Genomic DNA, 144,179 nt, shown 5'->3' with positions numbered 1-144,179 from the left:
ACAAAGAGAGAGAGGAGGACAGAGAGGCACAGAGGGGGAGCAAAGAGAGAGAGGAGGACAGCGAGGCACAGAGGGTGCACAAAGAGAGAGAGGAGGACAGAGAGGCACAGAGAGGGAACAGAGAGAGAGGAGGACAGAGAGGCACAGAGGGGGAACAAAGAGTGAGAGGAGGACAGAGAGGCACAGAGGGTGCACAAAGAGAGAGAGGAGGACAGAGAGGCACAGAGTGGGAACAAAGAGAGAGAGGAGGACAGAGAGGCACAGAGGGGGAACAAAGAGAGAGAGGAGGACAGAGAGGCACAGAGGGGGAACAAAGAGAGAGAGGAGGACAGAGAGGCACAGAGGGGGAACAAAGAGAGAGAGGAGGACAGAGAGGCACAGAGGGGGAACAAAGAGAGAGAGGAGGACAGAGAGGCACAGAGGGGGAACAAAGAGAGAGAGGAGGACAGAGAGGCACAGAGGGGGAGCAAAGAGAGAGAGGAGGACAGCGAGGCACAGAGGGGGAACAAAGAGAGAGAGGAGGACAGAGAGGCACAGAGGGGGAACAAAGAGAGAGAGGAGGACAGAGAGGCACAGAGGGGGAGCAAAGAGAGAGAGGAGGACAGCGAGGCACAGAGGGTGCACAAAGAGAGAGAGGAGGACAGAGAGGCACAGAGGGTGCACAAAGAGAGAGAGGAGGACAGAGAGGCGCAGAGGGGGAACAAAGAGAGAGAGGAGGACAGAGAGGCACAGAGGGTGCACAAAGAGAGAGAGGAGGACAGAGAGGCACAGAGGGGGAACAAAGAGAGAGAGGAGGACAGAGAGGCACAGAGGGGGAACAAAGAGAGAGAGGCACAGAGGGGGAACAAAGAGTGAGAGGAGGACAGAGAGGCACAGAGGGGGAACAAAGAGTGAGAGGAGGACAGAGAGGCACAGGGGGGGAACAAAGAGAGAGAGAGGAGGACAGAGAGGCACAGAGGGGGAACAAAGACAGAGAGGAGGACAGAGAGGCACAGAGGGGGAACAAAGAGAGAGAGAGGAGTACAGAGAGGCACAGATGGGGAACAAAGAGAGAGAGGAGGACAGAGAGGCACAGAGGGGGAACAAAGAGTGAGAGGAGGACAAAAAGGCACAGAGGGGGAACAAAGAGAGAGAGGAGGACAGAGAGGCACAGAGGGGGAACAAAGAGAGAGAGGAGGACAGAGAGGCACAGAGGGGGAACAAAGAGAGAGAGGAGGACAGAGAGGCACAGAGGGGGAACAAAGAGTGAGAGGAGGACAGAGAGGCACAGAGGGTGCACAGAGAGAGAGAGGAGGACATAGAGGCACAGAGAGGGAACAAAGAGTGAGAGGAGGACAGAGAGGCACAGAGGGGGAACAAAGAGTGAGAGGAGGACAGAGAGGCACAAAGGGGGAGCAAAGAGTGAGAGGAGGACAGAGAGGCACAGAGGGGGAACAAAGAGTGAGAGGAGGACAGAGAGGCACAGAGGGTGCACAAAGAGAGAGAGGAGGACAGAGAGGCACAGAGGGGTGTACAAAGAGTGAGAGGAGGACAGAGAGGCACAGAGGGGGAACAAAGAGTGAGAAGAGGACAGAGAGGCACAGAGGGGGAACAAAGAGTGAGAGGAGGACAGAGAGGCACAAAGGGGGAACAAAGAGAGAGAGGAGGACAGAGAGGCACAGAGGGGGAGCAAAGAGAGAGAGGAGGACAGAGAGGCACAGAGGGGGAGCGAAGAGAGAGAGGAGGACAGAGAGGCACAGAGGGGGAGCAAAGAGAGAGAGGAGGACAGCGAGGCACAGAGGGGGAACAGAGAGAGAGGAGGACAGAGAGGCACAGAGGGGGAACAGAGAGAGAGGAGGACAGAGAGGCACAGAGGGGGAACAAAGAGAGAGAGGAGGACAGAGAGGCACAGAGGGTGCACAAAGAGAGAGAGGAGGACTGAGAGGCACAGAGGGGGAACAAAGAGTGAGAGGAGGACAGAGAGGCACAGAGGGGGAACAAAGAGTGAGAGGAGGACAGAGAGGCACAGAGGGTGCACAAAGAGAGAGAGGAGGACAGAGAGGCACAGAGGGGGAACAAAGAGTGAGAGGAGGACAGAGAGGCACAGAGGGGGAACAAAGAGAGAGAGGAGGACATAGAGGCACAGAGGGGGAGCAAAGAGAGAGAGGAGGACAGAGAGGCACAGAGGGGGAACAAAGAGAGAGAGGAGGACAGAGAGGCACAGAGGGGGAACAAAGAATGAGAGGAGGACAGCGAGGCACAGAGGGGGAACAGAGAGAGAGGAGGACAGAGAGGCACAGAGGGGGAACAAAGAGTGAGAGGAGGACAGTGAGGCACAGAGGGGGAACAAAGAATGAGAGGAGGACAGCGAGGCACAGAGGGGGAACAGAGAGAGAGGAGGACAGAGAGGCACAGAGGGGGAACAGAGAGAGAGGAGGACAGAGAGGCACAGAGGGGGAACAAAAAGTGAGAGGAGGACAGAGAGGCACAGAGGGGGAACAAAGAGAGAGAGAGGAAGACAGAGAGGCACAGAGGGGGAACAAAGAGAGAGAGAGAAGGACAGAGAGGCACAGAGGGGGAACAAAGAGAGAGAGAGGAGGACAGAGAGGCACAGAGGGGGAACAAAGAGAGAGAGAGGAGGACAGAGAGGCACAGAGGGGGAACAAAGAGTGAGAGGAGGACAGAGAGGCACAGAGGGGGAACAAAGAGAGAGAGGAGGACAGAGAGGCACAGAGGGGGAACAAAGAATGAGAGGAGGACAGCGAGGCACAGAGGGGGAACAGAGAGAGAGGAGGACAGAGAGGCACAGAGGGGGAACAAAGAGTGAGAGGAGGACAGTGAGGCACAGAGGGGGAACAAAGAATGAGAGGAGGACAGCGAGGCACAGAGGGGGAACAGAGAGAGAGGAGGACAGAGAGGCACAGAGGGGGAACAGAGAGAGAGGAGGACAGAGAGGCACAGAGGGGGAACAAAAAGTGAGAGGAGGACAGAGAGGCACAGAGGGGGAACAAAGAGAGAGAGAGGAAGACAGAGAGGCACAGAGGGGGAACAAAGAGAGAGAGAGAAGGACAGAGAGGCACAGAGGGGGAACAAAGAGAGAGAGAGGAGGACAGAGAGGCACAGAGGGGGAACAAAGAGAGAGAGAGGAGGACAGAGAGGCACAGAGGGGGAACAAAGAGTGAGAGGAGGACAGAGAGGCACAGAGGGGGAACAAAGAGAGAGAGGAGGACAGAGAGGCACAGAGGGGGAACAAAGAGAGAGAGGAGGACGGAGAGGCACAGAGGGGGAACAAAGAGAGAGAGGAGGACAGAGAGGCACAAAGGGGGAACAAAGAGTGAGAGGAGGACAGAGAGGCACAGAGGGGGAACAAAGAGAGAGAGGAGGACAGAGAGGCACAAAGGGGGAACAAAGAGAGAGAGGAGGACAGAGAGGCACAGGGGGGGAACAAAGAGAGAGAGGAGGACGGAGAGGCACAGAGGGGGAACAAAGAGAGAGAGGAGGACAGAGAGGCACAAAGGGGGAACAAAGAGAGAGAGGAGGACAGAGAGGCACAGAGGGTGCACAAAGAGAGAGAGGAGGACAGAGAGGCACAGAGGGGGAACAAAGAGAGAGAGGAGGACAGAGAGGCACAGAGGGGGAACAAAGAGTGAGAAGAGGACAGAGAGGGAACAAAGAGAGAGAGGAGGACAGAGAGACACAAAGGGGGAACAAAGAGAGAGAGGAGGACAGAGAGGCACAAAGGGGGAACAAAGAGAGAGAGGAGGACAGAGAGGCACAGGGGGGGAACAAAGAGAGAGAAGAGGACAGAGAGGCACAGAGGGGGAACAAAGAGAGAGAGGAGGACAGAGAAGCACAGAGGGGGAACAGAGAGAGAGGAGGACAGAGAGGCACAGAGGGGGAACAAAGAGAGAGAGGAGGACAGAGAGGCACAGGGGGGGGAACAAAGAGAGAGAGGAGGACAGAGAGGCACAGAGGGGGAACAAAGAGAGAGAGGAGGACAGAGAGGCACAGAGGGGGAACAAAGCTTGATTTGATGGAAATCGTTAATCGAATCGAAATTGTGATTTCGGACACAAATCGCTCAATTCAGTTTTTTCCCCAAAATCGTTCAGGCCTACTAAGAGATGTACTCACTATTGTTGCCAGCGGGTTAGACATTAATGACTGTGTGTTATTTTGATAGTGTGCCTTATCAGAGTTAACACGCCTTATCAGAGTTAGGGCAAGGCAGGACGAGTGGAGCTCTCGTCATTGCCAATCAGCAGGCATAAGTTCATAGCGCTCGCTATGCTACTCTGATAAGGCGCGTTAACCCTGATAAGACATGTTAACTCCAATAAGGCATGTTAACTCTGATAAGGCACGCCATTTGTCTTAGTGAATCATCCCCCTGCATGAGAGATATGTACTGTATGCCCCGCGCCCGTATAGAATGGACTCTCTCTCCCTCCCCCCATTAGACTGGCTGAGCTGGGAGTTGCAGAGTATTGATGCAGTTGTGGTGCACCATCCGTTGCTGTGGATTATAAGGTATTATGTGTTTCTGGAGGCCGCGTATCGCGTCGCACTACAAGGTACAGCAGTGCTGAGAATGCCCTCAGTCGTGCAGATCTCCTGGCGGGTTAAATTGTGGTAATCACCAGCCCTGCTGAACGCTGATTCCGGCCATAATTCAGGGCACCAGTAAGAAGTCGCTCATTGCGCGCTACTCATCCACCTCGTCTATAAACTGCGAGTATGTCCGCTAATGAGGCCACTTCTCCGACATAATGATCGGCCATCCAATATGCATCTATTCATGACATCAACACAAGGCCTAAATTAAGCTGATGATTCTCTGCCTGTGTTCAAAGGTCAAGTTCCATCCAACGCCTGCTTAATTGGCTTTCTGCCGCCAGATTAAACCGCCTGATTTCCTGTGTGTGGTGATAACGCAGTGTGTATGTAAAGCAGGCCATACCCGCGTTAGATTAGCAGCAGATAGATCATCAGATAGATCTCTGATCTATCTGAAGTGTTTAGGGAAATTTTTTACTAGGAACAGATTTCCAATAGATTTCAGTATGAAATCTATTAAAAAACTGAGCTGATGGCATTTTTTGCCATCAGATTTCCATTAGGTCCAATGCAAAATGATAAGCAATCTCAACAGATCCACCCAGATTTTCCATCATGTCAGATCGATTGAAATCGATCGAAATCGGCCGCAAATCGATCGATTGGGCAATAGATTTGCGATCGATCAATTTCGATGGATCGATCGGCCAATAATCGGCTGAGTGTACGGGCCTCTTTACAGTGACATCCTGTGTGTGGTGACAAAGCGGTGTGTGTATAACAGTGACTTCCTGTGTGTGGTGACAAAGCGGTGTGTGTATAACAGTGACTTCCTGTGTGTGGTGACAAAGCGGTGTGTGTATAACAGTGACTTCCTGTGTGTGGTGACAAAGCGGTGTGTGTATAACAGTGACTTCCTGTGTGTGGTGACAAAGCGGTGTGTGTATAACAGTGACTTCCTGTGTGTGGTGACAAAGCGGTGTGTGTATAACAGTGACTTCCTGTGTGTGGTGACAAAGCGGTGTGTGTATAACAGTGACTTCCTGTGTGTGGTGACAAAGCGGTGTGTGTATAACAGTGACTTCCTGTGTGTGGTGACAAAGCGGTGTGTGTATAACAGTGACTTCCTGTGTGTGGTGACAAAGCGGTGTGTGTATAACAGTGACTTCCTGTGTGTGGTGACAAAGCGGTGTGTGTATAACAGTGACTTCCTGTGTGTGGTGACAAAGCGGTGTGTGTATAACAGTGACTTCCTGTGTGTGGTGACAAAGCGGTGTGTGTATAACAGTGACTTCCTGTGTGTGGTGACAAAGCGGTGTGTGTATAACAGTGACTTCCTGTGTGTGGTGACAAAGCGGTGTGTGTATAACAGTGACTTCCTGTGTGTGGTGACAAAGCGGTGTGTGTATAACAGTGACTTCCTGTGTGTGGTGACAAAGCGGTGTGTGTATAACAGTGACTTCCTGTGTGTGGTGACAAAGTGGTGAGTGTATAACAGTGACTTCCTGTGTGTGGTGACAAAGTGGTGTGCGTGTAACAGTGAGGGCGCGATTCCACTAGAGAGGCGCGCGTCTGCGAGACACGCGCCGGCTCTTCCAGGTCTGCGGGGAAAGCAGACGAATCCCATCAGCCGTGCCATGCACGGCTATGGGATCCTCAGCCTCCCGTGCCGATTCGGATGGAAAAGCCGGCCAAATCGCTAGCGGTAGCAATTCGGCCGGCGTTACCATTGCACCCTATGGCAGAGTTTCCCCGCACTATTCGCCTGCGGGGAAACTCTGCGGGTTCGCGGCGGTTTCCGCTCAAGTGGAAACGCGCCCTGATATACTTCCCCGCTCCTAACAATCGACTCTTCCCCAGTGATTAATATGTTGCGTTTTTCTCCCTCTTGCAGTTAATTTGATTTTTCTCTTTCTCGTCCCTGGAAGAAATGCGTCTGGTTTTTTAAGCAATACAAATAAAAAGTGTGAGAAATAATGAAGATGTGGAGAGGAATAATCCGCCGCAGTGACCTTTCGCGAGCGAATTAATGAAAACAAAAATCTATGCCGCCCTTCAGAAGCTGGAGAACCGGCGAGTCCAGGAAACGGGGGGAGATCCCGCCTCTTCGGGGGAAACTAAAGTCTCTAGATACAGAACTTTATACAGAACAACCGAGAGTCCCGCCAGACAGCTGCATGTATATTATGGAGGAGAGACTGAGCAGTATGGGGAGTCAGGCATACAGGCAGGTATGGTTCATCTACAGGGCACCCTAGGCAGGGGCAAACCCAGGATTTTCAAGGGGGAAATTCCTGAATAGAGATGGGCCGAACGAACTTCGGTGGTTCGCGGTCGCAAACTTTTTCGAACTTTTGCGGAAGTTCGGTTCGCCCCATAATGCACCCTGAGGTGTCAACTTTGACCCTCTACATCACAGTCAGCAGGCCCAGTGTAGCCAATTAGGCTACACTAGCCCCTGGAGCCACTCCCCCCCCTAATAAAAGGCAGACAGTGGCCATTACGCTCACTCGTGTGCCTGCGTTAGTGAGAGTAGGGCGAGCTGCTGCAGACTGTCTCTCATAGGGAAAGATTAGTTAGGCTTAGCTTGTTCCTGGCTGCATACCTGTTCTGTGAACCCACCACTGCGTACCTGTTCTGTGAACCCACCACTGCATACCTGTTCTGTTCAGTGAACCCGCCACTGCATACCTGTTCTGTGAACCCGCCACTGCGTACCTGTTCTGTGAACCCGCCACTGCATACCTGTTCTGTTCAGTGAACCCGCCACTGCATACCTGTTCTGTGAACCCGCCACTGCATACCTGTTCTGTGAACCCGCCACTGCATACCTGTTCTGTTCAGTGAACCCGCCACTGCATACCTGTTCTGTGAACCCACCACTGCGTACCTGTTCTGTGAACCCACCACTGCGTACCTGTTCTGTGAACCCACCACTGCATACCTGTTCTGTTCAGTGAACCCGCCACTGCATACCTGTTCTGTGAACCCGCCACTGCATACCTGTTCTGTTCAGTGAACCCGCCACTGCATACCTGTTCTGTGAACCCACCACTGCGTACCTGTTCTGTGAACCCACCACTGCATACCTGTTCTGTGAACCCACCACTGCATACCTGTACTGTTCAGTGAACCCGCCACTGCATACCTGTTCTGTTCAGTGAACCATATGGGCTGTAAAGCCACCAAAACCTGCACTCTCGCCATGGTGCGCGCACCAGTCCAGCACGGCCGTCACTACACAAACAGCTGTTTGCGGTGCGTTACACGGTGAGTTTGGTGTGTCAGTGTGAAGCAGTACCTTAATTACACTACCTGATTGATGTATACACATGCAAGATGTTTTAAAGCACTTTAGGCCTGTCATTTGGCATTCAATGTGATTTCTGCCCTTAAAACGCTGCTTTGCGTCAAATCCAGATTTTTTCCCGGGACTTTTGGCATGTATCCCACTCCGCCATGCCCCCCTCCAGGTGTTAGACCCCTTGAAACATCTTTTCCATCAGTTTTGTGGCCAGCATAATTTTTTTTTTTTCAAAGTTCGCATCCCCATTGAAGTCTATTGCGGTTCGCGAACTTTACCGCAAACCGAACCTTCCGCGAAAGTTTGCGAACCCGGTTCGCGAACCTAAAATCGGAGGTTCGGCCCAACTCTATTCCTGAAAGGTCTCCCTCAGCTACACACAATACAGTAAAATAATATGGTAGGACATCATGCTGGTAGGACATAATGCAATTTCCTGTCTGTCCGACCAACCGACATCAGGATTATCAGGAGCAGTTTGGATACAGATAATAATGAGGACAGCCAACATTGGTAATGAAAGGGAAAGTGAAGCATTCACACAACAGGGCTGTGCTCATACCTGGCTCTTTTAAGTTCCCCAGAGCTGCTCCATGCTCTGTACACACGCTGCTGCTCCATGCTCTGTACACACGCTGCTGCTCCATGCTCTGTACACACACTGCTGCTCCATGCTCTGTACACACGCTGCTGCTCCATGCTCTGTACACACGCTGCTGCTTTGTCCAAAGTCAATTATAGCAGGGAAAAAAGGGGGTGGGGCTGTAAGCTGCAGGATGCCTGCAGATATTCTAGAGTCTCAACTTGTGCCTTCCCCAGACAAAGCAACCCCAAGTCTGAGGGGGGATTCTGGGCAGCTGTAATCCCCCCCTGCGTTTGCCTATGCTAGGTACTGTATTTCAGTTGGTTTAAATGGCTCACTTGGACCACTACAGCAAAAAAAGTAGGCAGTTAAAATCTGACAGAACTGACAGATTTTGGACTAGTCCATCTCCTTATGGGAGATTCTCAGGGTTTTCTTTGTTTTCAACAGCATTTGCTAAATGGCAGTTGCTAAGTCTAACTGACAAAATAGTAAGATATAGAGATACGCCTTCAGATTGCACTGAATTGAAATCTCTGCATTTCCGATATGAATTAATTGGAATTTGGAAATCGGAAATGGAAATCAGAATTCAGCGGAAATCCATTTTCCCACAACTCGAGCATAGATCTGCAGGAAGGGGAGGAGCCTGGCTGGAAGGGGAGGAGCCGGGAGTTTAGCGGCTTATCACTCACATTTCAGAACTCAACAAGCGCAAAGAGCAGGAGAAATCTGCAACACTTAACAGCTTTGCCATAAGGTGGCCACACACGATACAATACATTTTTTTTTATCGATCTGGAATTCTGGAAATCTTTCTTCAATTTTTCTAAAGATTGTATGGTGTGTGTTAGATTGTCAATTTATTAATATACTCACCCAAGCAATTTTCTCAGAGTTTCCAATCATTTTTATCATAATTGGGGAAAAATTGAACATAGGTGTGTGGTACATTGGTCAGATTTCTGAAATGTTACAATCAGTCAGAAAAATTGATTGCAATTCTTAAATTGAACAGATATTTAAAAAATTGAATGGTGTGTGGCCACCTTAATGGTGCCCATACATGGTGCAATTTTTTCATATTTTTCGATTAGATTTTGTTCGATTATTCCATTAAATATTTTTCCAACACGTCCGATCAGATTTTTATTGAAAAAAACGGGATATTCAATTCCTTTTTCTTGATCGAAAAAAAAGATTCTTTTAAACTTTCATTTGATTTGATAGTTTTAGTCGAATAAATGGGAAAATCGAACGTTTTTTTTTGTACCGTGTATGGGCACCTTAAGAGAGAGGGTATCTGGGCATCATTGGGAGTTTTCTCTGCACTGCATGTTGTGTTATTTAAATCAGAGACCCACTTGAATGTTTGTGTTTTTGCAACCTGGAGATGTCAGTAGAGTCACCGTGTGGCGTTATCAATGCCAGTCATCTGATCAGTGACAATACGGCGCACGAGACGGACACACAATCATATTTCACCAGCAGTATCAGATCATTTCCCTGTCCCTGCTATCACTATCAGTACAGACAGATGTGTGGCTGGACCGTATAAGCCTCATCCTCATCATCTGTAATCGATGGCAAAGATGTAGGATCAGTCAGTAATAATGTGCACTTTCTATTATAAAATCCCTCTCACCCCATCAGCAGTACCTCTGATACGCCCAGAACATGTACAGTAACCAAATATCCAATACCAGCCAACGTAAATATCCAATACCAGCCAACGTAAATATCCAATACCAGCCAACACAAATATCCAATACCAGCCAACACAAATATCCAATACCAGCCAACACAAATATCCAATACCAGCCAACGTAAATATCCAATACCAGCCAACACAAATATCCAATACCAGCCAATGCCAATATCCAATACCAGCCAACGCCAATATCCAATACCAGCCAACGCCAATATCCGCTGCCAGCCAACGCCAATATCCACTGCCAGCCAACGCAAATATCCAATACCAGCCAACGCCAATATCCAATATCAGCCAACGCCAATATCCAATACCAGCCAATGCCAATATCCAATACCAGCCAATGCCAATATCCAATACCAGCCAACGCCAATATCCACTGCCAGCCAACGCCAATATCCACTGCCAGCCAACGCCAATATCCACTGCCAGCCAATGCAAATATCCAATACCAGCCAACGCAAATATCCAATACCAGCCAACGCCAATATCCACTGCCAGCCAACGCAAATATCCACTGCCAGCCAACGCAATATCCAATGTCATCCAACGCAAATATCCAATGCCAGCCAACGCCAACATCCAATACCAGCCAACGCCAATATCCACTGCCAGCCAATGCCAATATCCACTGCCAGCCAACGCCAATATCCAATACCAGCCAACGCCAATATCCACTGCCAGCCAACGCAAATATCCAATGTCATCCAACGCAAATATCCAATGTCATCCAACGCAAATACCCAATGTCATCCAACGCAAATATCCAATGCCAGCCAACACAAATACCCAATGTCATCCAACGCAAATATCCAATGTCATCCAACGTAAATATCCAATACCAGCCAACGTAAATATCCAATACCAGCCAATGCAAATATCCAATACCAGCCAACGCCAATATCCAATACCAGCCAACACAAATATCAGATACCAGCCAACACAAATATCAGATACCAGCCAACGCAAATACCCAATGTCATCCAACGCAAATATCCAATGTCATCCAACGTAAATATCCAATACCAGCCAACGTAAATATCCAATACCAGCCAATGCAAATATCCAATGCCAGCCAATGCAAATATCCAATACCAGCCAATGCAAATATCCAATACTAGCCAACACAAATATCAGATACCAGCCAACGCAAATACCCAATGTCATCCAACGCAAATATCCAATGGCAGCCAACACAAATATTCAATTCCAGCCAATGCAAATATCCAGTGCAATCCAACGCAAATACCCAATGTCATCCAACGCAAATATCCAATGGCAGCCAACGCAAATACCCAATGCCAGCCAACGCAAATATCCAATGCCAGCCAATGCAAATATCCAATGCCAGCCAATGCAAATACCAGCCAACGCAAATACCCAATGCCAGCCAACGCAAATATCCAATGCCAGCCAATGCAAATATCCAATACCAGCCAACGCAAATACCCAATGTCATCCAATACAAATATCCAATGGCAGCCAACGCAAATATCCAATACCAGCCAACGCAAATATCCAATGCCAGCCAATGCAAATATCCAATGCCAGCCAACGCAAATATCCAATTCCAGCCAATGCAAATATCCAGTGCCATCCAACGCAAATACCCAGTGTCATCCAACGCAAATACCCAATGTCATCCAATGCAAATATCCAATGGCAGCCAACGCAAATATCCAATTCCAGCCAATGCAAATATCCAGTGCCATCCAACGCAAATACCCAATGTCATCCAACGCAAATATCTAATGGCAGCCAACGCAAATATCCAATACCAGCCAATGCAAATATCCAATACCAGCCAACGCAAATACCCAATGCCGGCCAATGCAAATATTCAATACCAGCCAACGCAAATATCCAATACCAGCCAATGCCAGCCAACGCAAATAGCCAATGTCATCCAACGCAAATATCCAATACCAGCCAACGCAAATATCCAATACCAGCCAACGCAAATATCCAATGCCAGCCAATGCAAATATCCAATACCAGCCAATGCCAGCCAACGCAAATACCCAATGTCATCCAACGCAAATATCCAATACCAGCCAACGCAAATATCCAATACCAGCCAATGCAAATATCCAATACCAGCCAATGCCAATATCCAATACCCGCCAACGCAAATATCCAATACTAGCGATTGCAAATATCCAATGTCAGCCAACGCAAATATCCAATGCCAGCCAACGCAAATATCCAATAATAGCCAACAAACGGCTTCTAGGTATCCGATATAACCTACAAATACTACTGCGCTAATCTCACCACCTCTGATATACCCAGATGATGTACAGAATTACAATCGTAATGGACAAATCATAATCTTAAAAAATTTTACAAAATTATGACCATACACACATTTTTGTAATTAAGATACATTTCATAGTTACGAGTTTGTTTCAGAATTTTGTGTAATTTTAGTGTTTTACAAGAAATTATGAGTAACACGAAATTAATCACAAAATTATGATTTAACGCAAAATTATGAATCAAAATTACGAATTATGAATTTTCTGATAATTACGAATTACAATTTTGTGTAGTAGTTGCAAATTTTGTGTCAGTTTTACGAAAAGAAAAATATCAGCTCATCGCTGATTTCCTGTGAGAAAACTCCGGAGGAAAGTGAATAGAATTATTGATAAATGCGCCCCCAGCGTTCAGGCAGCGGAGGCTTTGGATCTCGCCGTGGTCGTGCACAATATTGATGATTCCTCGCTGTTTGGGCCGTTTCCCGGTGTGTGTGATCGGATTGTGGACAGAGCGATACCGGCACGATTGATAGCTGCTATGGAAGCCGCAGTGAGAAGGGTCCATTATTAAACGTTACACCGCAGTCATTGCCTTACCGTTATTTATCATTCTCATCAGGCCAGCAGAAATTACATGCTTATAAACACGCGTGGAATAGGAGGCAGAACGTATGGTAATGTGACCCAGATTGTAACACACAGAATACATACATACTAATCCTGCCGTCAATTAACCGAGGGGGACTTTCAAGTAAAGGCGGAGAATAGTCAAGCAGGCGTCACACATCATGAACAAAGACATGAAGGTGGACAACATGGCCGCATGCCAAGCCCACCTCCACATCTCAGGGGGGTGTGTCAGATCCTTCTCTGCACATATCTCATGTGGATCAAATCTGATCTGAGAGGATCTATTACTGCTACACACTGGGCGTCACTTCATACAGAGCAAAAACAGCTAACCCTTCGCACACTCGCATGCAAATGTTACAAGCCGGGGTCTTAGTTACAAAAGAATGCATTCTTATGCTTAGTCACCTACACTGCGCAGAGGTACCCAGGTAAACATAGGTGTCCTATATGCCCCGGGAGAGGGCTTCAGGATGTGTGCTCCTAATCTTTAGATTTAGGTGTGATGCAATAAATGTTTGCATGCAATGTCTGCAGTATGCATGTTACAGGGCCAGAGTTAGGACACCTATGTTTACCTGGGTCCTTCTGCCCAGGTATTTAACTTAGCTGTAGGGATAACAGTGGTGCCTGGATGAGTAAATCTGTGAATGCATTTGTTTGAACATTTGCATGTGAGTGTGCAATGGGTTAACAGTTTTTTTTTTGCTATTTTCTGGCCACACCCCCTTTAGCACCTCCCTAATAACTTTTAGAAATGTCCTAACTATAGACGATGTGCCTGGATATATGTATCTACTTCATACGGAGCAACTCTATGGTTGGAATCGAGCTACCGCTACTCCTGACCTGCTGTCACAGATGTGCAGACAGATTGTTGGAGGTCTGCAGAGAGACCAGAAGATAGCCACAGTAATGTACAGCAAAATAATAAATGTTTATTTAAAGGACAACTGAAGCTGGAGGGATTAGGAGGGAGGCTGCCATATTTATTTCCTGTTAAAGGAAACCTGAGATGAACAGGATCCTTTAAAATAAACATACCCCCTAAAAGTGTATGCCAAATACAGGCTATTCCTGTCATTTTTGTTGCTCTCCTGTGCTCACTTCATATTTCATTTTTCATTTTTATCCTGTCTAAAACCCAAGATGGCCGCCGGGGTCAGTGTCACTGTGTGTAACGTTCTCCATCAAATAATGTATGCAGGGACAGTTACTGGTGATCACTAGTCGGTATTCGTGATTAAAAACCCACCGACTTTAGCGTTAATAGCAAGGCCCCATTAAAAGCTAGAAACACCAAAGTTAAGTTACATTAACTGTCATTTACCGCATTTAAATGTCTACTTTTTTGCTTTGAGACTTTAACCACTTAAAGGGAACCAGAGACGAAGCACCCTTGTGTATTTTACCATATATATCAGTAAGAACATTAGAGAAAACACCTACCCTGCCCTCTGTTTCATCCTCACTGCTAAAAGTGTCTGTTATCTAGCTGAGATAAGTATCCCGGACTGAGCATTGAGTCTGGCTTTGCTACAATGACTCAGCTGTAATGATTCCTGAGCACAGCCAGCAGGGGGCAGGCTTGGACTTGAAAAGACACCAATGAACACAGTCTCAGCTATAATTTTTCTGTAGCAAAGCCAGGCCGACTGCTCAGTCGGTGATTCTTATCAGAGGTGATAACAGGCAAATTACACAGAGAACAATGAAACAAAGAGCAGATTAGGTGTTTACTGTCATGTTCCCACTGATTTATAAGGTAAAATACAAGAGGGTGCTTCATCTCTGGTTCTCTTTAAGGACCAGGGGATTGTTGTTTGATCTGTGCTGCGTGGGCTCTCCAGCCCGCAGCACAGATCGTGATTTAGCCAGGGCGATCAGACTTCCCCCCTTTTGGGGGGATGTCCTGCTGGGGAGGTCTGATCACCACCGCTCAGTGTGGCCAAGCGGGGGGCTCCTCAAAGCCCCCCTCCGCAGCGATTTTCCTCCTTCCCTCTCCCTCCCTACCTCTTGCGCTGGCGCTGGGCGGCACAGGACGGAGATCCGTCCTGTACCGCCTCTAATAGGCTTTAGCCTATCAGACGGCGGCGATCAGATGCCGGGGATCGCCGATCTCCTTTATGGCGCTGCTGCGCAGTAGCGCCGTATGGATGTAAACACAGGGGATTTCTTCCCCGCGTGTTTACATTTAGCCTGCGAGCTGCGATCGGAGGCTCGCAGGCTGTTCACGGAGACTTTCCATGGAAACACCACTTCGACCTGCCGACGCCTATCAGCGTTAGGCGGTCGTTAATTGATTTTCTCAAAAACTATAAGGTCTTTTTGAAAAAAAAAATCCTCTTGTTCCCACAGTTTTTCTTAACATATCTGGCAAATTTGGTGTTTCTAGCTTTTATGGGGGATTTGGTATTAACCGCTAAAATCGGCGGGTTTTTAATCACGAATACCGACTAGTGATCACGAGTCAGGTAACGAGCGCGATCACGAGTGCATTCCTGACCGGCATTCGTGATGGAGAGCCACTCATTAGTGCCGATTACGACCTCATGATTAAAAAAAAAACGCTTGTGAACACGAGTTACTCGTGATCACGACCTCATGATGAGCATCCCTGATACCAGTTGCCTGGCAGCCATGCTGATCTCTCTGGCTGCAGTAGTGTCTGAATCACAACCCTGAAACAGACATGCAGCTAATCCAGCCAGATTTGACAATAATGTCAGAACCGCCTGATCTGCTGCATGCTTGTTCAGGGGCTATGAGAGAGAGGAAGGGGAGAGGGTAGTGAGAGAAGGGCGGGAGGGGGGAGAAAGGAGGAGGAGGGGGGGGGGGTGCTGGTGACAGACAGGGACACACAGGCGGTAACAGCAGATCTGAAGCTACTTGTGATTAATGTGACCTCGATGTCACTGGTAGTTTTAATAAAACCAAGATTAAAGTCGAGCTAATTTCAGCTGAAAGTTTTAGAAGGATGGAATTTCTATCAAACTCCTGAATGAAAAGGCCAGTAAGCCAGCGGAGCTGCAGAGCACCTCTCCATTTCCTGGGGGTATGAGTGGCCTACACCCACGCAGCACTCCTGGAGAGATGCCAGCGGAGCTGCAGAGCACCTGTCTCTCTCCATTTCCTGGGGGTATGAGTGGCCTACACACACGCAGCACCCCTGAACAGATGCCAGCGGAGCTGCAGAGCCCCTCTCCATTTCCTGGGGGTACGGGCAGCCTACACGCAGCACCCCTGAACAGATGCAAAGGATCCAAATCACCTGCAAAGGGTTCCTATTTCATAGTGTGTTTCGCCTTGAGGCTAGCTTTACATATAGCATAGCTTTTTCTCTGACCTTTTCCGCAGGTGCGTTTGCGTTAGCGTAATGTGTTTTTACTGCATTTGTGGTGCGTTTGCATTTAGCGTTTTTTTTAACGCAGATGCGTTTTTCATGCGTTTTGCATGCGTTAGTACACATTTGCGGTTTGCTAATAGAAAACACATATGTGTCTTCTATGCATTTTTTTAGTTACATGTATGCAAATCATTAGGAAGCCAACAGGAAGTGGAAATACGTCAGAGATCGTTACTTTTTAATTAAAAACGCATTGAAAACGCAATGCATAGACGTTTCCATAGACTTTCATTATTTGTGTTTGGCAGCCAGCCTGCATATTATGCAACACTGCCAGAATCTGCAGAACTCTTACTGTACATCGCAAGTGTAACGCTGGTCCTTCTGAGTCCCATAGACTAACATTGCTGCATAAAACGCAACGTTTCCCGCTCCGCAAGCGTTTCTGCCATGTGTGCCCCCGGCCTTTTAGTTGAATTCCTGAAAATAAATGCACTTTTGCACCATAGTCAAATTTTTCGAGCTTAACCTGCGCTGACGTTTGTTAGATATTGTACATTTACATTGTATTTATATAGGTGAGAAGGTTTTTCTGTATTTTCCGATGCGCTGGATGTATAGCGAGGTGTGTTTAGCGTATCTTGTTTCAGCGTAAGAATAATCCTCCCCCCCCCCCCGCGCCTTCTGCTCACTCATCCGCACTCCCCATTACCTCCAGATTCCTCTAAATAAGCTCCAGATTTTAATATTCTCCTTTAAATTATCCATGATGAAATCTGCACATTAAACCTGCGCTGCCCTCCCCCCTGTGCTCTCTGCAGATATATATATTAGAGGTAAGTCGCTGAGCTTTGGCGTAATTATCGCGGTACGGGGAGATCACTGCCGCTCGCCAGTATTTTAAGGCGGAGGTCGTTTATTCCGCACATTTATCTATATTTCAGTCATTCGTTCACACGCTGAATTTCTATTAATATGTAAAAGCGGAGCGTTTCTCCTGCAGCGATTTCTGTATACGGTGACCTTTTTTTTTTAAAATTCTATAAGTCATAAATATATGTATAAATTAAAGGAAGAGCGCCGGCAATGCTTTACGTCTGCCGCCTCAGATTATACCGTTCCTTCAAGAAAAATAAAATGATTGCGAGGAAATGAGAGAACGACCTGCGCTGAGGGGAAGACGGGCAGCCATGTTCTTCACTTTTTTAAAGTGAAACTCTGCCTCTATGGGAAATACCTGCAAACACATGTCACTGCCCCCAATCCGTACAGTAGTCAGAGCCGGGACAAAGTCCTCCAGCAACCAAGGCTGAGATAGCAAAGTAAGTGCGCCCCTCCATCCCTCCCACCCCAGCCGTCACACACTGATTGCTATTACACTAAAAGGCTCCCCAGGGCCCCCAACACCTTAATATCTAGTTATCTGGCTTGCAGTCATTGCCATGTATCCCCTTTTCTTATTTCTCACTGCTTCAAACACAATAAGATAATGATAGCTGAGTGAGGTGTGTGCCCCCTCCTACACTGCGCCCTGAGGCTGGAGCCTCTCTCGCCTCTGCCTGGCCCTGCATCCCTTCCTACACTGCGCCCTGAGGCTGGAGCCTCTCTCCTCTGCACGGCCCTGCATCCCTTCCTACACTGTGCCCTGAGGCTGGAGCCACTCCCACCTCTGCCCGGCCCTGCTCCCCCTCCTACACTGCGCCCTGAGGCTGGAGCCTCTCCCGCCTCTGCCTCAGCCCGGCTCCCGGGGCCCCTCCTACACTGCGTCCTGAGGCTGGGGCCTCTCTCACCTCTGCCCGGCCCTGCACCCCCTCCTACACTGCGCCCTGAGGCTGGAGCCTCTCTTGCCTCTGCCTCGCCCTGACAGTAGTGTCCTTTGTCCATACAGCCATCATACCCCAATCTGTACAGCCATTGTGCCCCATTCCATACAGCCATTGTGCCCTCTTCCGTACAACCATTGTGTCCCCAGTGCGTACAGCCATAATACCTTCATTCTTTACAGCCATTGTTTCCCTGATGTGTACAGCCACAGTGCCCCCATCCGTACACCCTCTGTGCCCCCTTTCATACAGCCATCATACCCCCAATCTGTACAGCTATTGTGTCCCCAGTGTGTACAGCCATTGTGCCCTTGTCCATACAGCCACCGTGCCACTAGTGTGTAGAGCTATCATGCCCTCAGTCCATACAGCCTTTGTGTCTCCAATCTGTATGGCAATTGTGCCCCCAATCTGTAGGGTAATTGTGCCCCCAATCTGTACAGCCATCGTGCCCCCTGTCCATACAGTCATCACGTCCACTGTCCATACAGCTGTCATGCCCCCTTTCCATACAGCCACTATGCCCCCTGTACATACAGCCACTATGCCCCTGGAGCTGGGGGCTAACAGATACGCTCCTGCAGAGAGCTGACTATCACTTAAAGATAAGATAAATGGTGGATTTTGTTTCTATTGCTCAACATCACAGCATCTTTTTCTTCCTGCAAATGATTTTCTGACAAGGGAAGAGTAATGGCGTCAGCAGCATCTGCTTATTGATGAATTGTGTGGTGAATTATGATAAAATGTGGGTAACGTGGCTCATGTATTAGCGATCAGGAAAAGCAGAGCTCATTCAGCCCACGTGAGTCTCTGCTGTGTACCACCATCCCCTCTACACCGCCCACACTTATCAGCAGCCACAGAGCCCATTATCCGGACCTCTGGCCCACGTCTGCCAATGCCACCATTCCCTCTACACCGTCCACATCTATCAGCAGAAACAGAGCCCATTATCCGGACTCCTGGCCCACGTCTGCCAATACCACCATTCCCTCTACACCATCCACACCTATCAGCAGCAACAGAGCTCATTATCCGGACCTCTGGCCCACATCTGCCAATGTCACCATTCCCTCTACACCATCCACACCTATCAGCAGCAACAGAGCCCATTATCTGGACCTCTAGCCCACGTCTGCCAATGCCACCATTCCCTCTACACCATCCACACCTATCAGCAGCAACAGAGCCCATTATCTGGACCTCTGGCCCACGTCTGCCAATGTCACCATTCCCTCTACACCATCCACATCTATCAGCAGAAACAGAGCCCATTATCCGGACCTCTGGCCCACGTCTGCTAATGTCTCCATTCCCTCTACACCGACCACATCTATCAGCAGCAACAGAGCGCATTATCCGGACCTCTGGCCCACGTCTGCCAATGTCACCATTCCCTCTACACCGTCCACATATCTCAGCAGCAACAGAGCCCATTATCCGGACTCCTGGCCCACGTCTGCCAATGTCACCATTCCCTCTACACCATCCACACCTATCAGCAGCAACAGAGCGCATTATCCGGACCTCTGGCCCACGTCTGCCAATGTCACCATTCCTTCTACACCATCCACATCTATCAGCAGCAACAGAGCCCATTATCCGGACCTCTAGCCCACGTCTGCCAATGCCACCATTCCCTCTACACCATCCACACCTATCAGCAGCAACAGAGCCCATTATCTGGACCTCTGGCCCACGTCTGCCAATGTCACCATTCCCTCTACACCATCCACATCTATCAGCAGCAACAGAGCCTGTTATCCGGACCTCTGGCCCACGTCTGCTAATGTCTCCATTCCCTCTACACCGGCCACATCTATCAGCAGCAACAGAGCCCATTATCCGGACCTCTGGCCCACGTCTGCCAATGTCACCATTCCCTCTACACCATCCACATCTATCAGCAGCAACAGAGCCCATTATCCGGACCTCTGACCCAGATCTGCCAATGTCACCATTCCCTCTACACCATCCACATCTATCAGCAGCAACAGAGCCCATTATCCGGACCTCTGGCCCACGTCTGCCAATGTCACCATTCCCTCTACACCATCCACATCTATCAGCAGCAACAGAGCCCATTATCCGGACCTCTGGCCCACGTCTGCCAATGTCACCATTCCCTCTACACCGTCCACATCTATCAGCAGCAACAAAGCCCATTATCTGGACCTCTGGCCCACGTCTGCCAATGCCACCATTCCCTCTACACCATCCACACCTATCAGCAGCAACAGAGCCCATTATCCAGGCCTCTGGACCACGTCTGCCAATGTCACCATTCCCTCTACACTATCCACACCTATCAGCAGCAACAGAGCCCATTATCCGGGCCTCTGGACCACGTCTGCCAATGTCACCATTCCCTCTACACTATCCACACCTATCAGCAGCAACAGAGCCCATTATCCGGGCCTCTGGACCACGTCTGCCAATGTCACCATTCCCTCTACACCATCCACATCTATCAGCAGCAACAGAGTCCATTATCCGGACCTCTGGCCCACGTCTGCCAATGCCACCATTCCTTCTACACCATCCACATCTATCAGCAGTAACAGAGCGCATTATCCGGACCTCTGGCCCACGTCTGCCAATGTCACCATTCCCTCTACGCCGACCACACCTATCAGCAGCAACAGAGCCCATTATCCGGACCTCTGGCCCACGTCTGCCAATGTCACCATTCCCTCTACACCGCCCACATCTATCAGCAGCAACAGAGCCCATTATCCGGACCTCTGGCCCACGTCTGCCAATGTCACCATTCCCTCTACACCGTCCACATCTATCAGCAGCAACAGAGCCTGTTATCCGGACCTCTGGCCCACGTCTGCCAATGTCACCATTCCCTCTACACCATCCACATCTATCAGCAGCAACAGAGCCTATTATCCGGACCTCTGGCCCATGTCTGCTAATGTCTCCATTCCCTCTACATCATCCACATCTATCAGCAGCAACAGAGCCCATTATCTGGATCTCTGGCCCACGCCTGTCAATGCCATCATTCACTCTGCACCGTCCACATCTATCAAATAACCTCTTTTTTCTCTGATTTGAGCTCCGCCTTTCCCCAGCGCCCAAAGAAGTCACTGAGCGCAGCTAGAGCAATAATTCTCATTATGCCCTATGGTGGTGCCCAAATTATTGACACAGCGCTCTGCTGAAATTAGCCGATTTATTTCTGAGGGCCTAAGTAAGGCCCGTGTTTCCATGCCTGAAATAAGCTGGTATAGCTGAAGAGCTGCCAGTAGGACAGGGTGCATGCTCGATCCATACAAGAAAGTTTCAAACATAGAGGAAGAAGGAAGTAGTTAATCTCTGACAAGAACAGGGGAGGGGTCTTAGAGAGACCCCAACTGACCGTTTTGTCAGACGGTCCCATTTCATGGGTTTGAGCAGATTGTGGACAACTCGCAACAAGTGAGAGTGAAGGGAGTAAAGCTATCTCAGAAACCTTATTGTCCTACTCCTTAGTGCCAGCCAACGCTTACTGGCCTCAGGGTCCTCCCCCATGATTGCCCCGTGTGCTGGACATAATCACATGGCATGTGTGAGGACCGAGTGTTGGGGACTTCCAGGAACGGGGTGGGTTGGAAGCATGGTTGATCACATATGTGGAGATGTTGGGCAATCATTGATGAATACTTTTGTAGCAGCAGGCATAAGAACACAAAGACGTCATTAAGAATATTAGGATAGTATACATCTTAAATACTCCACCCCAACCACTAGATCACACCCCTCATTATGGATCTACACGCATAACATAAACTATAGACATACTGCGGAGATAATGAGAATTTTTGAACACCTTCCCCAGTTCCTCTGTGAGATTCTGGAAATTGTGCGTTGTGGTCCTCACAGACCTCCTCTCACCTCAGAAAATTCCGGCAGTCCATGGGGTGACATTCCAGGACTTCTAGAGACTGATAACACTCCCCGCGTTCCCGCGGTCCGACACCTCCGGTCCCTATCAGCAGGGAAACACATCCTCGCTTTATTAACTTGAGGCGGGATGTGAAGTCGAAGAAGAAGATGAAGAAGAAGAAGAAGAAGAGGGGCGTCCATGGAAATCTAATAAATAACCATAAAACTAGAAATTCTAATTAAACTCCAAAGAACGGGATGGAAGAGACGCAATTAATCATCACTATATACAGCTTATTTCAGAATGCCGCCGCCACAAATACACATTTACTTTCTGCATAAACGAGGCGAGGATGAAATTCAATAATTTTCATCTTCTCTCCTTTTGACCTTTTTGTTTTTTTCCAGTGAATAACAACGGCTGTTTTATATTAATAAGTGCAAACAAATTACTTAGCCGGCGGTGTTTACCAGAGGAGGGCCGGGAGGCGGGAGGGACAGAGCGAACATACTTAATGCAAGGCTAAAGTCAAATCCTGACGGCAGCCCGGCTTGTAGGAGAGTCGCCGTAATATCAATCTTCCAAGTGGAAATGTAATTACCGAACACACCGCTGCAAAGGGGTCCAGAAACCTCCGCAGCATATATCGTCGCTATACAGTTCACTCTCTAACTGCCTGTCAATAAATATCTCTCAACTCCAGTCCGCAGCCACTAGAACATTCTTTTTTGGCAGGTTCGCTGTTACATTCCAAAGTATGATTGGAGATGGACATTTGAAGACTAGTAGTTGGTTCCTCATCACCCAGAACTCAGCAACTCTACCCACAGACCTATGACTCCACTGATAGGCCACTTTTGTGATCCAAAACATGAAAACCCCACCTTATTCCCAGCCTGAGGCAGATGCAAAGCTACCTCTTGGCTGCACACAACGGGAAAACTGTGAAATCTGCCAAAAGCACACCAATGTACCACCTGCTTGTCAACAAGAGTCCCATCAATAAGACAATAGAGTCAGGCCTGATTAGACTCATCACCAGCACTTATACTAACCAGTTGGAGGAGATAGATCATATTGTACAGAAACACAGATCCCTGTTGAGAATGGATCATGACTAGAGGGGATTTACACCACCAAGACCATTGATCCGACATTTCTAACTTAAAGGACAATCTTGTACATTTTGCATTTGTTGAAGAAAGGGGACTCTGTTTGCAGCTGGTTAAAGAACTCTCTAAGGGGCCTGCACAGGTGTGGCTTCCATGCCCCATGTTCCCTTCCCTTGTCTCCCCTTGGGGCCCTTCATGGCCAGGAGACCCACAAGGGTCGTAAAGCAAGTGTAACCATCAGGATCTTTACACCCGTAACAAGTGTAACCAAAAAACCACCTGATGCGAAGTAGAGTTCTCTGTATCAGAGGAAGGGAAGGTTAGTGGTTGGGCCCCCCACAGCTTTGGGCCCCCCGGAGATCGCAGGTGCTGCTCCCCTCTAGTTATGCCCCTGCCCCCCCACCCCCCTGTTCACATTAAAACACAACCATTTTGTGAAATTTTATGTTGGATAAATGAAATATGGCAGATTCCCAATGGTTTGTTAATAGACCAATGGGGAGCCATGGATTGGGTATTTAAACTTAGTATAGCTAGAGCTGCGCGGGGAGCGGCGATGTGTGGCGGCGGGTGTGCCGAGCTCTTTAGTCACGCTCATAGAGGATATTGGTGTGGGATCATTTCCAAGGACATTGGTGTGGGAACTGGGAACATTAATTAAAGGTTAATATTCATTGTTAGTTAAGAACATTCATTCACTTTATTCAGTTGCGGTTTTATTTACATTTAACTCTTTCTCTACTCATTTCACCTGGGGAGGGGGTGGGCATCTGGTCTTAAATGGACTCCCAGATGCCATCAAGACACCCCCTCCCCCCCAGGGAGTCGTCGCCCCCACCTTCTCCTGGGCTCAGGGGCGGGGAAGAGCCCCTTGTCCATGGATTGAACAAGGGCTCTGGCGACATGGGGAGGCTTGACGGCCCCTCCCCTCCGGAGCCCCCCTTACCATGGACCATGTGGGCTGGTATAGCTCAGGCTGGGATAACCAGAATTTCAGAGCCCTGGTCAGGCCCGGATTTACCCCACAGGAGCCTATAGGCACAGATGTCCTGGCACCTTAGATTTTGTCCTCCCTAAACCTACAAACTCCCCGCCCAACCGCACCACAAGTGTGCTGGCGGGTCCAGCTGACACTTCTCCCTTACTTCCCTTGCCTGTCATAGGTACATACAGGTGTCCCTTAGTGTTAGGTAGCCTGAAGTACCCTCAATATTAAGTAGCTAGAGGTGCCCCCGACTGACGAGAGATCCCATCAGTGGAATACAGAGAGCAGGGTGAGTAACCTCTCATTTACACACTCATCAGGACTCTGCATAGGGAAGGAGGGAGAGAGGCACTCGGGGGGGGGGGGGGGGTAGGGGGGAGTGAACCGCCTTTCCACCATCAGACACCTGTAGGCACGTGCCTACACTGCGTTATGGTAAATCCGGCCCTGGACCGGGATTTTTGGTTGACCATTTAGCCATGGATTTCCCTCCTCCATGCCATGTTTTTTGGACTCTTTTTTTGCACCTTTTTAAAGAAATTGTGCCCACAGAGATTACCTGAAGGTTTCAGAAGTTCGCCTGCCATTAAAGTCAAATGTAGAAAAGGAATGTCCGCTCAATGTCTCCGGAAACAAATGTATTCAGGACGTATCCCAACACAGTGAGAAGAGCATGCGGCTGACATGTTTCCGACTCCACTGAGTCCTTAGCAGTAGCTGCAACATGAGCCGACATTCTTTTCTACATTTGGTTATTTGGCCGGGCTGCCTCAGGTCCAGCTCTGTCTCTCTAGTGGGTTGGAGCGGTACAACGCCTTGTTTCTGCTATTAAAGTCAATGGAGCTCATCACCACAAATGATTATTTCGCACATTTTTGTGGTAACATTTACAAACACAAAATTGTGATGAAATATCTTACAATAGGCATGGGAGGAAAGATTGGCAAACTTTGACTAAGTCATTTCTAAATAAATATTGTACAATAATAAAACAATTTTATTCAGTACTGTTAAGTTAAAATGAGTTCCTCTTTAACTAAATGGCCCTTCATCTCGATCACGGCGTTGCCTCATTCCCTAACCGCCCTCAACTGCTAATCACACAATGACTTTATGCCACGCTCCCTAACCGCCCTCAACTGCTAATCACACAATGACTTTATGCCACGCTCCCTAACTGCCCTCAACTGCTAATTACACAATTACTTTATGCCATCTGCTGCAAAATGCTGAAAAGTTATTTTAAAGGACACCCGAACTGACTTGTGACATGATGAGATAGACATGTGTATGTACAGTGCCTAGCACTCAAATAACTAGGCTTTGTTCCTTTTTTTCTTTCTCTGCCTGAAAGAGTTAAATATCAGGTATGTAAGTGGCTGACTCAGTCCTGACTCAAACAGGAAGTGACTACAGTGTGACCCTCACTGATAAGAAATTCCCCTTTTTATCTCTTACTTGCTCTCAGAAGCCATTTTCTGCTAGGAAAGTGTTTTATAGTTGGAATTTCTTATCAGTGAGGGACACACTGTAGTCACTTCCTGTCTGAGTCAGGAGTGAGTCAGCCACTTACATACCTGATATTTAACTCTTTCAGGCAGAAAAAAGAAAAAAAGGAACACAGCATAGTTATTTGCGTGCTAGGCACTGTACATACACATGTCTATCTCATCATGTCACACGTCACTTCGGGTGTCCTTTAAAGAGAAAATGTATCTCCTATTCTGGAGAAAAAGTGAAATACATAGGAGCCGTCATTGTTTAAGCTTTTTGACTTTTGTATGTTGCGCAATAACAATACTTCATTATAAAATGCTAATTGTTTTATGTTGAATGAGATAGTGTACTGTACCATTGCACTGAACTTATTATCTTATCTGACATATTACAGTATTTGTTCTACCTCATTTTCAATTCAACTTGTACCTTTCTGTTATTTAGTTATTAAAAAACGTGTCTATGAAATTACTAAGCTGAAAAGGGCCTTTAACTATTCAGAAACATGATGTAAAGATGTAATTATGTAAACGATGAAGGGAGACTTGGTGTCCTGAATCTTCTTCATACCCTCCAACCTCCACATCTGCCTTCCCACAGGAAGTGTAGTCACCACAAGTGCCCACACCTGCTAGTGCCCTGCCATAGTCCCCTTCAGGACTTCATATGGCCACCTAACCAATTAGCCACCAAACTGCCAAGAGTTCTGTCCATGTTCTCCTCATCGAAATGTAACACAGATGCACCAAAATCCTCCACTATGCCGGGGTGTAACCCAATCACCCATATTTCCCTTTCCCAGAATCCATACATGGTTCGCTGGAGTGGATCCTGCTCTTGTCCTTTTATCTTTGAGGTTCTTGTCATGCCTGTGTGGGTTTCCTCCAAGTACGTTAATTCCCTCACAAACCCCAACAATATTCTAGTGGTATGTCAACTAGATTTTCCATGGAAAATTTGGCCTTAGACTTTGTTTGAGAGACAGTCATGTTTATTCTTCAGAGTTGTCTGTAAGAGCTGCGTAAGATACGTCAGCAATATATATAATTCATAGTAATACCAATAATAATAATTGGGGCCCATGAAGGTTACCTCAAGACTCTCAAGCGTTACACGGATCCTGCATCTTATTCCCCATCTTATTAACAACTTTCTATCCAATGGTCGGAAGTTTTCTTGCGAATCGTACATTTTTCTTACTTGGATGAAACAAATGTTGCCTAGTTCTTTAACTTTACCACAAAGGCTACATTATCTCCGTCCAGAGCGAGTTAGCAATAAGTAATGTTGTCAATAAGTCTGTCGGGGAATGCAGATGCCGCGCTCTAACGACCTTGAACTGCGCAATGGTTTCCCATCTGCCAGACCTTCCATGTCCTGAGAAGTCCGATAGTCACTAATCACTGTCCCTCCGCATTACTGGCTCATTGTCGGCCCTGGCACCCATCAGCTGCGGTTAAATTAACGCTTCGTCCTTTCGCCTCTTTCCTGATGAAAATTCCGCTCTTTGTCTCTGGCGGTGAAGACGCCAATTAATTTATTTTTACAAGAACAATCCTTATCTCTGATGAGAAAAGAAAAAGCAGCACAGGGGACGATAGATTGTACGTCGAGTTTAAACGCCTGGCTGAATCTGATTAGGCGGCCCAAAGTGTCCTCCTTGAGTTGTGTATTGGCAACTTTTCTCCCCCAGTCAGTGGCGGGAATGGAATCTATAGTTTGTACTGACAGCAGCACAAGGTGAACTATATACACAGTATCTGTCATATATGCTCTAGACGCAGGGATGGCCAGCTCCAGTCCCTGAGGGCCGAGGGTCTCACACATTTTTGGCACAGATGGGACTGAATCAGTAGATGTGCGGTTCACCAAATATTAAACACATTTCTTCATTTCCCTATCCATTCTAAAGACTGGCATGGATGTGGCCCACAAGGACTGGAATTGGACACCTGTGCTGGACTGTCCAGTTTCTCTCCAGCTTGTAGTGCATTTCTCTATTTAGTTGAGGTCTGGCTGGCATCTAATATGGCCACAGAGCGCTAAACCTTCACGGCATGATTCTGATCTGAGGGGCTCACTGGGGAGTAGCAGTGCAATATAACTGAGTAATGCACATGGGGGGCTCAGGAAAGGAAGAAGGAAAGGAAGTATCCTGAGAAACTGATGGCCTTCGCCATGGGAGAGTAACTCGGCCAACATGACTCCACGTCTAGTTCCTCTGTAGCCATGGCTCATACTCTGATAGAGCTTCTAGGAGACTAGAGCCAAGGGATTGTCAGCCCAAGAACAACTAATGTATGGGGAAAAGCCGGGGGGGGGGGGGGACAAGAGGTTGGAGGAAGGAGTGGTAGACTAAGTGAACAGTTGGAGGAGAAGGGAGAAAACTGTACAAAGGAAATTTTAAAGCAGATCCAAGATGAAAAGCTAACTAGAACATGTAACTTGTCTATGTATCGTATCTAAAGTTTACACAGCAAATCTAGCTGCAAACAGCTTCAATAGTATATGATTATTTCTTCCTGTGATACAATGACAGCGGCCATGTTCTGCTTGTCACATTACACACAGGCAAGCTGATCTGTATCTCCAGCTCTCAGCTCACTCCCCTCTCCTCCTCCCTCCTCCCCTCTGCCTCTGAAATCTCTGGCTAGTAACACCTCCCCCTCCTCCTGCCCTGACTGAGCTCCCATAAGCCCTTGCTCCATGGGTCTCAGAGTGCCAAGGCACAAAAGGAGCTGTGGGCGAGACTTGTTTAGTTTATAGGGAATTAGAGTATTAAAACAAAACAAAAAAAAGTATTTGGCTTGTGGAATGCCCTATAAACTATATGAAAGGAGCACAATTACCGTATGCAATTGGTTAAAGTTTGTCTTGGATCCACTTTAAGGAAAAACACATTTTAACCACTTAACCACTAGGTGGTATTCCCTTATAAACCAGAGCAATTTTCACTGTTGAATTTTCCTCTCATTCAATTGCTAATAACTTTATTACATCAAAAGCTACCAGTTATGCTTTCTTTGGGTGGTGGGTTTTGCTAAGAATTATTTTATTCTATATGCATTTTAATGGGAACAAGTAGAAAAAAAAAATGGAAAAATAATGTTATTTCTCATTCTCAGTTTTCGGCCATTTTAGTTTTAAAATGAAATGTGCTACTGTGGTTAAAACACACATTTTATTTGCCCATTTGTCCTGCCAATTACAGCGTTTAAATTGTGTCCCTAGTACAATGTATAGCAGCAATATTTTATTTAAAAATAAAGGTATTTTTTTCAGTTTTCTTCATTTACACTATAACACTAATAACAAGCCCTTGTTAAAATACCAGTAATATACCCTCAGGACATACATATTAAACACGTGGAGTCCCTATGGTAACTATTTGTGTATTTTTATTTAAAAGTCACCTTTCTTTGTAATTACAAGTGATTTATTTCGATAATTATGAGGCTGGGAAACGTTTGTGCGTTTTTAATACGTATTCTGTGCATTCACTTTTTGCGTTTTTCCCACACGTGTGTCTTTCTTGCACTTTGCATATGTTTTAATGCGTTTGCGGTTCGCATATACAAATTGCACATGAGTTTTGTATGTGTTTTACATGCATTTTTTTATGCAAATCACTAGGAAGTCAACAGGAAGCAGAAATACATTATCAAACTTGTTTAAAAAGAAAACACATAGAAAAACGCATGCAAAACTAACTAGAATGCAATACCTCTGCGTCACCATTGACCTTCATTTTGTGCGTTTTTGAGAAATATGCAACAAAATCAGCTTTCTTAAAAAATGGACATTACAGAACGCAAGTATATGCGTTTTTTCCTGTGGCCCATTGACTTGCATTGTGTGCGTTTTCCCTGCGTTTTCCGCATCTCTAGTGTGGAGAGAGGTAAGGGGAGGTAAGGCGTTAATTAACCCCTTTCCGCCTGCCTAACGCCGATAGTCATCCGGAAGGTGAGCAGAGATTAGCGGGGATTGGGCGTGCCGATGCGTGGGCATCCCTGCTTGCGTGTCAGTCTGACAGCGGCGACTAACAGACTAGAGAGAGAAAGAAACACCCATTTCTTTTCTTTGTACAGCACTGCGATCTACTGCAGCCCTGTCACTCAGCTGTCCCCTGGAGGGGAAAAACAAAGGATCGCTCTCATAGGCTGATGCCTATGAGAGACAATCCTGCTGATTGGCTGTCAGGAGGAGGGAGGGTGAAAATAATATTAATAATAAAAAAACGATTTTATATTAAAAAAAAAAAAAAAATTGTGAAAAAAAAATAACACTGCCTGCAGCAGCAATCAGAGCCCACCAACAGAAAGCTCTGTTGGTGGGCAGAAAAGGTGACCATTTGCGTGGTCAGTTATATGGCTCTGCAGTGAGCTATTAAAGCTGCAGAGTGCTGAATTGTAAAAAAAAAAAAAAAAAAAAAAATAGCCTGGTTACTGGGGGTGGGGGGAGCCTGTGGTCCTTAAGTGGTTAATTGGTTATTTTATTTATTTTTATTTAATTTTATGTACGTAGGTGTAATTTAACTGTTTGGCCAGTAGATGTCCCCCCACTTTATATTCCTGTGTACTGAGAACAGTACAGAGGAAATGCTTTGTGTGTGGTGTTACTTTCGTTTTGTCAATGACTGCAGGCATCTCACTGATGAAGGTGATCATTCATCTCAGCAAATACTTCACGGTGGCGCAGTGGTTAGCGCTCTTGCCTTGCAGCACTGGGTCCCCGGTTCGAGTCCCAGCCGGGTCAACATCTGCAAGGAGTTTGTATGTTCTCCCCATGTCTGCGTGGGTTTCCTCCGGGCACTCTGGTTTCCTCCTACATCCCAAAAACATACAGATAAGTTAATTGGCTTCCCTCTAAATTGGCCCTAGACTACGATATATACACTACAGGATACATACATAGACATAGGACTATGGTAGGGATTAGAGTGTGAGCTCCTCTGAGGGACAGTTAGTGACAAGACAATATACTCTGTAAAGTGCTGCAGAAGATGTCGGCGCTATATAAATACTAAATAATAATAATAATGGGTAGGATTGGGCACAATAAGCAGCAAGCACTGGAACTGCCAACAGACCCTAAAATATGCCCTTCCTAAATAGTACTATAGTACCTCAAATATAAAAGATCTTCTCTCTATATGTTTTTTTCAATAGGACTGTGTGTATATCATATGTTTATCGATATTTGGATGACCGCCTGTAACGACTGGCATCCTCATTGAAATATATACGACAACGCTAGAGCGCACTAGTCTGTGGCTGGGCGTGAGACCGTCCTTGTGAATACGTCCATTTGATAGCCATCCCCTCACTTGTTTTGGTGGTGTTGATGTGTATGGCCCGTTATATTCTTTTACATTGACCAATAAAAGTTATATTTTAGGTAGTATAGTACTATTTAGGAAGGGCATGTTTTAAGGTCTGTTGACAGTCCCAGTGCTTGCTGATCATTAATCTCAGGCAACTTTGATCAGTGAATGGGAACATGTGTTCCCATTCACCGATCAGTCTAGTAACGGGCAGCGATGGGAACGTGCGGGAGCGCACGCATTACCGATCCTGGTGGGGTACATATAACTACGCCCCTGGAGCTAAGATGAAATCACCGGGGTGTAGATATACTGTATGAAAACCCAGAAGTGGTTAAAAGCTAGATTTACGAAACAAACCTTTCTGGCCAATTGTTAGCACTGCAGGCGACTGATCCGGAGAGGAATTTAACGTTGTCTTTTTTTCTAACTCAATGAAATCTTCACTTTACGATAAGCAGAAAGTTTCAACAAAGAACGCCGGCGCTATTGATTCCCCGGGGAAATAATTAGCGAGAGACGTGAGCAGGTAACGGTTATTGAACACCTGGAGCTGCAGTCAATACCGCCCTGGATAATTCAATGAAGGGCCGCGTACAAAGCGCTCATAGCGTTGTGTGATATGATTTACACCCGTCTCGCCCTCTGCGTATATTACAGGCGGGGAAACAGCGATTAAATCACGCAATACGGGATCAGAGAGGCGGTGCTCCTGGTAAATGATATATTATTCCACATTATAATATGCAGCATTTACACAAGGGCTGGGTCACACTGGGGTGTCAGCGATCAGCAAAGCGCTGTAACTAATATATCCCTATGGGATCATTCTATCATTATCACTGCTGCGTCTGCAATTTGCATAAATCACAAACGCGCTGCAAGCAGGATCTTTGGGGCGATGTGATTCTCAGTCTATTGAACGGGAACAACCAATGCAAATCGTGGCAAAATCGCGTAACTTTGCAAAGCAAAATTTGTGTTCCAAGTGTGAACTAGCCCTTACAGATTCCTAAATATCTGTTTAAAATACAAGTATAGCAGCATTTTCCCACCACAGAAGATTGCAGTTCTGTGTGCTTTGGGAGTCGCACACCCCTGCCACCCTGCGGTTTGGGCATCATCCTATACAATAAAATGCAAGTGTCCCTGCCTCATCACTCAGCTGAATGGTTGTGTGTCCCTGGCTTTTCTGTACTGAGCATGTGCGCAGCCAGGGCAGTTAGGACACAGGGCCGGATCTGACAGTTTGCTGTGTGTGGTTCACAGAGGTTCTCATTGCATTGTGGGAAATAACTGCTTTTCCCAACTGCCAAGCAAGCAGCTCCCTGTGTGCATATACTGCAGACAGTGGTGGGGGACGAGCAAGCGGGACGCGTATGTGCGCGCATTGCGGGGGGTAGCGGCAGAGGCGTATCTAGAGGGGTACAGGCATGGCTTGTGCCACGGGCGCCACAGCACCATTGGCGCCATGCCTGCCCCTGTGCTGCGCCCCCATACCTGCCCCTGTAACTCAAACCTCAGATCAGATTAATTCTATTATCTGTCTGGAGAACATGGCTACTTATGTATGTAGGGCGCACTTGACTTATGGTGCCCATACACAATACAATAAAAATGTTTGATTTTCCCGTTTATTCGATCTAAATGATCAAATCTAATGAAAGTTGAAAATATTTTTGTTTTCGATCAAGATATTCGAACGATTATCCCGCTTTTTTCAAGAAAAATTTGATCGGACATGCTGGAAAAATCTTTATACTCGATCTAACGGAATAATCGAACTAAATTATTTAAATTGTACCATGTATGGCCTCCTTTAGTGTTAGAAAAGTGGACAGAGAGGGAATAAGTCCTGAGCAAAAGAACACAGGCAACCATAACACATGTACATGAGAGAATGCTGTTTTTAGAGAGAAAGGGGGCTCTGACCGGGGCAGTGGGGCGCAATTTCAGTGTTTGCCATAGGCTCCATCTTACCTAGATACGCCCCTGGGTAGCGGCTGTGACCTAGCGTCCGTTTTTTTACGGGCGGGCCTTTTTACTAGTCCAGGTATAATATAGACAGTGCTGGCTCTCGCTGTGTTTCTTCATCCATGGACTATGCTACACTGAGGCATGCTGGGGGACTGTCCTCCTGGGAATCACTGTGCCCCCCTGAGTGCTCAGTAACATATTTCCAGGCTCCAGCAGTGTACAGTGAGCAGGATATAGGATCTGTAAAGTAAAAACTCTCCAGGTCAGCCTGAGTCTATGTAGTCATTAAGTAAACCAAAAGTCTTATCTATTTGCCATATATACCTCACAATCCTTGCAAGATCCCTTGTAATTAATGTATCTGGATGACACTAATATTTAAAAAAAAAAAATCTCTACCTCCTTTTGATTGTATTTGTATGTTCTAATATCGTCAGTCAACAGGAATACTGTCTGAAGAAGGCTGAAAGCTTACTGTTCTTCTTTTAAATTAGCTAATAACCTAAAGCTTGTATTTTACAGACAGGAAGTTTTGGAGCAGGATTATAACCTTGTCTGTATAATACAAGCTGTAGTCTGCAGCAATGTTTAGCTTCTAAGATAAGGAATCACACTCAGTGTTTTTCTCCCTCCTGCCTCTTCTCCCCCCCCCCCCCCCCCCCCTTGCTTGTAAAGTTGTCAGACACAGGCTGGGGGCTGGAATGATGTGTCTGTGATCTGTCCACACACGAGCAGCTTGCTAGCAAGTAAGGATTAAAGCCTGTCAGCCAACTAGCCAAGTACTGTACATCTGTAGATAACTTTTCTTCCATTATAGCACCATCATTTGGACAATCTGCTCTGCTCAAAAGCCTCTGAGTGCTCTTTGTGATGTTTACATTTGGTTCCGATCACTGTTGGACCTAGTTAGCCTTAATTTTATCATGTTAGGAAAAAAATATCTAAAGCTCTCCATAGAAACATTGATTTTAATCACCTAAATGGGCCCCACCAGCCAGCCATTGTGCACCCTCCCCCCAAATAAAATTTGGAAGCGGGAGCCGCCGTTGGTTTCAGCTGTGAGGCTGGGCTGTCATAAAGCTCTTGTGTCGGGTGGAAGTGTTTTTTGTGTCCGTTCCGGAGTTTCAGATGTCTGGATTTGTGACTTGCTGGAAGTAGGGATCAGTGAGAAGGCCTCTAGCAGTCTCACAAAAATGGTCTCACACTTCGGGTGCTACCCCAAATTTTCATCAAAGATAATTTGCGAAATTCCATTAGTCAATGGGCCGACTTTAGGGCAGTATACATACATAGGGTGTTCTAACTCTGGGCTAATCCATTGGCTGTCAGAGAACCGGAACACTCCCATATTTCTGCATGTCAGCCAGCTGGAGTGAGGTGATCCCTGCATAGTGCTGGACGGAAGGAGATGGAGTGTTCTCAGTCATGGAGGAGTATCCCTTTAAGCACGCAAGCTCTGACTAAATCTATGCATAATTTGCATTTTGTAATGAATTCCTGTGCAGATTAGACAGACGCCCGCAAGCACTCCGAGATAACGGTGAGGTGGTGAAGCGCAGATTGTTTGCCTCGGCACCGCACAGCGCAGAACGGTGTGTTTTACGTTGGAAATGGCACATGCTGTACACAGAGTACAGCGGCTATCAGGCTAAACCCACGTGTGAATCTGCAGAACCCAATACAGCAAGTTAATGCAAATTCAGTGCAAATTTTATGCAGTGATGAATCCAAACAATGGTGGCATTCCAGGCTTGCAGGACTCACCTTGGATCGTGCCATGGTGCCGGCAGTGCTTAGTCAGGGGACACAGGGGCCCCGGGAGATACTACAGGCCACACACTGCTCCCTACACCTCTCTCTGTGTCCAGATCCGGGACAAGGTCCTCCAGCACCCAAGGCTGAGACGCCAAAGTGCGCCCCTCCATCCCTGCCACCCCAGCCGTCTCACACTGATTGCTATCAGACTAAGAGGCGCCCCAGGGCCCCCAACACCTTCATCTCTAGTTATCTGGCTTGCAGTCACTGCCATGTATCCCTTTTTCTTATTTCTTTCTGCTTCAAACACAATAGAGGAATGATAGCTGAGTGAGTTGTGCACCCCCTTCTACACTGCGTCCTGAGTCTAGAGCCTCTCTTGCCTCTGCCTCTGACCCACCCTGCACCCCCTCCTACACTGTGCCCTGACGCTGGAGCCTCTCTCGCCTCTGCCTCGGCCCGGCCCTGTCTGTGTCTATCTGTTCAGTTCCAGGTTTTTATGTTTGCTGAAATTTTAGCAATGATCTCCGCAATTCGTGAGACTGGATGACAAATTGGCGGAGAATGCAGAGATGCCCCGGAATCAGCCTGATCCATGTTTAATCCTACCCCTTAGAAAGGTCAGCGCGCCGTTCTCCTTACATCCTGTTTGGCTTTACATATATTCCTCTTGTACAGACTTATCTCTGCTAGTTATAATTAAATTCCTGTGTATCCCGGGTCTTATCTGCTGGCTGCTCACATCGCTGTAACAATGGCAGCCCCGTGTGTCCTGTCACCCTCTGGAGAAGAGACTCCAGAGGCGCCGCGTATTAGACTGTCAATTATCCGCTTTGCATTGTTTACCATCTCCTGCCGTCAGCTGTGTTTACCAGTCTGGTGTCACATGTTATTCCTGTGCACATACAGTACATCAATGCAGCAATCACCCAGCGTACACATACAGTACATCAATGCAGCAATCACCCAGCGTACACATACAGTACATCAATGCAGCAATCACCCAGCGAACACATACAGTACATCAATGCAGCAATCACCCAGCGTACACATACAGTACATCAATGCAGCAATCACCCAGCGTACACATACAGTACATCAATGCAGCAATCACCCAGCGTACACATACAGTACATCAATGCAGCAATCACCCAGCGAACACATACAGTACATCAATGCAGCAATCACCCAGCGTACACATACAGTACATCAATGCAGCAATCACCCAGCGTACACATACAGTACATCAATGCAGCAATCACCCAGCGCCGTACACATACAGTACATCAATGCAGCAATCACCCAGCGTACACATACAGTACATCAATGCAGCAATCACCCAGAGTACACATACACTACATCAACGCAGCAATCACCCAGTGTACACATACAGTACATCAATGCAGCAATCACCCAGCATACACATACAGTACATCAATGCAGCAATCACCCAGAGTACACATACACTACATCAACGCAACAATCACCCACCGTACACATACAGTACATCAATGCAGCAATCACCCAGCGAACACATACAATACATCAACGCAGCAATCACCCAGCGTACACATACAGCACATCAATGCAGCAATCACCCAGCATACACACACAGTACATCAATGCAGCAATCACCCACCGTACACATACAGTACATCAATGCAGCAATCACCCAGCGTACACATACTGTACATCAGTGCAGCAATCACCCAGCGTACACATACAGTACATCAATGCAGCAATCACCCAGCGTACACATACAGTACATCAATGCAGCAATCACCCAGAGTACACATACAGTACATCAACGCAGCAATCACCCACCGTACACATACAGTACATCAATGCAGCAATCACCCAGCGAACACATACAATACATCAATGCAGCAATCACCCAGAGTACACATACAGTACATCAATGCAGCAATCACCCAGCGTACACATACAGTACATCAATGCAGCAATCACCCAGCGTACACATACAGTACATCAATGCAGCAATCACCCAGTGTACACATACAGTACATCAATGCAGCAATCACCCAGCGTACACATACACTACATCAACGCAGCAATCACCCAGCGTACACATACAATACATCAATGCAGCAATCACCCAGCGAACATATACAGTACATCAACGCAGCAATCACCCAGCGTACACATACAGTACATCAATGCAGCAATCACCCAGCGTACATATACAGTACATCAACGCAGCAATCGCCCAGCGTACATATACAGTACATCAATGCAGCAATCACCCAGCGTATACATACAGTACATCAATGCAGCAGTCACCCAGTGTACACATACAGTACATCAATGCAGCAATCACCCAGCGTATACATACAGTACATCAATGCAGCAATCACCCAGCGTACATATACAGTACATCAATGCAGCAATCACTCAGCGTACACATACAGTATATCAATGCTGCAATCACCCAGCCTACATATACAGTACATCAATGCAGCAATCACCCAGCGTATACATACAGTACATCAATGCAGCAATCACCCAGCGTACATATACAATACATCAATGCAGCAATCACCCAGGGTACATATACAATACATCAATGCAGCAATCACCCAGGGTACATATACAGTACATCAACACAGCAATCACCCAGCGTACACATACAGTACATCAATGCAGCAATCACCCAGCATACACATACAGTACATCAATGCAGCAATCACCCAGCGTACACATACAGTACATCAATGCAGCAATCACCCAGCGTACACATACAGTACATCAATGCAGCAATCACCCAGCGTACATATACAGTACATCAATGCAGCAATCACCCAGCAAACACATACAATACATCAATGCAGCAATCACCCAGCGTACACATACAGTACATCAACGCAGCAATCACCCAGCGTACATATACAGTACATCAATGCAGCAATCACCCAGCGTACATATACAGTACATCAACGCAGCAATCACCCAGCATACACACACAGTACATCAATGCAGCAATCACCCAGCGTACACATACAGTACATCAATGCAGCAATCACCCAGCGTACATATACAGTACATCAATGCAGCAATCACCCAGCGAACACATACAATACATCAATGCAGCAATCACCCAGCGTACACATACAGTACATCAATGCAGCAATCACCCAGCGTACACATACAGTACATCAATGCAGCAATCACCCAGTGTACACATACAGTACATCAATGCAGCAATCATCCAGCGTATACATACAGTACATCAATGCAGCAATCACCCAGCGTACATATACAGTACATCAATGCAGCAATCACCCAGGGTACAAATACAATACATCAATGCAGCAATCACTCAGCGTACACATACAGTATATCAATGCTGCAATCACCCAGCCTACATATACAGTACATCAATGCAGCAATCACCCAGCGTATACATACAGTACATCAATGCAGCAATCACCCAGCGTACATATACAATACATCAATGCAGCAATCACCCAGGGTACATATACAATACATCAATGCAGCAATCACCCAGGGTACATATACAGTACATCAACGCAGCAATCACCCAGCGTACACATACAGTACATCAATGCAGCAATCACCCAGCATACACATACAGTACATCAATGCAGCAATCACCCAGCGTACACATACAGTACATCAATGCAGCAATCACCCAGCGTACACATACAGTACATCAATGCAGCAATCACCCAGCGTACATATACAATACATCAATGCAGCAATCACCCAGCAAACACATACAATACATCAATGCAGCAATCACCCAGCGTACACATACAGTACATCAACGCAGCAATCACCCAGCGTACATATACAGTACATCAATGCAGCAATCACCCAGCGTACATATACAGTACATCAACGCAGCAATCACCCAGCATACACACACAGTACATCAATGCAGCAATCACCCAGCGTACACATACAGTACATCAATGCAGCAATCACCCAGCGTACATATACAGTACATCAATGCAGCAATCACCCAGCGAACACATACAATACATCAATGCAGCAATCACTCAGCCTACACATACAGTACATCAATGCAGCAATCACCCAGCGAACACATACAATACATCAATGCAGCAATCACCCAGCAACTCCATGGGCCTGATTCACAAAGCGGTGATAACTCAGTTATCACGCCTAAAAGACTTTAGGCATGATAACCTTTGCACCACACTGGTGAAAAGCCAGTTTAGGGGCTCGATTCACAAAGCGGTGCTAACCCAGTTAGCATGCCTAAAAGACTTTAGGCATGATAACCATTGCACCATGCTGGTGAAAAGCCAGTTTAGGCATGATAAGTTTAGGTGTGATAAGTTTAGGTGTGATAAGTTTAGGCATGATAAGTTTAGATAAGTTTAGATCGCTTGCAAAGTCCCGCACGCAAAGCAGCGCCATTAAACTTTATACGAAGTGCACCAGACTTTGCTATCGTAAAACTTTTGATCAGCTGTGCACTCCGGTGCTAACGTAGTTGGCGCTCAAACTTATCATGCCTAAACTTATCACACCTAAACTTATCATGCCTAAACTTATCACACCTAAACTTATCACACCTAAACTTATCATGCCTAAACTGAGTTTAGGCATGATAAAGGGCTTTTCACCAGGGTGCTAACTGTTAGCACCGCTTTGTGAATCAGGCCCTAGGTGTGATAAGTTTAGGTGTGATAAGTTTAGGTGTGATAAGTTTAGGCATGCTAAGTTTAGATAAGTGTAGATAGCGTGCAAAGTGCCGCACACAAAGCAGCGCCATTAAACTCTATGCGAAGTGCACCAGACTTTGCTAGCGCAAAACTTTTGATCAGCTGTGCACTGCGGTGCTAACGCAGTTGGTGCTTAAACTTATCATGCCTAAACTTATCACACCTAAACTTATCATGCCTAAACTTATCACACCTAAACTTATCACACCTAAACTTATCACGCCTAAACTTATCATGCCTAAACTTATCATGCCTAAACTTATCACGCCTAAACTTATCACATCTAAACTTATCATGCCTAAACTTATCACACCTAAACTTATCACACCTAGGGCTCGATTCACAAAGCGGTGCAAAGTGTTTGCACCGTGGTGAAAAGGCCCTTATCACGCCTAAAGTCACTTTAGGCATGATAAAGGAGGCCTCGCGCGCAAAGTTTGGGCGTACCGGCGTCCGCGCGAACCACACCTCGCTACGCGCGCAAAGGAGGCGCTCCGCGTGATGCAGCTGTTTCCGCGTGAACATGCCTCCGATCGCGCGTACTGCGTCCACATCACGCGAAGTGAACTTAGAAATAAAATAACAGCTGTTTCAGCGTTGACTTCGCGCGTTCGGCGGTGCGCGTGCGCGCGCCATTGCTGCTACGCGCGATGGGCAGTAGGCGCCGCGCATGCCCAATCAATTAATGATGTTAATGCAATAATGTAGTTAACATCTAACAGGTGTTTTTGGCCTTTATAAGTTTGGCTTATGAGGAGAGGATTGAGTGAGGATTCATTTTGTGATTGAGCAAGTAAGTGCTGTTTGATGTTGTGCCTTCCATGTATTTTCAAGCTGAAATGCTACTTTTGTAACATATTTGTTTGTGTCAATGTGAATGAATGTGTCTTTTTATGATGTTTTGCACTGAGTTGACTATGATGTCCTGAGGGGTCCCTCTGCTCCTGGGCCCCTGCTACTGTGAATGCCTTGAGCATTGGTAGGTGAAAAATGGCCTGTCTGTGCAGTGTTAGTTATTCAAATGTTGTTAGTAATGAGTGAATGAATGTGTCTTTTTATGATGTTTTGCACTGAGTTGACTATGATGTCCTGAGGGGTCCCTCTGCTCCTGGGCCCCTGCTACTGTGAATGCCTTGAGCATTGGTAGGTGAAAAATGGCCTGTCTGTGCAGTGTTAGTTATTCAAATGTTGTTAGTAATGAGTGAATGAATGTGTCTTTTTATGATGTTTTGCACTGAGTTGACTATGATGTCCTGAGGGGTCCCTCTGCTCCTGGGCCCCTGCTACTGTGAATGCCTTGAGCATAGGTGAAAAATGGCCTGTCTGTGCAGTGTTAGTTATTCAAATGTTGTTAGTAATGAGTGAATGAATGTGTCTTTTTATGATGTTTTGCACTGAGTTGACTATGATGTCCTGAGGGGTCCCTCTGCTCCTGGGCCCCTGCTACTGTGAATGCCTTGAGCATTGGTAGGTGAAAAATGGCCTGTCTGTGCAGTGTTAGTTATTCAAATGTTGTTAGTAATGAGTGAATGAATGTGTCTTTTTATGAGGTTTTGCACTGAGTTGACTATGATGTCCTGAGGGGTCCCTCTGCTCCTGGGCCCCTGCTACTGTGAATGCCTTGAGCATTGGTAGGTGAAAAATGGCCTGTCTGTGCAGTGTTAGTTATTCAAGTGTTGTTAGTAATGAGTGAATGAATGTGTCTTTTTATGATGTTTTGCACTGAGTTGACTATGATGTCCTGAGGGGTCCCTCTGCTCATGGGCCCTTGCTACTGTGAATGCCTTGAGCATTGGTAGGTCAAAAATGTCCTGTATGTACAGTGTTACTTAGTACAAATTTGTTATTGTTATTTCCTTTCCAATTTCATTTGCAGATGGAGCCTTATGCTAGTTGGTTGAGCGAGGCTCGGGCTGTTGACCGCATGAGCCGCTATAATCTGCGCAGGAGACGGATTCCACGTCTCATCCCGGAACGCATTGATGTTGCGTTGCTTTCAGACAGAGAACTGCTGAGGCTGACAAGGCTGAACAGGGCAGCCTTTGATGAGCTGTATGCTCGTTTGGAGACCTATCTCAGGCCATTAACATCTCGAAGTCATGCTGTGAGTGGGCAAACTAAGTTGTTTGCCTGCCTGCAGTTCCTGGCCAATGGGAGCTTTCAACGGCTGGGTGGCTTTGCCTGTGGGGTGTCCCAGTCCACCATGAGCAGGATTATATCCCAGTTCCTGATAGGCATGCGGCGGATAAGCAGAGAGTTTATCCACTTTCCTCGGTCCCGTGCCCAATGGGATGCAGTCAAAGTGGCATTTTACCATCTTGCCCAAATGCCCAATGTCATCGGGGCCATTGACTGCACCCATGTTGCACTTGTTCCTCCAAGTGCCGATGAATACATGTATCGGAACCGGAAGCTTGGCCATTCGTTGAATGTCCAAGTAGTGTGTGGCCCTGACATGGAAATATTCTCTGTTGTCGCTAAATTCCCTGGTTCGTGTCATGATGCCCATATTTTACGTGAATCTGGCCTTTTTAATTTTTTTCATGCGTTTTATCGTGAAGGCGGCTGGTTGCTTGGTAAGTGTATCCTTTTTGTTGTGTAATTGTTGGGAGTTTTGCATTTGTCATATATATATTGGTATGTCTAATGTTGCCCTACTAATTTGTTTGCTTTGTATTATATTCAAGGTGATGCAGGATATCCTTGCCTGCCCTGGCTTCTGACACCTCTTGGCCATCCAAGCAATAATGCGGAAGAGGCCTATAACAGAGCACATGTGCGTACCCGTTCTGTTATAGAGCGTTGTTTTGGGCACTTAAAAACGCGTTTCCGCTGCATTGACAACAGTGGAGGTGCGTTGTTATACAAACCACAGAAGGTCATTGACATTATAGTGGCCTGCTGTGTGTTACATAACATTTGCATTCAGCAAAACCTCCCTGGCTACAGGCTTCCACACACACCCTTATCTGTGCAATCCGATGACTTTGATGAGGACGAGGAGCCAGATGAGGAGGAGGAGCCAGATGAGGCTGGCAATGTAGTGCGTGGAAGAGTCATTGTAGATTTTTTTTCGTGATTTTTTTTTTTTTTTTTTTTTGGTGGCTCCCTTTTTTGCAGCATAGAGTAAATATTTGGGCTATCAATAGTACGCTGGGCATAGGCTTGCAATGCTGTTGTCCATGTATATTGTGGCCTACACGTGTATTTGTCAAAAATTAATGCATAATGTATGTAATTTGCACACTGCATGCCATTGCATGTGTCCATTGGGCAGTGTCAGGTAATGTCTACCTGTATTGGAAAGACCGCCACTAGCGTTGCGCTAGCTGCCCGCGCCCCATCCACATACAAATCACGCACGCCGCAATAGACGCCCCCAAAATATTTCCTGTGGCAAAATGGATTGGCAGGTGCCATTTGCACAAACTATTAGCACCTGAATAAATCACAGTGATTGCACAGTTGGACACTGTCCAACTGTGTGATAACTGGGATTAATTCTGCTTGCAATAGTTATTGCAAAAGGCACCTGGCAATGCATTTTGCGCCACAAAAATCGCCGCTGCAGGCTGGACTTTTACTACAACGTGCAGACTTACATGTAATGCAACGTGGCCAGTGTGAACAGGCCACGTGTGACATTGTTGTGCCTTACAGGCTGCCCTAACCTGCGCCTGTAATGTCCCTGGGTGCAAGCAGCCTAAACGGGCCGTAAGTCCCTAATTATTAGCTCTGTATGTTTTCCTTTAATTTGTACTTCAGGCTCTCCTGTGTTGTGTGCAATCTACGCGTATAGCGCAGAGTCCTATGCGCGTATAGCGCAGAGTGGTATGCGCGCACGCCGCGGGCCACCGTGTGCGCGCGGCGTTCAGTGACATGTGCATAGCGCGCTACGTGGTACGCGCGCGTTGGCGCCCTTAGGAAACAGGAAGTGACAGGAAGTGACTCATCTGGTGAGAGGGAAGCAGACTGGGAAGCAGACAGGGCAGCATCATGGTCCAGCACTTCACCAAGCGTGAGCGAGTTTATTTGGCCACCGTAAGTATCTGAGTTTGTGCCTGTGTATTACATGTATCTGTTTTCTTGCCTGTATGTATATATGTCTGTATGTAGTTTTTTTTTTTTTTTTCTTCATTACTGTATATCAGGGTGTGGTTCCAACCTGGCTCGATCACAGACTGTTGTTTTTGAAAATGTTGCCATGTCTCTAGATCTGATTGATGTTATTTACTGTGTACATTCTACATTTTGATCAGTGTCAATTTCAGCCGCATGTTGTTTCTGACAGTATTATAAATGTGTTGGTTTATTAAGTTGTCATGTGCTAATGCTGGTAAATGTCTTGTGCTGTTATGTGGCATTGGGGAAGCAGAAGCTTCTTTTAACAATGTTCTTTGTAGTACTTAAAGGGCCAGTGCACAGTATATTTTGAGGATGCAAAAGTGTTGTATTGAAAGGCTAATTATGTGGCAGTGGTTAATGCTTTGTCCTTTGTGAAATGGTTTGTTCCCATGAGTGATGTTACCCCTTGAGCACCAGAGCATTTTTCACCTTTCTGTGCTACTTCCATTCAATTGTTTTGACCGTTAGCTTTACTTTTCGCAATGAAATGAACTCAATCTTGTTTGTTTCCACACAAAATAGTGTTTTTGGAGGTGTGACATTATGGCAATTGTTGTTTGTTTTTTTTCATATGTTGTAATGGGGAATTCGGCCAAAATGTGTGTCAAAATAGTTTGGGCCTCATTAGGCCAAATATAGTAGTTCAAACAGCCTGGTACTGTATTTAAAGGGACTCCGAGCAGTGCATAACTATGGAAAGATGAATATCATGTAAACCTCTCTTTCTCCTCGTTCAAATTAAATATACACCGCCGCCCTATGCCTTTTCAGTTTTGCTATGTTCAGGATTGTAATTGCTGCAGCACAAATGTGGCTTGCAAATATCGAGACAACTAAAAGGCTTTGAATGACAAATTTGGTGTTGTCTGAAAGCGGAGAATAGCTTTTCAATCATGCCCATCTTGCCATAGTGATCTTGTATTACACAGGGCGACATTTTTGCAAAGTCACCAGCTCCATTCAGCCACAAATGTCGCCGTGTTTAATCCAATTTTAGTATGGAAAGGTGGCTTTCATTGTAAAGTAATTGGTTAACTCTTTCTGCCGACACCTCAATCGACATTCTACGCCTTTTTGTTTTCTCTATGTTGGCAACCAAAATGTGGCCCGCGCACATTACAATAGCTAAACTACTCAACAATAAAAGGTGTAGGGCGTTGGTTTATATATCATTGCAAAGAGGAGAAAGAGAGTTTTCAAATTAGCTGCATCTTTCCATAGGCTATGCCCTGTTCGGAGTCCCTTTAAAGACCCTGAAATTTAGGGGCACATTTGTCCCGGCTAGAAACCAATGATATTTGGGTCTTGATCTCATTTTTTTGTCAAAATATAGCATGTGCTAATTAAGGAGAATGTTTTCCCATTTGGCCTCCATCCATAATTCCAAGTGCCTAGTTTGGAAAGTAACAGTGTTATACCCTCTTGACCGAACATTTTTCAACATTCAATGCCTAAGGTATTTGAGATATTTTATTGTTGGCTTTGGTCATATGAAATCATAACATTTGAGGAACTGTGGCCGGCAATTATGGAATGTTTGTGTGGGCCCAAAAAAAAATTGGTATGTGAAAAATGCTTTAGGGTGTGGTTGGACTATTTGCCCACAAGATGTCCACAGTAACTTTTGGGTGATGCGCCCTGCAAGCGTTAAGTACGCTTGCAGGAAGCAGTACAATGCTGAGGCCAAATTGGTAAGGTCACAATAATTGCACTGCTTCTCATAGAAGCAGCGCATCATTGCAAGGGTTACATCAACGACCGGTAATAGTTTAGCCCGTTCATTTATCTCCAGCTCACCAGGCAGTGTGCATGTGAGCGTTCCCATGAGCGGCTGGGACTGCGGGAAGTAGGGATTTGGCAATCCCTGTTAGTGCAAGGAGCCAAAAATGGGCAGATAAATACCTACACCGGGGAAGGGGGGGGGGGTGGTTAATTAGCTGCTGACCTTGTTGATGCAGGAATGCAATGTAGCTGGGTATTTTGCACACACTGTAAGGCTGTGTCACCAACTTGGTGAAACATTGGTCAATGCCACACACAACACAATTTCCACACCATGGTATGTGGAGTTGCTGAAGGCAAGGGTTTCGAACCCATTACATTAATACTCATGCCCCTGTAGCAACCTTTGGATGAATGTATGTGTGTGTGAGAAGGGCTTGAGGCCACTTAGGCTATTAAGTCACTGAGGGCCCCAACACCACAAACCTATTCTCCCTTGGTGTCCTGTGTTGTTAATGATGTTTGTGACTAGTAGCCTGATCGTAGTAATACTGTGGCGACAGATCACTCTACCCTCCTTGTACTGATGACTTGGGTGGGATTTGTGAAGTGTTATTTAGGCAGTAATAGTTTGTATGTAATGGTTGTGGGCGGTGGTAATGGCACGCTAGCAGCAGCCAACATAACTCCTTATCTCGGTTACTGTATCACTGGCAAGCTGACACTGCGATAAGCTCCTCAATCAAATATGAGGAATTTGTTGTGTGTGGGTAATGTTTGTGTAACTTAACCAAACTTGGACTATTTTGTCAAACAGACGGGGTGACATTTTCGGAAATGTATGTATTAACTTCACCAATTAACATTATTTGCATTAGCCAAACTAAAGATCCCCAAACTCTCAGGTCAAAAATGTGTAATGTACAGTGTGTAGCATACACACAACAATGCTGTGTTTGTTCGCATTATGTGCTAGAAAAATTTGTGGTTTAAGTGGCTCACTCATTTCAGACGCAGACAGCAAGTGCGAGTTGCCTCACTGCAACCAGCAAATTAATATTAACTACTTACTATCCAGATAATGAGTTATAATAAAATACATTCTATTACAGTTATCAACAATCCAATCAGTGTCAGTACACACTCAGGAGTGAGTCACTCACTTAAAATACCACATATGTCACTCTTTCAGACACAGAAAGTGAAAAGCAACACAGCATAGTTGGTTATTTGTGTGCTAACCACTGTACATACACATGTCTATCTCAGCTATTCTTTCATTTGAAATGATAATTTAATCCCAATCTTGTTTCTCTTACAGAAACTACTCCGTACCAACTATGACGGGATGACTGATATGTATCAGAAGAGGCGGGTGATGGAGGAGCTGCAGCGTGAGCTCCGCCAGCATTTCCGGGGCCACCACAGCATTCCCCAGATCCAACGGAGGTGGTCCGACATGAAGCGTCGGGAGCGGAGCTTCGTCCGAGAGGTCCGCCGGGAGCATGTTCCTGGTAAGTAATGTATATGAACGATCAGCATTCTGATGGATGGCCGCTGGTAACATATATGTAATTAGTGTGTGTGCCATGTTTTTTTGTGTGTTTATGTGGGCCAAATTGTGGACCAAAGGAGCCTCAATGCATATTGCATGGGTAGGTTTTATGTGGGCTCATTACCTACAGCACAGGAACGAGCATGCATCTCTTAGCATTAAAGTGATGTGGAAACCTATGTTTGATAGACTGTTGTGTAAGAAATGGTCAATATTCGTTATAGGCCAAGCAGATCCCTTCATGCCTTTGACCTGGGCCGTAGCAATAGGGGGTGCAGCGGGAGCGACCGCATCGGGGCCCTTGGGCCAGAGGGGCACCGAAGGGCCCACCCTCAACTACAGTATTAGCTCTCTATTGGTCCTGTGATCATAATAATCACTTCTATAGATACTTTGAATAGTAGTAATCATTAATGAACTGATCCCCATCCCCTTCTTGCACCTCTGAATCTGTGGTTGCCATTGGCAGGTTTTGGTGCGCCGTATCAATTGTTATGTATAGAGTGCTTGGGGGGCACCATTGTAAAACTTGCATCGGGGCCCACAGCTCCTTAGCGATGCCACTGCCTTGGACACACCATTGCATGTAACCATTAAATAGCACTACAGATATAGCAGCGAGTGTTTGTGTGATTGGCCATACACCAGTACTACAGGTGTGTTCTCTGCAGCATCATTCTCAAACCATAACTTGCTTTGTGGGAAGATACAAATTATTTCACACACAGCCATGTGCATTGATAAAGCAAACTAACAGGGAGAAACGTTATAGGCTAAGTTTGATTGATGGCTGATTATTGTATTTGGCCCCACTGATGATTAAATATTTTTCGGACACTCAAACCAGTTTGAAATAATGTAAGGAAAATGGCTACGTAATTCATTGAATCAAGTTGCCTTCTACGACATAGATTCTGCACAATGTCATAGTACATTTGGTAAGCATTGTGTAATGTTACATCTAGTTACCAATATACTTCTTTACACAATCAAGAGGTCTACAAATTGTGTGGTGTTAAACAGCGCTGATCACCCTTAAGTGGATTAAACACTTAAGTACCAGTTGCCACAGGCCCCTTAATGATCCAAGAACGGACCTACAGGATGATGGAATCCTTAATAATAGCTGTACATATCTGGCACATGTCTGCTTTGAGACCCACTATTAGGGGGGGGGGTAGCATTCTGTATGGCTGTATTGCTGGCTCGTTACTATATAATGGCTGGTAACCCTTAGCCAAGAAACAAAAAAGTTAACACCTTTCATGTTGCATGGCCCTTAAGTAGGTATGTTTTTATTTTGGTCTGTATAGATGCAGAAATGCCACCCCGCCGACACCGCGGGGATCCCAGCGATGCCGACAACTCGGACGAGGCTCCTGACCAGCCACCTCCGGGGGATGTGGGGGAAGAAGGTGGGCCACCCCAAGACCCACCTGAAGTTGGGCCACCAGGTCTGGAGGCCGAAGTCCTGGGAGCCCAACCAGATGTGGCTGTGGCCCCGGAAGGCCCCCCAGCACCAGCTGCAGCTCCACAACCTTCCCGAAGACGCCGCAGTAAGTTTACCCATTCTTATTACTTCCTGCCAGTTGTCATGCATATTGTTTTTAAGCTAACTTTGGTTTTGTGGTTTTTTTTTTTAAGGACGTTTGGAATTGGCAGCCATTGCCAGGCAATTGGCCCAGCTGGCTGCGACGTTGCAGGGGGCCCTGTCCGACTCGGACTGATGTAAATAGTTTGGGTTAAACATTTTGTTAGGTTTATCTGCTGTATATAGTTTCTTATTGTGTGTATCTAGTTTTGTATTGTCTGTGTATATATTTGTATATATTTTGATATTGTGTGTGTATATATTTGTATATTGTGTGTGTGTATATATTTGTATATATTGTGTATATATTTGTATATAGTGTGTATATAGTTATTTATTGTGTGTATATAGTTTTATATTTTTGCCTCTTCGGCTTTTGCTTTTATTTTAATGGTAAATTTTAAAATATATCTTTCGAATTCTACACTTGTGGTCAGCATTGTGTTGTTCTATAGTTGCTACAACTTAGGCTTCCTTCACTACACATGATCAGGAGATTCTGGTTACATTACTGGCCTCATTCTCTTTATCCAAACACCTCATGCTGGATACACACGGTGCGTTTGCGCACTCCATTTTCCTCATTGGCCATGTTTGAAAAAAACCAACTGACGGGAAAATGGAGTGCGCAAACGCACCGTGTGTATCCAGCATAATGCACAGTTCAAACTCCCTCGCCACACGGGCCACCAACAGTGCATGTATTCTCAGGCAACATACATTAAAGTGAGACTGTTTTTAATTTACATACATTTCACTGTTTGTGGGCCTTCAGGCCAATGCTTTCTGCAGTGTGTGGTCAACTTGTTCTACATAACCTATTGGCATGGTCACAGTACCAAGCGCCCAACTACAATGATGGCTGAGAACTTCACACTCAGACAGCATTATAATATTCCAATAGTCAATGTGTAACTAAGGACATAGTGAATGTTCTCGAAAAATTTGGGAAAAAAAAGTCGCCCTACACAATGTCAACTAATCTATTGGTGGCCATACCTCAGTATGAATTGTTTGGTTTGAACAATAAAGTACTCTTCAAAGGACACTAATGTATGAACCTAATAAGATGCATGTTTTTTAAAGATTAACACTTAATAAGGTATACCCCCAAAAGTAAAAAAAAGGAACTGCAATGTGTGGGCCCAAAAATTATTTATTCAAAATTTGGTTCAGCAAATCATTCTGCCGTTCAGCTATTTGATTCTGCCTTTCAATGGCTTCAGCCATTCTGGCTTGAGTGAGGTTTTGACGCTCAAGGCCATCAGCCAGCCGCCCCAATATCTGATTTTGGGTTTCCCCAACCCGAGCCCTCCGGCTCTGAATTAAGTTCTGGCGATCCAGAGCCTCCACCAAACGCAGGTGGATCGCCTCAAGGCCCACTCCGGCATTGGCCAGTCTCTGCACATTTCCCCCCATGTCCGTAGCAGTCCGATTGAAGGTGACAAAGTCCTGGTGGAAGCGGGCCATGTGTTCCTCCATGAGTCCCCGATAGTCCTCTTGGGCTTGAAGAAACTGGCGGGAATGCCACCGGTCGTTATTATAGTCGGCCCGCGTGTAATTTCTGGAATGGGAGGAGGTGCCAGAGCTGGCCTGGTCAGAACTTGGGGACAGAATAGGGATAGTGGTGTTGGATTCGGCAGAGACATGAAGGTTGAGGTTTGTCCCTGGCAATTCACCCATCCCATCCGGACCACTAGCCAGTGACATTTCATCACCTAGGAAGAGAAGAGTAAATGGTTTCTAAGTAGAAGTTTGCAACAACCCAAACAACCTTTCCCAAAAAACAAGACATTACAAATACAAGGAATTAAAAAATAGGGTCAGCATGCACAGGCTCCAACACAATGACAACATCATGATTCGAGTCAGTGTGAGCTATAGTTGACAATGAACAGAAAACAAAGACAAACCATCACTTTTGCATTTACATACTGTCACAATGGCACGCAATGTTTAATACAAAGAAATACGTTTCCGGACCCGAAAGTTCATGTACTGCATTAAATTGCAAAGCGTGTGATGTAGCTTTAAAGGAAAACCAGATTGAGAGGGATATGGACTAATATGGATGCTTCCTTGTAAACAATAACAGTTGCTTAACAGTGCTGATGATGTATTTGCCTGTCTTCATGGTCAAATGAGATGTCTCAAATCCTTGATAACTTTGACCACAGCACATGATCGACATGCTTCTTCAGGGGCAGTTGCACTAAATATTAGGGACACACAAACAGCAAAGTCATGCAACTGTTATTTAGTTCCAAAGGAAATGCTATTGACTTTTGAAGGCCACAAATCACACAACTAGAGTGCCGGTTATATACAGCTGCATCCCTGAGTGTGATGGAATATGCTGTGAAATCAGTGCCCAAACACTGCCTACACCATTGTTGTAGTCAAATCTTTACTTTCTAAAAAACCATGCATACAATTACCAAAATGGACGGGGCCTTTGGGAGTGGCTCTATAGTGGCACTGAAATGGATGACAGTAGCAGCAAAACATTCCCGCCTACTGACAGCACAAGTCACCCTGTGTCCCCCCCCCCCCCCAGCTTTTTGTGCAGCACTTGACTGCAGCTTCATCTAACTTCCTGGCACCGCACAAACGTGACACACTACACCACCCTCTGTTTAAAAGTAAAGCACCAATAAGTGCAGATGGAGGCCAGCGCAGAGAAGAAGCAACAGGGACAGAGGGGGACTACCGCTCAGCAGAGCTGGTAATGTATGAGTGGTGTCTGTGGAAACCACAAGGCATTGGCAGCATCTCCACAGATATTGTTCATTTTCATACTGAAATACAATCACATTCTGTTGCCAGTGAAGCCAGCCATACAATCCCTGTATCATCAAATGTTTGCCCTGAGTGATCTGTTGGTTGGATGTGCTCTCAAAAATACCAGTATATGCCAGCTGTTCCTTTTGCCACCCTTTAATGTAAGGTTTGCAGACTCAGGTACATGGTACTATTATCTTCACAATTGCCTTCATTGGAGACATCGACATACATATATACTGCTTCAATGTAACCACCATGGAGGCTGGCCATGGACTTTACAGTGAGAAGCACATACAGACCAAATACACATATCTAATTTGTATGTGCTTCTCACTGTAAAGTACATGGCCAGCCTCCATGGTGGATGCATTGAACAAGTCTTACCACAACATTAACATGGAGGGGGAACCACCTGTGGTGTATCAAGGCTTTGGATCCTATTGACTGTTTCCCCCCTCCTCCGTCCCATGGTGGTGGACACTATCCTCCTCAACCAACTGCTATTGACCTTGGAACCTAGCACACGCAACCACATGCACAGTACGGGTCCTCTTGACAGAAATTGACTACAATAGGCATTCGCCATGCACCAACTGTAATGCTCAGACACAAGTGGCCAGCATACTACAGTGTGAAGCACGGAAAATGCCTATTCACAACAATCACAATTATAATCGTCACTAAAGTGCCCCCACTGGAGGGGCAAAAGGGTAACATTGGCCAAATAAACAAATGGTCAGCTCTGGGTTCCCTGCCCTGCACCACCAACAACAGAGGAAAAGGTGGGAAGCCTCTGAAGGCTGATGAGGCTTCACACACCCAAGGTCAGTACCAATGCATTGCTGAAACTTAATAGTGAATGTTGTCTGTTTATTTCACCATACCAACAACATATCTTACACAAAATCAAACGCCATGTAGAGGATTAATGTTTGGATTCTGAGATTCCTTCTTTCAATGTGAATGACAACATCTAACCTCCAATGGCAGCATTCCTATTGGTCAAAATTGATAGTCCCTGCAAAATGCCAGGCCATGTAGGTGTGGTTGGACATGGAGCATTGTAGATCATACAAGCAAAAGAATGGAGTCAGGCACTAGCAAATCCTTAACAAAGGCGTATATGCTCATGTGCACTCACTACCTCACCAACCCATGTGTCACTTGCCATTCAAGAGCCATTGAAAGGTCCTTTGTGGCAGATTAGCTGCATGCTTTGAGATGTATTGACTCGGCACATTACCCACACACCTCTCCACTGGCCACATGCTACACTGTCACAGTGTTTTCACAAGGAAGATATGTTAGCCAGCAAATCCCTCTTCGTATCCTTTTGCCTCAAGGACATATGCTAACACATAAAACTCACCACCACTTGCTGCTCCATGGGAAGCCTCCTCATGTTGCCATGAGTCAGACTGCAGGCCCTCATCCACACTCGACCCATAAATCACATGAGCTACACAAAAAGGAGCACACATAGAAAGGTTAGGACACTAGGCAACACAGCCAGCTCCTCGGCTGCCTTGTTCAACAGCAGTTTCTACATACACAGGAAACTCACCAGCACTTAGTCCTGCCGGAGATAAGTCCACAGATTGGAGGGTCAGCAAAACCACTGCAGCATCAGTCCCCGAGGCAGCAGCAGAGCCAACAACAGCTACACCAAAGGAAGAGGATCACAAAGGTTAGGACACTAGGCAACACAGGCTGCTCCTCCACTGCCTTGTTTAACAGCAGTTTCTACAGACACTGGAAACTCACCAGCACTTAGTCCAGAGGGAGATAAGGGCACAGATTGTCCTGGTAGGAAAGACAGTCCAGCATCAGTCCCCGAGGCAGCAGCAGAGCCAACAACAGCTACACCAAAGGAAGAGGAACACAAAGGTTAGGACACTAGGCAACACAGGCTGCTCCTCCACTGCCTTGTTTAACAGCAGTTTCTACAGACACTGGAAACTCACCAGCACTTAGTCCAGAGGGAGATAAGGGCACAGATTGTCCTGGTAGGAAAGACAGTCCAGCATCAGTCCCCGAGGCAGCAGCAGAGCCAACAACAGCTACACCAAAGGAAGAGGAACACAAAGGTTAGGACACTAGGCAACACAGGCTGCTCCTCCACTGCCTTGTTCAACAGCAGTTTCTACATACACTGGAAACTCACCAGCATTTTGGGCAGAACGTGATGGGCCCTCTACTGATTGTGGGATGCTAGGTGCCACTCCAGCATGAGCCTGAAGGCCAGACCCACCTTCACCTACAATTTTGACATAGAGAAAAAAAGCATTATAAATGTCATAAGCATACTCAAACACGTGTTCACTTTCCAAGAAAACAGCATCATGAATTACCCTCATCCGAAGCTGCTGAGGTTGGCACGTCCGCATCGTACCCACCCCGGATGCCATGCAGGGCCTCCGTCATCAAATGCGGCTCGACCACCTGCTCATAATCCAGTAACGTCAGGCCTGCGGGGGGACCACCACCGGTACCAAGCCTATGTTGAACAAACAAAAAACAACAACTAAGAATTAGACCACTACAACTAAACTGTGCGCACTATCCTGATAATCCTGTGTATGTGACTGTGATCCAGTGGCAAACATTCAACATGCACTTCACATGCTAGTATTTAAACCCGACACATACTGCATGCACCTTTGTAATGTGGAATTCACACACTACTGCAGCCTTTAATGTGTGTACACACGTCAGTTCAAAGTGTGAGCCACATGAAAGCTCACAGACCAATATTACCCCCTTCCATGTAGTATGAGAGACATACCTTCAGAGTCTAGACTATGGAGCTGAACTCCACCTCACATACAAAACTTATAAAGAGGATGGACACCAAGATGCTGGACACATGCAACAGATCAGTATGTGGCGAAATTCAGTTGATGCAAAATACATTCAAAGACTATGATATCTGCCGATTTCACACACACGTTGTTTAATGGGCCATCATGTGCAGATCACACAATTGTATGCAGATGTGCATATACAACCTGGTTGTTTAGAACTGCAGATAATTGTCCCTTCAACAAGGTGTATCTGAGATGTGCAGATATCAATTTGAAATGCATTTAGCAGCAACGGATAGCAGGAAGTGATATTTAGATGCTAATTATCTTTTTAATGTGTCCAACATCTTTGTGTGCATCATCTTGCAAACATCTTTAAATGATGGGTAGTTCAGCTACATAGATGAGACCGTGTTGAGTATGGCCCTAATACTACATGGAATGTGTTAAATTGCGAGGAGAAATGTCATTTGAAAAAGACTTTGATCTGACATGTGTAGGCACCTTTACTGTTCTGCAGGAGTCATCATAAAATGGCTGCGCAAAGGACTCCTTGTTACCTGAAAACAAAATGGAGCATAGCATTGCTTGTTATGTTGTGAAAGGGAAAACTGTTGGTGCAACGTTTGGGATACATTCATGTTTGCTACATACCATAAGCAAACAGAGATGTCTGTCCACTTCTACAATACAACTGTAATCAAATTAGAACAACAAACACAATACCAGGGGTTATGTGGCCCCGTGGTTTAGGCCTATGTTTCCCAAACTTACAGTGACTAAAGCATGATATGCAGCCACTTTGTGCTATTGTAATCGCAACACTTGTGGCAGCCTCAATATACCTGTAGCTTCACTGGGTTTGAGGTAATCCAAAACAATGTCAATCACTCAGTGTACAGGGTCACTTTAAAAAAGAAAAGTCATCAACTGAGAGTGATTGTTTGAATGCGATTTGTAAGACCAAGTAAAAACACAAACCACCACACCTGCCCTGCTGATGCATATGTATGAATTAGTTATACTGTTCCAACACACAAACACATAAAGGAAAACCAAATTAGTCACACAAATCCATGCACTCATGCATGCTTGCTCAGGGCCTGTGTCCAAGGACCATAGGCAAATTAGCAACAGCACAAGCAGCCAAGTGGGATTGCATGAAACCTTACACATATGGCCGCCTACACATCTTGAACAATCAATTAGCGGTTTGACACATCCAACATACGGAAGTGCGGATTCAGGAAGAGCTGAGAGTTGTGCCTTGGACCAATTCATACATTACAGACTGGCCTTAGGTACATATGTAACAATCACAACACCAACACCAACAGCCATGCAGACACTAAACACAACTATATGACATATCATCCAAACTGGATGCATGCTGCTGCAGGCAGTCAAACAGCAAACATGTTCACAATACAATTGCACATTCACAATGCAAAATACCATTAACTTCGTTATCCATCTTGACATGTGTGGCTTACAATTGCATGTCGTATAAAAGGGAACTGCTAAAGGGCAGAATCTGAGTGGGGTGGGTCACAACACTAAAGGTGCATACACACATCAGACTATAGTCTTTGGAAACTGAAAGATCACAGACCAATCTTACCACCCTTCATGTAGTATGAGAGCCATACTCTAAACAGTCTTTTCTATGGAGCTGAACTCCCCATCAGAAAAAAATCTTTGCAAGATGCTGCACACACAGATGCTGTACAGACACAAAAGATCAGTATCTGCAAAAGATCTGTTCCTGCCAAAAATCCATTCCTGCAAATTGCAATGATAGTCTATGAGATCTGCAGATCATCATACACACATGATTTAACTGACATTCATCTGCAGATCAAGCAATCATCCGCAGATCTGAAAATCCATCCTGGTGGATCTGATCTGCAGATGAATGTCAGTTAAATCATGTGTGTATGATGATCTGCAGATCTCATAGACTATCATTGCAATTTGCAGGAATGGATTTTTGGCAGGAACAGATCTTTTGCAGATACTGATCTTTTGTGTCTGTACAGCATCTGTGTGTGCAGCATCTTGCAAAGATTTTTTTCTGATGTGGAGTTCAGCTCCATAGAAAAGACTGTGTAGAGTATGGCTCTCATACTACATGAAGGGTGGTAAGATTGGTCTGTGATCTTTCAGTTTCCAAAGACTATAGTCTGATGTGTGTATGAGCCTTTAGGTCCTTTTTCCACTACCCTGCAATTTGCTTGTGATTGCAAATGGCAAGGTACATTAAACTAATGGAAACTGCAGCAGCAATTTGCAAGGGCTGTTTTTCACAATTAAATGCAATAGCGATTGGCTTACAATTGCCAGTATGCGATTGCAAGTGACCTACTCTACTCATTAGAATACAGCTCAATGGCATACCAAATGCGGCAGGCCACCAATTGTGCTTTTACCTACATTGCATGTCAAGCGGATGGCACTTGGGGCCCTTTTCCGCAAGCGCATTTGCGCTAGGTGAAGTGCCAAATGGAAAAGCGCTACTGATTGTACAATCACTAGGGTTTGCAAAATAACATATGAATGGCGGTAGGTTATTTCCACTACCGTGGTTTGCGTTTGCAGCAAACGCAATTGCGCCATGTATCCAAATTTCCCTCCATGTTGCGAGGCACTACAGCATCACATCGGGAACGCAATGGCCTGAACTTTCTATAACATTTGAGATACAGCAATCGCTACCGTTCAGCGTGAACGCTAGCGATTGCTAGTGGAGAATGGCCCTAAGAAATTGCTGCTGCAGTTTCCATTTGCTGCATGTACCTTGCCTTTTCCCAAAAAAATGCACAGTGCAGGCGAGTGGCAAAAGGGCCTTTGTGTGAGCCAATAGCGATGCGATGTTGGTAAACGTGCAATCATCATCCTGCAGCGTTTACTATGCGATAGAGCTGTATGCAATTGCAATGTACTATAATGAGTATAGTAGCTCAAACACAATAGCATACTGTACATTGAAAAGCAATTGCCATTTGGATTTGCAACGCCATTTCATCCTGCAAATCCGCACAAAAAGTATGCTCAGCAAATCTAACACTCAGAAAAATAACCACTTGGGAGCAGGTTGACCCAATTTAGGGATAGAGAAGCTGGGCTCATTCACACTTATAATGGCAAAATGGCGCACATTATCGGTAGCCTTTTGCAGGAGTGGTTTGGCGGCCATTCAGACAAAAACATCACTTAACACGGTTTATGACCAATCGCAATTACCATTCGATCCACACTAATCAACAACGCTACTTGAGGAGCACTCATCGCCACCAAACCACAGCGTTTTCTAAAAAATGCTAATGCAGCAGTGTGACCACTGCCACTCGCTACATTGGGTAGCGGATTGTGTCAAACCACTAGCTTTTTCCCGTGAGTGCAAATTGTGCAACTCATGCTGAGCAGAGATTTGGCCCTTTAAGAATGTTGGAAATCTCAAACAACTAAAGGTGCGTACACACATCAGACTATAGTCTTTGGAAAAAGAAAGATCAGACACCAATCTTAGCACCCTTCATGTAGTATGAGAGCCATACCTTCACAGTCTATTGTATGGAGCTGAAATCCCCATCAGACCAAAATCTTTGCAAGATGCTGCACACACTCAAAAGATCAGTAGCTGGCAAAGATCTGCTCCTGCAAAATATCCATTCCTGCAAATTGCAAAAATAGTCAATGAGATATGGCAAACACCATACACACATGATTTCACTAACATTCATCTGCAGATCAGATCCACCAGGATGGATTTGCAGATCTGCGGAAGATTGCTTGATCTGCAGATGAATAACAGCTAAATCGTGTGTATGATGATCTGCCAATCTCATGGACGATCATTGCAATTTGCAGGAATGCATTTTTGCAAGAACACCTCTTTTGCAGATACTGATGTTTTGGGTGTGTACAGCATCTGTGTGTGCAGCATCTTGCAAAGATTTTTATCTGATGTGTAGTTCTGCTCCATAGAAAAGAGTGTGTAGAGTATGGCTGTCATACTACATGAAGGGTGGTAAGATTGGTCTGTGATCTTTCATTTCACAAACACTATAGTCTGATGTGTGTATGAGCCTTAAGACTCTTTTGAAAAACACTAAACGCTAGGTGAAGCGCTACACAAAACATAACCATAACCTATTAAAGGGAACCAGAGTCCATAGCAAAAGATTGTATACATAACTTCCAGCCCCATACACACGGATCACTCCCACAACGCCGTCCTTTGTTGCTTGGATCCGCCGGTACAAGGGTCCGTCATGTCCGCCAGTCAGCGGCCAGATGCGGCCAATGTACCACATCACACGGGGCGCCCTCCATATCCATACACATGACACAGCTTACTGCGCAGCCGCCTGCGATCGGGTATGGAGGCGCCCTGTGATGCAGACAATTGTCCGCGTTCCACAAAAGTGACTGGAGCCGGTACCGACCATCCAGGAAGTGGAGGATGGCGGCGTGGGAGCCAGTGTTGGCAACTCATCCCTTTAAGTAATGACACATGAATTATGCTTGGTTTGGGGCTAGGTGGATGCAGTTAAGGCACTGATTATGTCCAAATAGCCCCTGAACCGGTATAACTTACATATGACACTAATTAAAGGGCTGAGTTTGCAATACTGGTGATAGCAATCCAGACTTATGGCCCTTTAACACCCCAGATATATGGCAAAGCTTACACTTCACACAATTTTGCACATCTCAGATTCCCTTGAAACATATGCTAGCATTTAGTGGATGTGCTAGCTGGTTCTGCTATGTGACAGGCCGCAAATAATAAAAAATTGTGCTTATGCATTGCATTGGCCATTATACTAATAAACGGTTAAGATTGGTTCAAATTTACTTTAAACATGGATGGCCAACATCAATTACACTACCACATATTTGTGGCTTCCGTTGTGGAAGACAAATAATATACATGCCACCAATTCAATGACCATTATTGTAGTTTAGCACATGGTTAATTAACTAACATTGTTGGAAAAAATACACATGCTTTAAAAACTTACGCGTATTGCCGCAGCTTGGACAACTTCTTGCGCAGCCGCAGCTTGATATCCGCAAACCGCTTGCGGCATTGCTGCTCGGTACGCTGGCGATGGTCAACAGCGCACACTTCTGTGCAAATCGTTCGCCACAGGCGGTTCTTGGTGGCCACATCGGTCCTGCCAGAATTGCGCCCGTACAGATCGTCAAATCGCAGCACTACCTCCTCACACAGTACCAAGTTCTCAGCCTCAGAGAACCGGATCCCCCTTCGCCGGGGCTCTTGGCTGGTGGTCTGGTGAGAGCTCCTCTGAGTGCCGGAGGTGCCAGGATGGGGGCTAGGACTGCGGTGGCGGTAACTGCCACCTCGGGGACTGGTGCGACGGGGACTGGGACTGCTGCGATGGGGACTGTGGCGATGGGGACTGCGGCTGCGGTCAGAGCCAGGCCGATCGGATCGGCCACTACGGCCATGACGAGCAGGGGTGGGCGACTGCACCTGGGAAGAAAGGCGCAAACTTCTCCTCCTATTTGCATCCATGTCAACCCACAAAAAAACAGCCTCCAACTAATCCTTTAATACACACACTAAATAGCTCAATTGAAATCACCAATAGAATTAATTACATGTAATTGCATTTTCGCGCGAAGACGCCGAACGCGCGTACGCGAGCACGCGCCGGCGAGATTTTCAAATGTCCAGGCATCGCGCGAAGAGCAGTACTTCGCGTGAAGAGCACCGGTTCACGCGAAGCACAACGCTCTTCGCGCGTGTGCAATATAGCGCGCGAGCACACATTTTCCGCGCGAGTCCGCACATCGCGAGCCACGGCGTACGCATGTCCGCGCGCAAACGCAAGGGCGCGCGAAAACTGGGTTTGCACCGCTTGGTGAATCGAGGCCCTAAACTTATCATGCCTAAACTGAGTTTAGGCATGATAAAGGGCTTTTCACCAGCGTGCTAACTGTTAGCACCGCTTTGTGAATCAGGCCCCTCATGCCTAAACTGAGTTTAGGCATGATAAAGGGCTTTTCACCAGCGTGCTAACTGTTAGCACCGCTTTGTGAATCAGGCCCCATGTAATGCTAACGCTCTCTATAATGGATACATGGCAGAAAACATGCCACAAAATGTGAGTGCTACACATGTGATCTACACCAGAGTTCCCCAACCCGCTCCTCAAGGCTCACCAACAGTACGATTTGCAGAGAACCACAAACATTCACAGGTGAGGTAATTAGTGTCTCAGGATTTCCACAAAACATGCACTGTAGGTGGGCCTTGAGGACAGGGTTGGGGAACACTGAATTCTACACAACATCAATGCAGCAATCACCCAGTGTACATATACAGTACATCAACGCAGCAATCGCCCAGCGTACATATACAGTACATCAACGCAGCAATCACCCAGCGTACATATACAGTACATCAATGCAGCAATCACCCACTGTACATATACAGTACATCAATGCAGCAATCACCCAGCGTACAAATATGGTACATCAATGCAGCAATCACCCAGCGTACACATACAGTACATCAATGCAGCAATCACCCAGGGTACATATACAATACATCAATGCAGCAATCACCCAGGGTACACATCAATGCAGCAATCACCCAGCGTACACATACAGTACATCAATGCAGCAATCACCCAGCGTACATATACAGTACATCAATGCAGCAATCACCCAGCGTACACACACAGTACATCAATGCAGCAATCACCCAGCGTACACATACAGCACATCAATGCAGCAATCACCCAGCGTACACATACAGTACATCAACGCAGCAATCACCCAGCGTACATATACAGTACATCAATGCAGCAATCACCCAGCGTACATATACAGTACATCAACGCAGCAATCACCCAGCATACACACACAGTACATCAATGCAGCAATCACCCAGCGTACATATACAATACATCAATGCAGCAATCACCCAGGGTACACATAAAGTACATCAATGCAGCAATCACCCAGCGTACACATACAGTACATCAATGCAGCAATCACCCAGCGTACACATACAGCACATCAATGCAGCAATCACCCAGCGTACACACACAGTACATCAATGCAGCAATCACCCAGCGTACACATACAGCACATCAATGCAGCAATCACCCAGCGTACACACACAGTACATCAATGCAGCAATCACCCAGCGTACACATACAGTACATCAATGCAGCAATCACCCAGCGTACACACACAGTACATCAATGCAGCAATCACCCAGCGTACACACACAGTACATCAATGCAGCAATCACCCAGCGTACACATACAGTACATCAATGCAGCAATCATCCAGCGAACACATACAATACATCAATGCAGCAATCACCCAGCAACTCCATGTAATGCTAACGCTCTCTATAATGGATACATGGCAGAAAACATGCCACAAAATGTGAGTGCTACACATGTGATCTACACCAGAGTTCCCCAACCCGCTCCTCAAGGCTCACCAACAGTACGATTTGCAGAGAACCACAAACATTCACAGGTGAGGTAATTAGGGTCTCAGCAGAGTTGATTAACTACCTCTGTGGATCTCCACAAAACATGCACTGTTGGTGGGCTTGAGGACAGGGTTGGGGAACACTGATCTACACAACAAGCCCCATGTCTGTATTGACCTCTCACCGGCGTGTGATCTGACTGCAGAAACAGTCATTAGCTCCATCGTTGGGAAGATGTTCGTTTTCCCCACGTGTCTCAGTATTTTAGGGGCTTTGCTGGGGATTCACACTTTTATGCATTGCTAAGTGGTCTGATGATGAACCCCTTAGACACACACAATAGCCTTGATTCATGAACCACTGATCCAATGCATCTCAGTAGGGGCATTTCTCTCACTCCTGCCGCCTAGTGCCGGCACTTCCTTAGCGTGTGGTTACAGACGCGACTGGTACTAGGGGGAAGGAGAGACAGAGACAAGCCACTGATTGTGCGGGCTCCAGGTGAGTGATCCCCGATTCTGTAGCAGCTTACTTACATTTACACAAGGGGAGTGGGAGAGCGCAGGAGGAGGACATGGAGCGGGACAGCAGCTCGTCGCCGTGGACACCCTTGGGTCAGGTGAGTGATGCCTGTGGCTGCCGCTGCTAATTACCTTATACTGGAGGGGCGGAGCAGGACACGGGGACATTGCCGTGGGTCAGTGGTGCGGATCGGCGGGTGATCGCAAGTCAGGGACTCATTGTATTCAGAATATAAGATGCAGGGACTTTTTCTCCCCACTCCTTTGCATCTTATAGTCTGAAAAATACGGTGCCTTTTATTTTAGTTTCGCCTACAGGTTCACTTTATTATTTAACTTTAGGGTAATAATTGTAGCCAATCAAAGCACTCATTGCTGTCTTAAGAAATCAGATCACCACTTTGTAAATAAGGAAATCTTAAAAGAGGAGACTTTAAAAGCCAAGAACACTAAAGGGTACAATGGGCATCCGACATCCCCGCTCTTTATAAATCGCACGTTTTATTTGAACGTCTAGCAGAAGAGGTGTCACCCCACAAACGTTAAATCTCGCACAATTTGTGTCTTATATCTTTCGTCTTTCTGGCTGGGCTGAGTATTTATCAGATGATCTATAATGAATGGCGTTTGGCCCGGTAATCTGACCCGATTGTCTGCTTCCTGAGGGAGAGTGTGTGTGGAAAGGGAAACTTCATCAATCTCACCGATTGAGGGAAAACCAAACACAGCCAATCACGTTAGCTCTAAAATCTCAAGGTGAAATTTACATCTAAAACTTGTGATAAATGAAGTGTTTTCCGGTTTGGGGTCGCTGCTATATTTGACCTGAATATGGCTGTTCGAATTTGGATTGGGCCTGACTAAAAAAAAAATCACATCATTCGACGGTGCAAATTCGGCGATCCCATAGTGCACAACGACCCCCTCCATGATGCAAAGTGCCCTCCATTCAATGAAGGGATCCAAGGGCCCTGGTGGGGTCACAACCTCTGCATCCCCTACTGCTACAACACTGTATATATACGTAGCTATAATCCACGCCGTCCTTCCGATTTGCGTACTATAAGTATACATACTGAAATCACCTCTGAGGACATCTTGTGGGCAAATTGTAAAATTACATCTACATTTTTTTTTTCAATAAAGGATCCCTTTTTACTTTATTTTTTTATTTTAAATTAACCTCTGACCTCCTACACTCTTCAATAGTTACCAACTATTATTATTTATTTATTTATTTATTTTTTAAAAATAAATTACAAATTAAAAAAAAACATAAATAGTTACCTTAGGGACTGAACTTTTTTTTTTAAATATGTATGTAAAAAGGGTATATTACCATTACTTTATAAATTATGGGTTTGTAATTAGGGATGGATGCAAAACTGAAAAAAAAATGTGCTTTTATTTCCAAATAAAATATTGGCGGCATACATTGTACTAGGGAAAAATTTTAAACGTTGCAATAACCGAGACAAATGAGCAAATAAAATGTGTGGGTTTTAATTATATTAGCATGTATTATTCTAAAACTATAATGGCCGAAAACTGAGAAATAATGATTTTTTTCCATTTTTTTTCCCGTTAAAACACTTTTAGAGAAAAAAATAATTCTTAGCAAAAAGCACCCCCCAAAGAAAGCCTAATTGGTGGTGAAAAAAACCAAGATATAGAATGTTTTGTTGTGATAAGTAGTAATAAAGTTATAGGTGAATGAATGGAAGGAGTGCTGACAGGTGAAAATTGCTCTGTTTTTTTAAGGGGAAAAACCCTTCGGGGTGAAGTGGTTAATGTCTAACCCGCTGGCAGCGATGGGCTTCCGAGTAGGAAGCCATTCGAATTCGGAATTAAAATGAGGCTTACAGACCCGGATTTACATCACAGGGGCCTATAGGCACAGATGTTGTGGCATCCTAGACTTAACCAACCATGAACCTACAAACACCCGCCAAACGGCAAAGCAAGTGTGCTGGCTGTTCCAGCTGTCACTTCTCCTTTACTTCCCCTGCCCAGTGTACGTAGTTACAGGTGCCCCCAAGTATTAGGTAGCCAGAGGTGCTCTCAGTATTAAGTAGCTAGAAGTTCCCCCAAGTATTAGGTAGCCAGAGGTGCCCCTGGCTGAAGGTAGATCTCGTCAGTGTAATGCTGAGAGCTCTTATTTTCCCTTTGCCTGGGACTCTACATAGTTAAGGAGTCACTAGGGGAAGGGAGTGAACCACCTTTCCATCATCAGGCGCCTGTAGGCATGGGCCTACTCTGCCTTATGGTAAATCCAGCCCTAGAGGCTTAATTGCCTTAGGTGTGAGCACGAGAGATAGGGGGTTACTTACCCAGAAGTCCGTCTGCTTCTATGCGTCTCAATCCACCTCGCACGTGACCTATGGGATGTGTGGTAGCAAGTCTTGGAATGCGTCCCATAGGTCACGTGCGAGGTGGATTGAGACGCATAGAAGCAGATGGACTTCTGGGTAAGTAACCCCCCCGTCTCCCGTGCTCACACCTGAGACACTGAAGCCTCATTTTAATTCCGAATTCGAATGGCTCCCTACTCAGAAGCCCATCGCTGCCCGCTGGCAACAAAAGTGAGTACACCCCTAAGTGAGGCTTTCTGCCCACAGTGTGACTATTCTGTGTGCCCCCATTATTCTCCAGCACTGCTGTAACTCTCTCTGGCATGGAGGTCACTAGAGCGTCACAGGTGCCTCTGGAATCCTCCTCCCCTCCTCCATGATGAAGCTGGTGGATGATAGAGACCTTGCGTTCCTCCACCTTCCATATGAGGACCCCCCACAGATGCTCAGTTGGGTTTAGGTCTGGAGACACGCTTGGCCAGTCCAGCACCTTCACCCTCAGTGTCTGCAGGAAGGCAGTGGTGGTCTTGGAAGTGTGTTTGGGGTCGTTGTCATATTGAAACATACAAGCTGTACACTGACTACATTGTATCAAAGTGTCATATCCTCAGTGTAGTCCCATGGAAAGATATAACATATTTACAGAAATGTGAGAGGTGTACTAACTTCTGAGAGATGCTGTATAAACCTTCCTCAGGGAATCTGTGATATGGAGATTTAGATGGAGATGTGGATCATGTCTCTGGCACATGGTAGGTGTCATGTCGGCACCGCTTCCGCATCTGCTCTCGCAGCATCTCCCGCCGCGGTGTCTCCGGGCCTCCCGCCGGCATCAGGGAGGTCCGGGTTGTTTCAGGTTGTGGACGAGCGTCAGGCTCGCGTGCGCGCGGATCGCCGCCGCACTTATTCGTCCAGAAGACGGGTCAGCTGACCTGGTGGTAAGCTGACACTGGCCTGCTCTCCGATTGGCTGGGCCTCTGGACGGTGTTGTACGCTTGGTCCACAGTATATTAGGACCTTCTTGTCATTCGCTCCTTGTCTGTTGTTGCGAATACTTCCCAGTGTTAGCTCTCAGACCTTAGTCAGATCCTGGTGTGTTTGATCCGGCAGGACCCTGGGGATTCACACATAGCTTAGGACTATTATTATTATTATATTGTATTGATATTCTGTGTATGACTTCTTGCTTGAACCTTTGATTACTCTCTTTGCCTCCTGATTCTGTACCTTACCAATCTGATCTGTTGCCGACCCTTTGCCTGATTACCGACCTTGTACTCTGCTTTACGATTCTGTACTTCTGCCTATCTGATCTGCTGCTGACCTCGGCCTGTTTATTGACTAAGATATTGCCTGACGATTTTGTACTGTTACTGACCGACCCGTTGCCGACCTAGCTTGTACGACCACTCTCTGTCTAGTGATAGCCCCAGCCTATAGGGCTATCACTTTAGGAGTACACCTGATATTACTGTGCACCAATACACCTGTGATCACACTCTGAATAAAATACTGACTGCGGTTCTGATAGAGCACGATCTGATCATCTGTTACACCACTGATTGTTACAGTAGGAACTCGCAGTCACACATTCATGCCCATTCCAGGGATGGCATCTTCGCAGAGTTACATTGCTTTATGAGGTGACTCCTCCGGTTACTGCTAAATGAAAACCCACTTTAGTGACACACGCAATTTTCTGTCACCAGATCTGCCGCTTGTGTGGAACATTTCTGCAGATTATGTGCAAACACTAGAATGCGCACATGAAGTGACCACAAACGACTTGCACAATGCACTGGGCTTATAAGCTGTACAAAAATGATTCTGTCCGTTTTTCAGCTGAATTCTGTCATTCTGCGTGTCGTTGGCGTGTTATTGGCGTGACACACGCTCAGAAAGAGCCATCGGATATGCGATATACATCTGCCAGGGAACATTATGTGTTGTAACCAGCGCACTGGATTTTCTGCGCAGGCTGAAGTATAGAAGAGTCGTATTCTCTTCTCCGATGTTCTTTCCACAGAAATCAGAACTTGTTATATAAAAGACACAATTCCGTGCTTCAGAGCGGCGGTCTTTGTGTGACACGTGCGGCCGGGCAGCGGGCGGGTCAAGGCGTTCGTATTCTGCGCTCCTCTCTGCTATGAAAGGACAGCGATGTATACTCCGCACATAAAGGATTCGCCTTCCTCGTTTATTATCAGGAGCGACATCGCTGCTTCTCGGATTCAGGAATGTCGGGAAACAGCCGAGCGTCTGACAATCATTTATTCTTGTTGTTGATGAAACTTCTCATAAAGCAAACATTCCTCTGCCTGATCTCATCTCTGCCAACGTTTACCCCGAATAACAGCACCTCTGCAGTCTATAAGTCATAGTAACAGTATTACCTCGCAATAAGAGGTTATGATTTTATTATTATTTATTGACACCAAAAAAAAGACCACGCGTTTCACAGGACCTGCCCGCTTCCTTAGATCAATAAGAGAGAGTGTCTGAGTGCTGAAACAGAGAGACACAGGTCAGACACTGTCTCGTATTGACCTGAGGAAGCGGGCAGGTCTGGTGAAATGCGTTGTCTTGTTATTGGTGTCTAACAATAAAAATCGTAACCTCTTATCGTAAGGTAAGACTGTTCCTATTACCTCCACTCACTACACATTGTATCACAATTGTGGCTCCTCCTCCCACCTTGCATTGTCTCCTCCCCCATTCCAGGGGTTACCTCTGCGACTACATCCAGTGGTGCTTTTTTTTTACGGAGCGCAACACACATTGACCCAACTGGTCATCATAACCGAGTGGAGACTGTCCTTCTCCACATACCCAAAATTGTTTTTGCCTATAGCACCCCACGTTTGTGAATAGTAGCTACTTCTTTACATTTCCCATTTCTCAGAAATACTACACTATTGGTTCTCCTTTTGTCTTCTTTCCTTACTGGGACTTGGGTTTCCAAACCTAAAAATCATCTACTGGACCTCCCAGTATGTATCATGGGGGCCGCCATTTTGTGTGTCAAATAGAGCTGTTACTAGGTGCCAGCTGCCACTAAAGGGTTATCTGTGCCTCTGAGCTCCCCTGACAGCATGTTATTTACACTAGAGAGTTAGATCAGGGTGGAGCAGTCAGGCTGTGTATCTATAGAGACTCAGAAATGAATGTACATCAATATCACCTCAAAACTGCCTCTGTCACCCCAAGAGACGTGTGTGTGGATTTGTCTTTGTAAGGGTGACTCAAGCATTGCTTTTGTATGCAGAAGTGCTACTGATTTGGTTAGGTTGCACCAGTAAATGCTTTCTGCACCAGTAAGGGGTCATGTGACCCGTCTCTTTCAACTTAAACGTCATTTTACAGAGCCGGTGAGCGGGTCGTTTTGTCCGGTGTATACGGCGCGTGGTGGCAGATATCTGGCTGTGTGTGGAAAAGGGTTGTCAGTGTGGATACAGTTACCTGACGCACTCCTGTCAGCTGCGGTGGGGACATTTGTCCCAATAATGTTTGCCAATATCTTTGATATTTATTAATCTGTTTGGAGGAGAGTTCCATTGGGAATTGGACCAGTCCTGTATTAAAATGAGATTCTCGCAGTCGCTGTACCTCCTCTCCCCAATGATAATCTTTGCTCCGCCCTCACTGTGACATCACTGGTCGCCAACCTGATCTCACAAAGGGTTAGAATAGACGTGACAGGTTGGAAATAGTTGTTTTCCGTTAAATCTGAGTCTGGCCATTTTGAAAAGTGTTTGATTTTTGCTAATTATTTGTCTCGCCGCGTCCGCAGCTGTCAGCCTGAGCTATGCGCTGGGGCCCAAGAATAAGAGACTGCGGGTTTAATATGATCGCTCTAATCTTATAAAACAACTTTTATTTTCAATTGGATGGGAAGAAAATATTGATTTCCTTTCACTTGGCTTAAAGCATGGATTTCAAAAAGGTCATCCAATAACGGCAGCAGCCGCGAAACGGCGAGATTCTGACACGCTCCTCTGCGAAATGTGACCGGAGAACAAAAACCAGCCGGTGAAATGTGTTCTGCAGGTCTGATGTGTTTAGTGCTGAAGGAACAATTGTAGTGAGAATGGAGGTGTTAATATACAGGCTTGTGTTGTGAGGCCTGGGGGTGCCTCTCTCCTGTACCTCGCTGGGGGAGGCTGGGAGCAGGGGGGGGGGCAAAGGTCAGGAGTGTGGGTGGGGGGGGAGGCCTGAGGTTAGGGGGGACAAAGGCTGTGAGCAGGTGGGTGGGTCCTACAGATCCGTAATGGAGCGCTATATACTACCTGCTCCCAGCAGCAATACCGGACCTCCTTACTTCCTGTTCAGTTTACCAGTGCCGTGCAGCCAGCCATCACCATGTGGCTTCCCTTCCTGTGACCTCAGCAGGAATCCCCATCCATCAGAGTTACTGGCCAGTGATGGTGGCCCCGTAGCCTCAGCAGGAATCCACATTCATCAAAGCGGCTTGTCAGTGTCGGTGGCCCTGTGGCCTCAGCGGAAATCCCCATCCATCAGAGCGGCTGGCCAGTGTCCTTGGCTCTGTGGCCCAACGGGAATCCCCATCCATCAGAGCAATTGTCCAGTGTCGGTGGCCTCAGCGGGAATCCCCATCAGGGCCGGAGCTACCATAGGAAAAAATGGCCAATTGCCCCAGGGCCCCAGAGCCTGTAGGGGCCCCCAAGGTGTCCCTCCCCCATCTTAAATGAGCTTAAGAACCAACTTAAATGGCAAAATTGAAGGAGGAAGTGGTGGTCTCACCTCCCTCAAGCAGACACGACAACAACTGCGATTCAGACAGTCAAACACATTTATTAGGAACTCCAAAAAGAAATGCAACGCGTTTTGCAGGTTCAACCCCGCTTCATTATTATTATTATTATTATTATTATTATTGATTTATAAAGCGCCAACATATTCTGTGGCGCCGTACAAAGTAAGAAACAAACATGGGGTACATAATACAGACAATGCTATACACCAAAATACAAGATACATAATTAGTGACAAAATACAAAGAATGATACAAAAGCAAATTATAGAATTGGTAATGACAGTGATAAAATTAACATGATGAATAATATGTATAATGGTTACCAAAACACAAAAGGGGGAGAGAACCCTGCCCTTGCGAGCTTACAATCTAAAGGGAATGGGGGGGAAACAGGAGGAGGGGTAGTATGCAGCAAATATATAGAGGCTGTGTGTTTTAGGACACCTAGTAGGAGTGCAATTTGGTCTTAGGACAAAGGGAAGTGGCCTAAGGTAGCGCATATGCTTGTCGGAACAAGTGTGTTTTTAGAGAGCGTTTAAAGGCAACAAAGGTTGGTGAGTGACGGATGTGTTGTGGGAGGGGATTCCAGAGAAGGGGTGAAGCACGTGCAAAATCTTGTAAGCGTGAATGTGAGGAGGTGATTCTAGAGGAGGACAACAGAAGATCGTGTGCCGATCTGAGATTGCTATTAGAGTTGGGCCGAACGGTTCGCCGGCGAACGGTTCCCGGCGAACTTCGGTGGTTCGCGTTCGCCTCCCGCAGGCGAACTTTTGCGGAAGTTCGGTTCGCCCCATAATGCACCATAGAGGGTCAACTTTGACCCTCTACATCACAGTCAGCAGGCCCAGTGTAGCCAATTAGGCTACACTAGCCCCTGGAGCCCCACCCCCCTTATATAAGGCAGGCAGCGGTGGCCATTACGGTCACTCGTGTGCCTGCCTGCATTAGTGAGAGTAGGGCGAGCTGCTGCACTGTCTCTCATAGGGAAAGATTAGTTAGGCTTAGCTTGTTCCTGGCTGCATACCTGTTCTGTGAAGCCACCACTGCATACCTGTTCATTGAACCCACCACTGCATACCTGTTCATTGAACCCACCACTGCATACCTGTTCATTGAACCCACCACTGCATACCTGTTCAGTGAACCTGCCACTGCATACCTGTTCATTGAGCCCACCACTGCATACCTGTTCATTGAGCCCACCACTGCATACCTGTTCATTGAACCCACCACTGCATACCTGTTCATTGAACCCAACACTGCATACCTGTTCATTGAACCCACCACTGCATACCTGTTCAGTGAACCTGCCACTGCATACCTGTTCAGTGAACCCACCACTGCATACCTGTTCTGTGAACCCACCACTGCATACCTGTTCTGTGAACCCACCACTGCATACCTGTTCAGTGAACCCGCCACTGCATACCTGTTCAGTGAACCCACCACTGCATACCTGTTCTGTGAACCCACCACTGCATACCTGTTCTGTGAACCCACCACTGCATACCTGTTCAGTGAACCCGCCACTGCATACCTGTTCAGTGAACCCGCCACTGCATACCTGTTCAGTGAACCCACCACTGCATACCTGTTCAGTGAACCCACCACTCCATACCTGTTCTGTTCAGTGAACCCGCCACTGCATACCTGTTCTGTTCAGTGAACCCGCCACTGCATACCTGTTCAGTGAACCCACCACTGCATACCTGTTCTGTGAACCTACCACTGCATACCTGTTCTGTTCAGTGAACCCGCCACTGTATACCTGTTCTGTTCAGTGAACCCGCCACTGCATACCTGTTCTGTTTAGTGAACAGTTTGGTGTGTCAGTGTGAAGCAGTACCTTAATTACACTACCTGATTGATGTATACACATGCAAGATGTTTGAAAGCACTTTAGGCCTGTCATTTAGCATTGAATGTGATTTCTGCCCTTAAAATGCTGCTTTGCGTCAAATCCAGATTTTTCCCGGGGACTTTTGGCGTGTATCCCACTCCGCCATGCCCCCCTCCAGGTGTTAGACCCCTTGAAACATCTTTTCCATCACTTTTGTGGCCAGCATAATTTTTTTTTTTTCAAAGTTCGCATCCCCATTGAAGTCTATTGCGGTTCGCGAACTTTAACGCGAACCGAACCTTCCGCGAAAGAATCGGAGGTTCGGCCCAACTCTAATTGCTATTGGGTTTGTATCTGGAGATTAGTGAGGATATGTACCGGGGAGAGAGATTGTGGAGAGCTTTGTAGGTTAGGATTAGGAGTTTGAACTGAATCCTCTGGTTAATTTGCAGCCAGTGAAGAGCTTGACAAAGAGGGTCGGCAGAGGAAGATCGAGAAGAAAGATGAATGAGACGAGCAGCTGAGTTCAGTACCGACTGGAGCGGGGCCAGTTTGTTAGAAGGTAGTCCACAAAGTAGTAAGTTGCAGTAGTCCAGACGAGAAATTATGAGAGCATGTATTAACATTTTAGTTGTGAGTGAGAAAAGGACGGATGCGAGATATGTTTTTGAGTTGGAGATGGCAGGAGCTGGTTATGGAGTTAAGATGAGGAATAAAAGAGAGAGAAGAGTCAAATATAACCCCCAAGCACCGAGCTTTGGGAACTGAAGTTATGGGAGTGTTATTAACATTTATAGTTACTTCAGGCAGAGAGGTGGCCAGAGGCGGTGGAAAAATGATTAGTTCAGTTTTACTCATATTAAGTTTTAGGAAGCGAGAGGACACGAAGGAGGATATAGCAGACAAGCAGTCAGGAACACGTTTAGGAGGGAGTTAAGATCTGGGGCAGAGAGGTACAGTTGCGTATCATCTGCATACAGGTGGTATTGAAACCCGAATGAGTTGATTAAATCACCAAGACCGTGCATGTAGATGGAAAAGAGGAGGGGACCAAGGACAGAGCCCTGGGGAACCCCGACAGACAAAGCATGAGGATAAGAGATCTGATCTGAGTAGGAGACTGTGAAGGACCTTCCAGAGAGGTAGGAAGATAACCATGTGAGAGCAAGGCCCTTTATTCCTACATTTGAAAGTATTTGTAGGAGTAAGGTGTGGTCGACAGTATCAAATGCTGATGACAGGTCAAGAAGGATGAGTATGGAAAATTGACCTTTGGATTTAGCTGTAAGAAGGTAATTGGCCACTTCGGTAAGGGCTGTTTCCGTGGAGTGGTTAGAGCGAAAGCCAGACTGGAACTGATCAAGTAGGGAGTTAGCAGATAAATAATGGCTTAATTCTGCATGTATATGGCGTTCAAGTAGTTTGGATGCAAATGGGAGATGTGAGACTGGGCGGTAGTTGGCAAGTGTGGTAGGATCTAGAGATGGTTTTTTAAGTAGTGGTGTCACAACAGCCTTTTTGAGTGGCGACGGAAAGATGCCAGTAGAGAGGGACAGGTTAAATAGCGTTGTTAGTGCAGGCATGAGAGATGAGGATAGCTGCAGAAATGAATAGGATCCAAAGAACAGGTGGTTAGATTAGCTTTGGCAATTACAGAGGAGAGAGAGTGTTCAGAGAGTGGAGAGAAGGCAGTTAGAGAACAGTCAATGAGAGGTGTGGAGGTGGGATTTGAGGGCTGAGTGGAGAATTCACTTCTGATTTTGTCAATTTTATCAGTGAAGTATGTTGCAAATTCTTCCGCTGATAAGGAAGATGAAGGAGGAGGAGGAGGGGGATGGAGAACGGAGTTGAAGGTGCTGAACAAGCGTTTTGGATTGTGTAAATGGGCGGATATTAGGGAAGAAAAATAGGCCTTTTTTGCCACAGAGAGGTGCATTTCTGAAGTTGTTCAAGGCAATTTTATATGAGATGAAGTCCTCACTTGTGTTACTTTTCCTCCAGCGCCGTTCAGCTGCTCTAGACCATCTTTTTAACTGTTTAGTGGTTTTGGTCATCCAGGGTTGGCGACAGACACAGTGAGGTTGGGCATTGACGAGGGGGGCGAAGTCATCCATGACTTTTGTAATGGAGCTGTTGTAGTGTATAGCAGCCGAGTCTGGGTCAGTGAAGGATTGTGTGAGGAGAGGTGCCAGGGCATCAGAGACAGATTGCATGTCTAGATTGCGATAGTTTCTGCGAATATGTGAGCGTGCTTGTACCAGGGTGGTAGGAAAAGAGGAGGAGAGAGATAAGCTAAGTAGGTTATGGTCAGAGAGTGGTAGTGGATCATTAGTAAAGTCAGAGACAGAACATAGACGAGTGAATACAAGGTCAAGCGTATGGCCATTAGTGTGGGTTGAGGTAGAGGACCACTGAGACAAGCCATAGGAGGAAGTGAGTGATAGAAGTTTTTTAGAGACAGTGTTATCGGTGTCAATAGGAATGTTAAAATCACCCATGATGATGGTAGGGATGTCAGAGGATAGGAACTGGAGAAGTCAGGCAGAGAAATGATCTAAGAAAACAGAAGCAGGGCCTGGAGGGCGGTAAATAACTGCAATCTGGAGGTTTGAGGGAGAGTATAGTCGGACTGCATGGACTTCAAAGGATGGCAGGGAGAGAGAGGGAATAGGAGTGAGAGGCTTGAAGGAGCATTTATCTGAGAAGAGAATGCCCACACCACCACCATGTTTATTCCCACTTCTAGGAGTGTGGCTAAAGTGGAAACCTCCATAGGAGAGGGCGGCAGGTGAGACTGTGTCAAAAGGGGTCAGCCAGGTTTCAGTGATCCCAAAGAATGTGAAAGCATTGGAAATGAAAAGATCATGGATAAAGGGCAGTTTGTTGCAGACTGAGCGGGCATTCCAGACGGCAGCAGAGATCGGAGGGGGTGTAGGGGGAAGGAGTGGAATATTAATAAGGTTACAGTAAGAGGGAGGGAAATTTGATTTATTGCAAACAGTGTGATTAGCAGGGGGGAGTGGGGGTCCAGGGTTAGGTGAAATGTCCCCAGCAACAAGGAGGAGGAGAAGGCAGACAGAGCGGAGCAGAAGTTGCGATGTAGACTTATATTTCGACGTAGTGTGACATGGAAGGTGAGTTTGTAAGTACAAGAAAATCTCATGAGACGAGAGGCGAGCTGTGGAGTGGATAGGAGGGATGGTGAAATGTACAGCATATTGCTGACAGCAGGGGGATGTAGTGTGTGGAGAGATTTGAGGATGGCTGGGGAGAGCAGGCAGATAGTAAACACTAGGTTAAACATTTTTGCAACTAACCAGAGAAGCAGAGTTTTCTGTCAGTTCCTTCTGTTCCCTTCTGGTTCAATTCTGGTCTAATTTTGGTCGTTGTAGTTTCTTTACACTTAGAGTTACAGATGCACTTTGGATTCAGATGCTCAAAACTGACCAGTGGTCAAAATTGACCTCCTATCCTAGCTATATGCAAACAGGCTGCCAGCATCTTAATTAGCAGACTGTGTGCAGGTGAGATGGTGGAGAGGTTGAATGGGAGTCTCAGCCTTGTAGGCTGGATATAAAGGAGACTCTGAATGTGCGGCTGGACAGATTCATCAGGCAATATAGGGAGGAGTATCAAACAATCTCTGCACAAGGATTCAAATTCAAATTAGGCGCTTAATTTAAAACCTTGTGATGATTGTTTGATACTCCTCCCTATATTGCCTGATGAAGCGGGGTTGAACCTGCGAAACGCGTTGCATTTCTATTTGGAGTTCCTAATAAATGTGTTTGACTGTCTGAATCGCAGTCGTTGTCGTGTCTGCTTGAGGGAGGTAAGACCACCACTTCCTCCTTCAATTTTGCCATTTAAGTTGGTTTTTAAGCTCATTTAATCTAATCTTATACTTTTGGCGCCTCTGTTCATTGTATACAATTTTGAGTCCACCCTGGGTGGAGGGTTGCTGCCCTTTCTTCCTGTCTACAGAGAGCGACTTCTTAATCCGGAGTGGGGTCAGGACAATCTCCCCACCTGCCTTTACAGTGGTTGCCTGCTGGTGACCCTGACTTGTGAGTATCTAGCAATACAAACTTATTGCCACCTTGTCCAGTACGAATTACACTATTGGGGCTCTTGGTGTTCCCTGTTTTTACCTCCCCCATCTTAACTGTTGCTCCCCAGGGACTCTGCAGAGTCTGTTAAGTTGGGAGGTGATTGGGGGAGGGTCAGCATCCAGCTCAGTGGCCCATGAGGGAAATTTGGCTGCAACAAAAGGCCTCTAATGAAACTTTTTGGTCAGGGGGTGTCTGTTGGGGGCCCCCAGGCTATTTTTGCCCTAGGGCCCAATTGTTACTTGAACCGGCCATGATCCCCATCCATCAGAGCAGCTTGCCAGTCAGTGTCTCCATGGCCTCAGGGGGAATCCCTATCCATCAGAGTGACTGGCCAGTGATGGTGGCCCCGTAGCCTCAGCAGGAATCCACATCCATCAAAGCGGCTTGTCAGTGTCGGTGGCCCCGTGGCCTGAGTGGAAATCCAAATCCATCAGAGCCGCTGGCCAGTGTTGGTGGCCTCAGTGGGAATCTCCATCTACCAAAGCGGCTGGCCAGTGTCAGTAAATTACTGATGGTTTAGGGTCTCCATTAATCGCCCGGTGACCCCAGATTGCTGATTGTTCTTGACAACTTAAAGCGGACCCAAACCAAACATGTTTTTAATTCAAAATATTTAGTTGCAGCAATCTGACACTTACAAAGATAAATAAACACTCCTTCAAGCCTATGAGCATTTCAGTGCATGCTTTTCACCCTTCTCTTTTCATAGCTAGGGTTATACAGGTGGCAGCCATTAGCAATTCCTCCTTTGCCAGACACCTCCTACTCCACCAGTTTGCCGGATTCTGTCCCGGCAATATGAAAGGAAGGGAGGGGTTCCTCCAATAAATGTAAAATATTTTATATGTGTCATCATGCAGCTGAAAAAAGGCTGCTATTTATCATCATAATTTAGAAAATATATTTTATTTCTGAAATCATGTATTTTTAATTTGAGTCCACTTTAAAGAATGGAAAACATAGTTCTAATTTGAGAAGTTAAGTCTCAGGTTTTTTATACTTACCTGGGGCTTCCTGAAGCCCCCTTGAGGCCGCTCCTCCTCACCTTCTCCCTTGGTGGCTCCTGTCACTTGGAATTCACCCCAAAAGCCTGGCCAAGCCACGCCTCATTGCGCATGCATGGCCCAGCCAGGCGGCACACTCCCGCCCCCATCCCTGAGAGCGTTCTGTGCCTGCGCAGGCTTAAGGAAGTCCCAGGTAATTATGGTACCTTAGACAATCCTCATCTCAGGTACACTTTAAGCTCAACTTTCTAATAAATCTTTGCCACTTTCTAAGAGAAGCTGAAGGTCGGCAGCTGCTCCCGTCCACCGGCCAGGCACTTGCTAGCGCTTGGCGCAGGGGGTGGACTGGCAGCTCCCTCCCCCCATGAAGTTGTGTTTGAAGTTTTTGCTGCCGGGTAACATCATGACATGAAATGTCCGGCAGCCGGGTGGCTGGACTCGACAATTGACCAGTTCCATGGAAAGAGACCTGACTCCTGAACTTCTGACTCCCCGCGGTGAGCGATTTGGGTGGCAGAGAAGAAGGCTTGCACCACTATTCTGAGGCCCATTTTTGTCCACGTGTTGAGCTCAGATCTGAGAGGATCTGGACGTCTTGACAGACAGGGGTACGAGGCAGTCTCTCGCCTGGACATGAATGAAGGATGGACTCGCTGGCTAAGTGTGCAGGGCTGAGAGGCGATTAGCATGCGCGGCTGCCACCGGCAGTCTGCGCTCCTTAGCTTGATTGTAAGTAAAACAAATGAAATATTAAATATTAAAAGATTGACTTGCAAGGTGTGATTTAATCATCTTTTCTCTGATGCTGAGCCAGAGCCAAATCTGAAAACGTAATTATTGACGCTGTGATATCTGCCGGCGTGGATTGCACATTCCAGATAAAGAGAGCGCAGAGGTCTGTTAAAGGACGTATACGGGCCATACACACGGAAAGAGGGCAAATCACCCATGTGACCCACTGTGGCCAATCACTGCTCACCCATCAACACTTCCAACAATTAAGGGCTTGTGTGGACTGGATTGGCTGCCAACTTGGGAGAAGGTATTGCTACATCGCCACCACAATGGCAGTGGGGTTAGGTGATAAAGGAACCAAAGAACAAAGAAGACAAGCAGCAAACACTGGAGAGAACCTTCCAGGGGAAGAACAAGCTTCTCTCCTCCAGGTTAAATTGTGAGGTTTGTGTTGTGTTCCCCTTTCAGCACTGCTCCAAAAGATCTCACTCGGCACTAGCGAAGACGGAAGAGGATGGCAGGGGAGAGATCACCCCAGAGGTATGTATATTTTATTCCTGTGGCCCTATCTCAGGTACACTTTAACTCACTTGGGCATGGAGTTCTATGACCTGGGGTGACACAGGAGACCAGGGTTCGAATCTCGGCTCTGCCTGGTCAGTAAGCCAGCACCTATTCAGTAGGAGACCTTAGGCAAGTCTCCCTAACACTGCTACTGCCTATAGAGCGTGTCCTAGTGGCTGCAGCTCTGGTGCTATGAGTCCGCCAGGAGAAAAGCACAATATAAATGTTATTTGTCTTGTCTTGTTTAGATCTGCCTAAGTCCTTAAAGTGGAGTCTTTATGGCCGTCTGGGGTAGATTTTCATGTGGATGACTCCATGAGTATGTCTTGCAGAAACCTTCCTCAGATGTATCTGAAAGGCCATAAGGATCAGGTCTAGACCAGCAGCCCTTCACTTGAAACTGCTCTTTGAAAGGCCGGCCAGTTTTATACCTGGAAGAGGCCAATCAGCAGCATACAAACTCTGTGCTCTCGCCATTGGCCAGAGCCAATGACCAACCAGTCCAGAACCTTTGTTTTTATGCACTATGGCCAGCTGGAGGCATTTTTTTTTTTACTTCTGACTGGCTGCTTATAGTTTATCCAATCAACGCTGCCCAGAGGGGGCTTTGTGAGAAGGTTGCATCACCTACAAAGGGGAGCCGTTCAGTGGCGGCGCCACGCTGGAGCTTACCCAGGCTTCAGCCCCAGCTGGCGACACATTAGCCCCCCTAAAAGCCCCCCCGCCGCGTCCGACCCGACCTTGCTTACTGGCTGCACTGCCTGTACAAGGACGAGCCTCAGTACTGACGAGCCTGGGAGTCTAAATGGGAGGAGGGCTTGGGCTGGCGCTGACTGTCACCACACCACCCACCACCAGCGATCAGTCACCGCCGCCCCGGCCCGGGTGCTGCTGCTGCAGTATAGTACGTGGATGTCACGTAACGACATCCAGCGGCGGCGGCATGCCGGCATCACGTGACGTGCAGCATGCCCTCCTCCTCGCCCGCCCGCGCAGCTAGTAGTTGCGCTGCGGCAACCGCCCAGCATTGCCAGCCCAGGCCAGCACTCAGTTGTCGCCGGTAAGTGGTCACACCGACCCAATGGCAGACTGGCAGTGAGTGTGACCCCCCAGTCCAGGCAGGCACGGTGGCACCCACAGTGGTCAGTGGCAACGCACACAGGTCCGACTAGAGGATACTGCAGTCTGCAGCTCAAGGTGGGTGTCTTGCTGTCCTGTTCACTACTCCAGCAGCCAGCCAACTGAAAAATTGTTTTTTGCACCGGTAGGCACTGCAGGCAGCCACCCAGGCCTGAGCTGCCCTCCTGAGCCTAGCACCAGCACGGCCAGGTGGCACCACCACAAACCACCAGGCCTGGGGGGCCCCAGCCCACCCACCACCAGCCAGGAGCCAGGCCTTAGCTGCCCTGGGGCCCCCAGCCTACCACCACCAGCCAGGCCTTAGCTGCCCTGGGGCCCCTAGCCTACCACTGCACCAGCCAGGCCTTAGCTGCCCTGGGGCCACCAGCCTACCACCACACCCGCCAGGCCTTAGCTGCCCTGGGGCCCCCAGCCTACCATCACCAGCCAGGCCTTAGCTGCCCTGGGTCCCCCAGCCTACCACTGCACCAGCCAGACCTTAGCTGCCCTGGGGCCACCAGCCTACCACCACCAGACAGGCCTGAGCTGCCTTGGGGCCCCCAGCCCACAACCTACCAGGCCTGAGCTGCCCTGGGGGGCCCCCAGCCCACCAGCCAGGCCTGAGGCTTTTTTTTTTTTTTTTTGCACCAGCCAACCAGGCCTGAGCTGAGCCCGGCACCACCACCAACCACCAGGCCTGACTCTGAGTGCCCCCTGGGGGCCCCCAGCCCACCACCACCAGCCAGGCCTAAACTGCCCTGGGGCCCACAGCCCACCACCACCAGGCCAGCCAAGCCTGTGACCTTCAGCTCAGCCCACCACCAGTCAAGCCTGAGCTGTCCTGGGCCTCCCAGACCACCACTACCAGCCAGGCCTGAGCTTCCCTGGGGCCCCCAGCCCACCACCACCAGCCAGGCCTGAGCTTCCCTGGGGCCCCCAGCCTACCACCACCAGCCAGGCCTGAGCTGCCCTGGGGCCTCCAGCCCACCACCACCAGCCAGGTCTGAGCCTGAGGCCTTCTGCCCAGCCCACCACCAGCCAGGCCTGAGCTGCCCTGGGGCCCCCAGCCAGTGCTGAGGCCTCCAACCCACCACCAGCCAGGCTTGAGGTGCCCTGGGGCCCCAAGCCCACCACCACCAGCCTGACTACATATCCTGGGGACATCTATACACCTGGCTACCTATACTGGGGACACTGGCTGTCTGTCATTATGTGCATTTACTGGTGAAAGGCTGCCTGTCATTATGTGCATTTACTGGTGAAAAGCTGTCTCTCATTACATGCATTTACTGGGGAAATGCTGCCTGTCATTATGTGCATTAGCTGGTGAAATGCTGTCTCTCATTACGTGCATTTGCTGGTGAAAGGCTGTCTGTCATTACGTGCATTTACTGGTGAAAAGCTGTCTCTTATGTGCATTTACTGGTGAAAAGCTGTCTCTTATGTGCATTTACTGGTGAAAGGCTGTCTCTCATGTGCATTTACTGGTGAAAGGCTGTCTCTCATTACATGCATTTACTGGGGAAACGCTGTCTCTCATTACATGTATTTACTGGGGAAACGCTGTCTGTCATTATGTGCATTTACTTCATATTTTTTTTATGTAACTACATTAGCTGGTACACCTACATTACAGTTAGCCCCACCCACATGATGTCATGACCATGCCCATTTTTCGCCGCGGTGCAAATTCCCCCCAGTGAGCACCGTCTGCCAGCCCTTGTGCCCCCTTTGAGCCCCCCCCAAAAATCTGAAGATAGAGCCACCACTGGAGCCATAATATATCTCAGCAAAACTTGAACAAACCAGACCAGGAACCATTCATCAAACACTGGATGGCATCTCGGCAGTCTATGTGTGACTACTTGAAGCAGGACCTCTGTTTTCTGATATATGGGCTGAGTGATACTATAGCCAATGCTGACTCCTAGGATTTTCAACATTGAGGAGTTAAGTTGGGCAGCAGAGTCTGGCTATTGTCACAGACAGTTGTTGTTGGTCTGAAGAAGATAAAACTGTTAATGGGGGAAAGGAGTAGACTTTGAGGTTAGGCTTAAGGTGGCCACTAATGATCCAATCTTTTTTATCCAATCTTACCATTTCTATGTAATATAAGGGAACTGCCCGATGTATTCATTCAGTATATTCACTCAATTTACCCTTATACTACATAGATTTGGTAAGATTGGATGAAAAAGATTGGATCATTAGTGGCCACCATTAGTGAGTAGGATCAGAGGAAGAAGTAAGCACTAAATGTTAGGGTTATGGTGAGGCATCAGGAAGGGGTCAACAGTTGGCCTTACTGGGTGATACGTGTATTTGCAGTGGTTAATAATATGTGTGGGGAGGTTGGGTATCTATGTGAGGGTCATGTTAAGGGGAGTTGGGGTTAGGCATCAGTGTGGGGTACATGTTAGGGGAAGTTGGGGTTAGGCATCTAAAGAGGTTAGGGTTAACCTTAGGTATGGGATCAGGCAAGTTCCTGGTTAATGTTTTCCAATATTCCAGCCTCCTCTCCGGTGAGCTTCTGGCTACTGTTCCACCGTATAAAATATTCCAGCCTCCTCTCCGGCGGTGAGTTCCTGGCTACTGTTTCACCGTATAAGATATTCCAGCCGCCTCTCTGGTGAGCTCCTGGCTACTGTTTCACCGTATAAGATATTCCAGCCGCCTCCCTGGTGAGTTCCTGGCTACTGTTTCACCATATAAGATATTCCAGCCGCCTCTCCGGTGAGCTCCTGGCTACTGCTTCACCGTATAAGATATTCCACCCGCCTTTCTGGTGAGCTCCTGGCTACTGTTTCACCATATAAGATATTTCAGCCGCCTCTCCGGTGAGCTCCTGGCTACTGTGTCACCGTATAAGATATTCCAGCCTCCCCTCCGGTGAGCTCCTGGCTACTGTGTCACCGTATAAGATATTCCAGCCTCCTCTCCGGTGAGCTCCTGGCTACTGTTCCACTGTATAAAATATTCCAGCCTCCTCTCTGGTGAGTTCCTGGCTACTGTTCTACCATATAAGATATTCCATCTGCCTCTCTGGTGATGGAGAAAGAGACACAGTACCTGGCACCAAATGCAGCAGGGCAGACACACCGGCGATGGGAACCGAAGCGTGCACGTCCAGAACGCAGCTTGAAATCCAATGTGGTAGAAAGCAGAGAAGGAGGCACCGCTTCTTTAAAATCCCTTTATTCCGGTGGGGGAAAATGCAGGTACATAGCAGTGGGGGTAACAGATGCCTGACAGCTGTTTCGCTGGTTTAAACCAGCTTCTTCAGAGGCAGATTGTACAATCTCAGTACATATAAGAAATTACTGTGCACCTGTAGCTCAAACAGTTCCCAAGGGGTTTTATTCCATTCCTTAAACAGACATAATCATCTTGACATGCATCACAAAGGATAGACAGACCTGTGTATGTCGGAGTTGCAGCGGTGTGGAAGGGAGGGGTGACCAGGGGAAAATCCGGACGGCACTACAGCCGTTTCTCGCCGCTTGGGCGCTTGCTCACATGCGTGTCCGTATAGGTATGGCGCCGGAGAGCTTCCTGTAAAGAACCTACTGTCCCCGCCTCCGGCGCCACCCCATTGGTGTGGAGTTTGTGACAGGGGAAGGTCGGAGGTGAAGGGGCGGGGTTCCGCCGCTATGCGGAAAAAGGACTGGGTTGGTGTTATGCATCTATGACGCTGTGCAGTGCATTAGGAAAATTTGCAGGCCTCTTACATGTGGCCCCGTCGGGGCGGGGGGGGTGACCGTGATCGAGAATTAACTAGACGTGAGTCAAGGGTCATCCTGCGCTCTGAAGCCATGGGACCTTTGGGTCTGAATGACAGATTAGAGCTGGCGTGCTTTCTTGAACCTTAGGATACTTGATCCTCCCCTTTCTTCTTGGTGGGACCTTCCGAATCCCTATTTGGTGAAGGAATTTTCTGGGAAACTTTGTCTCTAAACTTCTTCTTTTCTCTTAGGCGCTTTTCTGGAGGTGATGGTCTGTATACCTCTCGCTGTGTATAGGCAGGGACTTATTATCTAGTAAGAATTGTCTACATGTCCGCATGGGCAGCACATGGGTAATAATATGAATGATAATATTAACAAAGTCCCCAATAGGTGGACATGAATGGACCCAATAGGGCCCAACAAAATAGGATGAGGGTAAGGAGAAAGGAAATGGAATTCTTCTTTTTTCTTATTTGCCCTGAGATGTGAGTGCCATGAGCTGCACCATGCGGACAAAGGGGTGAACCCATTTACTTTTGAACGAGTCAGGGGATGTAGGATGCACAGTACACCCCTATCAACAAAGTAATAATGAAGCCCCTTTCCCTGCGCACGACGGGTGGGATAGGTCCGCACCATGGTTTCCCCTAAGGCATGTATGGGGGACGATGTCATCGATTTCCTCCTCTCCTCTCTTTCCACCTTCTCTTTCTTTTTCTATTCTGCCAGGGATCAGTTTGATCTATGACCGAACGCCCGAGTGCAGAGAAAAAAGAGGCCCCCGCAAAAATGAGGTGTTCTAATCTATTTTCTCCCTTCCATAAAAATAAAAATAAATAAATAATAATAATAATAAGAATAACAAACATCTCTGTAGTGTGATCGCCTGATAGTCTCTTTCCTCCTTTTCTTTTTAGGGGCATGACAGAGATGGGGTTAAATATAACCTAGAAAGTAAATGGTCCCCATAGTCTCGCCCAGCCCTCCCAGTTTTTTAATGGGGTTCTCATTTTCTTAGGGTCGGGGGTCCCCTTAAGGGGGTTTTATTGAATGAAATAAAGTAATAATTTTATAATGTGGAGATAAAACAGGTGTAATTGATGACTAATGCATAGAAATGGTGTATGTAGATGTATATTTGCACAAGAGCACGGCGATATGCCTTTTGGTTCCCCCTTTATTCACAAAATGAATTGTGTTATGGCATAATAATGTTTATTACAATATTTGCACAATGTTTATCTTAGTTATAGACGTTACAGACACAATTGACGTCACGATATGGGCGGTTTCGCCCCTTCCTAATGCACTGCACAGCGTCATAGATGCATAACACCAACCCAGTCCTTTTTCCGCATAGCGGCGGAACCCCGCCCCTTCACCTCCGACCTTCCCCTGTCACAAACTCCACACCAATGGGGTGGCGCCGGAGGCGGGGACAGTAGGTCCTTTACAAGAAGCTCTCCGGCGCCATAGCTATACGGACACGCATGTGAGCAAGCGCCCAAGCGGCGAGAAACGGCTGTAGTGCCGTCCGGATTTTCCCCTGGTCACCCCTCCCTTCCACACCGCTGCAACTCCGACATACACAGGTCTGTCTATCCTTTGTGATGCATGTCAAGATGATTATGTCTGTTTAAGGAATGGAATAAAACCCCTTGGGAACTGTTTGAGCTACAGGTGCACAGTAATTTCTTATATGTACTGTATATGTTCTGGTGCTCTGCACAAAACCACTTGCTGCACAGTGCACAACTTTTCCTGCAAATTCCATCCGGAGGTCCTTGAGACAGCAATACAAGGTGTGAGGATAAGAAGCAGTATATGAGGTAAAGCACCCTCCCCAATACAACCTTCAGAACCCCCAGTTTTGGCACATGAGTGCCGGATCTAAAGTCCTTTCCTATAGTGTACCAGATTGTACAATCTGCCTCTGAAGAAGCTGGTTTAAACCAGCGAAACAGCTGTCAGGCATCTGTTACCCCCACTGCTATGTACCTGCATTTTCCCCCACCGGAATAAAGGGATTTTAAAGAAGTGGTGCCTCCTTCTCTGCTTTCTACCACATTGCCTCTCTGGTGAGTTTCTGGCTATTGTGTCACCATATAAGATATTTCAGCCGCCTGTCTGGTGGGTTCTTGGCTACTGTTTCACCGTATAAGATATCCCAGCCATTGAACCGTAAATAATCAGTCCAGCCGGCACCTCTGACATCATACCGCACTCAATTATTTGCGGATGCAGAAGGGTAAAAATCCGATCAGGAAAAATGGAAAGCAAGATATTTATCTGGAGTTGATTGCCTTTTTTAAATCACGGAATTACAAATTGCGTGATCTCTCATCACAAGCAGCGTCAATAAAACAGATTTATCGGAGGCATAAACGTATCTTCTGCAGCGCGGCGCCCGAAGAGGGAGAAGCCGTTTATCATCGGCCTTCTAAAACTGTTTATGGAGAAGGAAACGTTTTCTGCAGGAATCGCATTAAGCTGAGATCGTTTGCTGCTGTCAGAAGGGCAGATGTCTTGCGCAAAGCTGTGCCAGTCCGCCGTTACCGCGTGCAACTTACTGGAGCGCCGCGGAGTCACCCGGGACGCTCCTGGCTGAGACTAACTAACACAACTCACCGAAGGGAAATGGGTAGTAAGGAGTACAAATTTTGCATACTTGTTATTTTGCATCGAAATTCGTAATAACGATGCAAAATCCTAATGTGAAATTTTGGGGAAAATCATTTTTATTTCATCTGGAATTGTAATCATTCGTAATTTTACATAATTTTCATGTAATTTAGTGCTGACTTTAGCAGTTAATAACACAGCCCCCATACATACCATTGTCACCACAATTGCTACATATGTTAAACGCGACCTGAAGATACGTGAAAAGCTGCAGCCAGTCTGCACAGCACTATTCTCCGCCAGAGGGAGATGAAGGGAGTGCACTGCGCTGGCCAAAGTTACGGGACCTGGTGCAGAGGACTGAGGACGGCATTGTGGGAGCGATCCGTGCGGATGTGGCTGGAGGAAGTGACGGGACCCGGTGCAGAAGCTGGAGAAGGCTGAGTGAGGACGGCGGCATGGGAGCGATCTGTGCGGATGTGGCTGGAGGAAGCCCCAGCTATGTATGAATATTTTATACTGCCTTGGCTCTTGTAAACTTTAAAGTTCACCGTATGTGTAAATATTTTGTGCTGCCTTGTCTCTGGTACAAATGGATTGTTTGAGATTTTGCAGCATTTCATTGGCAGAACGTGTCTACAACTTTTAGGCCTCTGTCACAGTAGGACGTTGCGTTTCTGTGCAACGATAAGGTCGCACAACGCGGCCCTAATGCAACGCATATAGACTTTAACTTGGACATTATTGTGCGCTCTTTAACACCGCGTTTAAGTGTTATGACGTCTTTCTTTATGCAACTCTTGGTGCGCCATTTTCGTTGCACAGTGATGGAGCGAAAACGGCGCATGCATTACATTTAAAAAATAACCATTACTGAGCATGAGCAACACAAATAACTGTAACGATCGGTGGGCGCAGAGAGTATCTGATTACCGGTGATCTGCAGTATCGCCGGAAATACAGATATATACCAGATTATAAGTGATCTGCAGTCTCACCGATAATCCGATATACAAACTAACCTCTGTTCACCTGAGTAGAGTGTAGTGTTTGGTGTAACAGTATCACTTTGAGGACTAGGCCTCAGTGCAGCAAGGAGTACTACACAGATTCCTTCCGCAGACCTGAGCTCTCCAAGACGGGAGGAGTCAGACTGACAGTAGGAAGGATGTCTGAAAGTGACCCTCAGGAGAAGGGTCGCTAACAGAGCGAGGAACCGCCTCCAACGGTAAGGTCGGTTCTCGAGGTCGGACAAGCCAGGTCGTATACACACGGACAGATAAAGTACAAGATCAGGAGGCAAAGGCGGAGTCAAAGTACAGGCAGGGTTCGGCAACGGGGTATCAGATTTATCGGGGTACAAAATCAGGAGGCAGAAGCAGAGTCTAGGAACGAGCCGAGGTTCGGCAACAGAGTATCAGAAATATCGAGGTACGAGATCAGAGTTCAGGAGAATGGTCGAGCAGGCAAAAGGTCATAACAGATAATACAATCAAACTAGTACTTTAGCTATCAACAGAATCTAGCTAAGTGTAGGATTACAGCTCCAGCTGGTCCCGGCACACTTGCGGATCTGACAACGGATCTGGGTGCTCCCACATATGTGATCGCACGCCAGACAAAGAGCAAGTGAACAACCAGCAGTATATATACTCTAGGACCTTTCCAGGACCTCCCTAATTGCTGGTCCAATGAGAGCAGTGGAATTTGTCAGCTGACCCAGCTGGTCAGCCGACACCCTTCTAACTGCTATTTAAACTCTGCCTCTGTGCTCGCGCGCGTGTAAGTCTGAATCTTGGTGGACTATCAGTCCCAGCCACACCAGTACTGTCATGCAATGTATCTAGTGCGGGGGCTGCCTCTGATGCGGATTCCGCTGTTACCAATGCGGATTCCGCCGCACTGCCTATGCGGCATGCGGCGTTTTTTCCGCGTTGTGACGCCATGCTGGACGCGGAAACAGCCGCCTCACCTCGAGAGACGGCGGCCTTTCCGCGTTTCCTTACAATAACGCAGCAGATTCATTGCTAAACGCACAGCATGCAGCACTGTCTAATAACACTACACGTTACACACAACGCAGCGTGTGCACTGTGAATGTCGCACAGACTTAGTATTGCTCTGCGTTACTCTGCGTTGAAACATTTTCTGACGTGTGACTTTAACGCTGCACTGTGAAAGAGGCCTTAAAAATGTATTGTTTGGTTTATTGTGAAGCAAACAACAGATAGGAAAAAACAACTGAAAACTTCAGCATGCAGAACTATTCACCCCCCTGAAGGCAGCACTTTGTGGGGCCTGGGAGTGCTTTAATAAATAAGAAAGGAGATACTGAGAATTCACCATGAGGAGACTGACTATTCCAAAATCGGTCAGCTTTTTACTATCCATACTGTAAGGTGCAGCAACATGAGAAAAATGTTATTCATAGCACCTTTTACTAGAAATGTACATTGTTTAATATGTATTATTTTAAATGCCGGTTGGCGTGGAGCAGTCCTTAAAAGATTAATATTCAGACATAGCTTTCTGTATGCACTCAAAGTAATATTGTTTTCTGTTTTGCAAGAAAGAGAAGGAAATGCATGCGCCAATCACAGATCCTCTCCTCCTCGGCGACCTACTACTGCCTGCTCACGCCAAGCCACTCCCCCTTCCGTGACATGCATATGCAGTGGTGAGCAGGATTACGCTGACAGCTGAAGCCACGCCTCTCTGATGACAGCCAATAAAACTAGCGAAGGGCGGATGTGTGTTGTCAGATTGACTTGTGAAGGGTACAGTGTTGTAAGGGAGGGGGGTATGATGAGGAGGGGGGCATTAGCAGGCAGCAGGAGGTTGCTAGGAAGGAGATGAGGACCTGTGAACTGGTGGAGTTGGCAGATTATTTTAGTTTTGCTAAGACTGCAATGTTTTCTGCAGCTTAACGTAAAGCTTTCTCTGCTCCCATATAGGAAATCGTGGCCTGAGTGGCTTCTGTGAGCTTTGTGGCTCTGGGGGTCGCGGAGCGCTCCTATAGTTATGCTGAGCTGTTATTGTCACTTCCATGCTTTGTGTTTGCGTTCTACACGCCGCGTCCGCCTCCCTTTGATGAGCGACCTTCGCTTTGATTACGGCGGGTTGAATAAATCACGGTTAGTCGGTAATGACCCGTAGCTGTTTGCTGTAACAGGACAGACTGCGGATATGAAGGATGAAAGTCCGCCATCCCAGCTGGTTAATAGCGCCGCTCGGCAAACACGGTCTGACTTCACAAGTGAGCTCCGCCGCTGGACGGCAGGTGTGACGTCCCCTCTGAGAATAACCCGAAATTAAAAATCAGCACGCCGCAGCCATCATCAAATCAAAGCGAAGGTCTGAAGGGGCAGGATGAAAGCAACGCACAAATTAAAATATCTGAGGGGAAAAATGGCGAAACTGACTTTGATTTTAGCTTGATGTTTTCTGCTAGTTGTGGGGAATGTGAAGAGCATTACAGTCTTTTCTGGGTTTTTAGCACTTTCTAATTCTCGCTTCCTGTGTGGGACCCACCTAGATCTCCAGGCCTTCCTGTGTGAGGGACACGCCCAGATCTTCAGGCCTTCCTGTGTGAGGGACACACCCAGATCTCTACGCTTTCCTGTGTGCGGTACACACCCAGATCTCCACGCCTTCCTGTGCGAGAGACATGCCCAGATCTCCACCCCTTCCTGTGTGAGGGAAACGCCCAGGTCTCCACGCCTTCCTGTGCAAGGGACACACCTATATCTCCACCCCTTCCTGTGTGAGGGACACACCCAGATCTCCATGCCTTCCTGTGCGAGAGAAATGCCCAGATCTTCACCCCTACCTGTGTGAGGGACACGCCCAGATCTCCACACCTTCCTGTGTGAGAGACACAAACAGATCTCCTCGCCTTCCTGTGTGAGTGACACACCCAGATCCCCACGCCTTCCTGTGTGAGGGACACACCCAGATCTCCAGGTCTTCCTGTGTAAGGGACACACCCAGATCTCCACGCCTACCTGTGTGAGGGACACATCCACATCTCCAGGTCTTCCTGTGTGAGGGAGACACCCAGATCTCCAGGCATTCCTGTGTGAGGGACACACCCAGATCTCCACCCCTTCCTGTGTGAGGGACACACCCAGATCTCCACCCCTTCCTGTGTGAGGGACACACCCAGATCTCCACACCTTCGTGTGCGAGGGAGACATCCAGATCTCGACCCCTTCCTGTGTGAGGGACACAGCCAGATCTCCATGCCTTCCTGTGTGAGGGACACACCCAGATCTCCAGGTCTTCCTGTGTGAGGGACACACCCAGATCTCCACGCCATCCTGTGTGATGGAAACGCCCAGATCTCCACCCCTTCCTGTGGGAGGGACACACCCAAATCTCCAGGCCTTCTTGTGCGCAAGGGAAACGCCCAGATCTCCACACCTTCTGTGAGGGACACACCCAGATCTCCAGGCCTTCCTGTGTGAGGGACATGCCCAGATCTCCACGCCTTCTTGTGTGAGGGACACACCCAGATCTCCACACCTTCCTGTGTGAGGGACACACCCAGATCTCCACCCCTTCCTGTGTGAGGGACACACCCAGATCTCCACGCCTTCCTGTGCAAGGGACACACCTATATCTCCACCCATTCCTGTGCGAAGGACTTACCCAGATCTCCACCCCTTCCTGTGTGAGGGACACACCCAGATCTCCACGCCTTCCTGTGCAAGGGACACACCTATATCTCCACCCCTTCCTGTGCGAGGGACACACCCAGATCTCCAGGCCTTCCTGTGCAAGGGACACACCTATATCTCCACCTCTTCCTGTGTGAGGGACACACCCAGATCTCCACGCCATCCTGTGCGATGGAAACGCCCAGATCTCCACCCCTTCCTGTGGGAGGGACACACCCAAATCTCCAGGCCTTCTTGTGCACAAGGGAAACGCCCAGATCTCCACACCTTCTGTGAGGGACACACCCAGATCTCCAGGCCTTCCTGTGTGAGGGATATGCCCAGATCTCCACGCCTTCTTGTGTGAGGGACACACCCAGATCTCCACGCCTTCCTGTGTGAGGGACACACCCAGATCTCCACCCCTTCCTGTGTGAGGGACACACCCAGATCTCCACGCCTTCCTGTGCAAGGGACACACCTATATCTCCACCCCTTCCTGTGCGAAGGACTTACCCAGATCTCCACCCCTTCCTGTGTGAGGGACACACCCAGATCTCCACGCCTTCCTGTGCAAGGGACACACCTATATCTCCACCCCTTCCTGTGCGAGGGACACACCCAGATCTCCAGGCCTTCCTGTGCAAGGGACACACCTATATTTCCACCCCTTCCTGTGCGAGGGACACACCCAGATCTCCAGGCCTTCCTGTGCAAGGGACACACCTATATCTCCACCCCTTCCTGTGCGAGGGACCCACCCAGATCTCCACCCCTTCCTGTGTGAGGGACACACCCAGATCTCCACGCCTTCCTGTGCAAGGGACACACCCAGATCTCCACCCCTTCCTGTGCGAGGGACACACCCAGATCTCCACCCCTTCCTGTGCGAGGGACACACCCAGATCTCCATGCCTTCCTGTGTGATGGACATGGACAGATCTCCAGGCCTTCCTGTGTGAGGGACACGCCCAGATCTCCACCCCTTCCTGTGCGAGGGACATGCCAAGATTTCCACGCCTTCCTGTGTGAGGGACATGCCCAGATCTCCACCCCTTCCTGTGCAAGTGACACGCCCAGACCTCCATGCCTTCCTGTGCAAGGGACACACCTATATCTCCACCCCTTCCTGTGCGAGGGACCCACCAAGATTTCCACCCCTTCCTGTGAGAGGGACATGCCCAGATCTCCACCCCTTCCTGTGCGAGGGACACACCCAGATCTCCATGCCTTCCTGTGCAAGGGACACACCTATATCTCCATCCCTTCCTGTGCGAGGGACCCACCAAGATTTCCACCCCTTCCTGTGCGAGGGACCCACCAAGATTTCCACCCCTTCCTGTGTGAGGGACATGCCCAGATCTCCACCCCTTCCTGTGCAAGTGACACGCCTAGACCTCCATGCCTTCCTGTGCAAGGGACACACCTATATCTCCATCCCTTCCTGTGCGAGGGACCCACCAAGATTTCCACCCCTTCCTGTGCGAGGGACACGCCCAGATCTCCACCCCTTCCTGTGCGAGGGACACGCCCAGATCTCCACCCCTTCCTGTGCGAGGGACACACCCAGATCTCCACACCTTCCTGTGCGAGGGACACGCCCAGATCTCCACCCCTTCCTGTGCGAGGGACACGCCCAGATTTCCATGCCTTCCTGTTTTGCGGCAGTCGTGACAAGGAGTGACGCCGCGTTCACGAACCCGGCCCCGTTTTACGCCCTCCTGTGTCTCATCGCTCTGGAATTGAGTCACGCTCAGCTGGGGAAGCCAGGAATAAAAAACTGTACGAATTTATGGAGCTTTTTCGACTTTTATATACATTCGCAAATAAACATGTTGCAGGAAATTTTATCATACAGATATATTTATGCCGTTCCAGAGGCCGTTTTTTTCCTCCTGCCTTATAAAATCTCCACTTGAAATTTACTCCGCTGTAAATTTAGTCGTATTGGGATGAAAAATATGACTTTACTGCATCCTCAACCATTTGGTGTTAACTGTTTCATTGGGAGTTTTACAGCCAGGGTGGATGTACTGCTGTGATACATGGCAGAGTTGTGGTAGCAGGATGAGGTCAGGGCTGGCAGAGTTGTGGTAACAGGATGAGGTCAGGGCTGGCAGAGTTGTGGTAACAGGATGAGGTCAGGGCTGGCAGGGTTGTGATAACAGGATGAAGTCAGGGCTGGCAGGGTTGTGGTAACAGGATGAGGTCAGGGCTGGCAGAGTTGTGGTAACAGGATGAGGTCAGGGCTGGCAGAGTTGTGGTAACAGGATGAGGTCAGGGCTGGCAGGGCTGTGTTAACAGGATGAGGTTAGGGCTGGCAGAGTTGTGGTAACAGGATGAGGTCAGGGCTGGCAGGGCTGTGGTAACAGGATGAGGTCGGGGCTGGCAGGGTTGTGGTAACAGGATGAGGTCAGGGCTGGCAGAGTTGTGGTAACAGGATGAGGTCAGGACTGGCAGGGTTGTGGTAACAGTATGAGGTCAGGGCTGGCAGGGCTGTGGTAACAGGATGAGGTCAGGTCCGGCAGGGTTGTGGTAACAGGAGGATGAGATCAGGTCCGGCAGGGTTGTGGTAACAGGATGAGGTCAGGGCTGGCAGGGTTGTGGTAACAGGATGAGGTCAGGGCTGGCAGAGTTGTGGTAACAGGATGAGGTCAGGGCTGGCAGGGTTGTGGTAAAAGGATGAGGTCATAGCTGGCAGGGCTGTGGTAACAGGATGAGGTCAGGCCTGGCAGGGTTGTGGTAACAGGATGAGGTCAGGCCTGGCAGGGCTGTGGTAACAGGATGAGGTCAGGGCTGGCAGAGTTGTGGTAATAGGATGAGGTCAGGGCTGGCAGGGTTGTGGTAACAGGATGAGGTCAGGGCTGGCAGAGTTGTGGTAACAGGATGAGGTCAGGGCTGGCAGAGTTGTGGTAACAGGATGAGGTCAGGGCTGGCAGGGTTGTGGTAACAGGATGAGGTCAGGGCCGGCAGGGTTGTGGTAACAGGATGAGGTCAGGGCTGGCAGAGTTGTGGTAACAGGATGAGTTCATGGCTGGCAGGGTTGTGGTAAAAGGATGAGGTCATAGCTGGCAGGGCTGTGGTAACAGGATGAGGTCAGGGCTGGCAGGGTTGTGGTAACAGGATGAGGTCAGGGCTGGCAGGGTTGTGGTAACAGGATGAGGTCAGGGCTGGCAGAGTTGTGGTAACAGGATGAGGTCAGGGCTGGCAGGGTTGTGGTAACAGGATGAGGTCAGGACTGGCAGGGTTGTGGTAACAGGATGAGGTCAGTGCTGGCAGGGCTGTGGTAACAGGATGAGGTCAGGGCTGGCAGAGTTGTGGTAACAGGATGAGGTCGGGGCTGGCAGGGTTGTGGTAACAGGATGAGGTCAGGGCTGGCAGGGTTGTGGTAACAGGATGAGGTCAGGCCTGGCAGGGTTGTGGTAACAGGATGAGGTCAGGGCTGGCAGGGTTGTGGTAACAGGATGAGGTCAGGGCTGGCAGAGTTGTGGTAACAGGATGAGGTCAGGGCTGGCAGGGTTGTGGTAACAGGATGAGGTCAGGGCTGGCAGAGTTGTGGTAACAGGATGAGGTCAGGCCTGGCAGGGTTGTGGTAACAGGATGAGGTCAGGCCTGGCAGGGTTGTGGTAACAGGGTGAGGTCAGGCCTGGCAGGGTTGTGGTAACAGGATGAGGTCAGGCCTGGCAGGGTTGTGGTAACAGGATGAGGTCAGGGCTGGCAGGGCTGTGGTAACAGGATGAGGTCAGTGCTGGCAGAGTTGTGGTAACAGGATGAGGTCAGGGCTGGCAGGGTTGTGGTAACAGGATGAGGTCAGGTCCGGCAGGGTTGTGGTAACAGGATGAGGTCAGGGCTGGCAGGGTTGTGGTAACAGGATGAGGTCAGGGCTGGCAGGGTTGTGGTAACAGGATGAGGTCAGGGCTGGCAGAGTTGTGGTAGCAGGATGAGGTCAGGGCTGGCAGAGTTGTGGTAACAGGATGACGTCAGGGCTGGCAGAGTTGTGGTAACAGGATGACGTCAGGGCTGGCAGGGTTGTGGTAACAGGATGAGGTCAGGGCTGGCAGAGTTGTGGTAACAGGATGAGGTCGGGGCTGGCAGGGTTGTGGTAACTGGATGAGGTCAGGGCCCAGCAGGGTTGTGGTAACAGGATGAGGTCAGGGCCCGGCAGAGTTGTGGTAACAGGATGAGGTCAGGCCTGGCAGGGTTGTGGTAACAGGATGAGGTCAGGGCTGGCAGGGTTGTGGTAACAGGATGAGGTCAGGGCTGGCAGGGTTGTGGTAACAGGAGGATGAGATCAGGTCCGGCAGGGTTGTGGTAACAGGATGAGGTCAGGGCTGGCAGTGTTGTGGTAACAGGATGAGGTCAGGGCTGGCAGGGTTCTGGTAACAGGATGAGGTCAGGGTTGGCAAGTATCCAGCAGAGTATATTCCTCCAGTATACTCCGGTTATTTGGTTTTCTTGCAGCAATCATCTTAGACGTACATAACTCTGCGTCAGGGTGGGGGGCGGGGCTTTGCTTTGTGTAACAGTTCTGTTTACTCCTCCTCTTTATGCAAATTCCTCTCCTGTACTTTGGAATGGTGGGAGAAGTGAGGAGGAGGCGGGACCCCGGGGGAATGCTGAGGCTGTGAATCGGACAGAGAGAAATCCACACAGTCCTGTTATATGCAATATAACTGCTATAAACAGCTAAGGAATAAATCTGCGAGATAACATGAAAGAAGCAGCTCTACTATATGTATTCTGTAAGCAGGATTATAGCGCAATAAAGCTCCATTTATGGTCTGTGTGTCACCGCAGCTGAGGGAATGATTCTTCCATCCTGCAACAGACCCTGCTATACCCCCTGATAACACTCCACTCAGATGTAACGGGAGGGGTGTGGAGGCTGCCATATTGATTTCCTCTTAAACAATACCAGTTGCCTGGCAGTCCTGCGGATCCTCTGCCTCTAATACTTTTAGGCATAGCCCCTGAACAAGCATGCAGCAGATCAGGTGTTTCTGACATTGGCTGGATAGTGTACTGGATAAGGGCTCTGCCTTTGACATGGGCGACCAGGGATCAAAGCCTGGCTAGGGTCAGTACCTCTTCAGTAAGGAGACCTTGGGCAAGACTTCCTAACACTGCAGGGTGGCCTCTTAAACACATCTTTTGTGGCTGCAGCTCCTGCGCACTTTGCATCCAACAGGAGAAAAGCACTATATAAATGTTAGGATTATTATTACTACATTACTGTCAGATCTGACATAATTAGCTGCATGCTTGTTTCAGGTGTGTGATTCAGACACTACTGCAGCCAAGTAGATCAGCAGGGCTGCCAGGCAACTGGTATTGCTTAACAGGAAATAAATATGGCAGCCACCATATCCCTTTCACAGTTGTCCTTTAACCATTTAAAGACCGATCCATTGGCGTGGATGCCAAAGAAGCAAATAACTAACCCTTGTAGCACTAGACACACACTATTCAGAGGTTTTATATTATTGTAGTTATGTTTTATTTTTTATTGTGGAAAGGTGCTGCACTAGGTAAGTTCCTTGTAGGCGGAGCCCTCACAGCATAGGATGTCCGGCCCCTGAGGAGGATGGAATTGCTGTTGAGAACGGGTAAAGAAGGTTTACTCAGTGTCAGTCTTACTACTGAGGGGCAATGCGAAGTTTCGTTTTACAAACCTGTAAAAAAAAAAAATTGTAAAAAACCCAACATGAATGGTTTTTCACAGGAAATTTGTGCTTTTTTGGTGTGAATGGCTCCTAAGACAACTGTCAGCTGAAATAATCACAAAGGGCTGTTTTGAAAAACAAAACTTTGAAGGTTCCCTGAAGCTGAATACTTTACCCTGATATTGTTTAATGCTTTTGTAAAAAAAAAAAAAAAAAAATACCTAGGAGGTCTCTTATTCACAAATAACGTTCTGATAATCGTTAAAGATAAAGCTGTCAGTGGGGGATGAATGATTGATGAGATGTGACACTACTCAGGATTATTACATCTCAATATTGCGGCCGGCGTGTAACTATCGTTGTTATTACAAATGTCGCCATGCATTATTTAAAGACCCCGTCACCATTAATTATTAACGGATATTCAGGATCCTCGCCGAACTGCAGAGGAAATATTCTGCCCTTTCCTCTGAAGGACGTGGCGTTACCAGGCCTGGCGCTTTAACAGAATCGCAGAAAAAGGAGTAAAGGAGGGAATTCTTGTCAAAGGATATATATAGCCGGCTGAGCCGCTGGTTTATTTCCTAGCGGAAGATGAAAGATTTTGCCGTAAAATATGGTGATAATAAAACACGAGCACTAGTTGTGAGAGGTGATGAGAGATACAAGCGTTTTGCCAACATATGAGATATAAGAGCGCTTCGCCAACGTACGAGAGATACGAGTGCTCCGCCAACATATGAGGGATACGAGCACTCCACCAACATACAAGAGATACGAGCGCTCCGCCAACATACGAGAGACACGAGCGCTCCGCCAACGTACGAGAGATACAAGTGCTCCGCCAACATACGAGAGATACGAGAGCTCCGCCAACATACGAGAGATACAAGTGCTCCGCCAACATACAAGAGATACGAGCGCTCCTCCAACATCCGAGAGATACGAGCACTCCGCCAACATACAAGAGATACGAGCGCTCCGCCAACGTACGAGAGATACGAGCGCTCCGCCAACATATGAGAGATACAAGTGCTTCACGAACATACGAGAGATCCGAGCACTCCACCAACATACAAGAGATACGAGCGCTCCGCCAACGTACGAGAGATACAAGTGCTCCGCCAACATACGAGAGATACGAGAGCTCCGCCAACATACGAGAGATACGAGCGCTCCGCCAACATACGAGAGATACAAGCACTCCGCCAACATACGAGAGATACGAGCACTCCGCCAACATACGAGAGATACAAGTGCTCCGCCAACGTACGAGAGATACAAGTGCTCCGCCAACGTACGAGAGATACGAGCGCTCCGCCAACATACGAGAGATACGAGTGCTCCACCAATGTACGAGAGATACAAGTGCTCCGCCAACATACAAGAGATACGAGCGCTCCTCCAACATCCGAGAGATACGAGCACTCCGCCAACATACGAGAGATACGAGCACTCCGCCAACGTACGAGAGATACAAGTGCTCCGCCAACGTACGAAAGATACAAGTGCTCCGCCAACATACAAGAGATACGAGCGCTCCGCCAATGTACGAGAGATACGAGCGCTCCGCCAACATACGAGAGATACGAGCACTCCGCCAACATACGAGAGATACAAGTGCTCCGCCAATGTACGAGAGATACAAGTGCTCCGCCATTGTACGAGAGATACAAGTGCTCCGCCAACGTACGAGAGATACGAGCGCTCCGCCAACATACGAGAGATACAAGTGCTCCGCCAATGTACGAGAGATACAAGTGCTCCGCCAACGTACGAGAGATACGAGCGCTCCGCCAACATACGAGAGATACAAGTGCTCCGCCAACGTACGAGAGATACAAGTGCTCTGCCAACGTACGAGAGATACGAGCGCTCCGCCAACATACGAGAGATACAAGTGCTCCGCCAATGTACGAGAGATACAAGTGCTCCGCCAACATACAAGAGATACGAGCGCTCCACCAACGTACGAGAGATACGAGCACTCCGCCAACATACGAGAGATACGAGCGCTCCGCCAACGTACGAGAGATACAAGTGCTCCGCCAATGTACGAGAGATACAAGTGCTCCGCCAACATACGAGAGATACAAGTGCTCCGCCAACGTACGAGAGATACGAGCGCTCCGCCAACATACGAGAGATACAAGTGCTCCGCCAACGTACGAGAGATACAAGTGCTCTGCCAACGTACGAGAGATACGAGCGCTCCGCCAACATACGAGAGATACAAGTGCTCCGCCAATGTACGAGAGATACAAGTGCTCTGCCAACGTACGAGAGATACGAGCGCTCCGCCAACATACGAGAGATACAAGTGCTCTGCCAACGTACGAGAGATACAAGCTCTCTGCCAACATACAAGAGATACGATCGCTCCGCCAACGTACGAGAGATACGAGCACTCCGCCAACATACGAGAGATACAAGCACTCCGCCACCGTACGAGAGATACGAGCACTCCGCCAACATACGAGAGATACAAGCGCTCCGGCAACGTACGAGAGATACGAGCGCTCCACCAACATACGAGAGATACAAGTTCTCCGCCAACATACGAGAGATACAAGTGCTCCGCCAACGTACGAGAGATACAAGTGCTCCGCCAACGTATGAGAGATACGAGCGCTCCGCCAACATACGAGAGATACGAGCGCTCCGCCAATGTACGAGAGATACAAGTGCTCCACCAACATACGAGAGATACAAGTGCTCCGCCAATGTACGAGAGATACAAGTGCTCCGCCAATGTACGAGAGATACGAGCGCTCCGCCAACATACGAGATATACAAGTGCTCCGCCAGCGTACGAGAGATACAAGTGCTCCGCCAACGTACGAGAGATACAAGTTCTCCGCCAACGTACGAGAGATACGAGCGCTCCGCCAACATACGAGAGATACAAGTGCTCCGCCAACGTACGAGAGATACGAGCGCTCCGCCAACATACGAGAGATACGAGCGCTCCGCCAATGTACGAGAGATACAAGTGCTCCACCAACATACGAGAGATACAAGTGCTCCGCCAACGTACGAGAGATACAAGTGCTCTGCCAACGTACGAGAGATACGAGCACTCCGCCAACATACGAGAGATACAAGTGCTCCGCCAATGTACGAGAGATACAAGTGCTCCGCCATTGTACGAGAGATACAAGTGCTCCGCCAACGTACGAGAGATACGAGCGCTCCGCCAACATACGAGAGATACAAGTGCTCCGCCAATGTACGAGAGATACAAGTGCTCCGCCAACGTACGAGAGATACGAGCGCTCCGCCAACATACGAGAGATACAAGTGCTCCGCCAACGTACGAGAGATACAAGTGCTCTGCCAACGTACGAGAGATACGAGCGCTCCGCCAACATACGAGAGATACAAGTGCTCCGCCAATGTACGAGAGATACAAGTGCTCCGCCAACATACAAGAGATACGAGCGCTCCGCCAACGTACGAGAGATACGAGCACTCCGCCAACATACGAGAGATACGAGCGCTCCGCCAACGTACGAGAGATACAAGTGCTCCGCCAATGTACGAGAGATACAAGTGCTCCGCCAACATACGAGAGATACAAGTGCTCCGCCAACGTACGAGAGATACGAGCGCTCCGCCAACATACGAGAGATACAAGTGCTCCGCCAACGTACGAGAGATACAAGTGCTCTGCCAACGTACGAGAGATACGAGCGCTCCGCCAACATACGAGAGATACAAGTGCTCCGCCAATGTACGAGAGATACAAGTGCTCTGCCAACGTACGAGAGATACGAGCGCTCCGCCAACATACGAGAGATACAAGTGCTCTGCCAACGTACGAGAGATACAAGCTCTCTGCCAACATACAAGAGATACGAGCGCTCCGCCAACGTACGAGAGATACGAGCACTCCGCCAACATACGAGAGATACAAGCACTCCGCCACCGTACGAGAGATACGAGCACTCCGCCAACATACGAGAGATACAAGCGCTCCGCCAACGTACGAGAGATACGAGCGCTCCACCAACATACGAGAGATACAAGTTCTCCGCCAACATACGAGAGATACAAGTGCTCCGCCAACGTACGAGAGATACAAGTGCTCCGCCAACGTATGAGAGATACGAGCGCTCCGCCAACATACGAGAGATACGAGCGCTCCGCCAATGTACGAGAGATACAAGTGCTCCACCAACATACGAGAGATACAAGTGCTCCGCCAATGTACGAGAGATACAAGTGCTCCGCCAATGTACGAGAGATACGAGCGCTCCGCCAACATACGAGATATACAAGTGCTCCGCCAGCGTACGAGAGATACAAGTGCTCCGCCAACGTACGAGAGATACAAGTTCTCCGCCAACGTACGAGAGATACGAGCGCTCCGCCAACATACGAGAGATACAAGTGCTCCGCCAACGTACGAGAGATACGAGCGCTCCGCCAACATACGAGAGATACGAGCGCTCCGCCAATGTACGAGAGATACAAGTGCTCCACCAACATACGAGAGATACAAGTGCTCCGCCAACGTACGAGAGATACAAGTGCTCTGCCAACGTACGAGAGATACGAGCGCTCCGCCAACATACGAGAGATACAAGTGCTCCGCCAATGTACGAGAGATACAAGTGCTCCGCCAACATACAAGAGATACGAGCGCTCCGCCAACGTACGAGAGATACGAGCACTCCGCCAACATACGAGAGATACGAGCGCTCCGCCAACGTACGAGAGATACGAGCACTCCGCCAACATATGAGAGATACGAGCGCTCCGCCAACGTACGAGAGATACGAGCGCTCCACCAACATATGAGAGATACAAGTTCTCCGCCAACATACGAGAGATACAAGTGCTCCGCCAACGTACGAGAGATACAAGTGCTCCGCCAACGTACGAGAGATACGAGCGCTCCGCCAACATACGAGAGATACGAGCGCTCCGCCAATGTACGAGAGATACAAGTGCTCCGCCAACATACGAGAGATACAAGTGCTCCGCCAACGTACAAGAGATACGAGCGCTCCGCCAATGTACGAGAGATATGAGCGCTCCGCCAACATACGAGAGATACGAGCACTCCGCCAACGTACGAGAGATACAAGTGCTCCACCAACATACGAGAGATACAAGTGCTCCGCCAACGTACGAGAGATACAAGTGCTCCGCCAACATACGAGAGATACAAGTGCTCCGCCAACATACGAGAGATACAAGTGCTCCGCCAACGTACGAGAGATACGAGCGCTCCGTCAACATACGAGAGATACAAGTGCTCCACCAACGTACGAGAGATACAAGTGCTCTGCCAACGTACGAGAGATACGAGCGCTCCGCCAACATACGAGAGATACAAGTGCTCCGCCAATGTACGAGAGATACAAGTGCTCTGCCAACGTACGAGAGATGCGAGCGCTCCGCCAACATACGAGAGATACAAGTGCTCTGCCAACGTATGAGAGATACAAGCTCTCTGCCAACATACAAGAGATACGAGCGCTCCGCCAACGTACGAGAGATACAAGTGCTCCGCCAACATACGAGAGATACAAGTGCTCCGCCAACGTACAAGAGATACGAGCGCTCCGCCAATGTACGAGAGATATGAGCGCTCCGCCAACATACGAGAGATACGAGCACTCCGCCAACGTACGAGAGATACAAGTGCTCCACCAACATACGAGAGATACAAGTGCTCCGCCAACGTACGAGAGATACAAGTGCTCCGCCAACATACGAGAGATACAAGTGCTCCGCCAACATACGAGAGATACAAGTGCTCCGCCAACGTACGAGAGATACGAGCGCTCCGTCAACATACGAGAGATACAAGTGCTCCACCAACGTACGAGAGATACAAGTGCTCTGCCAACGTACGAGAGATACGAGCGCTCCGCCAACATACGAGAGATACAAGTGCTCCGCCAATGTACGAGAGATACAAGTGCTCTGCCAACGTACGAGAGATGCGAGCGCTCCGCCAACATACGAGAGATACAAGTGCTCTGCCAACGTATGAGAGATACAAGCTCTCTGCCAACATACAAGAGATACGAGCGCTCCGCCAACGTACGAGAGATACAAGCACTCCGCCAACGTACGAGAGATACGAGCACTCCGCCAACATACGAGAGATACAAGCGCTCCGCCAACGTACGAGAGATACGAGCGCTCCACCAACGTACGAGAGATACGAGCGCTCCACCAACGTACGAGAGATACAAGTGCTCCGCCAACGTACGAGAGATACGAGCGCTCAGCCAACGTACGAGAGATACGAGCGCTCCGCCAACATACGAGAGATACAAGTGCTCCGCCAATGTACGAGAGATACAAGTGCTCTGCCAACGTACGAGAGATACGAGCGCTCCGCCAACATACGAGAGATACAAGTGCTCTGCCAACGTACGAGAGATACAAGCTCTCTGCCAACATACAAGAGATACGAGCGCTCCGCCAACGTACGAGAGATACGAGCACTCCGCCAACATACGAGAGATACAAGCACTCCGCCACCGTACGAGAGATACGAGCACTCCGCCAACATACGAGAGATACAAGCGCTCCGCCAACGTACGAGAGATACGAGCGCTCCACCAACATACGAGAGATACAAGTTCTCCGCCAACATACGAGAGATACAAGTGCTCCGCCAACGTACGAGAGATACAAGTGCTCCGCCAACGTATGAGAGATACGAGCGCTCCGCCAACATACGAGAGATACGAGCGCTCCGCCAATGTACGAGAGATACAAGTGCTCCACCAACATACGAGAGATACAAGTGCTCCGCCAATGTACGAGAGATACAAGTGCTCCGCCAATGTACGAGAGATACGAGCGCTCCGCCAACATACGAGATATACAAGTGCTCCGCCAGCGTACGAGAGATACAAGTGCTCCGCCAACGTACGAGAGATACAAGTTCTCCGCCAACGTACGAGAGATACGAGCGCTCCGCCAACATACGAGAGATACAAGTGCTCCGCCAACGTACGAGAGATACGAGCGCTCCGCCAACATACGAGAGATACGAGCGCTCCGCCAATGTACGAGAGATACAAGTGCTCCACCAACATACGAGAGATACAAGTGCTCCGCCAACGTACGAGAGATACAAGTGCTCTGCCAACGTACGAGAGATACGAGCACTCCGCCAACATACGAGAGATACAAGTGCTCCGCCAATGTACGAGAGATACAAGTGCTCCGCCATTGTACGAGAGATACAAGTGCTCCGCCAACGTACGAGAGATACGAGCGCTCCGCCAACATACGAGAGATACAAGTGCTCCGCCAATGTACGAGAGATACAAGTGCTCCGCCAACGTACGAGAGATACGAGCGCTCCGCCAACATACGAGAGATACAAGTGCTCCGCCAACGTACGAGAGATACAAGTGCTCTGCCAACGTACGAGAGATACGAGCGCTCCGCCAACATGCGAGAGATACAAGTGCTCCGCCAATGTACGAGAGATACAAGTGCTCCGCCAACATACAAGAGATACGAGCGCTCCGCCAACGTACGAGAGATACGAGCACTCCGCCAACATACGAGAGATACGAGCGCTCCGCCAACGTACGAGAGATACAAGTGCTCCGCCAATGTACGAGAGATACAAGTGCTCCGCCAACATACGAGAGATACAAGTGCTCCGCCAACGTACGAGAGATACGAGCGCTCCGCCAACATACGAGAGATACAAGTGCTCCGCCAACGTACGAGAGATACAAGTGCTCTGCCAACGTACGAGAGATACGAGCGCTCCGCCAACATACGAGAGATACAAGTGCTCCGCCAATGTACGAGAGATACAAGTGCTCTGCCAACGTACGAGAGATACGAGCGCTCCGCCAACATACGAGAGATACAAGTGCTCTGCCAACGTACGAGAGATACAAGCTCTCTGCCAACATACAAGAGATACGAGCGCTCCGCCAACGTACGAGAGATACGAGCACTCCGCCAACATACGAGAGATACAAGCACTCCGCCACCGTACGAGAGATACGAGCACTCCGCCAACATACGAGAGATACAAGCGCTCCGCCAACGTACGAGAGATACGAGCGCTCCACCAACATACGAGAGATACAAGTTCTCCGCCAACATACGAGAGATACAAGTGCTCCGCCAACGTACGAGAGATACAAGTGCTCCGCCAACGTATGAGAGATACGAGCGCTCCGCCAACATACGAGAGATACGAGCGCTCCGCCAATGTACGAGAGATACAAGTGCTCCACCAACATACGAGAGATACAAGTGCTCCGCCAATGTACGAGAGATACAAGTGCTCCGCCAATGTACGAGAGATACGAGCGCTCCGCCAACATACGAGATATACAAGTGCTCCGCCAGCGTACGAGAGATACAAGTGCTCCGCCAACGTACGAGAGATACAAGTTCTCCGCCAACGTACGAGAGATACGAGCGCTCCGCCAACATACGAGAGATACAAGTGCTCCGCCAACGTACGAGAGATACGAGCGCTCCGCCAACATACGAGAGATACGAGCGCTCCGCCAATGTACGAGAGATACAAGTGCTCCACCAACATACGAGAGATACAAGTGCTCCGCCAACGTACGAGAGATACAAGTGCTCTGCCAACGTACGAGAGATACGAGCGCTCCGCCAACATACGAGAGATACAAGTGCTCCGCCAATGTACGAGACATACAAGTGCTCCGCCAACATACAAGAGATACGAGCGCTCCGCCAACGTACGAGAGATACGAGCACTCCGCCAACATACGAGAGATACGAGCGCTCCGCCAACGTACGAGAGATACGAGCACTCCGCCAACATATGAGAGATACGAGCGCTCCGCCAACGTACGAGAGATACGAGCGCTCCACCAACATATGAGAGATACAAGTTCTCCGCCAACATACGAGAGATACAAGTGCTCCGCCAACGTACGAGAGATACAAGTGCTCCGCCAACGTACGAGAGATACGAGCGCTCCGCCAACATACGAGAGATACGAGCGCTCCGCCAATGTACGAGAGATACAAGTGCTCCGCCAACATACAAGAGATACAAGTGCTCCGCCAACGTACAAGAGATACGAGCGCTCCGCCAATGTACGAGAGATACGAGCCCTCCGCCAACATACGAGAGATACGAGCACTCCGCCAACGTACGAGAGATACAAGTGCTCCACCAACATACGAGAGATACAAGTGCTCCGCCAACGTACGAGAGATACAAGTGCTCCGCCAACATACGAGAGATACAAGTGCTCCGCCAACATACGAGAGATACAAGTGCTCCGCCAACGTACGAGAGATACGAGCGCTCCGTCAACATACGAGAGATACAAGTGCTCCACCAACGTACGAGAGATACAAGTGCTCTGCCAACGTACGAGAGATACGAGCGCTCCGCCAACATACGAGAGATACAAGTGCTCCGCCAATGTACGAGAGATACAAGTGCTCTGCCAACGTACGAGAGATGCGAGCGCTCCGCCAACATACGAGAGATACAAGTGCTCTGCCAACGTATGAGAGATACAAGCTCTCTGCCAACATACAAGAGATATGAGCGCTCCGCCAACGTACGAGAGATACAAGCACTCCGCCAACATACGAGAGATACGAGCACTCCGCCAACGTACGAGAGATACGAGCACTCCGCCAACATACGAGAGATACAAGCGCTCCGCCAACGTACGAGAGATACGAGCGCTCCACCAACGTACGAGAGATACGAGCGCTCCACCAACGTACGAGAGATACAAGTGCTCCGCCAACGTACGAGAGATACGAGCGCTCCGCCAACATACGAGAGATACGAGCGCTCCGCCAATGTACGAGAGATACAAGTGCTCCACCAACATACGAGAGATACAAGTGCTCCGCCAATGTACGAGAGATACAAGTGCTCCGCCAATGTACGAGAGATACGAGCGCTCCGCCAACATACGAGATATACAAGTGCTCCGCCAGCGTACGAGAGATACAAGTGCTCCGCCAACGTACGAGAGATACAAGTTCTCCGCCAACGTACGAGAGATACGAGCGCTCCGCCAACATATGAGAGATACGAGCGCTCCGCCAACGTACGAGAGATACAAGTTCTCTGCCAACGTACGTGAGATACGAGCGCTCCGCCAACATACGAGAGATACAAGTGCTCCGCCAATGTACGAGAGATACAAGTGCTCCGCCAATGTACGAGAGATACGAGCGCTCCGCCAACATACGAGATATACAAGTGCTCCGCCAGCGTACGAGAGATACAAGTGCTCCGCCAACGTACGAGAGATACAAGTTCTCCGCCAACGTACGAGAGATACGAGCGCTCCGCCAACATACGAGAGATACGAGCGCTCCGCCAACGTACGAGAGATACAAGTTCTCCGCCAACGTACGAGAGATACGAGCGCTCCGCCAACATACGAGAGATACAAGTGCTCCGCCAATGTACGAGAGATACAAGTGCTCCGCCAACATACGAGAGATACAAGTGCTCCGCCAATGTACGAGAGATACAAGTGCTCCGCCAACGTATGAGAGATACGAGCGCTCCGCCAACATACGAGAGATACAAGTGCTCCGCCAATGTACGAGAGATACGAGCGCTCCGCCAACATACGAGAGATACAAGTGCTCCGCCAATGTACGAGAGATACAAGTGCTCCGCCAACATACGAGAGATACAAGTGCTCCGCCAATGTACGAGAGATACAAGTGCTCCGCCAACGTATGAGAGATACGAGCGCTCTGCCAACATACGAGAGATACAAGTGCTCCGCCAGCGTACGAGAGATACAAGTGCTCCGCCAACGTACGAGAGATATGAGTGCTCCGCCAACATACGAGAGATACGAGCGCTCCGCCAATGTACGAGAGATACAAGTGCTCCGCCAACATACGAGAGATACAAGTGCTCCACCAACGTACGAGAGAGACAAGTGCTCCACCAACGTACAAGAGATACAAGCGCTCCGCCAACATATGAGAGATACGAGCACTCTGCCAACGTACGAGAGAGACAAGTGCTCCACCAACGTACTAGAAATGCGAGCGCTCCGCCAACATATGAGAGATACAAACGTTCCACCAACATATAAGAGATACGAGCGCTTCTCCAACGTACGAGAGATACTAGTGCTCCGCCAACATACGAGAGATACAAGTGCTCCGCCAACGTACGAGAGATACAAGCGCTCCGCCAACATATGAGAGATAAGAGCGCTCCACCAACATACGAGAGATACGAGCGCTCCGCCAACGTACGAGAGATACGAGCGTTCCGCCAACATATGAGAGATATGAGCGCTCTGCCAACATACGAGAGATACGAGCGCTCTGCCAGCGTACGAGAGATACGAGCGCTCCACCAACGTATGAGAGATACGAGTGCTCCACCAACATGCAAGAGATATGAGCGCTCCGCCAGCGTACGAGAGATCCGCGCGCTCCGCCAACGTATGAGAGATACAAGCGCTCCGCCAACGTACGAGAGATACGAGGGTTTCGCCAACATATGAGAGATACAAGTGCTCCACCAACATACGAGAGATACGAGCGCTCTGCCAACATACGAGAGATACGAGCGCTCTGCCAACATACGAGAGATACAAGTGCTCTGCCAACGTACGAGAGATACGAGCGCTCCACCAACGTATGAGAGATACAAGTGCTCCACCAACATGCAAGAGATATGAGCGCTCCGCCAACGTACGAGAGATCCGAGCGCTCCGCCAACGTATGAGAGATACGAGCGCTCCGCCAACGTACGAGAGATACGAGCGTTCCGCCAACATATGAGAGATACGAGCGCTCTGCCAACATACGAGAGATACGAGCGCTCTGCCAACATACGAGAGATACAAGTGCTCTGCCAACGTACGAGAGATACGAGCGCTCCACCAACGTATGAGAGATACAAGTGCTCCACCAACATGCAAGAGATATGAGCGCTCCGCCAACGTACGAGAGATCCGAGCGCTCCGCCAACGTATGAGAGATACGAGCGATCCGCCAACGTACGAGAGATACGAGCGTTCCGCCAACATATGAGAGATATGAGCGCTCTGCCAACATACGAGAGATACAAGCACTCCGCCAACGTACGAGAGATACGAGTTCTCCGCCAGCGTACAAGAGATACGAGCGCTCCACCAACGTATGAGAGATATGAGCGCTCTGCCAACACACGAGAGATACGAGTGCTCCGCCAACGTACGAGAGATACGAGCGCTCCGCCAGCGTACGAGAAATACGAGCGCTCCACCAACGTATGAGAGATACAAGTGCTCCACCAACATACAAGAGATATGAGCACTCCGCTAACATACGAGAGATACGAGCACTCCACCAACGTACAAAAGATACGAGCTCTCTGCGCCCGAGACATACGAGCGTTTCACCAATGTACGAGAGACCCGTGCCCTCTGCCGACATAAGAGAGATATGAGCTCCACCTACGAGAGATACGAGCTCCCCGCCAACGTACGAGAGATACGAGCGCTCCGCCAACGTACGAGAGATACGAGCGCTCCGCCAACGTACAAGAGATACGAGCACTCTGCCAACGTATGAGAGATACGGGCGCTTCACCAAGGTCCTCTGCTAATCAGTCCTCCTCACACCACACACTTTCATATAACTGAAGATCAAGTCAGCTGAATGGTGGCAGCGTAAATCCTCTGATCTTTGGAAAGTGATCAGACTTTGGGTGTTTGAAGACTTAGCGCTGAAAAAGTAAAAGGAAGAGAAAAGAATTCATCAAACAGCGTCTCATTCATGTGTGAGGGAGGAAAGACAATAGCATCTTTAGCTAATTCCGTACAGGTGCCGCTTTCATGTCAGCTTTATATGTAGCGTTGGAGTCCCTTGTGGCGGGAGAGACGGTAATTCCAGACAAGGCAAGCTCAGGACGCTAATACATAATGCGGGGGAATTCCCAGAATTCACAGGCCTCATGCCCTGAGTTGCTTCGCTCTTCTGGGGGTCATTTGGCGGTGGGGGGAGTTCATGGTGGAATCTTGGAGTAGGAGGACCCCCAGCCACCCTGCAATGATTATTCTATAAAGATGAAATACTCCATTAGAGGGAAGCTTCTGTTCTGGAGAGGGTTCAGTTGAAAAGGGCTCCTGAGCCATCTGTGTAAAAAAGACCCCTCCATAGACTTCAATGCTATTTTCTGCAAATCTCGGCTACAAAGTGGTGAAAAAAGGGCGCCCAAGGTTTTTTTCCGGCTATAAAAGGGTGGTGGATATAACCGATATTGTTTGGGGTACAATGATACAGAGGTGCTAGAGTAAAACACATTAAAAAGGGGGTAGTGGTGGACTTACCCCCAAGGAGTCAGTCACAGGTTGACAAGTTTCAAAAAGCAGTTTTATGAACAAAAACAGCAACAACTCCACTTGTGACGCGTTTCGCAGGCTTACCTGCTTCCTCAGGCAAAAATAAAGTAGAGCACTTAGAAGACATTAAAAGCAGAATGCTCAGGAGGTCATAAGACACAATGGGCTTGATTCACAAAGCCGTGCTAACTCATAGCATGGTCACGCTAGCATTTTGCGTGCGTTATAATGCGCATAACGGTTTTCACGCACAAACGCGAAAAATTCACGCTTGCGCGCAAAAAGCATTACTGTAACATTCGCAGAAGCTGCGGCTGTGGGCACGCAAAGTGTCTCCGCAGCCGCCTTGTTTTTCTGCCCAGGGACTTCGCCCGTGCCTCTGGCGTCTAGAACGCTGAGGACGGGTCTGTCTATTGCTCACAGGAGTACTGTATCGCGCGGGCGCACGCAGAGACAGGACCTTTATGCAGGGAGGAGGTGCGTCAGCTGCCCGGGTGGTCGGCTGACTTCAGAGGAGACTCACGGCGCTCCGGATTGGCTGATTGTTGTGGACGCGGCCGTGGGGTCTGCTTCAAAAGCCTTCAGTCCTCACTCGCAACTTGTCTGCTGTTGCGAATGCTTATGTGTTAGCGCTCAGACCTTGGATAGTTTCCGGTGTGTTTTGATCTGGGAGGAAACCAGGGATTTCACACAAGACTAGGATTATTGTATTATTGTATATTGATATTCTGTGTATGACTCTGGCTATCCTCTGACTCTGCTCTTGCTTATCGTTTCTGTACTTTTGCCCATCTGACTCTGTTGCTGAACCCTGCCTGATACCTCATTACTCTCTTGCCTGCCGATTCTGTACTGTACCTGTCCGCCTGTTGTCGATCCTAGCTTGTCTGACGTTTCTACTCACCAGGGAGCCCTTGTCACTGGTGAGGTGCTTTCTAATAGTACCCACCATCTCCTCTGGTGAGGTTTAGCCAAACTATTCAGTTACTGTGTTCTAATAGCACCCACCAGCTCCTCTGGTGAGGTTTTGTCAAACTATTCAGTTACTGTTGCACCAAGCACTACATACCTTGTTTTCTGCTAGCTATACTTGTATTATTGGTGATACTGCAGATCACCACATAATCAGGTATAGCGTCTGTATTATCGGTGATTCTGCAGATCACACAATCAGACATCTGTGTTGCTACACCAATCGTTACAGAACAGCAGACCAGAAAATGTCAATGGATACACTGTGCAATCATGTGGAGATTTTAATCTCGGCTGTTAACCAGTTGACTCTTACGGTTAACACCCAACAGACTCAGATTAGTCAATTGTCTGAGGAGGTGCGCACCATTCAAGCACCTGATGCACCAGTGCTATCACCTCTGGTTTTGGAGCCCAGACTACCTCTCCCAGAGAGGTTCTCTGGACATAGGGCCGATTTTCGGAATTTTAAAAATCGGTGTCTATCTTATTTTGAGTTATGTCCTGGTTCACCAGGGTCAGAGAGTCAGAGGGTCATATTTATAAAGACATTATTGTCTGGAGATTCACAGTCTTGGGTCTACAGTCTCCCAGGTGACCATGAAGCTTTAGCGTCTGTTCAAGAATTTTTTAAAGCAATGGCTATTATATACGATGATCCTGATTCAGGTATAACAGCTGAAAGGGAACTTAAGACCCTCAGACAGGGGCATAATACCGTTGAAATTTACGCCGCAAAGTTTAGAAGATGGGCGGTATCAGCCAGATGGGGGCAGAGTGCTTTGCTTGACTGCTTCTTATCGGGGTTATCTGATGAGGTTGCTGACTTAATGCTAGGTCATCCAGAACCCAGGACTCTTGATGAGGCAATTTCTCTAGCCATAAAGATCGATCGGCGAGTTTGGTACCTCAAACAGACTCGCAGCAGAGTATCAGAGAGATCGTCCAGTAAAGATTGTCATCTTTCTCCCCCTCCTCAGGAGGAGCCGATGCAAGTTGTGCAGGCTAAGTTCACGGGGGTGAAAAAAGATGAGGGACGGGTACATGGTGCAGAGACAGGACGCAGGGTTCCAGATTGTCCTTTTGAAATAGAGAGATTATACCATTCAGTGATAGTTGGCAGTACCACTTTAGGCGACCCAGGTGTAGAGTTGGGCCGAACGGTTCGCCGGCGAACTTCGGTGGTTCGCCTCCCGCAGGCGAACGTTTGCGGAAGTTCGCTTCGCCCAGTTCGCTTGTTAAAGCAAAATTTTTATCCTCTATTTCACTGTCAGCAGACATGTTATTGTCAAACACACTGCTTGAGAACCCGCCCACCCTCCCTTCAAGCTAGGTCCTTTATACCATTTGACTCAGTTGTCTACCTACACTAATTAATTATGGGACAGCTGGTACACACTCTGCTAGAGAGATTTTAATACCTCCCACCTCCCTCCTCCCTCCTCCCTCCTCCCTTCAACCTATTCCCTCCTCCCTCCTCCCTCCTCCCTCGGGAGGAGGGTGTCTTCTGGCAGGGAATTATACTACTTTAAAAGCCAGTATACATCATACCATAGCTGGGAATCGAACCCAGATCTCACTGTGCGGTGGACACATCACCCTAAGCACTGTACCACTACAGTAGTAAGTGAAGCTAGCCGAAAATGTACTATTAATGCTCAATGCAATAGAACCATTAGGTTGCTTAAAGGAGAACTGTAGTGAGAGGTATATGGAGGCTGCCATATTGATTTCCTTTTAAGCTATACCAGTTGCCTGGCAGCCCTGCTGATCTATTTGGCTGCAGTAATAATAATAATCCAAACATTTGTATAGCGCTTTTCTCCTGTCGGACTCAAAGCGCTCAAGAGCTGCAGCCACAGGGACACGCTCAAGAGGCCACCCTGCAGTGTTAGGGAGTCTTGCCTTGAACTCCTTACTGAATAGGTACTTGACCTAGCCAGGATTTGAACCCTGGTCTCCCATGTCAAAGGCAGCACCCTTAACCAGTACACTATCCAGCCACTGTAGTGTGAATCCCACCAGAAACAAGCATGCAGCTAATCTTGTCAGATCTTACAAAAATGTCAAACACCAGATCTGCTGCATGCTTGTTCAGGGTCTAGGGCTAAAAGTATTGGAGGCAGAGGATCTGCAGGATAGCCAGGTAACTGGTATTGCTTAAAAGGAAATCAATATGGTAGCCTCCATATACCTTTCACTACAGTTCTCCTTTAAAGGGAACCTTAACTGAGAGTGATATGGATGTTTCCTGTAAACAATACCAGTTGCCTGGCAGTCCAGCTGATCTTTGTGACTGCAATAGTGGCTGAATCACACCCTGAAACAAGCATGCAGCTAATCCAGTCTGACTTCAGTCAGAGCACCTGACCAGCAATTTCAGGCCAGCTTCAGTTGGTATAGTGGATAGTGTGCTTGTCCACCATACAGTTAGACCCAGGTTCAAATCCCAGCCAATGTGAGTTGGCTTTTATGCTACAAATCCTTAAAGGGAACCTAAACGGAGAAGGATATGGATTTTTCCTTTTAAAACAATACCAGTTGCCTGAATCGCCTGCTGATCCTGTGTCTCTAATACTTTTAGCCACAGCCCCTGAACAAGCATGCAGATCAGGTGCTCTGACTGAAGTCAGACTGGATTAGCTGCATGCTTGTTTCAGGGTGTGATTCAGCCACTATTGCAGTCACAAAGATCAGCTGGACTGCCAGGCAACTGGTATTGTTTACAGGAAACATCCATATCACTCAGTTAAGGTTCCCTTTAAAGGAGAACTGTAGTGAAAGGTATATGGAGGCTACCATATTGATTTCCTTTTAAGCAATACCAGTTACCTGGCTATCCTGCAGATCCTCTGCCTCCAATACTTTTAGCCCTAGACCCTGAACAAGCATGCAGCAGATCTGGTGTTTGACATTTTTGTAAGATCTGACAAGATTAGCTGCATGCTTGTTTCTGGTGGGATTCACACTACAGTGGCTGGATAGTGTACTGGTTAAGGGTGCTGCCTTTGACATGGGAGACCAGGGTTCAAATCCTGGCTAGGTCAAGTACCTATTCAGTAAGGAGTTCAAGGCAAGACTCCCTAACACTGCAGGGTGGCCTCTTGAGCGTGTCCCTGTGGCTGCAGCTCTTGAGCGCTTTGAGTCCGACAGGAGAAAAGCGCTATACAAATGTTTGGATTATTATTATTACTGCAGCCAAATAGATCAGCAGGGCTGCCAGGCAACTGGTATAGCTTAAAAGGAAATCAATATGGCAGCCTCCATATACCTCTCACTACAGTTCTCCTTTAAGCAACCTAATGGTTCTATTGCATTGAGCATTAATAGTACATTTTCGGCTAGCTTCACTTACTACTGTAGTGGTACAGTGCTTAGGGTGACGTGTCCACTGCACACTGCACAGTGAGATCTGGGTTTGATTCCCAGCTATGGTATGATGTATACTGGCTTTTAAAGTAGTATAATTCCCTGCCAGAAGACACCCTCCTCCCTCCGGAGGAGGGAATAGGTTGAAGGGAGGTGGGAGGAGGGAGTTTAAAATCTCCCTAGCAGAGTGTGTAGCAGCTGTCCCATAACTAATTAGTGTAGGTAGGCAAATGGTATAAAGGACCTTGCTTGGAGGAGGGAGGGTCCTCCAGCAGTGATGTGTATTTCACTGAATTAGGTTTGGCTCCAGGTAATAGAGCTTTTGAAACATGTTTTCTATTATTTTTCCAGTTGATAGAATTTTTTAAAACTTTGAAAGTTCGCCTCCCCATTGAAGTCTATTGCGGTTCGCGAACTTTTTCGCGAACCGAACCTTTCGCGGAAGTTCGCGAACAGGGTTCGCGAACCTAAAATCGGAGGTTCGGCCCAACTCTACCCAGGTTCATCTTTAAGGGAAAGTCGCCTTCTTCTCCCATGTTCTATTACGTGGAGAGATCAGGTTCAGGCCACTCAAGCCTTTGTAGACTCGGGCTCTGCAGCCAATTTTATGGATTATGATTTTGCAGTTAAGTTTGGTTTTCCTCTCACATCTCTGGAACCTCAACTCGTTGTCACTGCAGTGGACGATTCACCACTGCAGGGGAAGCGAACTCTCTCTCAGACTCCTGTATTGTTATGTCAGATTGGGGTTCTGCATAAAGAACAAATACAATTTCTGGTCCTCAAGATGGCTATCTCCACTGTGATCCTTGGCATGCCGTGGCTTCAAAAAAACTCCCCTCAGATTGACTGGGGTACCAGACAATTGGTAAATTGGTCCCCTTATTGTCATCATCATTGTTTGGAGAAAGTCACGGTATGTGCTACCAAAGTCCAAGTGGAGGGATTGCTTACTCAGTACTCTGTCTTTGCAGATGTGTTCTGCCCTAAGGCCGCAGACAAGATTCCTCCTCATCGGGCTTTTGATTGCCCTATTGAGTTGAGATCAGGTTGTATGCCTCCTAGGGGCCATTTATATAATCTGTCTGGGCCTGAAAAGCTGGCCATGCAGGAATACATCAAAGAAAAGTTGGCCAAAGGCTTCATCCGTCCATCTAGGTCCCCGGCCGGGGCAGGCTTCTTTTTTTTACAGAAAAAGGACGGTGGCCTGCGGCCATGTATTGATTACAGAGGTCTTAATAAGATCACTATAAAGAATCATTACCCTCTCCCCCTGTTTGACAATTTATTCGCTCAGATTACCGATGCTGGTGTTTTCACCAAGCTTGATCTCAGAGGGGCATACAACCTGATCCGCATAAGAGAGGGTGACGAGTGGAAGACTGCGTTTAACACACCCGACGGGCACTACGAGTATCGTGTCATGCCCTTCGGGTTGTGCAACGCCCCCGCCGTCTTCCAAGAGCTCATCAATGAGGTTTTTAGAGAAGTCCTCGGGCGGTTTGTTCTTGTCTATTTAGACGACATACTCATTTTTTCACCTAATTTGTCTACACACAGAGAACACGTGAAATATGTCTTGAGAAAATTAAGACAGAACTGTTTGTACGCCAGGATTGAGAAGTGCCTCTTTGAAGTTTCAGAGGTTCCTTTTTTGGGGTACATAGTCTCTACCACGGGATTGGCAATGGATCCCGCAAAGGTATCAGCTGTCCTGGAGTGGCCGCAACCTTTGGGGTTGAAGGCACTTCAGCGATTCCTTGGCTTTGCCAATTATTACAGGAGGTTCATTAGGGGGTTTTCTTCTGTGGTATCACCTCTTACTGAACTCACCAAGAAGGGAGCTGATACTTAAAATTTGTCATCAGAGACGCAAGCTGCCTTTTCATCATTGAAACAATTGTTTTGCTCCGCTCCCATTTTGAGGCATGTGGATGTGTCCCTTCCGTTCATTGTGGAGGTTGATGCCTCGGAGATAGGGGTAGGGGCTGTACTGTGTCAGCACTACGGGCTCCAGGGCAGGTTGCACCCATGTGCATTTTTCTCCCGGAAATTTTTGCCTGCGGAGAGAAACTAGGACATCGGGAATCGAGAACTGTTGGCCATCAAACTCGTCTTTGAGGAATGGCGACATTGGCTTGAGGGTGCTGAACATACTATTACAGTCTATACTGATCACAAAAATTTAGAATATATTGAAGGAGCGAAACGACTCAACCCCAGACAGGCTCGCTGGTCCTTATTTTTTGCAAGGTTCAGGTTCACCATCACCTACAGGCCGGGTAGTAAAAACATTAAAGCTGATGCTTTGTCTAGATGTTTTGAGCCCGAGACAGTACAGCCCATTACACCAACAGGCATCCTTCCTGAGAAGGTGGTCCTTGCTGCTGTGATAGTTCGGGAGGATTTAGTCTCCACTTCTCAACATCAGCAGAAAGATAGGAGATGGTCTGAAGAGTGGCAGGTTGTACCTAATGACATAATGTGGGCCCTGCCGTCCAGAATGAGAAGGGTTAAAACTTCTCACACTTCTCCGTTTAAATCTGTGGTACAGGGGGATTCCTCTCCCTACCGCCCTGGGATGTTTCATACAGAAGAACCTAAGGAAAGGATACATGACAGATCTAAGAGACCGTGTCCGGAGTCCACGCCTCAAGGGGGGGGGGGGTACTGTAACATCCGCAGAAATGACGGCTGTGGGCACGCAAGGTGTCTCCGCAGCCGCCTTGTTTTTCTGCCCAGGGACTTCGCCCGTGCCTCTGGCATCTATTACGCCGAGGACAGGTCTGTCTATTGCTCACAGGAGTACTGTATTACGTGGGCGCGTGCTGAGACAGGACCTTTTTGCAGGGAGGAGGCTCCTCAGCTGCCCGGGTGGTCGGCTGACATCAGAGGAGACTCACGGCGCTCCGGATTGGCTGATTGTTGTGGGCGCGGCCGTGGGGTCTCCTCTGCTTCAAAAACCTTCAGTCCTCACTCGCAACTTGTCTGCTGTTGCGAATGCTTATGTGTTAGCGCTCAGACCTTAGATAGTATCCGGTGTGCTTTGATCTGGGAGGAAACCAGGGATTTCACACAAGACTAGGATTATTGTATTATTGTATATTGATATTCTGTGTATGACTCTGGCTATCCTCTGACTCTGCTCTTGCTAATCGATTCTGTACTTCTGCCCATCTGACTCTGTTGCTGACTCTGCCTGATATCTCACTATTCTCTTGCCTGCCGATTCTGTACTGTACCTGCCCGCCTGTTACTAATCCTAGCCTGTCTGACCTTTCTACTCACCAGTGAGCCCTTGTCACTGGTGAGGTGCTCTTCTATTAGTACCCACCAGCTCCTCTGGTGAGGTCTAGCCAAATTATTCAGTTACTGTGTTCTAATAGTACCCACCAGCTCCTCTGGTGAGGTCTTGCCAAACTATTCAGTTACTGTGTTCTAATAGTACCCACCAGCTCCTCTGGTGAGGTTTAGCCAAACTAATCAGTTACTGTGTACCAATAGTGCCCACCAGCTCCTCTGGTGAGGTCTAGCCAAACTATTCAGTTACTGTGTACTAATAGTACCCACCAGCTCCTCTGGTGAGGTTTAGCCAAACTAATCAGTTACTGTGTACCAATAGTGCCCACCAGCTCCTCTGGTGAGGTCTAGCCAAACTATTCAGTTACTGTGTTCTAATAGTACCCACCAGCTCCTCTGGTGAGGTTCTGCCAAACTAATCAGTTACTGTGTACAAATAGTACCCACCAGCTCCTCTGGTGAGGTCTAGCCAAACTATTCAGTTACTGTGTTCTAATAGTACCCACCAGCTCCTCTGGTGAGGTCCTGCCAAACTAATCAGTTACTGTGTTCTAATAGTACCCACCAGCTCCTCTGGTGAGGTTCTGCCAAACTAATCAGTTACTGTGTACAAATAGTACCCACCAGCTCTTCTGGTGAGGTCTAGCCAAACTATTCAGTTACTGTGTTCTAATAGTACCCACCAGCTCCTCTGGTGAGGTCCTGCCAAACTAATCAGTTACTGTGTTCTAATAGTACCCACCAGCTCCTCTGGTGAGGTTCTGCCAAACTACTCAGTTACTGTATTATAATAGTACCCACCAGCTCCTCTGGTGAGGTTCTGCCAAACTAATCAGTTACTGTGTACAAATAGTACCCACCAGCTCTTCTGGTGAGGTCTAGCCAAACGAATCAGTTACTGTGTTCTAATAGTACCCACCAGCTCCTCTGGTGAGGTCCTGCCAAACTAATCAGTTACTGTGTTCTAATAGTACCCACCAGCTCCTCTGGTGAGGTTCTGCCAAACTACTCAGTTACTGTATTATAATAGTACCCACCAGCTCCTCTGGTGAGGTTCTGCCAAACTAATCAGTTACTGTGTACAAATAGTACCCACCAGCTCTTCTGGTGAGGTCTAGCCAAACTATTCAGTTACTGTGTTCTAATAGTACCCACCAGCTCCTCTGGTGAGGTCCTGCCAAACTAATCAGTTACTGTGTTCTAATAGTACCCACCAGCTCCTCTGGTGAGGTTCTGCCAAACTACTCAGTTACTGTATTATAATAGTACCCACCAGCTCCTCTGGTGAGGTTCTGCCAAACTAATCAGTTACTGTGTACAAATAGTACCCACCAGCTCTTCTGGTGAGGTCTAGCCAAACTATTCAGTTACTGTGTTCTAATAGTACCCACCAGCTCCTCTGGTGAGGTCCTGCCAAACTAATCAGTTACTGTGTTCTAATAGTACCCACCAGCTCCTCTGGTGAGGTTCTGCCAAACTACTCAGTTACTGTATTATAATAGTACCCACCAGCTCCTCTGGTGAGGTTCTGCCAAACTAATCAGTTACTGTGTACAAATAGTACCCACCAGCTCTTCTGGTGAGGTCTAGCCAAACGAATCAGTTACTGTGTTCTAATAGTGCCCACCAGCTCCTCTGGTGAGGTCTAGCTAAACTATTCAGTTACTGTGTACCTATAGGGCCCACCAGCTCCTCTGGTGAGGTTTAGCTATATTATTTTGTTACTGTTGCACCAAGCACTACATAGCTTGCTATTCTGCTAGCTATACTTGTATTATTGGTGATACTGCAGATCACACATAATCAGACGTCTGTGTTGCTACACCAATCGTTACAATAACACAAAATGCTAGTGCAACCGTGCTATGAGTTAGCCCGGCTTTGTGAATCAAGCCCCATGACTCACAATAATTTACTATATCTATATATATAAAATTGTATGTATGTATGTATGTGTGTGTGTATGTGTGTGTGTGTGTATGTGCCGCGATCACGCGAAAACGGCTTGACCGATTTGAACGAAACTTGGTACACAGATCCCTTACTACCTGGGATGATATGTTCTGGGGGTCTCGCGGCCCCCCTGCACACCTGGGCGGAGCTACAAACAGCAAATCAGATTCCACCCATTCAAGTCAATGGAAAAAATGTAAAAGGCTGCCATTCTCACAGTAATCAAGCCAGAGTCCCCACACTTTGCACAGTTGGTCACTTGGTGACCGAGGTTACAAATCCAGGAAAAGTGGGCGGAGCATAAAACAGCCAATCAAATTTCAGCCGTTCATTTTAAATGGGAAAATGTAAACTGCAGCCATTCTTAGACTGTTAATCGCAGGGTTCTCAAACTTGCCACAGTTGGTCACTGGGTGACTGGGATTAAGATTCAAGAAAGTGGGTGGAGCCTACAACAGCCAATCAAAATTCACCTATTGATTTTCAAGGGGAATATTTAAACTGCTGCCATTCTTACACTTTTAATGGCAGAGGCTTCAAACTTGCTACAGTCGGTCATTGGGTGACTGGGATCAAAGTTCACTAAAGGGGCGGGGCCACATACAGCCAATCAGATTTCCTTGGTGGATAAACTGCTTCCATTCACACATTTTTGATGCCTGGAACCTGACAGCTCACAAACTTGGTCATTGAGTGACTGTGTGTCAAGGTTACGAAAAGTGGGCGGAGCCAAAACAACTTTTACTGGGAAAATATAAACGGCAGCCATTCTTACACCGTTAATGGCAGGGTTCTCAAACTTTGTACAGTTGGTCATTGGGTCACAGATTAAGATTTTGGAAGGTGGGTGGAGCCTAAAACAGCCAATAAAAATTCCCCTTTTGATTTTCAAAGGGAATATTTCATCTGCTACCATTCTTATACTGTTAAAAGCAGATGCCTCAAACCTGGTACAGTTGGTCACTGGGTGACTAGGGTCCAAATTCAGGAAGGGGGCGGAGCCACAAACAGACAGATTTGTTTATTTTTCAATGGGAATATACAAAGTATTGATACCAAGGATCCCAAAGCTGATAAACCTGATAATGGAGTGACTGTATGTCAAGGTTAGAAAAAGTGGCCGGTGCCAACAACTTCATTTTTTACATTGCAGGGTTCCCAAACTTTACACAATTGGCCACTGGGTGACTGGGATGAATATTCAGAAATGTGGGTGGAGCCTACAACAGCCAATCAAAATGTACCTATTAATTTTCAAGGGGAATATTCACATTGCTACCATTCTTACACTGTTAGTGGCAGAGGCCTCAAACCTGATACAGTCAGTCATTGGGTGACTGGGGTCCAAATTCACTAAAGGGGTGGAGCCACAAACAGCCAATCAGATTTGCTAGATTGATTTCAGCCATTCTGTTATTGCCAGGGTTCTCAAACATGACACAGTTGGCCACTGGGTGACTGTGACTAATATTCAGAAAAGTGGGTGGAGCCTACAGCAGCCAATCAAAATTCACCTTTTGATTTTCAAGGGGAATATTTACTTTGCTGCCATTCATGCACTCTTAATGGCAGATGCCTAACATCTGCTACAGTCAGTCACTGGGAGACTGAAATTTAAATTCTGAAGGGAGCGGGCCAAAAACAGCCAATCAGATTTGTTTAATTTCAATGGTAAAATGCAACTTATTGATGCCAAAGACCCCAAAGCTCATAAACCTGGTCATTAAGTGACTGTATGTCAAAATTAGAAATAGTGGGCAGAGCCAAAAACAACTAACTTTTTACATGGGGAAATGTAAACTGCAGCTTTTCTTACACTGTTAATGGCAGGGTTCTCAAACTTCACACAGTTGGTCACTGGGTGACTAGGATTAATATTTGGAAAAGTAGGTGGAGCCTACAAGAGCCAATCAAAATTCACCTATTGATTTTCAAGGGGAATATTGAAACTGCAGCCATTCTCACACTGTTAATAGCAGAGGCCTCAAACCTGCTACAGTCGGTCGTTAAGTGTTTGGGGTTCAAATTCAGTAAAGGGGCGGAGCCAAAAACAGCCAGATTTCTTTGCTGGATAAACTGCTTCCATTAGCACAATTTTGATGCCAGGAACCCAAAAGCTCACAAACTTGGTCATTGAGTAGTGCCTGTGTGTCAAGGTTACAAAAAGTGGGTGGAGTTAAAAACAGATTTTTCTGGGAAATTGTAAACTGCAGCCCTTCTTCACTGTTAATGGCAGGGTTCTCAAACTTAGCATAGCTGGTTACTGGGTGACTGGGATTAATAATCAGAAAAGTGGGTGGAGCCTAAAAATGCCAATCAAAAATCACATGTCGCTTTTCAAGGAGAATATTTAAATTGCTGCCATTCTTGCACTGTTAATGGCACAAGCCTAAAACCTGGTACAGTTGGTCATTGGGTCACTGAGGTTCAAATTCAGAAAAGGGGACAGAGCCACAAACAGTGAATCAGATTTGTTTCATTTCATGGGAAAATACAAATTAATGATGCCAACGACCCCAAAACTCACAAACTTGGGCATTGAGTAGTGACTTTGTGTCCAGGTTACAAAAAGTGGGCGGAGCCAAAAACAAATGTCACTGGGAAAGTGTAAACTGCAGCCCTTCTTACACTGTTTATTTTAGGGTTCCCAATCTTTGCCCAGATGGTCACTGAGTGACTGAGATATTCAGAGAAGTGGGTGGAGCCTATAATAGCCAATCAAAATTCACCTGCTGATTTTCAAGTGGAATATTTAAATTGCTGCCATTTTTACACTGTTAATAGCAGATGCCTCAAACCTGCTACAGTTGGTCATTGGGTGACTGGGGTTCAAATGCTGGAGAGGGGTGGAGCCACAAACAGCCTATCTGATTTGTTTAATTTCTATGGGAATATACAAATTATTGATGCCAAGGACCCCAAAGCTCACAAACTTGGTCATTGAGTGTTTGTGTGTTAGGGTTAGAAAGTGGGCGGAGCCAACACCAGTCAAATACATACCCGGGCAATGCTGGGTCATCAGTGGGTGGAGACAAATACAAATTTCACTAGGAAAATGTACACTGCAGCCATTCTGTTAATGGCAGGGTTTTTAAACTTTGCACAGTTGGTCACTGGGTGACTGGGATTAATATTCAGAAAGGTGGGTGGAGCCTACAAAAGTGAATCAAACTTCACCTGTTGCTTTTCAAGGGGAATATTTAATTGCTACCATTCTTGAACTGTTAATGGCACAGGCCTCAAACCTGGTACAGTTGGTTATTGAGTGACTGGGGTTCAAATACAGAAAAAGGGGTGGAGCCACACACACCCAATCAGATTTGTTTCATTTCAATGCAGATTATTGATGCCAAAGACCCCAAAGCTCACAAACTTGGTCAGTGAGTAATTGTGTGTTAGGGTTAGAAAAAGTAGGCGGAGCCAACACCAGCCAAATACATACCCGGGCAACGCCGGGCAATCAGCTAGTATAAGTATATATATATATATTTATTTATATTTATTTTTTTTCCCCTGGTATAAAAGGGCGCTGGATATAGCCAAGATTTTTATATAAATGCGGCTACAAGATCGGTTATATCAGCAGGTGACTAAATTTGGTTATATCAGTTATTTGGTTATATCAGTTCAAAATGACATATACAGCATGTTTGACATGAAATGAAGTGCAGATTGGGGGTTAGGTTTCTTCATCACATTTTGGGTGGTCTTAGGGTTAGATGCCAGCAGGGAGTGGGGGAGCAAGGGGGTGGTTTTAGGGTTAGGCACCACTGGGGGGGGGGGGGACTTATGGTTAGGCACCACCAGGGTTAGGCACCAATCTACCTACACCGTGCCTGACTCTTGTCTTCAAACGACACGACCGTGCAGAGACTCGGCTGCTCCTTTCATCTCCCGTATTTGGCGTTTAGTGACGGGGCGTGTAATGTGCGCTGCTGTACCGGATAATCCACGTTACAAGATCACCGCTTACTCTTGTAGAATAAGTCCCTGGGAAGATTGGAATGTCACAGACATTGTGCTTATCCTGGCCGATGTCACTTTATTCCTGAAATCCCCAACGTGATAAGTGCACAGATTTACAGAAGAGTCCTCAGCTCTAAGCAAGCTTCCGAAAATCCACTCCCGCGACTTACCCAGCGCCACCCGAAACCTGACTCCATACAGGAATACATTACACCGCTCAGCTCTCCAGCGCCCTGTCAGGGTCCTGAACGGAGAAACAGGGTTTGACCACAGTTTGCAGTATACAGACACTGGAACCAGAAATTAAGGTGCAAAAATAATGTTTTATTGCAAATGCAATAATGCAAGCATACATACAAGCGTGAATGCAATATCATACCACATATGCACATATGCACAGCACACAATATATATATATATATATATATATATATATATATATATATATATATATATATAACCCGGGAAGCAGTGACAAATATAAGACCTGACTATCTAACTATCTATTTACAAACGGCGTGCACGAGATATATATGTACAAGCAAATATATATACAGTAATGCGGTATCCAAGGGAGCAGGCAAAGACAGGTCAAAACGGAATAACAGAGTCAGCAACGGGTAATCAGATACATACAAGGTACAGAGGAATAAACAGAAGCAGAGTCAGGACAAGCAAAGGTTCAGCAGCAGGTAATCAGATCACAGAGCAGGTACAAGAAACCAGGTATCAGGAACAGAGGTGACCAGAGACTCAGACCTGTAACAAAGGAAGTTCTGGCAAGGACTTGGAGGAAGAGGCAGACTTATATAGTCCATGTAACAGGAAGCAGCTGGTGGTAATTGTCCCATTAGAGGCATCTGCAGGCCAGACACAGAACTGCAAGTCTTTTGCATAAGTAGCACACGGCCACCCGCTGGAGGAAGGCAGAACTGCATAGCTGCTAAATGTCCAATAAGCCCTCTGCTGGTGGCACAGTGAGAGTTCAGGATAGACCAGGTAAATACTGCCACCAGCAGGCAGGAGAAGGAAATACATGAGTCGTAACACGCCCCCTCCCCACACCACTCAGCTCTGCAGCGCCCCCTCCCCCCCACACCACTCAGCTCTCCAGCGCCTCCCCCCCCCCCTCCTCACATGAGAAACACTCTCTGCTAACCCCATCCCTGTGCATATAACACCACAGATCACACTTCCCTGATCAATAATAGTCATTCACAGGCCCATGCTGCTCATGAGGCGGGGCAAGCAGGTTCCTCAGGTGGCGGAAGTGTGTGTGTGTGTGTGTGTGTGTGTGGGGGGGGGGGGGGGGGGGGGGGGGACAGTCACTGACATGACTATGTACTCTGTACAGTGCTGCAGAAGATGTCAGTGCTATATAAATACATAATAATAATATGGTAGGACATTACACTATGACTATGGTAGGATTAGATTGTGAGCTCCTCTGAGGACAGTCAGTGACATGACTATGTACTCTGTAATGTGCTGCAGGAGATGTCAGTGCTATATAAATACATAATAATAATATGGTAGGACATTAGACTATGACTATGGTAGGATTAGAGTGTGAGCTCCTCTGAGGACAGTCAGTGACATGACTATGTACTCTGTAATGTGCTGCAGGAGATGTCAGTGCTATATAAATACATAATAATAATAATATGGTAGGACATTAGACTATGACTATGGTAGGATTAGAGTGTGAGCTCCTCTGAGGACAGTCAGTGACATGACTATGTACTCTGTAATGTGCTGCAGGAGATGTCAGTGCTATATAATACATAATAATAATATGGCAGGACATTAGACTATGACTATGGTAGGATTAGAGTGTGAACTCCTCTGAGGACAGTCAGTGACATGACTATGTACTCTGTACAGTGCTGCAGAAGATGTCAGTGCTATATAAATATATAATAATATGGTAGGACATTAGACTATGACTATGGTAGGATTAGAGTGTGAGCTCCTCTGAGGACAGTCAGTGACATGACTATGTACTCTGTACAGTGCTGCAGAAGATGTCAGTGCTATATAAATACATAATAATAATATGGTAGGACATTAGACTATGACTATGGTAGGATTAGAGTGTGAGCTCCTCTGAGGACAGTCAGTGACATGACTATGTACTCTGTACAGTGCTGCAGAAGATGTCAGTGCTATATAAATACATAATAATATGGTAGGACATTAGACTATGACTATGGTAGGATTAGAGTGTGAGCTCCTCTCAGGACAGTCAGTGACATGACTATGTACTGTGTACAGTGCTGCAGAAGATGTCAGTGCTGTATAAATACATAATAATATGGTAGGACATTAGACTATGACTATGGTAGGATTAGAGTGTGAGCTCCTCTGAGGACAGTCAGTGACATGACTATGTACTCTGTAATGTGCTACAGAAGATGTCAGTGCTATATAAATACATAATAATAATATGGTAGGACATTAGACTAGGACTATGGTAGGATTAGAGTGTGAGCTCCTCTGAGGACAGTCATTGACATGACTATGTACTCTGTAATGTGCTGCAGAAGATGTCAGTGCTATATAAATACATAATAATAATATGGTAGGACATTAGACTATGACTATGGTAGGATTAGAGTGTGAGCTCCTCTGAGGACAGTCATTGACATGACTATGTACTGTGTACAGTGCTGCAGAAGATGTCAGTGCTGTATAAATACATAATAATATGGTAGGACATTAGACTATGACTATGGTAGGATTAGAGTGTGAGCTCCTTTGAGGACAGTCAGTGACATGACTATGTACTCTGTAATGTGCTGCAGAAGATGTCAGTGCTATATAAATACATACTAATAATATGGTAGGACATTACACTATGACTATGGTAGGATTAGATTGTGAGCTCCTCTGAGGACAGTTAGTGACATGACTATGTACTCTGTAAAGTGCTGCAGAAGATGTCAGTGCTATATAAATACATAATAATAATATGGTAGGACATTAGACTATGACTATGGTAGGATTAGATAGTGAGCTCCTCTGAGGACAGTGAGTGACATGACTATGTACTCTGTAATGTGCTGCAGAAGATGTCAGTGCTATATAAATACATAATAATAATATGGTAGGACATTAGACTATGACTATGGTAGGATTAGATTGTGAGCTCCTCTGAGGACAGTCAGTGACATGACTATGTACTCTGTAATGTGCTGCAGAAGATGTCAGAGCTATATAAATACATAATAATAATATGGTAGGACATTAGACTATGACTATGGTAGGATTAGAGTGTGAGCTCCTCTGAGGACAGTCAGTGACATGACTATGTACTCTGTACAATGCTGCAGGAGATGTCAGTGCTATATAAATACACAATAATAATATGGTAGGACATTAGACTGACTATGGTAGGATTAGATAGTGAGCTCCTCTGAGGACAGTGAGTGACATGACTATGTACTCTGTAATGTGCTGCAGAAGATGTCAGTGATATATAAATACATAATAATAATATGGTAGGACATTACACTATGACTATGGTAGGATTAGAGTGCAAGCTCCTCTGAGGACAGTCAGTGACATGACTATGTACTCTGTAAAGTGCTGCAGAAGATGTCAGTGCTATACAAATACATAATAATAATATGGTAGGACATTAGACTATGACTATGGTAGGATTAGAGTGTGAGCTCCTCTGAGGACAGTCAGTGACATGACTATGTACTCTGGAAATTGCTGCAGAAGATGTCAGTGCTATATAAATACATAATAACTAGCCAACCCGCGTCGTAGCATACGCCGCATCTATCTATCTAATAGAGTACGTGCCTCAACCTTGAAGCAAGAAGAAGTAGGCTTTCCATGAGAAATTGTATGCGTGCTCAAACACCAAGTTTTGCCATTTGCTTTCGCATGCCAAACTATGCAGGGTCCAAAAACCAATACCGCAAAGCGATCGCCCTGCGGGAATTAGTTCATGCTACATTAGCACTATCCAGGAGCGCCACGGGGAGGCTTCCCAATGCCCCCATACAACCGGGGGGGACCGCGGGGTCCCAGACTCTCTCACTGCCTGGGAACCACAGCGGCACCCCGGAGGGGGAGGCTGGGTGGCGCAGCTGCCCCCCAAGTGTGGTCAGCGCCGGGGAGAGCCATCCGCACCCACCTCCCAATATTAAAAACAGGCACTTACCTTAACGTCCATTGCGTTCTGCAACATGCACATTAACTTGGGGGCACCACATGAGAAATGAGTGAAGCATAGCTTTAGAGCTCAGGGCTGGCTCACATACAACACTCCGGGGTGAGGGGAGGACAGGCGCAGACAACTCACTCCAGGGCTCACACCACCAGAGCAAGCCATCCACCACCTGCCTCCAAAGGATACAACTGCAAAAAATGCTTTCCATGAGAAAAATTATGCGTGCTCAAACACCAAGTTTAACCCTAGCAAGTCTGGCTTTCCAAATCTGGCCTAATTGGCTATTCATGAGGCAATGCTCATGCAAATATGCATTTGCTTTCGCATGCCAAACTATGCAGGGTCAAAAACCCAATACCGCAAAGTGCTCTCTCGCTGCCTGGGAACCACAGCGGCACCCCGGAGTGGGAGGCTAGGTGGCGCAGTCGCCCCCCCCCCCCCCAAGCGTGGCCAGCGCTGGGGAGAGCCGTTCGCACCCACCTCCTAATATTAAAAACAGCCACTTACCTTAACGTCCATTGGGTTCTGCTATATGCACATTAATTTTCTCATGGAAAGCATTTTGTGCAGTTTGTATCCTTTGGAGGCAGGTGGTAGATGGCTTGCTCCGGTGGTGTGAACCCTGGAGTGAGTGCGCCTGTCCTCCCCCCCCCCCCCCTCTGGAGCGCTGTATGTGAGCCAGCCCCGAGCTCTAAAGCTCGGGGTGACCCATGCTTCTCTCCTTTCTCATGTGGTGCCCCCAAGTTAATGCGCATGTAGCAGAACGCAATGGACGTTAAGGTAAGTGCCTGTTTTTATTATTGGGAGGTGGGTGCGGACGGCTCTCCCCGGCGCTGGCCACACTTGGGGGGGGGGGGGGGGGTCGTCCGCATCACCCAGCCTCCCCCTCCGGGGTGCCGCTGTGGTTTCCAGGCAGTGAGAGAGCCTGGGTCCCCCCAGTTGTATAAAAAGGGGGCATTGGGAATCCTCCCGTGGCGCTCCTGGAGGCATGGTGGACACCAAAAACCGCTAGCAGATCCGCAAAATGCTAGCAGATTTTGAAACGCTTTTTTTTATTTTTCTGTAGCATTTCACCTAGCATTTTGCGGTTTTGTAAAGCGTTTTTGGTGTAGTAGATTTCATATATTGTTACAGTAAAGCTGTTACTGAACAGCTTCTGTAACAAAAACGCCTGCAAAACCGCTCTGAACTGCCGTTTTTCAGAGCGGTTTGCGTTTTTCCTATACTTTACATTGGAGGCAGAAACGCCTCCGCAATCCAAAAAATGCCTCACCCTGGTGTGCACCAGCCCATTGAAATACATTACCCAAGCGTATCCGCAGCCGCAAGCGGATCGCAAAACGCTGCCGAACCGCTCTGGTGTGCACTAAGCCGGATAGTGCTAATGTAGCATGTAGCAGGGTGACTGCTTTGTGGTATTGGTTTGTGCATTCATTTGCATGAGCATTGCCTCATGAATAGCCAATTAGGCAAGATTTGCAAAGTCAGACTTGCTAGGGTAAGGCCTCTTTTCCATGGACTGTTGATAGGCAGTGAAATGCCTCTCAAACTCTCACAACTGCTTACTGCTGCCTGGTAACTGCTTGCTGCTGCCTGGTAACTGCTTGCTGAGCACACAGCTCAACAGTCCGTGGAAAAGAGGCCTTAAACTTGGTGTTTGAGCACGCATACATTTTCTCATGCAAAGTACTTCTTCTTCTTGTTTGAAGGTTGAGGCACTTAGTCTATTATATATATAGATAATATGGTAGGATATTAGACTATGACTATGGTAGGATTAGAGTGTGAGCTCCTCTGAGGACAGTCAGTGACATGACTATGTTCTCTGGAAATTGCTGCAGAAGATGTCAGTGCTATATAAATACATAGTAATAATATGGTAGGACATTACACTATGACTATGGTAGGATTAGAGTGTGAGCTCCTCTGAGGACAGTCAGTGACATGACTATGTACTCTGGAAATTGCTGCAGAAGATGTCAGTTCTATATAAATACATAATAATAATATGGTAGGACATTTCATTATGACTATGGTAGGATTAGAGTGTGAGCTCCTCTGAGGACAGTCAGTGACATGACTATGTACACTGTAATGTGCTGCAGAAGATGTCAGTGCTATATAAATACATAATAATATGGTAGGACATTAGACTATGACTATGGTAGGATTAGATTGTGAGCTCCTCTGAGGACAGTCAGTGACATGACTATGTACTCTGTAATGTGCTGCAGAAGATGTCAGTGCTATATAAATACATAATAATAACATGGTAGGACATTAGGCTATGACTATGGTAGGATTAGAGTGTGAGCCTCTCTGAGGACAGTCAGTGACATGACTATGTACTCTGTAATGTGCTGCAGAAGATGTCAGTGCTATATAAATACATAATAATAATATGGTAGGACATTAGACTATGAGTATGGCAGGATTAGAGTGTGAGCTCCTCTGAGGACAGTCAGTGACATGACTATGTACTCTGTTATGTGCTGCAGGAGATGTCAGTGCTATATAAATATATAATAATAATATGGTAGGACATTAGACTATGACTATGGTAGGTTTAGATTGGGAGCTCCTCTGAGGACAGTCAGTGACATGACTATGTACTCTGTAATGTGCTGCAGAAGATGTCAGTGCTATATAAATACATAATAATACTATGGTAGGACATTAGACATTAGACTATGACTATGGTAAGAATAGATTGTGTGCTCCTCTGAGGACAGTCAGTGACATGACTATGTACTCTGTAAAGTGCTGCAGAAGATGTCAGTGCTATATAAATACATAATAATAATATGGTAGTGCATTAGACTATGACTATGGTAGGATTAGATTGTGAGCTCCTCTGAGGACAGTCAGTGACATGACTATATACTCTGTATGTGCTGCAGAAGATGTCAGTGCTATATAAATACATAATAATATGGTAGGACATTAGACTATGACTATGGTAGGATTAGAGTGTGATCTCCTCTGAGGATAGTCAGTGACATGACAATGTACTCTGTAATGTGCTGCAGGAGATGTCAGTGCTATATAAATACATAATAATAATATGGTAGGACATTACACCATGACTATGGTAGGATTACAGTGTGAGCTCCTCTGAGGACAGTCAGTGACATGACTATGTACTCTGTAATGTGCTGCAGAAGGTGTCAGTGCTATATAAATACATAATAATAATATGGTAGGACATTATACTATGACTATGGTAGGATTAGATTGTGAGCCCCTCTGAGGACAGTCAGTGACATGACTATGTACTCTGTAATGTGCTGCAGAAGATGTCAGTGTTATATAAATACATAATAATAATATGGTAGGACATTATACTATGACTATGGTAGGATTAGAGTGTGAGCTCCTCTGAGGACAGTCAGTGACATGACTATGTACTCTGTAATGTGCTGCAGAAGATGTCAGTGCTATATAAATACACAATAATAGTAATGTTAGCCGGTTGAAGTTGAGGTACGCAGGTAATGTTAATGTTCAGTCTGTGATTTCCATCATCAGTGGTGGAAAGGGGGTAATATTGGAAGCAGTAAATGAGGATTTCTTGCAGTGGGAGAGGAGTGACCCTCCTGCTTTTAGGAACTCTTCTCATGTTTGCGGACTTATTTGGCTTTGCTGTTATTTTCTGGGCTCGCAGTTTAATAAAATAATGAAAAAGGCCGGAGTCTTGTTCTGAGCGGCTTGCTGATGCTGATGATTGTCGGCTCAGAGGCAGGAGTGGCGGTCAGGTAGGCAGGATGGTAAATGATGCCACCTCTCTGGGACGCAGCGCTGCAACTATTAGAGAGCCTGCCTTCTGAAATGTAACACTGCCACCTACTGGTCATAGCGGGAAGCTCACCCACAGGAATGCTGTGTGCCTGGGAAACCGTAATTTCTGCAACAAAACCAGCTTCTTCTGTCCTTCTCTGTGTGGGATCGCTGCAAAAACAACAATAATAATAATAATAATAATAATAGTATTTTCTCATTCTCATTATTTAATTGAATATATTTTTTTTCCTGTGATCCCCCCCAGTGGTGTAGCTAAGGAGCTGTGAGCCCAGATGCAAGTCTTACAATGCCCCCCCCCCCCCCCCCCCAAGCACTCTATACATAACAATTGATACGGTGCACCAAGACTTGCCAAATACAACTACAGTGTCAGAGATGCAAGAAAGGGATGGGAAATAGCTTGTTAATGTAACGATCGGTGTAACACAGAGAGGGTATGATTACCGGTGATCTGCAGTATCACCGAGAATACAGATATATACCCGATTATTGATGATCTGCAGTATCACCGATAATCAGATATATCTCTAACCTCAGGACACCTGAGTAACAAGAGTGTTTGGTGTAACAGTAATACTTTGAGTACGGCTCCTAGAGAGCAGATATCGAGCAGTAAGGAATACTGCACAGAAGAATGTTCCTTCCGTTAGCCTAGACTCTCCCGGGGGAGGAGTCAGGCTGAGAGTAGGAAGGACAGAGCGTGAGTGACACCAATTAGGGAGTGTCACTAACGAATCTGGGAACTGCCTCTAACAGTAAGGCCAGTTCTCGAGGTCGGGCAAGCCAGGTCGTTAACACACAGACAGATAAGGTACAGATTCAGGAGACAGATGCGGAGTCCAGTGGACGGGCAGAGTTTGGCAACAGAGTATCAGAATAGCAGGGTACAGAATCAGAGATCAGAAGGATGGTCAGGCAAGCAGAAGGTCATAACAGATAATCACAATTCCTAAGCTAAGGTGTGAGCTCCTTGATCATCAACACCTTTGGAACCTGATCTAGAATAACAATACAGACAATAGTGCAATTCCTAAACTAAGGTGTGAGCTCCTTGATCATCAACACCTTTGGAAACTGATCTAGAACACAGATACTGACAAGGTCTGAGTGCTACCACGTAGTGATCGCAACGCCAGACACCAGAGAAATGACCAGCACCCAGTATATATACTATAGCGCTCTCCAGCGCCTCCCCTAAGTGCTGGCCCAATGAAAACTGGTGAAAATGTCAGCTGACCAGCTTGGTCAGCTGACTCACTTCTGGCTGTCATATAAGCTATGCCTCTCAGCGCGCGCGCGCGCTTCTGAACCTGTGTGGACTATCAGTCCCAGCCACACCAGACATGTTTTGCAATGTATCCGCTGATTTGGGTGCGGGACCCGCCGCACTGCTCTCCGAGCAAGCGGCGGCTTCCCCGCGTCTGCCCACACTGTGGGCAAGTACTCAGAGTGAGGCGGCTGGTTCCGCGTCCAACATGGCGGCACAACGCCCATGCGGCATGCGGCGGTTTCTCCGCGTTGTGCCGCCATGTTGGACGCGGAACCAGCCGCCTCACTCTGAGTACTTGCGGCGGCTTTTCCGCATTTCCTCACAGTTAATGATTAACACTGTTCAAAGTATCTACAGAAGTGATTATTACGAGCACAGGACCAATAGAGCTAATACTGCAGTTGAGGGAGGGCCTTTTGGGTGCCCTCTGGCCCAAGGGCCCCGATGCAGTCGCTACCTCTGCAACCCCTATTGCTGCGCCCCTTAGCCCCCCATAATAAGGCTGGACGGGTCACTCGAGGCGGCTGTAATTACCATCATTTTGCCGCAATAGACTGTCCCTGCATTTCCATTTCACGTTTGTCATATTTCGTGTGTGATTTTGTGTTTAACAAATTGCGATAAGATGCATTGAATTAGAAACCTTTGCGACATGCAGAAGACAGCAACACGATTGCAGTTTTTTTTTTATTCTTTTCCACAAAGGAAAGCACAAGAAGTGAATGAATGGGGGAGGATCGCAGGATTGTGAGCGGCCAATGAGAATACAGCGCACTTGTGACTTGCAGCCTTTTATGCAAAAACAGGAGGTCGACCACCCTCCCCGACACCCCACCCAGCCTAAGGTGGCCACACCCTCCCAAGTCCTCACCCAGCCTAAAGGTGGCCACACCCTCCCAAGTCCTCATCCAGCCTATAGGTGGCCACACTCTCCTGAGTCCTCACCCAGCCTAAAGGTGGCCACACCCTCCCAAGTGCCCACCCAGCCTAAAGGGGGCCACACCCTCCTGAGTCCCCACCCAGCCTAAAGGTGGCCACCCCCTCCCAAATCCCCACCCAGCCTAAAGATGGCCACACCCTCCCAAGTGCCCACCCAGCCTAAAGATGGCCAAACACCATACAATTTTTTAAATAGCTTTACAATTCAAGAATTATAATCAATTTGTCTGACTGATTGTAACATTTCAAAAATCTGACCAATATACCACATACACGTGTTTTGCCATTTTTCCCCAATTATGAAGATGACTGAAAATTTAGAAAACATTTCTTGGGCCTGTACATCAAGTAATTAACAATATACCATACACCTTACAATTTTGAAAAAAATTGATGAGAAAAATCGAACACTCCCGATCTTTTTTTTAAAAAAACTTAAAAACGGGAAATTCAATTAGATTTCTCTAATGAATGAAAAAAAGCTTTCAATTTTTTCTGGACAACCGATCATAATTATCGAATTGATGTAAAATTGGATTTTTAAATTGTATGGTGTGTGGCCACCTTAAAGTGAACCAGAGACGAAGCACCCTTGTGTATTTTACCATATACATCAGTGGGAACATTAGAGAAAACACCTACCCTGCCCTCTGTTTCATTATTTACTGTTCAGATTGCTTCTTATCAGCCCTGATAAAATCCCCGACTGAGCATTCAGTCTGGCTTTGCTACAATGACTCAGCTATAATGATTCCTGAGCAGAGCCACAAGGGGGCAGGCTTGGGCTTGAAAAGACATCAGAGAAGACAGACTCAGCTATAATGATTCCTGAGCAAAGCCAGAGTGAATGCTCAGTTGGGGATTTTATCAGGGCTGATAACAAGCAGGCTGAGCAGTGAAGGATGAAACAGAGAGCACGATAGGTGTTTTCTATAATGTTCCCACTGATATATATGGTAAAATACAGAGGGTGCTTCGTCTCTGGTTCCCTTTAAGGCAGCGTGGTCACTCTTATGTTGCCCGTTGGGGTTCAGGAGCTGATTTCTTGAGTGACTTCGCTGAGCTGCACACACGCGTGTCAGCTGATGACATACTGACTGTATTCCTATGCGGGGGCGGGGGGCAGCTAGTGCTTGATGTCATGTGACGGGTGGGGGAGTGGCACAAGCAATGGGATCGGCATCGCTGGGGTTGAGTACATTAATCCGTCAGATCGCTCATGTTGTTGGGGGTTGGTGGCTGCTGTACACATGTCAGATTGTCGCCTGAGGTGGGCGTTATCGGCCTTCTTAGCCCACTGAAGTCAGGCGTGTGATGTTACACCCTGTGTGTGTGTGTGTGTGTGTGTGTGGAGAGAAGAGTCCACTGACTTCAACAACACAGAGCTCAAAGGACATAGATGAACAACAACTGCCAGCAGACACCACAAACACATTTTACTTGCGGTTACACAAAGTATGTAGCAGGCTATGCACAAATCGCACAACGTATGTTAAAGTGAACCTCCGTACTAAAAATCTACTCAGAACTGAAAAGGCTTGGTGTTTCTTTAACAGTTTCATAGCATCAGAACTTTATTTTTCTTACCAAAGCATCATTTTTAGTTGCATTTTTAGCTAAGCTCCTCCCATAAAAGAAAACTGCCCGGGCTGATGCTGTGCAAAGCATGATGGGATTTTCTATGTTATTATTCAAGTTGCCTAGCAACTGGGAGGGGTGATCAGCACAAAGTACAGTTGGAACTGTGTCTCATGCTCCCTGTCACCTCCTTTCAACCAAAAAGATGGCAGCCCCCATGAATCACAAACATTTGCCTGTTCTTTTAAAACAGGGTGGGTAAGAGATTATATTACTTATCTATTTTGATTAACATAACTAATGTAACTTAATGACAGTATGTTTGTTTAGGCTGAAGTTCCCCTTTAAGTACATAACGCACCCACTGTCTCTACCTGCAACATTGCAAACTGTATGTAACATGACTTTGCACACTCACTACAATCACTCATCATTTCTGCTACTATAATTTTTCTAGTGTTATGTAAAGTGATTTATGCAGGGATACCTGATGTTTTTTTGCAGTGATTTTAAGTGATTGCAACAGCAATAGCCATTTACGTTTTCAAGTTCTGCAGGGGATTGTGGGTAACCTTGTGGTTTCTGGATCGTACCATAGCTCCCAACTGTCTCTCTTTTGGAGCGACAGTCCCTTTTTGGGTACCCAGTCCCTCTTTCCTCCTCATTTCATTTGTCCCTCTTTCAGAACTGATATACAGATATATGTAAATAATACATGTATTTTATCTACTGAAAATATGTTTTAACTGACTCTAAACTTTAGTCCTGTCCTTTTAATAGATATATTTCTTATTTTCATGTGTTTAGTGATGGGCCGAACCTCCGATTTTAGGTTCGCGAACCGGGTTCGCGAACTTCCGCGGAAGGTTCGGTTCGCAGAAAATTTTGCGAACCGCAATAGACTTCAATGGGGAGGCGAACTTTGAAAAATAGAAAAAATTATGCTGGCCACAAACGTGATGGAAAAGATGTTTCAAGGGGTCTAACACCTGGAGGGGGGCATGGCGGAGTGGGATACATGCCAAAAGTCCCGGGGAAAAATCTGGATGTGACGCAAAGCTTTGTTTTAAGGGCAGAAATGACATTGAATGCTAAATTCCAGGCCTAACATGCTTTCAAACATCTTGCATGTGTATACATCAATCAGGGAGTGTAATTAGAGTACTGCTTCACACTGACACACCAAACTCACTGTGTAACGCACCGCAAACAGCTGTTTGTGTAGTGACGGCCATGCTGGACTACTGCGCAACATGGCGTGATTGCTCTTCCTCACTCAGTGATGTCAGGTAATGTGTGACTTCCTTCTCAACTTTCCATGGCATTGTTAAAAAGCTTACGTTTTGTTTTTAAATTACATTTTCTACTTGCTGTGTACTTGTTCAGTACCGCTACAATGAGAATCCTGTGGAGGCGGGCAAGTCTGCCATTTGTGACCCCGGGTAATGGCCGGGGAATGAGGGATGGAATCCGGTGTGGAGCCTGAGCAACGGCTACCACTACACATCCAAGGAGGGCAGCAGGCAGGCATTCAATACAGGACTTTGAGGCCCTAATTGTAATGAATCAACTTTAAATCCTTTAACGGGAATCCGTTATGGAGGGCAAGTCTGCCATTGTCACCGCGGGGAATGAAGGTTGTATTCCGGCCCGAAGTGGGAGCCTGCTGAGACCCGTGCTTTGCAGACCAGGCATTTGTGGTCAGATGGACCCTTGACCCAGCGGAAGACAAACCAAGTCGAAAGCATTTGCCAAGAATGTTTTACGGAGGGCAAGTTTTTTTGGCATTTTTTAAAATTGTTTGAAAATGTAGATGGTTGTATTTTTAAATTGTTTGAAACTTTAGATGGTTGTATTGCGTTCCGGAGTTGGAGCCTGATCAACAGCTACCACCACACATCCAGGCAAGGAGGGCAGCAGGCAGGCAGGCATGCATGCCCGCCTCGAGGTAGTGACCAAAAATAACAATACAGGACTCAGGAGGACCTTTTGAGGCCCTAATTGTAATGAATCAACTTTAAATCCTTTAACGGGAATCCGTTATGGAGGGCAAGTCTGATGGTGCCTTCACTGCGATTCACCAGGTTGGTCTCCGGCGAGAATCAGTTATGGATGGCAAGTCTGCCATTGTCACCGCGGGGAATGAAGGTTGGATTCCGGCCCGAAGTGGGAGCCTGCTGAGACCTATGCTGTAGCTGCCCTGACCGTGCTTTGCAGACCAGGCATTTGTGGTCAGATGGATCCTTGACCCAGCGGAAGACAAACCAAGTCGAAAGCATTTGCCAAGAATGTTTTACGGAGGGCAAGTTTTTTTTTGGCATTGTTTAAAATTGTTTGAAAATGTAGATGGTTGTATTTTTAAATTGTTTGAAACTTTAGATGGTTGTATTTTTAAATTGTTTGAAAGTGTAGATGGCTGTATTTTTCAATTGTTTAAAACTGCATCCATTCAAGTGCAAGTTATGCACTGACTGCCAGGTATAATGTGCAGTCAGTCACAGATGCAGTGAAAGGTATGCAGTGACTGCAAACAGCCGTTTGTGTAGTGACGGCCGTGCTGGACTGGTGCGCACCATGACGAGAGTGCAGGTGATGGTGGCTTTTCAGCCCATATGGTCGCCCGGCTGATGTAGCTGAATGACAGAACAGTGACTGTCCAGCTGATCAAATTTGGTCTGACCACAATGAAACAACGACCTTATTATCTTTGGTGTGCCACCCCCACCCGAGACACTCATATAGCCGGCGGTCATTGCTTCATTGTGATACGCAAGCCCCTTCACCGCGGCAAGGTAATGATCATGAAGGGGGATGGGCACATGTACATGCCTTTTTTTTTGTTGCAGCCGCCTGCAGTTCAGCCAGAAAAATTAGGCAGGCATGTGCATGCCCAAGAAAAATTAGTATAGCGGCCGCTGCTAGCAGCGGCCTTAAAAATTCTGGAATCCGCCTAGAGTCCTGGACCCTGGTGGTGGTGGTGGCAGAGAAGGCAGTCAAGCGGCATGCAGGCAGAGATGCTGTGTGTGGGGACTGACTTAGTCTTCGGTCGTGCAATAGCCCTCAGGGATCCATGCCTCATTCATTTTGATAAAGGTCAGGTACTGAACACTGTCATGACTTAGGCGACTTCTCTTCTCAGTAACTATGCCTCCAGCTGCACTGAAGGTCCTTTCTGACAGGACGCTTGCGGCAGGGCAAGAGAGAAGCTGGATGGCAAATTGGGACAGCTCTGGCCACAGGTCAAGCATGCGCAACCAGTAGAGCAAGGGTTCATCGCCGCTGCTCGCAGTTGCAGTGTGTACATCCACACTTAAGGCCAGGTAGTCGGCTACCTGCCGGTCCAGGCGTTGTTGGAGGGTGGATCCCGAAGGGCTACTGTGAGGCGTTGGACTAAAGAATGTCCGCATGTCTGACATCACCCCGAGATCGCTGGAGCGTCCTGTCCTTGCCTGCGTGGACTGGTGAGGAGGAGGATTACTGCCAGTGGTACCTTTATTGCGTTGTACTATCACATCACCCTTAAATGCATTGTAAAGCATCATTGACAGCTCGTTCTGCAAGTGCTGCATCCTTTGCGCCTTGTGTTGAGTTGGTAACAGGTCTGCCACTTTGTGCCTGTACCGAGGGTCTAGTAGCGTGGCCACCCAGTACAGGTCATTCCCCTTGAGTTTTTTGATACGGGGGTCCCTCAACAGGCTGGACAACATGAAAGAGGCCATCTGCACAAAGTCGGATCCAGACGTACTCTCCATCTCCTCTTGCTCTTCCACAGTGATGTCACGCAACTCCTCTTCCTCCCACCAGCCATGGACAATACCACGGGAACGTGGAGCAGCAGAAGCCCCCTGTGACGGCTGCTGCGGTTGTTCTTCTGCCGCTGCCGCCTCTTCCTCCTCCACAGAAACACCTTCCTCATAATCATCCGAGTCTGACTCCTCTCCTTCCCCACACAACTCCTCTTCTTCCTCCTCCTCCCCCCTCTGTGGTGTCGCAGGTGTTGAGGAAACCAGTGCTTCGGCTGAAAATTGGTCCCACGCCTGCTCCTGCCGTAGCTGTTCCTGTTCCCACTCCTCCACAGCTTCATCCACCACTCTACGCACGGCACGCTCCAGGAAGTAAGCGTAGGGGATCAAGTCGCTGATGGTGCCTTCAGCCGACTCACCAGGTTGGTCACCTCCTCAAACGGCCGCATGGTCCTGCATGCATTTCGCATCAGTGTCCAGCTGTTGGGCCACAACATCCCCATCTTCCCAGATTGTGTCCTTCTACTGTAGTTGTACAGGTACTGGGTGACGGCTTTCTCCTGGTCTAGCAGGCGAGAGAACATGAGCAGGGTGGAATTCCAGCGAGTCGGGCTATCGCATATCAAGCGTCTCAAGGGCAAGTTGTTTTTCCGCTGAATGTCCGCAAAGCGTGCCATGGCCGTATAAGACCGCCTGAAATGCCCACACAACTTCCTGGTCTGCTTCAGGACGTCCTCTAAGCCTGGGTACTTGGACACAAATCTATGCACGACCAGATTAAGCACATGTGCCATGCAGGGTATGTGTGTCAGCTTTCCCAAATTGAACGCAGCAATGAGATTGCTGCCGTTGTCACACACCACGTTGCCAATCTCAAGCTTGTGCGGGGTCAGCCATTGCTCCACCTGTTTGTTAAGAGCAGCAAGGAGAGCTGCTCCAGTGTGACTCTCCGCTTTGAGGCAAGACATGTCTAAAATTGTGTGACACCGTCGTACCTGGCATGCAGCGTAGGCTCTGGGGAGATGGGGCTGTGTAGCTGGAGAGGAAGAGGAGATGGCAGCACCGCTAGAGTTCAACTGACACTCAGCCAAGGAGGAGGAGGAGGTTGACAGCAAAGAGGATGTAGCTGGAGGAGAAGGAGAGGAGGTGGCAGGAGGCCTGTCTGCAAGCCGTGGAGGTGTGACAAGTCGGTCCGCTGCGCAGCCACGTACTCCCTGCTTGCTGCCATCGGTCACCAGGTTGACCCAATGGGCTGTGTACGTAATGTAGCGGCCCTGCCCGTGCTTGGCAGACCAGGCATCTGTGGTCAGGTGGACCCTTGACCCAATGCTCTTCGCAATAGATGAAACCACTTGCCTGTGAACTGCACGGTACAGTTTGGGTATGGCCTTTCGTGAAAAATAAGTGCGGCCTGGTATCTTCCACTGCGGTGTCCCAATGGCCACAAATTTACGGAAAGCCTCTGACTCCACCAGCTTGTATGGTAATAGCTGGCGAGCTAATAGTTCCGCCACACCAGCTGTCAGACGCCGGGCAAGAGGGTGACTGTAACGATCGGTGTAACACAGAGAGAGGATCTGATTACCAGTGATCTGCAGTATCACAGGGAATACAGATATATACCGGATTATAGATGATCTGCAGTATCACCGATAATCAGATATATAAGCTAACCTCTGGACACCTGAGTATAGTAAGAGTGTTTGGTGCAAACAGTAATCTTTAGAGGACTGGGCCTCAGAGCAGAAAGGAGTACTGTACAATTCCTTCTGGACTCTCCCTGGGGGAGGAGTCAGGCTAAGAGAAGGAACGACAGAACGAGAGTGACTCTCAAGGGGGAGTGTCACTACCAGGACTGGGAACCGCCTCTAACAGTAAGGTCGGTTCTCGAGGTCGGACAAGCCAGGTCGTAAACACACGGACAGATAAAGTACAGATTCAGAAGGCAGAGGCGGAGTCTAAAGTACAGGCAGGGCTCGGCAACAGGGTATCAGATATATCGAGGTACAAAATCAGGAGGCAGATGCAAAGTCTAAGGACGAGCCAGGGTTCGGCAACAGAGTATCAGAAAGGCGAGGTACAGGATCAGAGTTCAGAAGAATAGTCAGGCAAGCAAAGGGTCATAACAGATAATCACAATCAAACTAGTACTTTAGACTATCAACAGAATCTAACTAAGTGTAGGATTACAGCTCCAGCTGGTCCCGGCACACTTTAGGATCTGACTCGGGTCTGAGTGCTACCACGTAGTGATCGCAACGCCAGACAACCAGCAACTGAACAGCCAGCACTATATATACACAAGAGCTGCCCAGCACCTCCCTAAGTGCTGGACCAATGAATGGTGCTGCAATTGTCAGCTGACCAGCCTGGTCAGCTGACCTACTTCTGGTTGTCATATAAACCCTGCCTCGCTGCGCGCACGCGCGTCACTCTGAACCTTGGTGGACTATCAGTCCCAGCCACACCAGCACTGTTTTGCAATGTATTCGCTGACCTGTGCGCGGGGATGGTCGCACCGCCATCTGCACCGGCGGCGGCCTCCCCGCGCTGGGACAAACCACTAGCATCAGGCCTACACAAAGGTAGTTATATATGCAGTCAGCTGAGTTCACTCAACTCAAAGGTAGTTATATATGCAGTCAGCTGACTTCACTCAACCCAAAGGTAGTTATTGTGAGGAAACGCGGAAAAGCCGCCGCAAGTACTCAGAGTGAGGCGGCTGTTTCCTCGTCCAACATGGCGGCGCAACGCGGAGAAACCGCCGCATGCCGCATGGGCAGAGCGGTGGAGTCCGCGTTGGATGCAGCAGATTGCGCGCATGGGAATGCTACTAACAGTGTGGGTAGACGCGGGGAAGCCGCCGCTTGCTCGGAGAGCAGTGCGGCGGGCCCCGCGCCCCAATCAGCGGATACATTGCAAGACATGTCTGGTGTGGCTGGGACTGATAGTCCACACAGGTTCAGAAGGACGCACGCGCGCGCTGAGACGCAGAGCTTATATGACAGCCAGAAGTGAGTCAGCTGACCAAGCTGGTCAGCTGACATTTTCACCAGTTTTCATTGGGCCAGCACTTAGGGGAGGCGCTGGAGAGCGCTATAGTATATATACTGGGTGCTGGTAATTTCTCTGGTGTCTGGCGTTGCGATCACTACGTGGTAGCACTCAGACCTTGTCAGTATCTGTGTTCTAGATCAGTTTCCAAAGGTGTTGATGATCAAGGAGCTCACACCTTAGTTTAGGAATTGCACTATTGTCTGTATTGTTATTCTAGATCAGTTTCCAAAGGTGTTGATGATCAAGGAGCTCACACCACCAGCTTAGGAATTGTGATTATCTGTTATGACCTTCTGCTTGCCTGACCATCCTTCTGATCTCTGATTCTGTACCCTGCTATCAGGGGTCTAGTCCTGGGAAAAGAAGTGAGTGGACTCACTCGGAGAATTCCTGCGGCGCGCCAAAAATGGGCGTGGTCAAGCACACCGTGGGCGTGGTCATGGGTGGGGCCAAATATACATGACCTTAGCAGTGATGTAAAAGGTCTGCCAAGGAAGTTTGAGCTCTGCCGTAGTGTATCCCCCAACAATAGATGTAATCTGACAGCATTTCACCAAAAAGACATATAATCTGGTAGAAGTTCCTCCAAAATACAGATAATATGGAAGTGGTTCCCCCAAAATAGACAATGTGGCAGCAGCAGTTCCACCAACATACACATAATTTGGAAGCAGTTCCCCAAAATACGCGAAACCTGGCAGCGGATCACCCAAAATACACGTAACACCCAAAGGACATATAATCTGGCAGTAGTGGTCCCCCAAACATACACAATCTGGCAGCAGTTCCCCAAAATACACGTAATCTGGCAGCAGACGTTTCCCTAACATACACATAATTTGGCAGCTGTTCCCCAAAATACATAACAGCGGTTCCACAAAAATGCAGATAATCTGACAGCAGTTCCCCCAAAATAGGTACCCCCAGGTAGCCAGGTCTATAGGTGTCCCCAGTATAAGTAGCCATGAGTATAGTAGTCCCCAGTATATGTAGCCAGAGGTATAGTTGCCTAGTATATGTAGCCAGGGGTATATGTGCCCAGTATATGTAGGCAGGGGTATATGTCCCCAGTATATGTAGGCAGGGGTATATGTGCCCAGGTAGCCAGGGGTATATGTCCCCAGTATATGTAGGCAGGGGTATATGTCCCCAGTATATGTAGGCAGGTGTATATGTCCCCAGTATATGTAGGCAGGGGTATATGTCCCCAGTATATGTAGGCAGGGGTATATGTCCCCAGTATATGTAGGCAGGGGTATATGTCCCCAGTATATGTAGGCAGGTGTATATGTCCCCAGTATATGTAGGCAGGGGTATATGTCCCCAGTATATGTAGGCAGGGGTATATGTGCCCAGGTTACCCAGGTGTGCCCCCACCCGGAGGGAGCAGAGCAGAGAAGGCGAGCTATGGGGACAGTGGGGATGGGCGGACATCTCCCCCCCCCCATCCCTCACCTTTGTGCTCCCCTTCCTGCCTCTCCCCTCCAGCGTTGTTAAGTGTCGGGCCTGGCGGCGAAAGTGGGCGGAGACTTACCTCGTTCCAGCAGCAAGGGACGCTCCGCTCTGTGTGCGGCTAGTCTGGTCTTCTAGCCGCACACAGAGCGGAGCGTCCCTTGCGGCTAGAAGAAGGCGGAAAGTCTCCGCCCACTTTCGCCGCTGGGCCCGACACTTAACAACGCTGAAGGGGAGAGGCAGGAAGGGGAGCACAAAGGTGAGGGATGGGGGGGGAAATGTCCGCCCATCCCCACTGTCCCCATAGCTCGCCTTCTCTGCGCTGCTCCCCTCCACACAAGCCAGGGTGAACGGCGTTCACTCTGAAGAAAAAGTGGGTGGACGCCGTTCACCCGCGTCCACGCAGGACTCGACCCCTGCCTGCTATTCTGATACTCTGTTGCCAAACTCTGCTCGTCCTTGGACTCTGTATCTGTCTCCTGATTTTGTACCTCGCTATTCTGATACTCTGTTGCCAAACTCTGCCCGTCCACTGGATGCCGCATCTGTCTCCTGAATCTGTACCTTATCTGTCTGTGTGTTAACGACCTGGCTTGCCCGACCTCGAGAACTGGCCTTACTGTTAGAGGCAGTTCCCAGATTCGTTAGTGACACTCCCTCATTGGTGTCACTCACGCTCTGTCCTTCCTACTCTCAGTCTCAGCCTGACTCCTCCCCCGGGAGAGTCTAGGCTAACAGAAGGAACATTCTTCTGTGCAGTATTCCTTACTGCTCGATATCTGCTCTCTAGGAGCCGTACTCAAAGTATTACTGTTACACCAAACACTCTTGTTACTCAGGTGTCCAGAGGTTAGAGATATATCTGATTATCGGTGATACTGCAGATCATCAATAATCGGGTATATATCTGCATTCTCTGTGATACTGCAGATCACCGGTAATCCGACCTTCTCTGTGTTACACCGATCGTTACAGTTATATATGCAGTGAGGTGAGATTACTGAACACAAAAGGTAGCTATGTGCAGTGAGGTGAATTCACTCAACCCAAAGGTAGTTATATATGCAGTGAGGTGAGTTCACTGAACACAAAAGGTAGCTATATGCAGTGAGGTGAGTTTACTTAAACCAAAGGTAGTTATATATGCAGTCAGCTGAGTTCACTCAACCCAAAGGTAGTTATATATGCAGTGAGGTGAGATTACTGAACACAACAGGTAGTTAGATGCAGTCAGCTGAGTTCACTCAACACAAAGGTAGTTATATGCAGTGAGGCAAGTTCACTCAACAGAAAAGGTAGTTATGTGCAGGGAGGTGGGTTCACTCAACACAAACGTAGGTGTATGCAGTGATGAGGTGGGTTAACTAAACACAACAGGTACTAGTAGTAGGTAAATGCAGTACTGGGTGGGTAGTACAATGTGCAGCTCCCTGTCACACACACAGGTGTCACTGAATGTGCTGCTGCTGCTGGCAGTGGGACACACAGTATGAATGAGCAATGCTGTCTAAACAACACAAGTGTCAGTTTCAAACACAGAAAAAAAAAAATTCACACGAGCAGGATTAGCTCTAAAAAGAGCTTTTCTGGGGCGCTATTATAGCAATAAGATCCAGCTAAGCAAGCTAAGAAGGCAAGAGCCTGACTAATCTGTCCCTAGGAGAACAAGTCTGCAGCAGCTGTCCCTATTCTGTCTCTAGCAGGCACACGAGTGAGTGTAATGGCCGCCGGACCCTGCCTTATATAAGGGGGGTGTGGGGCTCCATGGCTTTGTATAGCCGGATTGGCTACAATGCGCCTGCTGACTGTGATGCAGAGGGTCAAAGGTGACCCTCATAGAGCATTATGGGGCGAATCGAATTCCGAGAAAGTTCGCCTTCGCCGGCGAAGGCGAACTACCTGAAGTTCGCCTGGAACCGTTCGCCGGCGAACCGTTCGGCCCACCTCTAGTGTTAATATGGAGAATGAACCACTATAGAAAGGACCAGTGTGGTTTGAATTATAAAACATATTTTTCTTATGAAATCATTATAGTATGCGTGACTAGAGGTGTGACGGGGCGT

The sequence above is a fragment of the Hyperolius riggenbachi genome, chromosome 8 (genome assembly GCF_040937935.1).
Source record: "Hyperolius riggenbachi isolate aHypRig1 chromosome 8, aHypRig1.pri, whole genome shotgun sequence".
Lineage (NCBI taxonomy): Eukaryota > Metazoa > Chordata > Amphibia > Anura > Hyperoliidae > Hyperolius > Hyperolius riggenbachi.
This window is presented reverse-complemented; position numbering follows the sequence as displayed.